Below are 117,240 nucleotides of genomic sequence, written 5' to 3' on the forward strand. Positions count from 1 at the left end.
CTAGCCAGGAATTAATGGGTGTCACACTTACACCAAAGTGACAGCACAGGTGCCCAGGAACTGGATTTGGCTTTAATTGCATCTAGTTACAGTGTCACCACCCAATAGAATCACACTAAGGCTGAGGCCCCACATTACAAAAATGCAGCTTTTTTTGTTGCAGATTTAGCTGCGTTTTTTTTCCGTCAAAGCCAAGAATGGCTAGAAAAGGAACGGGAAATATATAGGAAGCTTCTTACATGTCTCCCTTCTGCTCAATCCACTCCTGGCTTCGGCTCAAAAAACACAGCAAAATCTGCAAAAAAAAAAAAAAAAAGCTGTTTCTGCAATGTGGGGCTTTAGCCTAAGGCTGAGGCCCCCACGTTGTGAGAACACAGCTTTTTTGTTGAATATTTTGCTGCGTTTTTCTGAGCCTAAGGGCTCGTTCACATCTGCGCCCGGTCTCCGTTCTGCAGGTTTCCGTTTCCTGCACAAAACAGGAGACGGAAACCTGCAGGACTCTTTCATACCCATTCATTTGAATGGGTATGAAAGATGTCCGGTCGTGAGCGGCGAGGAGCGTTTTATGCTCTCCGCCGCAAAACCGTTTTTTTTAAAATCGGACACAGAGACGGACATGCAGTACTCTGTGTCCGATTTTAAAAACCGGTTTCGCAGCGGAGAGCATAAAACGCTCACCGCCGCTCACATCTGGACCCGGTCTGACAGCTTTCCGTCTTCTGCGTGCAGAAAGCTGAGAACGGAGATTGAACGCTAGTGTGAACCTAGCGAAAGCCAGGAGTGGATTGAGCAGAAGGGAGACGTATAAGAAGCTTCCTATATATTTCCCATTCTTTCTGTAGCCATTTTTAGCTTTGGTTGAAATAAACTGCATCAAAATCTACAACAAAAACGCTGCGTTTCTGCAACGTGGGGCCTCAGCCTTACGCCTCCTGCACACAAATGGCACGGATGTGGTTTTCACTGACCTATATGTTAAAAATGAATTGACAAGGCGGAAAATGCAGACAGATATAGGGTACGTATAGGACAGATATAGGACCTGCTCCATAATTTTTAGCTCTTCATTTTGGCCCAGATACACAGCCACAAAAAATTGCTGTATATATGGGTCAATTGAAATGTATAGGTCTGTACTCTTATCCAAAGTTGTGGATAAAGAGTCTGGTCATGTATATTACAGCTTAGTAACTCATATTAATAGCAGTTAACCCCATCATGTCCCTCACATTAACCAACTGTGTGCTTTACATAAGGGATACTGATATGTGAGACATATGGAGGTAATAAGTGAATATCTTCATTATATAGGTCCTTTATTAGTACCCCCATATGTCTCACACATCAGTAACCCTTATGTGAGCCACACAGGGGTTAATATGAGGGATATGATGGGGTTAACTGTTATTAATGTGAGGCACATGGAGTTACTAAAACTAAATTAATAACCCCAAATGCCTGACATTAATAAGCATAGTTAGTAACACACACGTACCTGGTGTTTTTACTTTCACTTTGCTCCCCGAAGCTTCCTCTCCTCTTCAGGGCTGCAGACGGCAGGAGCTCCTCCTCACACGTAGCAGCTGTAGCAGCAGGTCCAGGGAGCCCTTATCCTGTGCAGTGAGAGGCTCACCTCTGATTGGTGGCAGGGAGAGAAGGGGGCGTGTCCTACACCTCGGCTTTAGCCGAGCTTCTGAAAGGACGCTCTCTCAATTTAGTGCATGAAGGTTGCAGGCAGGCTGGCGTGCCAGCAAAATATGCCTCGTGTGCCAGGGGTTGCCGACCCCTGATCTAGAGGCTCCTTTCGGAGGCGTCCTAGAGGCCAGGGCAGAAGCTCAGGCCGTCGCTCCGTCCGAGAGACGGAAAGAAAAAAGCCATCTTTCTGACACCAAGTCCCCCCCTCTCCCCCTGCGCCCAGTCCCCCCCCTCTCCCCTCGGCCCCTGCGCCCAGTCCCCCCCCCCAGACTCAGGTAGGGGGCCGGCTAGCCCGCTTTGCGGCCGCATGGGCGCGGCATATTCAGGACCCTTGGGTCCTCCAGCTCGTCAGATCAGGATACAGGATAAAATTTGTGTCCCCACCGCCCGACGCATTTGTAAAGACCCGTGTCTTACCTACCCACAGGCAGGTTCTCCTGGAGGAGGCGGTTCAGGCATATCTGGACAAAGGCGCTCTGGAGTCGGTGCCTCGGGAAGAGCTACAGTCCGGCGTCTATTCTCCGGTATTTCTGGTACCGAAAGCATCGGGAGGCTGGAGAATGGTGGTAGATCTAAGGTCACTGAACCGCTATGTCCTCAGAACGCGTTTCCGGATGGAGACCATAAAATCCGTTCTGCCTTTTCTATAACGCGGCGACAATTTTGTCACCTTGGATTTAAGGGACGCCTATCTTCATGTCCCGATTTTCCCGCCTCACAGAAGGTTCTTGAGGATTGCGGTGATGCTGAACGGCACTCTGCGCCATTTACAATTCGCAGCTCTACCGTTCGGAATATCCTCGGCCCCCCACACCTTCACGAAGGTTGTGGCCCCGGTCGTAGCGTTGCTTCGGGGTATATTTATAATACCATACCTGGACGATTGGCTGTTAAAAGCCCAGTCAGCAGAGGTTCTCGCTGCCCACCTAAGGACCACAGTCGACCTCCTACAAGAGCTCGGCTGGTTGATAAACTGGGAAAAGTCGGTGGTGGTCCCTTCCACACGGATCCAGTTTCTAGGATTCCTTCTGGATTCTCGCAGGATGGAGATATATCTTCCTCCCGATCGGAAGGAGAGGATTGGTCGGGCGGTGCATCATTTGGCGGTGACGCGGACAGTTCAGATAAGAACTGCTATGAAGGTCCTAGGATTGATGACGGCAGCTGCGGAGGCAGTTCCATGGGCATTGTGGCACATGCGACCCCTTCAGAGCGAGATCCTCAAGGTCTGGAGCCGCAGCCCCTTAGGGCTGATGAAGCCTAGCCAGTTGTCCATCAGTACCCGTCAATCACTGCAATGGTGGTACCAACCGAAGGACGGGAGGTCCACGGTCCAACCCGACTGGACCCTGTTGACCACGGATGCGTCCCTCCATGGATGGGGGGCGCATCTGGGGGAGACCCTGGCACAAGGGACGTGGAATTATCGGGAAAGTTCCCAGTCATCCAATTGGCGCGAGTTATGCGCAATTCACCGGGCCCTGCTACACTTCTCCCATCTCCTGCGCGGCAAGGCAGTGAAGATCAGGACGGACAACACTACAGCAGTCCTTTATATAAACAAACAAGGAGGTACGAGGTCGCCTCCTCTTCGCAAGTTGGCGGACCGGATCTTCTCGTGGGCAGAAGTGAATTTAAGCCAACTCAGAGCGGTGCACATAAAAGGGCACTTAAAGGGCTCAGCAGAGGCCTCAAAGTTTCCAGCGAATGGTCCCTAAACCAGGATGTCTTCCTGCGGCTGACACGGATGTGGGGTCTCCCCGAGGTGGATCTGATGGCCACCCAGTACAATGCCAAGGTGAAGTTTTGCTCCCTCTATCGGGAAGACAATCCCTTGACAGTAGATGCCCTCTCAATACCTTGTAGGTTCAGGCTGGCGTACATCTTCCCTCCGGTCCCCATGATAGCAAAGGTATTGGTGAAGATCAAACAGGACCAGGTATCGGTGATTGCCATCATACCGTTCTGGCCAAAGAGGGCATGGTTTACCCACCTCATGCAGATGAGTCGAGGGAACTACTGGAGGCTTCCGATTCTCCACAACCTGGTAACCCAAGGCAACCGGCTCTGCCAGGACCTGGAGAGGTTCAACCTGACAAACTGGAGGTTGAACGCACCCTATACGGACATGGAGGATTATCCCAGGCCATTCTGTCAACACTGGCCTGTTCAAGAGCAGAGTCCACGAACAGGAGCTACCTAAGGATTGGTAGAATCTATCGCCAATGGTGCTTGGTGAACCACCGGATGAGTACATCTTCGGATTCGGTTCTGGAATTCTTACAGAGTGGCCTGGAGAGGGGCCTAACTCCTGCTACACTAAAGGTACACGTGGCTGCTCTCTCTGCCGTATTAGGGATCAGATTGTCTCAGAATCTGCTGATTGGCCAATTCTTGAAGGGGGCCGCGAGGCTTCGGCCTTCCATCCAAGCCCCAGTTCCGCAATGGGACTTGGCTACAGTACTTCAGGGGCTGTGTGTAGCCCCATTCGAACCTCTGGAGGAGGTGGACCTAAGGTTTGTATATTACAAGGTGGCTTTTCTATTAGCAGTGACCTCAGCAAAGAGGACTGGAGAACTGCAGGCCTTGGGGGCCTCAGAACCATACCTGCAATTTTTCTCAGATAGAATTCAATTGAGATATCTTCCTGGCTTTGTTCCAAAGGTCCCGTCGGACCATAATATTAATCATGTGATCTCCTTGCCTACCTTTTTTCCTTCCCCTTCCTCCCAGGAGGAGGAAAGATGGCATACACTCGATCTGGTCAGGTGCCTAGGGGGTCTACCTAAAGCGAACCAGACCCTGGAGAAAAGCGGAGAATTTATTTATAAATTTTTCCGGTAGATATAGGGGAGAAAAAGCATCCAAAGCCTCCATATCAAGGTGGATTAAGGAGGCCATCTACCATGCCTTTCATGTGCAGGGGTTGTCCCCTCTGGAATTGGTTCGCGCCCACCCCACGAGGGCGGTCGCTGCTACTTGTGCGGAAAGGCGCTCGGTCTCGTGTGGTCAAAGTGGCTGTTGTGCTGGAAGGGGCAGAGACACAGCTACTGCCCAGACAAAAACCATACTGCCTTACAGCACTTGAATGGAAAGAGCAGGACACAAAACCCAGGAAACGGAGCAGTGTTCGGCCACAGGAACCCAGGTTAAAAAAAAAAACAAAAAAAAAACGGATCTACCATAAACTGAATGATTAACAGTGAGGAAGAGGTAAGACCCCCCCCCCCCCTTCATATGGAATGTAGGACACCTCTCAGTACCTGTCCTCTGTAGGTTCAGTAAAAACACCGGCGTGAGTGTTCCTTTCCCTACCAAAGTGAGCCTCTGTATGGAGCTGAAAGAAAATATATCTGCCACCAGGCTCCTGGCAGCACCTCTTGTTATCTGTTAGGCTGGGTTCACATGGGGGTTCTTTGGACAAGATCTTGACGCAGAGGCCACCTCAGAATCCAGTACAAAAACACAGCTAGCCGCTACTGGATGCCGATGCAGTACATACAGTGCACCAGCATCCAGTCGTGGCATTCTACTCTGGATTAGGCCCAAATGAATGAAGGTGTGATATACAGAAATCAAAGCCAAAGATTTAGTTCTATTTAATGATTAGAATTTAATAGTATGTAAATTTTGACACTTTATAAGCACTTGTGTCATCTGAAACATAAACCTGTGTGACAAAACCAGTTAACAACTCTAAAACTTCAGTAATGTTTTAATCAATGTAAAAAAAAAAAAAAAAAGTTAAATTAAATACTTGAATTATTTTAAAAGTATAAACTGAATCCAATAACAGGCTATCCAAAAACTTCTTGGGATTACTGTAAAGAAACCCATGTCTGTAGGAATCTGAAACCTTTTCTGAAGAAAGCTTGAGAAGTTAACATGCCATTCACCTGAACTCACAAGACAAGAACACACTACTAGTGAAACTGCTGGGAAAGAGTTGGATTTTACATACAGAGTAGTAGAACATTTACTGGAAGTTGTTATTCCATTGATACACAGTTTCATATTAAAACACACAGAATATGCACTAGGATAGGAGTCTCCATGTACAAACACAAGTCCATTAAGTTTCAGTACTGAAGAAGCATAAAATCCATTGCTCAACAGTGTTCCCTATGCATCTTCAGGACAGAAGGAAATGCCAGCACCAAGTGGCTCTCGCCAAAAAAATGCACTGCATTTTTATCTTTTCCATTAGGTTATTGGGAGGATTACTGGGAAACGAAGTTTTCATTGGTTTGACTTAAGAGGTCTGGCACTGAACTCCACCTCTTGGGTGATCCTCATCGTCGTCATGATATGCTTCTCCATTGTAATGTGAACGCCTCTGCTGAGCTGGATCAAATTCCATGAGCTCAACTTGCTCCATGTCTTCATTTTCTTCAATAACTTTTCTTGAAGGCAAGAGCTTTTCTAACAATGGAAGTTTGTCAGGTGAAATGAAGCCACTGGAAGGAAAGTTAACCTGCAAAAAAGTAGAAACTTGTAAAAATTGCTTTAACAGTATTCTACACTGTATAATGGATGGCATTCCCGCACAGATTAGCAAAACAAGAAGTAGAAGTCACTGTAGCAGCATTACCCATTTAAGGTTGTGGTTATGCCTGATACTGCAACTTAGATTCATTAAAAAGGTTGTCTTGTCAAGTCTGAGAACATTAATCAAGATTCTTATACTTTATATTGTGGAAATACTATTTTTTCCTTGGTGAGGTTGCATAGTCAAAGAGACGAAGGATCTTAAAACCAAGATGGAGCTTGATTGCTCTTTGGCACACCCTGTAACAGAATTCCACAGACTGGAGCAAGGAGGTGTCTGGCTGGACATTGAAGTTTGGAGCCAATGGGAGATGGACAGCAGCTCAGGAATGCCATGGGGGCAGTAACCCCTCCTTTCTTTGTCTCTTAAGTGTGTGTACTTTCAATAAAGAGCCAGTAATGCTGAGGTGGGCAAAGAGCATGGCTGGTTTGATACGGAACCCTGTGTCTGTCTTTGTGCACAAACACGCTCATTTAATTTGGACTGACTGATTGATCCAGGATATAGCCGAATGCGGCTATAACAGTCTGGACAAAGACCAAAAAAATAAAAATCTATATCACTATATATCTATCTCTCCCTATACAGGTGTCCTCTGCGCTGGGAGAACACCTTGCAGGTGAGTGAGCAAGATAGAGGAGATTAGAGATAATATTGTATAGGTATGATTACCTCCCGCCAGCAAATTTAATTTGTTTTTGCCTGGACAACCCCTTTAAACCTTGTTCATGAGAGCTAGGCACACCTCTTATAATCTGTGTTAGGAAAGTACAGTAAAACAGTCCCCTTGCTCTGCGTGATCCCCACTAATTATGAATGTCTTTATCTCTAAATACTTCCACTACATTCAATAAAAATAAAATAAAAAAATCTGAAGTTAGAAGAAATTACTTACCTGGAATTCAATAATAAGGCGCCCCTTTTCATACGGTCTACGATAGATTGGCATACCTTCATTTAATACACATTTAATATCGCCATGTTTGACAATTTGACCTGAAACCCAAAAACATCATGCATTAATTTACAGAGCTCCAGTGTTTTCAGTCATGATGTGGAACAGACCAGTTTAAGAGTCCTTCTACTAACCAGGATGTGAAGTAATAATTATAGTCCTTGAGTCCAGTGTAACAATGGGTTTTTGAAAGCCGCACAGTGCCTCCACCAGCTCTATTTCCATGTGCATCAGAAGATCTTCTCCCCTCCTGAAATAGGTTTAAGAAATACATTACAGGGGCGGTTCCATGAACAGTTAACATCTAAGGCACACAAAATTGCTGGGACCTTCACTGATCACAACAACAGGGGTTCTGTATCTCCATTTGACTGGCGTAGTAACTGTGCATATACACTGCTCCATTTAGTAGGTTACTGCTGAAGCAGTCCCATACATATACAACTGGTGAGCCATTCAAATGGGGAAACTGTTCTCATAACCATTAAGGATTCCTGCCAATAGGGAATAAAACTTTGTTGGACTATTCCTTTAAAGTGCAATTCTTAAAGCTTCTCTATTGAGACCTGTCCCATGCTTCCCACTGTATACAGTATACAACCTTTTCAGACTGCACACACATCCATAACAAACCACATCAGTTACCCTTCCCTGGTCCCCTGTGACCTTCCACCTTTTCAGATCAGTGCAGCAGGCATCACTAGCCGACGCCCGAGTATTAGAACAGGAAGCTAAAGCATTCCTGCTGCCTTGGCACCGTAATGATGCAGATGCAGTTAAAAAGGAGGCATATGGTCATTTCCCCACTGAATTGTCACAGCACCCCTGGGGGTCTTCTCCACAGGCTTGTGCGAAATTGAGAAAATGAAGTGACCCTCCCCTATCCTGAAACAGTCATCTCAAGCATAAGACAAATTCTTTTCGTGTCATATGAAAGATTCTCTTTTATAGGACACCAAAGATACAGTTCTGTCTAATATCCAAAGATATAACGGACTGTCCAAATCCTGACTATCATCTATATGTAGTTGTCCTGTCCTTCATGTGACAGCAAGGTAAATTTCTATTTTTATAACATCCAAGCAAACCCAAGTCACTCCCCTGCCCTCATTTTATCTTCATTTCTTACAAGCCCCTACACAGTGGGAAACAGTGGACAGCTCAATTGAGAAGCAAGGAAGGTTTTGTTTTTTAAAAAAGTATATAATATATAAAGCACAGGATTTCCCATAAAGGAGCCAAAATTTGTCCAAAAGTTTAATTACACTTCAAATGTTCCCACTTGGAATTTTTTTAGACAAAAACTGAAATAGGATGTTACTTTGTACCTTGTGAACACAGCATGATCCTTCACGTCCAATACAATGATGATATCTCCAGGTTCAAGGCCTGGTTCTTGGTCTCCCTCACCAGAGAATGTGATTTTCTGACCATCCTTCATTCCTGTTTAGATTAACACACACCATAAATTTCATTACAAAATTGCATCACAAAATTTAAGTGTGTCTACAGTAAATAAGGAATGTATAGTAATACTACAAAACTCCCAGGCACAGGCTCTGCCAAGTAGGAGAAGAGAACATTTTATTGACCATCTTTGATCTCCTATAAACTCTTAAAATAAATAGATGGGAAAAAGAAAAAAAAAAAAAAAAAATGTCTGTATCTAGAGATGAGCGAGTAGTATTCGATCGAGTAGGTATTCGATAGAATACTACAGTATTCGAAATACTCGTACTCGTTCGAATACTATTGCTATTCGCAGTAAAGATTCGATTCTATACCATTCGGCAAATCAACACGGGTTCTGCAGCAGGCTCGTCATTGCTAGTCAGGAGAGCTGGCAGCTTGCGGTTATGTGGGAGCTGACTTTCTCATGGGAATGCATTGACCAGCTGTTCGCAGGAATGCTATACAGCATTCGGCCAGAGGCTCGTCTGAGGAGGCAGAGTCTAAGATCGGACCACAATGGAGACTGCTGTGCTCCGATCTTAGACTCCGCCTTGTCACAGACAAGCCTCCGGCAGAACCAGCGTTAATTCGCCGAACGCTATACAGTGCACAGCATTCGGGCCAATCAACGCTGGACAATGCATTCCTATCAGAAAAAGTCAGCTCCCGCATAACCACAAGCTGCCAGCTCTCCCGACTAGTAAGCACGAGCCTGCTGCAGAACCAGCGTTGGTTGGCCAAATGCTGTACAGTGTATAGCATTCAGCCAATCAATCCTGGTTCTGCAGGATGAGTAAGGGCCGATTCACATTAGTGCTTGCCTCCCATCTGGAAGGAGTCTGCAGGACTTGCCGCGCACAAATCATTTGTGCGGGCAGTGCACTGCAAGCACACGGACCAGTTATAGTCTATGGGGTCCATGCGCTTTAACTACACAGCGCTCCTCCTAAACACTCTCCAACTGCTACTCATGGACTTGATGACTCTCCTTTAGTCAAATAGTGGTTTCCCCTGAAACAAGCATTTTTCTCCCCAGAGACTATAATGGGATTCGATATTCGATCGAGTAGTCGAATATTGAGGCTCTACTCGAAACGAATATCGAATCTCGAATATATCACTACTTGCTCATCTCTATCTGTATCCACAAACCTTTGTCAATGTGAACTTCAAGAATCTTCTTTTCTCTGATAATCTTTCTGCCATTGCAATTCTTACACCGGTCTTTTGGATTGATTCTCTCCCCTTGGCCTTGACACTCTGGACATACAGACTGGATCTGCTGGACCATTCCTGGTCCTATTTGATGGATTCTAATTTGCATCCCGGAACCCCTGCAATTCACACAGCACTCCACAGCTCCTTTTCTACCACCACGACCTGAAATTAAAGAGAATGTGTCAACAGAAAATTAAATAAGAATTTTTTATTATTTGGAATTTTAATATTAAATATCTTCCAGTCACTATCTATAATGTAAAAAGTACTTCTATGCTGCAGTTTTGTCTTAAGCCACCACACACTGGATTGACAACTTCAATACTACATGTAGGTTTTCTTTGCAACTGCCACTTCCTTTAGATCACATACAAGGCAGGATTACAATAAAAGTTTACAGCTGTATGGACAACACTACATTACAGTCACTGACAAAGATCATAGCTTATCTATACCCTCTTCATTCAGTACAACTGGAAAGTTTTGTTTTTTTTCCCCACTTGGCAAACAAATCATTCATGCTTATAGGGTCCTCATGAAGGAGCTTCTAGACTAACACTGCCCATGGCCATGATTTTGCTATAAAGCATACCATTATAAGGCTATGTTCACACAGCTCTGCAGATACATTAGTGTTAACTGAATCAAATTGTGACTTCCATCAATGTTTTTGTTGATCCTCCTCCATCACCATTAATGCTCAATTTGCACACGACACTTCGTGCTTTCTTATAGTCAAACGTAATTTTGCTTCAACAGAAAGATTATAGAGGGGTACCAATAGAAAGGGAAATACTTCATTTTGTACTTGATGGGACCAGCTAATGGTGGAAAAACCACCCATCATAGGAAACACCAGACATACTAAATTCCCTGTGTTGTGCTAGGTCAGATCAATTCATACCTTCACATTTGTCACATATTGCGTTCTTCTGTAATGCCAGTTTGCGAGTTGCTCCATTATATAGATCTTCAAGCGATACAGAGAGTTGGTGGACTACATTTTTACCTGCAAATAATATGCCTGGTGAGCAACAATTTCACCAAAATCTGAGTTTTTGAGAAGGCAGTTTTATGTGGTCATGCACATTACCTCGTCGCTCCCTCTGCATTCTTCCTCCTCCTCCAAAGAACATATCAAAAATGTCCATTGGTGATCCAAATCCACCACCTCCCATTCCTCCCTCTTTGATGGCCTGCTCACCACCCTTGTCATACAAGTCTCGCTTCTTTGGATCAGAAAGAACTTCATAGGCTTGGGAAATCTGTTTAAACTGTAAGATGCATTGAATTTATTAGGTAAATCTTAGTGTAAAACACACTTAGAGCACCACTCACCACCTACACCAACTCAAGTTCTTAGTATCTGTTAATAAACATCACCCCATTGGAATTGCCCCATACAATACTGGAATTTTTTCTCTAGCTCCCAAGCAATCAATGCTGTTTTGGTGACTGATATGCTACTTAGGCCATCACGTGGGCAGTGTCAGGCTTGAGTAGGCAAGGGGGAGTGACTCAGAGCTTCATTCAGTGGTGGACAGTATCATATCTCCAAACCATATCCATTTGCCTACTCCAGCCTTACATTGGCCACCTGACTGTAAAGCCTAAATAGCATACGAACTACAAGAAACAACCTCACTTATTGCACAGAACAGTGAGAGGTATAGGGGAGGGGGAAAAAAATAAATTCTAGTTGTGCTGGAATCAGTGAAGCAGCACCTATTAAATGTTGCAAAGAACTGAACATGGAGGTGGTGAAAGGTTATCAGTAACATTTTACCAATGTACACTTACTTGCAAACAACCATGGACCAATAGAGAATTAATGGGGATTGTGTCTTCGTAATAACTTTTCACCAAAAAGCCATGATTTTTGATCATTAAGGGTCTTACCAATTGGGACTAATGCCTCACTCAAAGTTCATGGCAATGATGAGGCTAGTTGAGCATTGTACTCTGCGATATTCATTAGTCTTACAGAGAGTGAATAGATTGGCAGCACATATGTACTATTGTGGCTCTATTCCAACATGAGACAGGACACGCTTCTCGAAATGGGTAGGTGTCCCAGCAGTACCCTCAACAATCAGACATTTATCAACTTATTTTGGGGATCAGTGATAGGTTCTTGTGAAACAGTCCCTTAAACATTATAGCTTCTATGACAACAATTACAACGCTTGATGAAAATCTGCTCAATGAGCTAGAAAAATTGTTCTTCCTGCTTTTACCCCCCCACCCCACCAGCAGGGATATTAAAATTGACCTTGTATTTTCAAGGTACAAAAGGTCTTTGATCAGCTTCTGCTACTTATTTAAGTTGTTTTTAGGCAAGACAAAAAATAAAATTCTGGCATCAGAATTTTTCAGTTTATGGTGGGTTTTTTTTTTTATATAGAATAAAGCATACTAGTTTATTTTAGGGGTTGTCATAGATGTGGCGATACCAATTGTGTTTAAAGCAGAAAAACTATATGCACCTCCGCTTTAACAGTGAGATCTCTAAATGGGGGATACAGACATGATCTTGGTTCTGTTTTAGAGCTTGCAACTCTAGTTAGAGCTATTTAAGGTTACAGTGTATCTGAACATGCTGTATTCTGGGTGAACAGTAATGCTCAAACCCTGAGATCTGCTTGTCCAAAACTGTAAGGGGGATGGGAGTGGGTTAAAGAGGACCTTTCACCACTCCAAGGCTGTGCAGTTTTCTGGACCACGTTATAGGCGCTGCTGCACAGACTCTGGGGCACTTTGAATCCTGTCTCTCGCCCCCCTCGTTGTGGAGTTCTGAGCCCTGTATGCTAATTAAGTCCTTCACTGTCAGAAGGGCGTTTCTGACAGTGAAGGGAGCAGTGACGTCATTCTGACATTGTCACATTAATAGAGAACAGTGTCAGAGCAGCTTCAGCAGTGTGATCTCACGAGAGGACATACCTCTCTCTTTACAGGACTGAGAAGACGAGCTGGAGGAGTGATGTCATTTCAGTGACATCACTACAGTGAATCTCTCCTCTGGCTCTTCTTCTCAGTCCTGTAAAGAGAGAAGTACGTGATCTCGTGAAAAGGCACAAGATCACGCTTCTGAAGCTGCTCTGACACTGTCCTCTGCTAATTGGACAGTGTCAAAATGACATCGCTGCCCCCTTCACCTTCTGACAGTGAAGGGCAACATTAACATACAGGGCACCAGAAATAACGGGGCTCAGAACTCCACAACAAGGGGGGCTACAGACAAAATTCGAAGTGCTCCAGAGTCTGTGCAACAGCGCCTATAACATGGTCCAGAAAACTGCACAGCCTTGGGGTGGTGAAAGGTCCTCTTTAAAGGAAGTCAGTCAGCAGGTAAATAAAACTAATGACAGAGCCGCTTTACACTTACCAAAAATGCCTTAGTTTATTCTTCTGCAAGTTAGCTGAAAAGACCTTTAGGGACTTTACTTCTCCTGCTGAGGCTTAACTCCCTGTTCTAGAAAACCACCCCTAAAAGGTAGAGCTGGGCAGCAGTTAGGGGGAATTATCTATAGAAGAGAGTGAAGCCCCAGAAGAGGAACAAACACTAAAGCCCTTTTCATCCAGTGCCAACTTTCATGAAAGTAAAGCTGCAATGCAGAATAAGAAAGGCCTCTTTGAAAAGTATAGAATCTGCCCTACAAGGTCATTAGTCCGATACCAACTTTCCTGCACACAGGCACCCTTTAAGTTTTTAGTGACTAGCCCCTTTTTAACAAGTCTACAGGCTGCTAAAATTACAAGCAAATGCTCAAGAGATTGTAAAAAAAATAAATAAAATTCTATGGATCTATGATCACCCTTACAGGACTATATACATAATTTCATTGGTACATTGAGCTGAAACGTCAAACATGGTGAAAATACCAACCTTCTCTCCTTCATTGGGATTCTTGTCTGGATGGTACTTTAGTGCAAGTTTTCTGTATGCCTTTTTAAGCTCTTCCGGGGTAGCATTAGGTTTCACACCTAGAACATCATAGTACCCTGTTTCGACCACCATTTTTCCTTAGGTAACTTCACTGTTTACTGTAAAATAAAATAAATAAAGTCTTTGCTGAAGCCAAAGCATGTTACCATATCAAGGACCAAGAGGAGTTGTCCTAGGCAATTAATTGAAAGATAACCAGATAAATGACGTGATTTTGTGCACATCAGTTATTACAATATTTTTGGGGTTTCAGCTGTAGCTTTGTTCGGACAAACATATTAGAATCAAAAATGCTATTACGCTCTTGGGTCTCTTCTGTCCTCGGTGGTTATGTAGTATTACAATATTTGAGTCCATGTATTACATGACTGCAGAGGCCCAAACCTTAGCGGTCCCAGTTGTCTGTCAGAAGGTTTAACAGAACAGGAATATACGCAGGATTATGAGTAACAGTATGTGATCACCTCCCCTGGGCCTCCGCTTATACTCTGAGGTCTGAAAAGACTGGCAGAGATTACATTCTCAGCAGCCCTATAGAAGTGAATGGAGTGCCAGCCACACAATCATACTTGAGTTCCATTCACAAGCAGGTCTTGAGGAGACTTTTGGTCTCCCATCCTTCTGATCACTGACAGATCCAGCGATAGGACAGTTATTCCCAGGATTAGCTGGAGTGTTAAACCTACCTGCCATGGAAACAAGTGACTGAAGAGAAATATCCAAAACTCACTTCATGGAATACAAAGATTGTGACCACAGGACAGTGTCTCCAATACAAGCACTTCTGACCAGATGAACCTAAATGGCCATACAAGACATTTATGCATGGATTGTAATTTGGGGCCACAGAATGGGCTGTAATCCTAGTGGTCACTTTAAAAAAAAAAAAAAAAAAAAAAAAAAAAAAAAAAAAAACACACAACTAAAATTTAAAAGGGGTATTCCCATCTTCCAGGACATACACAAGGCTCAGTCTCTTGAACACTAGGTTGGGAGTTACGGAAACAGCAGCACAGTGAGCTACACCATTTTCATACCTTCTGGAGTAATATAAATCATGCAGCTCACCATGACCTATGTTTTTATAACTCCTAATTCTTTCTAAATTTCCATATAAGTAATTAGGCTGTAGTCAGATGTTTCTTTAAAGGGGCTCTATCAGCAAAATTATGCTGTATGAGCCCCACATATGCGTGAATAGTCTTTAACCCCTTCCCGACATCCGCCGTAATAGTACGGCGCATGTCGGGTCTGTAACTATGGCGACCGCCATAGCCGCCGGGTGTCTACTGCTTTAAGCAGTAGACAACTGGCTCTAACGCCTTCGATCGGTCCCCGGACCGATCGGAAGCATTAACCCCTCTGGCGAGCGTACTGCCCTTGAGAAAAATACTGCGCACGCTCCGGCACCATTTTTCTCAATGGCAGTACGCTTGCATCCTTGAAGCAAACTATACTGCACACGCGCCGGATTTGAGCCAATTCCGCTGGAAGAGGAGGAGGATGAAACCGGGGAAGAGCCAAGACCGGAGGGCGTCGCCAAAAGAAGAGGTAGGCATGCCAGAAGATGACGTTGGACCGTGCATCACCGCCCAGTGTGCACGATAAGTATGATTTACCTATATGTTTTATGGTTATATTTTAAAACGGGGGGAGGGGTTTAAAACAACATTAGCAGTGCCTGAATAGCCTTTTTAAAGGCTATTCACGCATATGTGGGGCTCATACAACATAATTTTGCTGAAAAAGCCCCTTTAACTCCCCTTCAATTCAGAGGCAGGAATGCGTGCTGTTAGGTTGCCATGGGTAACTGACACTATTACAATAGTTTTATGTATCCTTTTAATACCTAAGGACATGGCCAAAAAACTGACACTATTCAAGTTAGTGGTATACATTAAACAATATTTCATGCATTTATTTATGAAAAAACAAATTAAGTGGAAGTTTGAAAAAAATTGCCAATATTCAAAGTGTAAAATGCTCTGATTAGTCTCACCATCCAAATACATTATTAATATTAACCCCTTAACGCTAAATCACGTACCTGTACGTCAGGGAATGTGGTTAGTTCCCGCATTCCCACGTACCTGTACGTGATGGAGATCGCACAGGCTCAGAAGCAGAGCCCGTGCGATCTCCACGGGAGGCCGGCTGTATCTGACAGCCAGGCTTCCCCTGTAGCAGCAGGGACAGTGATTGCACCGACCCCCGCTGTTTAACCCTTAAGGTGCCATGATCCATAGTGATCATGGCACCCTAGGGGTTTGGCCGGCAGCATCTGGAGTCTGTGTGAGCTGTAATTTACAGCTACACGCTGCTCCTTAATCCCTCCCCCCATTGGAGCGAGCTCCGATGGAGGGAGGGTTAACCCCTTGGATGCCAGGACGAGTGGAAGCTAGTCTATGCATCTGCATAGCTAGCTTCCTATAGACTGCAATACACGTGTATTGCAAGTGTATAGTTAGTATAGAACCAGTGATCCTCTCTGATCACTGGTTCTAGTGTGCTTGCAGCACAAATAAAAAAAAAATGTAAAAAAGTTTTTTTTAAAAAAAAATAAAGTGTGTAAAACAAACAAAAAAACAGTTACATTTCTTGTAAATCTGGAAAATCACTGTTACACTTGTAAGCCTTATAACGTCCAAAATAAATTAAAATACAATCAAAAGATGATGCCGATATAAAGCAGAGATATGGGAGATAATATTTATTACTGTATTTGGGTGGTATGACTATCTGCCTGAAAAGCAGAGAATTTCACATTTTGAAAACTGCAATTTTTTTCCAAATTTCCATCAAATTTCCTATTTTTTAAATAAGTAAATACAAAAATATTGATTAGTGTTTACCACTAACATGAAGTATAATGTGTTACGAGAAAATAATCCCAAAATCACTTGTGTAAATTAAAGCGTCTCAAAATTATTGCCATTTAAAGTGACGTCAATTTAGAAAAAATAGGCCTGGTCCTTAACATACATTTGGGCTGTGTCCTTAAGGGGTTAAAGGGGTTGTCCCATCACAAGGATCCTATCTATACTGCTTGTTAATGTGGATGTAAGACTTTTCCTAAATACATTTCTTCAGCAAAACTGCTTTGTTTGTCCACTATATTACTTTATTCAATTCTTTGTGGCCAAAGCCCTGACCTAGCTGCTCCTGAGTCAAGTGATGTATCTGCCTGCTCTCAGGGGGAGGGAGGAGGGGCTAAGTGCAGGGAGCCAGCCTGTGTATCTAGCTAATCCTTTGTCTACACCATGTGACCTAGCTTCTTGCACTCAGATAGAGGAGAGGAGCTGCTTTCATTTCTGAACTCGTCTTCTGTTCTCCCAGTTATCAGGCTAGCTAATTCAATTGTGTTCATTATGGCAATGACAGGCAGCCTCTGTATGTAACACAGAATAGAGCTGCTGCTGCCTGTACTTCATTGTTCAATATGGGTGGGCGGAGCTACACGCTAATGGGGGGGGGGGGGGGGGAGTGGAGCTAAACGGCAGGTCGCATTTGAAACCCTGCCCACCAAATGATGCAAGAAACCAGGAAGAAAGAAAATTTTACAGCAGTGAAGACTGCTGAGTATGTGAGGTGGGAATACCCCTTTAAATTAACAATAACTATTCCATCTTCTTTATATTGGCTTTATCTTTTAATCGTCTTTCAGTTTATTTTTGACATTAGAAGTCTTACAAGTATAAGTGAATTAACAAAGTTACAAGGACATTTTTGAATGGGATTTTAAAGGCCTATATATTAGAAGCCCCCATAAATGCAAAACTGCACCCCTAAAATCAAAAAGTCACGAATTAAAGCTACATGAAGGTAAAATTTAGACATTTCATTTTTTTCCCTCAACACAACATTCACTTAGCCCTAAATGCTCGCAGGAGAAAACTCATCCCAAAGTTTGTCATGCCATTTCTCTTGAGCACGGAAATCTACCACATGTGGCTGTAAACTGCTGTTTGGGCATATAGGATAAATCTTGTCATGGGGGTAGTTTCCAAAGTGATGTCACTTGTTACATTTCACTTTACTGGCATTTCAGAGGCTCCACAAAAGTGGCATGGTGTCCAAAAACAAGTCTAAATCTGTTCTCCAAAAACCAAACGGCGCTCCTTTAGTCCTGTGCCTGACTCTTTGCCCAAACAGCACTTTACAGCCATACACTCACCGGCCACTTTATTAGGTACACCATGCTAGTAACGGGTTGGACCCCCTTTTGCCTTCAGAACTGCCTCAATTCTTCGTGGCATAGATTCAACAAGGTGCTGGAAGCATTCCTCAGAGATTTTGGTCCATATTGACATGATGGCATCACACAGTTGCCGCAGATTTGTCGGCTGCACATCCATGATGCGAATCTCCCGTTCCACCACATCCCAAAGATGCTCTATTGGATTGAGATCTGGTGACTGTGGAGGCCATTGGAGTACAGTGAACTCATTGTCATGTTGAAGAAACCAGTCTGAGATGATTCCAGCTTTATGACATGGCGCATTATCCTGCTGAAAGTAGCCATCAGATGTTGGGTACATTGTGGTCATAAAGGGATGGACATGGTCAGCAACAATACTCAGGTAGGCTTTGGCGTTGCAACGATGCTCAATTGGTACCAAGGGGCCCAAACAGTGCCAAGAAAATATTCCCCACACCATGACACCACCACCACCAGCCTGAACCGTTGATACAAGGCAGGATGGATCCATGCTTTCATGTTGTTGACGCCAAATTCTGACCCTACCATCCGAATGTCGCAGCAGAAATCGAGACTCATCAGACCAGGCAACGTTTTTCCAATCTTCAATTGTCCAATTTCGATGAGCTTGTGCAAATTGTAGCCTCAGTTTCCTGTTCTTAGCTGAAAGGAGTGGCACCCGGTGTGGTCTTCTGCTGCTGTAGCCCATCTGCCTCAAAGTTCGACGTACTGTGCGTTCAGAGATGATCTTCTGGCTACCTTGGTTGTAACAGGTGGCTATTTGAGTCACTGTTGCCTTTCTATCAGCTCGAACCAGTCTGGCCATTCTCTTCTGACCTCTGGCATCAACAACGCATTTCCGCCCACAGAACTGCCGCTCACTGGATGTTTCTTTCTTTTTCGGACCATTCTCTGTAAACCCTAGAGATGGTTGTGCGTGAAAATCCCAGTAGATCAGCAGTTTCTGAAATACTCAGACCAGCCCTTCTGGCACCAACAACCATGCCACGTTCAAAGGCACTCAAATCACCTTTCTTCCCCATACTGATGCTCGGGTTGAACTGCAGGAGATTGTCTTGACCATGTCTACATGCCTAAATGCACTGAGTTGCCGCCATGTGATTGGCTGATTAGAAATTAAGTGTTAACGAGCAGTTGGACAGGTGTACCTAATAAAGTGGCCGGTGAGTGTATATGACATTAAAGGGGTTGCCCAAAATATTTATTATTGTGGCAGGAGGGCTGGACAAGATGAGATTAAACACACACTACACCCTCCTGTCCTGCAGCACTCTGGGGCTTTTCTGGTGGATATCCCCAACACATGTGACTGCTGTAGGCCAATCAGAGGCCTCAAGAAAATGACACATCAGTCAGAGAATTATGCAATAGATTACAAATACATGTTGGCAATAAGATTATTTAGCTAGAAATAAGGCAGACAGACAGAAAGTGAATTTCCCAGAAGGGGATAAACATTTGTTATACATGGTATATTACAATATTTAATTTAAAATTCTGCAAGAAAATTAAAAATTGTAAGTTTAAGTACACTTTAACTGTTAGAAGTTAGTCTCCATGGCAGATTTTTTTTTTTTATCCCAGGGTGTAAGGCTATGACATGTTAAGAAACTGCCTCCGCTTAACCCTTAAGTACCATCATATAATGTCTATCATACACCACTACCATAGACATATAATTATGATAGAAACCAAGATAGTGCTTAAAGGGTTAAAGATGCTGGAATTTTCCAGTGGCAACACTGTCAGAAAGCTATGGGGTATAACTCCATTGTAGTCATACACTTAGAACTGAGTGGTTAGGTGACATACTTAGAGGAGACTGTCAGCTGCTAAGGGCAACCAGTACAAATAAAACAGTCTGGAACGCTACTGTAGTGAATAGGATTAGCGGAAACACCACATATAGTATATGGACAACAGTGGCACTATTATGTGGAACAAAGCAACCAGATTTTGGTAATGCTTACACCTCAGCATCATACAGCTAAAGCTGGCCATGGACTTGAGCAACTGCCTGAGTACCAGGTGCATGGTTATAAGGGGTACAACGGTAGACATTGCTATAAAACTTGATGGCGTGTTACCTGCCAGATAAATTCTCACTATTCTAATGCTAGGTTCACACCAGCGTCTGGACTCCGTTCGGAGGTTTCCGTCTTTCTTTATGCAGAAGACGAAAACCTGTCCGACTGCGTCTGGCCGTGAGCACTGGTGAGCGTTTTATGCTCTCCGCAGCGAAACCGGTTTTTTTAAACCGGACACAGAGTACTGCATGTCAGACTGTGTCCGGTTAAAAAAAAAAAATGGTTTCGCAGCGGAGAGCATAAGACGCTCACGGTCAGACACTTTTCAAACCCATCCAAGTGAATGGGTTTGAAAAATACCTCGGCCTGTTTCCGTCTTCTGCTCAGTTTCGGGCAGGAAACGGAAACCTGAAAGCGGAGACCCCGGGGGCAGATGTGAACGAGCCCTTAGCAGTACAAGGTAGGACGTGGCCCCGTTACAGAATCTGCATTGGGGCCCAGGAGCATCAAGTCACCCCATTTTCTACACATTTCACCCCCAAGAACACAAGTGAGACCTTACTAGAGCTTAAAGCCATATATATATATATATATATATATATATATATATATATATACATACACACACTTATTAACATCCCACTTTCAGAGATATGGGGGGGGGGGCTTCTAACTACCCGGAGAAGAAGCATGTGAGTGAGGGGAGTGGGCCCCATAACACCTCCATAGGGGGGCACTGAGCAGGCCGCTTCTACATCTCCACCTTGCCAGAACGCACATGTTCAGCCACCATATTAGGAGCAATGGAGGTCTCAGGATAAGATTACCAGAGAACACTACATTCTGAGACACCACATATACACGAGTGTGACCGGGAGAGGGGCCCACATAACCCAATGGCGTTTACAGCCCAATGTAAAGGACGCAAGTGTGAAGCGGAAGCCATAGAGATAGCCGGGTGAGGTACAGCCAGAAACACCTCACCCCTCCCCCACCTGGCAAGACATACAGCAGCCCCTGGTAACGCGCGGCATGGCGCTGAGCAGCCGGAGCCAGTCATGAGGGGCCGCGTACTACAGAGCTACGGTAACGTCTCCCACATACACCCGGACTAGAGCGCGTACAGTCCATCCACTCGGACAGTGCTGACACACGGGCCTGTAATAAACCTCCGGTAAGCTACGCCTGACCTGCCCGCCAAAGCGCGAGTCTACCGGAGCGGCCGCCGCACTCACCAGCTGATAGACGATTCCGCCGTCCTTTCTCCTCCACCAGTAGCTTCTGGAAAGATCGAACAAGAGAGCCGCATCCGGGACCTTATGTGAAAAGGAGGGCGGAGTGATAGAGGCGTGACGTCAGCAATCCGGAACCGGCTCTTGTTGTACGGCTCCGCCCACTGCTTCCTAGCATGGTCCTATCATCGTTTGAAACGCAACGCTGTGGCACGTCCTGTACGCGCAGATTAGCCAAGTGCGGCGGTGTAGTCAGCAGAACACTAGGTAAGATGGCTGGACACGTGACTCCGACAGCTTTGTGTAACATTGTGCTTGGTGCCGGGGACACGCCATGGCGCTTCTCTTTAGTGAGCTGTGGTGTACCGTCCGAGCTGTGACTACTCTTGTTTATGTTACTACTTGGTGAATCTGCATAAATATGGCGGGACCAGGCAGTGCACGTTGTGACTAAATCCTTCTCACTTATAGTAAATAGCCGGGCACTCACTGTGAGTTGTCTATTTCCCATTACTGGTCAGGAAGGACTTTTTTGTCCCCTAGTGGTCAGGTCGTGAACTGAAGTAGTATGAATTGGCTTCATTGCCTACTCCATATGGACCAGGTCCTCTCCAGTGACAGTATTTAGACAACTTTATGTGAGCCGTCTATTTCCCATCATTTATATGGACCATTTCTGCCCCCTGTTGGTCGGTCCTGAACCCATATTATTTAGCTGCCTCTCAGTGACTTGGCTTAAAGGGATTCTACCATTAAAATCTTTTTTTTGCGTCTCTTACCTTTAGACGCGGTCTCTGCTGCGCCGTTCCTTAGAAATAACGTTTTTTACCAGTATGCATATGAGTTCTTTCGCAGCAATGGGGGCGGGCCCCAGCGCTCAAACAGCAATGAGGGCGTCCCCACCGCTGCCAGAGAAGTGTCTCCAAGCGCCGCTTCCTTCTTCGTCCGCCACGTCATCTTCAATGTCTTCTTCCGGCGCAGGCTCGTAACTTCTAGACCTTGGGCAGAGCAGGTGCACAGGTCATGGGAAAATGGCCGCTTGCACAGTATTGTTAGCGGCCATTTTCCCGTGGCCTGTGCGCCTGCGCAGTCTGCTCTGCTAGAAGCTACGAGCCTGCGCCGATGAAGACATTGAAGATGACGCTGCGAATGAAGAAGGAGGCGGCGCTTAGAGACACTTCTCTGGCAGCGGTGGGGACGCCCCCATCGCTGTGAGAGAACTCATTTGCATACCAGTAAAAACCAGTATTTCTAAGGAATGGTGTAGCGGAGACCACGTCTAAAGGTAAGAGATGAATAGCCTTTCTAAAGGCTATTCCGACGTCTTATCCACAAAAAAAAGGTTTCAATGGTAGAATCCCTTTAAAGAGGTTGTCCGGGATAATTCGAAATCCTTACACTAGTCTAAACACCCTCCCCCCTACTACTTTCTAAATAACATAAGTAATAAAAAATGGATAGTTACTAGTCAATGGGAACAGATGCAGAAGGAAGAGGAGGCTCCATTTAGATCTGTCCCTCTACTACTGGTAATGTCTGGTGCTCTCATCCTATGACAGATGACAGTAATGGATGTGCATAACGATAGTGTGAATGTAGTCTTACTCATTGTTCTAGGTCTTTCACCACAGTATGCAAGATCTTGTAGAGTCCATGTCTTGAGGGTTGCTTTGGTGACACAAGGGGGGAAAGGGGTTAAAGTTATAGCTAGTTGGTGGATTTCTTACTATTAAAGTTATGATGCTAGCAAAACATTTATACTTTTATTTTTATTAAATTTAATATTTTTGCCCCAAAAAATAGAAGATAAAAAAGTAAAAACAATAAAATAACAGCGAAACATTAGCAAGCTAAAAGGTTACTTTTGAAATAAATGTACCGCTCCCTGACATCCGCTTTAAAGATGGCGAGCACTCTTCAGAGCAGCCGCCATAGTCACCGGGTCTTCACTGTATTTTACAGGGGAGACCCGATACTAATGAGTGCAGTTATAATTACATCTAGGTATATCCCACTATCCCCCAGGTTCCTCCAGTGTACCCCCTCATTACTAACAAGCACCCTACTATTCCCATGTCACTCCACATTACTAATAAGCACTCTGCTATCCTACATTTCCCTCAAGTGTACCCCCTCATTACTAACAAGCATCATATTATCCCCAATGTCCTTCTAGTGTATCCCCACATTACTAGCAAGCACCCTACTATCTCCCATGTCCCTCCAGTGTACCCTCATTTTAATAACAAAAACTGAAAAAAAATGGGTAAGTGTAACACTCAACATAACCACAAATCAAAAAAATAGTTAACAAATATTGCTCTATTGAAGATACAAATACAATTAAAAAGTTAAAAACCATGACATACAAAGATACAACAGAAACTGTACAGGAAAAATACCAGAAGTTGTTGGGGTGTAAATGATGGTCCTAATCTTTAATCCACTCTGGATGATACATGATATAATAGCCAATATAGTTAAGAAGATGTAGGTAAGCAATTTACATGATAAATATAGATTCTCCATAAGGGGAAAATGAAGTAAAGAAACCAGAAAAACACTTTGTATTAGCTAAGTTTATATAACCACATACATATGGATGGACAAACAAACAATCTGCCGCATAATGATTCTAATGAGCAAATTGTCAATGGCACACATAAAAGATATATCAGTAATTCAAATTTATAAAATGCCGGGGGCAAAAAAAAACCGTAAAAAGGAGGACAAAAAGGCCTCAAGTGGTTATTTGAATCAAGAGATATGGCCACTAGAGATGAGCGAACACTATTCCAAACAGCCGTTTCGAATAGCACGCTCCCATGGAAATGAATGGAAGCGGCCGGCACGCAGACTTTGCCGGCAGCCGGCCGCTTAACCCCCCGCGTGGCGGCTACGTCCATTCATTTCTATGGGACCGTGCTATTCGAAATGGTTTCGAATAGTGTTCGCTCATCTCTAATGGCCACCTTATATTGACTGCCAATCGGCAAAATGGTAAATACAAGTGCATAAAATGGTCAATATCATAGAAAATATATATATACTGTATAAAACAACCACCATGTAGTTATTGCCTCCAATGGTACTTATTGCCTTAGTACATCACAAAAGATTGACATGTAGGTGTGAGCAATGTAGAAATTGTCACTTTGACAAACAATGTTGAAGTTAAATATCGCTTACCCCTCACACGGCGCCAAACGCCCAACGCATGTTTAAGCGCAATTGCCTTCGTCACTACCCCCAGGAAAAAAAAAAAAGTATCTTGTACAACGTAAAGACAGAAGCCCCAAAAGTCGTCAAATTATTAGAACACAAATGGAAGCGGCAGGAGGGGAATATATAAGCTGTGTTAGCATATATCAGGGTACACCCCAGATTTAGAGCTTACAAGGGAAAAGACACCAGAAGGGACCACCAAAGTGACCCACCCCTAATCATAGGAGCTACTGGGAAAATACACCCCCTGATAAATTCTTTGAATGGTACAGTTTTCAAATAGGGACCACTTCCTAGGGGATTCCACTGTTCTGGCACCTAAGAAGCTCTGCAAATATGACATGGCATCCGAATACCAAACTTCTAAATCTGCTCTCCACACACAGCGCAGGATCCTTTTTATGCCCAAACTGCAGTTTATGCCAGATGCATGAGACTGTTGTACCCAGGATTACATAATGTCATATGTGGGTACAAACTGCTGTTTTGGCATAGCCAGGCACAGAAGGAAAGCAGCGCCATGTAATTTTTGGAGCACAGACTTAGACTGTTTAATTTTGGATGCCATGACACTTTTGCAGCACTCCTGAAAAGGCAATAAAGTGGAATTCCCTGACATGTGACCCCATTTTGTAAATAACACATCTGACGGAATTTATCCAGGGGTACAGTGAGCATTTTTAACCCCCAAGTGTTGCATTAAATGTTGTTATCCATAAATGAATACACAGCTGATGGACGTTAGTGGACCCCGTCCTCTCTGCAAGCCCTACTGTGGACCCCAAAATGTAGCTTCCTGTACACTCCCAGCAGCTGCTAAAGGTACTGATTATATGTGGCAGAGGGTCTGTTTTTCCTACCGCGTACAAAGTCCTATTTCACTTCTAATACCCTCGTTTTGCAAATTCTTCTTCCCAACCAGCGTTTGCCCGGAGGTGGGTGTTTGGTGGAGACATGCCCGGTATCACTATTTTATTAATTTACGTCTGTGGCCAGCAGGTCTTCCCTAATGAATACTTTGTCAACACGTTTGCCCTGCCTCCCTTTAAGGCTTTTATGACTGCTCTGGTCTTTCATTTCCTCCGTTCCCTGACTCCTGAACCCAGAAATTTTCTCCGCTATTTTTGAGAGACATCTGCTATATGCAAGGATTTGAGCCCATCATCCGCATAAGTCTCTTTCCACAAAATGTTGGACATCTTTCCTAAACTCTGATTCTCGGTCAGCAGCAGTCCTATGTAGGCAATATGTTGCGATTGCAGGAAAAGGACTGTTTCCAAATGCATACACTTTCATGCAGTACTCAGTCATGTCCTTGGTAGTATCATTGTCTCTGTGCCACAGAAACCTACAGTAACTCCTTTGATCTTGTCATACAATAAAACTGAAACATGTGCTGAATGTCAGCAGTATTGGGGACCGATTCTTTCCTGAATGTCATAAGCACTACCAGATTATTGGTCAGGTTTGGCCCTGTGAAGAGAATGTCATTCAGAGATACTCCACAATATTTGAGGCTTGAGTCGAATACCACCCTGATCTGTTTAGGTTTTCGTGGGTAATATACTCCTAAAAGAAGGTAGATACCTGCACTCTTCATGCGCTTGCAAAGATGGAGCTGGCTGTGCATGGTTATTGCAGAATATCTTTTCCATAAAAGCCGCTAAATGATCTTTCATTTCAGGCTTCCTTCTCAATGTTCGTTGTAATGAGATGAACCTGGATAAGGCCTGTTCCCAGTTGTTTGGAAGCCTGAATCTAAACTGGTCGAAATGGTCAGTGTACAACCCAATGGTTAGATTCATTCTTGGAGAACGCGCTGTCTTAGTCTAATAATCTCTTAGCCTCTCCTTGCCCATGGAAGACAATCGTCATCCTGCATTGTGCAAAACACAGGTCATCGGGTTCCTGGTGAATGACATCAAGAACCTGGATAAAGTTATGGAGCCTTTAACGTTAACTGGTTTGTGGCTCTTATCCAGGCATACATCGTCCACATTTACACAGCCTAAATCCGGTCTTGGTGTGTATGGAGTATCATCTGGACCATTGCACTGTTGTCACACCTTGTGGACCCTCCCAAGCAACATGAGAATGTCTGCATTCATGTCCATGGGAGGAGTTTCATTAGCTAGGAGTTTTAAGTAGAGATGATGATGTGCAGCCTATGGGGTAGGGATTTCTTCTCTTTCATCATATCCACTGTCCCTACTGCTGTGGGATGAGCTGTGCATACATGAAGCATCGTATGCGGCAGGGGGTCCATTCTGCCGACTCATACATCAGCAGCAGGAACAGTGGATACAGTGGCAGCAGCAGGCTTTCTTGTGCACACAAAAAACACTGTATACAGTGTTCCCTGGAGGCAGCAGCGGCTGCAATGCTTTTCTCCATGTGTTCTTTGCACAGCAAACACATCTCTTGGGTAAGAACTTGTCTATTTAATGAGATAATGCTAATGTGTGTGTGTGTGGGGGGGAAGCAGAAAAAATAGTTCTTATTTTCAGGAGATGTCTTAACACATCTTTAGGACCAAAATGTAATATAAGACACTGTCTTATTTTCAGGAGAAACACTGTTGCATTGTTTCTCCTTTAGTACTGAAGATCTGAAATAATTTTGGTCTTGTTAGAGACCTGTTGCTTTGTCTACAATAGCATTCATTCTAGGTGGCTTTCTCAGCTTGTCCATCAGGGTAGATCTTCACCAGACATACCTTGGCACAGCATTTAGGACCAATTTTCCACATACCTCCATGCGTGAAGAGGAGACTGTGGTGGTTGTCGAATCTACAGCTGGTAGATCCCGGCCATGCTTTGTTATGGGGTTAGAAGCTATTGAAGGTTATGAGCTGTCAGGTGGTGGGGAACGATGAATGTGTTTGTCACTACTGAATTTAGCACATTTAATGGTAACTTTACAGTCCCTTGCTGTGTTTTTCAAGAAGGCACAACACTTGTAACGCAAGTATTTTGTGGAGAAGATTGAGGTCACTGATTAGGGACAGGAAAATCCTGCTTAATGGTGGAGGATGCAGTTAGTTGGACATCAGTCTTTCTAACAGGTACTGTCCCCTTGAGCCTCTGTCTTGGGTTGCTGCATTATAATACCTTGAGGATGAAACTGCAGTAGTTGGTTCGGTAAAGTCAAAGTTGGGATCGTTCTTCTTCTTTGCTCACTGATAAATCTGCAAAAATAGGAGGAAGGGGAAAAAAAACACATTATGAGTCTAATTTGGCCATTTCTAGGTCCTTCTGCAGGTCACTCAGATCCTGGAGTTTGCAGTTGTTCTTTAATTTTGGAACGTTATGAAGTATCTTAAACAAGGAGCTTTCTATAACTTCAGAGTGCCATAGGTTTACTCCAGTCTCTCCCATGCCGCAGGAAGACCTTGCTATGTATGGCCCACATGAACTGCTCTCAATGTTTTGATGTGCTCTGCGGATCTGGGCCTGTCCAGTTGTTCCTTGGCAATGAGGTTACGATCATGGACTACAGCTTCAAAGGTTGATTTCCAGGTTTTATAATTCTCAGCATGATCGTCAAACTTTGAGAAACATCATCAATATCAGAGTTACTCAGGAAAGTGGTGTACTTTGCTGGTAGCGATTGTAGGCGGCAGATAATCGGTTCAAAGCCATGGTTAATTGTACCGTGTCATTGTTAAATCATGGAAGAACTGCGATGTGGTGCTCAACTCTTACCCACAAGTCTTCTAGGTTACTGCAAAACTCATCCCTGGTTGCCTCAAAGTTCTCTCTGACCTTTTTTGTAGGTTTACTTGCACCTTTGGGCGATACTATTTGTTCCTCCATAAGCACAGGAATTCACTGGGCCTTTTGTGGACATGTTGTGCTTTTGCTCAGAAGGGTACTGTGCTGTTGTTAGGAAGCATATGTGGCCATGAGATTTCTCCTAGGTGGCGGATGTCTCTGTGCTTTCTTGCTGACTATGTATGTACCTGCAGATGCTGCAAACTTAGGTGTTCTTAGACTTTTTTGCCACCAATGTGCATGTGAGACGTCTCTGAGTGTGAGTTGCAATCTTTTGCACAAACAATGGAATATAGTGTACTCACTAAATACTCATTTCCCTCAGCAACACCATGCGTGTAGAAGTCCAATGAGTAAGTTAGAATGAATGTGCTTTTTATGGTGACTTTATTGACTGTACCAGGAGAAATGGTAATATACATGATACATATCAGACAAGGAAAGGCTACAGGAACAGGATCTGATATCACAGAGGAGTAGTTACAGTGACAAAGCTTATAGTAAATTATATCCGTAGGAAACTTACAATAGCCAAATATATCAAAGACCACTAGGTGGCAGAAAAGGAACTAAACATAATATTATATAATACTCAATGCAATGTACATATCTATATATACAGTAGATCATCATGGGAAGCAATAGCTGGAACAGCACAGAAGTCCAGTCCAGTACTTTGTTCCCACCCAACTATTGGTTATAATTATGATCCTTTTCTAATTTCTAATATATAGTAGGTAGTGCAGCAACTAAAGGAAACAATACAAAAATAAATACCTGCCCGGCTAGGCTCTAACTAAACATAGAATAGGTTACCTCACCTAGAATAACAGAAATCCAAAAGCCAGTAGAATCATTCAGGACACAGCTCACATATGACCTCTCTGTTGACTCTCCAGCCAAGCTCTGCCAAAGTCTGCTGCTGGAGCAACTTAAGCTCCCTTGATGAGGAAACTCTCTGCAGCTGAGTCGCTGCCGGAACATCCCCAAAGTGTGGACTGGAGGGGGATGGAATGACAGGTCCCACTACCAACCTACCTGCCATTCCTAAAAAATCCAGCACAGTAACCGGAACTTTGAAATAACCCTCAGCAGACAGAATTATCTGCTGAGAAACATTCTTTCTGGAGTTTTCTCATCTCACCCACCTTAGTAGTCTGGGTGAGATGTACACCCCCTCCATTACCTGACCTGGCTTACACTATATATATATATATATATATATATATATATATATATATATATATATATATATATATATATATATATATATATATATAAGATTTTTCTGCCACTCAAATTGGAAGTATTATATATTTATTACAAGCATCAAAAGTTACACTAATAGACGTTTCGGTCCAAAGCCTTTCATCAGTATAACAGATGCAGATAAGGTGAACGCATGGTGTATAGAGAAAGTCCAATAAGGAGAACGTCCAGTGGGCTTTCTCCTTATTGGACTTTCTCCATACACCATGCGTTCACCTTATCTGCATCTGTTATACTGAAGAAGATCTTTGGACCGAAATGTCTATTAGTGTAACTTTTGATGCTTGTAATAAATATATAATACTGCCAATTTGAGTGGCAGAAAAATCTTTTCTTTATGGACTATGGCGATGAGATGCCTTATTTTACCTTCCCTGACTGCTGCAATTCCTGGACAACCCCCTTTTTAATATCAGATTTCGAATATGGGCTTCTTTCTTGCACGACAGCCTTTCACAGCATTGTGATGGATAACTCTTAGAAGTGTATATCACTTCTTTGGTACTTAATGCTCCAGCTCCTTTTACTGCTTGTTGACATTTAAGGTGCGCCCCAGCCTCTTCAAACAGTTGATCACTGGAAGTGGGAACGTGAGCCCACTTATCTAATATTAGTGGACTGTCTTAAGCATTTTCCAGCTTTTCAAAATTGACATCCTATCTGCAGCTCAGCTGTTTTCCTGTGACAGTGTGAGCTATCGTACTCACTTACTGTACTTTTATTACTGAGGTTTGTAAGTACTAAAGATGTCTCATTAGAGCCGCAGTAAAACTGGATAAAAAAACACTGGATAAATCCTTTAATTGTTGGTCGTTAATGTACTGTGAAAAATCTTCATTTATTTGGTATCATGGCTTTGTGATACCATTGTTTTTTTCATATTGTGATTTATGTTTGGTTTGTTTTTTGTTCTACTTTAGATGTTTGGAGGTGGTCAAAGTCATATTATTATATTATTTACAAAAGAAAAAAAAATTCTAAAAAAAAAAAAAACCCATACGTGGTAACACGCAGACAGAGGTGCAGTGTTTTAGAGCATAATATAGAGTTCCAGGTGACAGAACACCACAGAACTCCAAGGCAACATCAATGAGGACACTTGGGGAACCTCGTTCTTCTAATTGATGGGAGGGCACAGTTCAGAGTCCCCATCAAACAGGCTCACTCCACAGGGTAGGAAATATGTGTATATACTGGAAAGCCCCATTAAGTATTCACATCTCTGGTGCCTTTTTACTGCTGTGGTACTTTTCTGCAGACACCGGTTTTACATGGTACTGAATGGGATTTTATTTCATTGCTTGCACAGCGCAATTGGAAAATCTTGTGGTTTTCAGGCCATCCTACAACTTTAACTTCTAAACTACATTTAACCATTTTCTCTAAATCTACCTTTCTTTTTCAGGGCTACAATGCGTGATTGCTGGTTAGTGAGTAAAGAAAATGCGTGCCTTAGGATCAAACTGCCACATGCTGAGCCAGTACGGATTGGGCGAGGACCAGAGACGCAAATAGTGGACAAGAAATGTTCTCGGCAGCAAGGTAATGCTAATAATGGAAAATAAATACATTTTATGGGACAATTTCTGTTCTATATGGTTATGGTTGTGGTTGTTGACTACCTTTGTAATAGCAATTTTAATCCCTTAAACTAGCATGATGTAACTCTGGATTGGTTTACAGTATAAGGTTATTCCCATCTCAGCAAATCGCCTGCATGTTGGAAATAACTGCTAAGGGCTCGTTCACATCTGCGGCCCGGTCTCCGTACTTAGGTTTCCGTTTCCTGCCTAAAACACAGGCAGGAGACGGAAACCTGCAGGAGTCTCTCTCACCCATTCATTTGAATGGGTGAGAGAGATGTCCGGCCGTGCGCGGCGGTGAGCGTTTTAGGCTCTCCGCCGCGAAACCGGGTTTTATAATCCGGACACAGAGTCGGACATGCAGTACTCTGTGTCCGGATTAAAAAATCCGGTTTCGCGGCGGAGAGCCTAAAACGCTCACCGCCGCGCACGGCCGGACCCGGTCTATGGTTTCCGTCTTCTGGCATGCAGAAGACGGAAACCATAGAACGGAGACCCCAAACGCAGGTGTGAACCCAGCGTAAGTCTCCACCATCAGGATGGTGGTCAAGCTGTGCTGCTGTTCAATGATTTCATATCTCCTATAGAGATGAAAATTCTTAAGACATGATCCCAGGAAGCCCAGAATTGATATTGATTAATAAATATTAGATCCTGCAAAATAATATCAATCAAAACTACATTTCTGTCCTGCAAGAAGCAAGCTGAAATATCACTATCTTTACAAAAAAAAGAAAATAAAACTGTTATGGCTTTTGGTATGATTCAACATAAACAAAGAAATTGTCATTACTGTGCAAAAGTAGTAAAAAACACACATTTTATATCAACCTAATCATACTGGCTCATAGAAAATAAGTGACACCTTACTTATGCTGCATGTTAAAGAGGACCTTTACTGTCCTTAGGCACATGCGGTTTTATATACCGCTAGAATGCTGACAGTGTGTTGAATATGTGCCCTGGGGGAAGGTGCTGTTACCAATAGCTCTTCACTGTCAGAAGGGCGTTCCTGACAGTCTAACAGTACTGTATATATCACTATACTGTGCGGGTGCGTTCCTTACTGCCCTTCAATACGAGTGTGTGGACGAGTACAGTTGGGGGAGGGGGGGTTGGTGCACTCTACTCCTAGGGATGTCATCTGTTGTGTCCAGGATTTTGAGCTGAAAGATGTGATCATGGATCAAGCACGTTCGAATAAAGACTTTGACGCCACTTCTATTCAGCTGTATCCAGACCTATCATGGATTACTCTCAAAAGAGGAGGCACCTGCGTCCCCTGCTGATTGTGCAAAGTTGCATGAAGGTGGATGAGGCCATCGATGGCCCATTGAGACATATGTAATCTTCAGGTTGTCTACTTTCAAAAAATATATAGGGTTTAGGGGTTCACTTGCTTTTCACGGCGTGTAATCCCTACATTTTATAGGATGATACTTTTTTTTTTTAACAAATTCCAGCTTCAAAGCAGATTTTTGTTCCTTCCAGTTCTAACGCCCAAATACCTCTTGCACTGTTTTGAGTGATTTCTGTGTTTCCTTGGGAGCATCTAGCATCTTCTGCATTTGTTCACATGGGTAGCTTACTGCTGCCTTAGCTGATGCAATGCATTCTGGTAGTTGTGGGCTCTCACACTATCTCCCTCACTCTAACACCCCCTCCCTGTCTCCTTAGCTATTTCTCCCACTCCTAGCCCTTCCCATTTCACCCAGCCCACCCCCGTACCCTATTATACTTCACCTGTCTTTTTCTTGTGTTGGGAACGGCTCCTCCTCTTTTATCACTGTAGTCGTGCAGCCCTGTGCCGTAGCCTTCAATACTTCTCTATTGGCTCCCAGCTTGCGCTATAGAGCAGTAGTGTCGGCTTCAGCGCTAATCCAGGACCCTGGCTCTACTGCGAATGTGCGTGCTGACATCAAGGAAAGAGGATATGGGTAAATATACAATTTTGATTATGTAGTTTAGAAAGTAGGTGGAGGGAGGGTGTTTAGATTAGTGTTGGGTTTTATAGTTATCCCGGACAACCCCTTTAACTTGCCCTCCAAACACCTACGCAAATTCTCCCTGCAGCTTTTACTGTACATAGCCAGGCACTGGAAGAGTTCTCCTCCACCTCCTTTAGAAGAGCTATATGCAAGAATAAAACAGCTAGGATGCATGAATGAATGTCTAATGGCTCTACTGAATGAGGCGGATAGGTTTGGTGCTATTTGGAAACCTTGGGATGACCTTTAGGTACTTCTGGACTTTTAACTGCTGGAGACTGGCTCTGTACTGCAAAATTGAGCAGCTGCAGAAATGGGGAGCAGGCTGTTACTACTTAGCGAGCGCTGTGTACACAGCTATGGGAGCTGCCATGATGTGGCTCCCCTCTAACCCTGTAGTCACTTGATCTGCTAGGCATCAGAGACTATTAAACTTGCTGGGTCATGGAGGATCCAAATTAGTTCAGCAGTGATGGGCAGGAGGTTGCATTCCTCCTATACCTGGGGCTAAGGTATCAGTTCCAGTTACGGGGGAAATCAGCATCCCCCCCATCACCAAAAAAATAGTTCAGATGCCACGAAAGGTCTATTATGACCTTATGGGGGCCACAATACAAAAATAAAATAAATAAGTAAAAAATAGAAATTAGTAATAAAAAACCAGAAAAGTTATCTACCTCCCAACCTACGCACCTGTACACGCCCAAAAACAAAACTTATTTAGCACCCTGCCTCGGGTGCTAAATAAGGTTTTTCTTTAATAACTTATTGTGGATAGGCGCAGTATGCACAAAAAAACTACCACACAGATTATTGTAGTATTTTACATTTTCTAGCTCTATCATGACCACTGTTTTATACTTTTGTTTTTTGCAGTACAATTGCTGTCCGATTGCAACAAAGGTTACGTGGAGGTAAAGCAGGTATGAATTTCTTTCCAAAAATGATGGGTATAAAATACTCAGGTGACAAATTTATGACATGGAATTGTATTTCATAAATGTTGTGGTGTAGACTGTGTGTACAGGCTTGAGAGGTGCTGAAATAATGTTGTGGTGTAGACTGTGTGTACAGGCTTGAGAGGTGCTGAAATAATGGGAAATTAATTGGTTTTCGTTGCTAGGAGGTAAAGACAATTTGGGCATTTTTTAATTTCATTAAAGAATAAATTACAAAAAAGAAAAAACTGTTTGTTTGTGCTTTTATTGCCAGTCTCAAACCGCAGCATTGTCACTTGGACAATGGAACAGTGCATGTCCTGTATTATTGTTACCGATATCCTGAAAGGGGGCACTCACAAATAAAAATCGCTTTTAATTGGCAGAAGTTTCCCATTATATATATTACAGGAGGACTAGTGCTAATTTTTCTGGGTCATCTGACTCTGTTCACCTCACTGGATGAATCTCTGGTTGATTTTTTATTTTGTATTACGTATACAAATTGGTAAATAAAGTCACCTTGTATTTTCAAAGGGCAGTGAAAAGTCAGACAGACAAAAGACAGATTTACTGATAAGAGGGTATCAGTCCTGATTTACTATGGGGCCAGTATAAATTTGGTGCATCTTTAGGACTAGCTCACGCGTAAATTCCGTGTGGCTTAATTTGGTCCAGAAAAAAAACACTTCCTAATTAGGAAGCGGTTTTTGGACCTTGACGTGTTTTTTGGAGTGTTTTTTTTTTGGTAAAAATTGCTTCAGAAAACGCCAGGCGGTTTTCCCCTCCCCTAAAGTGAATGTACCGTTAAAAAACGCGCCAAAAAACGCAATGTGGTTTCCGCCTTTCATTCACTTCTATTGCTTTTCTCAGGCGGAATCCGCCTGAAGAAAGGTCATGTCGCCTCTTTTTTTCCAGCTAGTGGCAAAAAAACCACTAGAGGAAAAACGAACACTAGCGGTCTCCATAGACCACCATTGTATGGAGGCGAATTTTGAGGCGAAATCCGCGGTCAAAATCCGCCTCATTGCCCCCGTGTGAACTAGCCCTTAGACTGTTTAGTTTAAGCTTGTACTATTTATTAGCTGACTTTGCCCCCAAAATTTGATGCATTGTGCTACACCCTTTCCTGTCAAGCCATGCCCCTTGTTAGTTGAAGCAAAAAAGTGCCTAAACCCATAATAAATGTGTAGTTCATGTAGGCAAAATTTTGGAACACATTCAGAGAGATGGCATTCTTGTGCATTTAGCTATAACTCCAAGTCTCCCCTTGGAAATGCTGGCCATACTTCTTTAGTTATATGTACAATATAGTGACTATGGTGGTAACTCAACTGTCCTGCAAATACAGATATTTGGGTACTGTATGTAGGATCAGGTTTCTGGCCCATACAAGGGAGAAAGCCCTCCAAAGAAACTGTTGACATAAAATGGTTGTTTTTTTTATTACTATTCTCTAAAGTAAAAATGTATAAATGAAATTGTGTACAAAGCTCTTCACTCACATCTGCACTCATTGCCCGTTCAGGTATCCATCCATTTAAGCAGGACTTTTCTCTTCTAGTTTTTCAGGCAGAAACCAGGTGGACTCCATTATAGTCTATGGGGGTCTGCAGGTTTCCGCAGGTAACTGTTTTTTTAAGCGGATTTTTTTCTGAGGAAGTCTTGTCTTCAATGCCAACGCCAGCTTTTCGGGGGGATGCAGATCTCCGGGTCCAGGATGTTCTGGAACAGTGGTCTGTTAGGAAACCTCCATCCAATTCAATCTGTTGGAACTGAGGGCCTTCTTTTGGGCTCTACGTACTGGACCCCTCTTTTCTGGGGTCGGTCGGCTCGGTTTCAGTCCAACAGTTCTACGGCCATCGCCTCCTTGTCTCTCCAGTGTGGAACCAAGAGCCAGGCGGTTTGTTTCTGAGGCCTCCTGTTTTAACCACAAAGTTCTTCTGTAGTGGCCAGGTGCAAGGATCCTCGGGCGTTGTGTCCGACACTCATGAAATTCCCTGGTGGGGGTTTTTAGTTCTGTATCTGTTCTTCCCTCTTCCCGTCCTTACTCAGATTTTCATGGAACTCGGGGTCGAGGGGGTTCCTGCCATCCTGGTAGCTCCAGACTGGCCTCGTCTGGCTAGTACGCAGATCTCATGGTTCTGTTGGCAGACGCCCTGGCTTGCTCCTCTGTGGGAGGATCTGCTCTCTCAAAGACCTTTCCACCTCACATGACATTTAACAACGTGTCTGTTGAGGCCGAGTTTTTTTCGGAGCCTGTTTTTTAGTCTATGATCAAGGCCAGGGAGCCTCAGTCAGCTAAAATTTTCCATCGCACTTGGTGGTCTTATGTCCACTGGTGCGGAACTGTACATTGTTGTCTTTTTCTTTGCCCAGGTTCCTAGCGATTCTTCAGTCTGGGTTGGATCAGGGTCTTGGCCTCTCCCTGAAAGGTCTGATATCTGCTATTCCTTTCTTTTCCAGTAGGCCCTAGTTTTCCTTGCTCAAGCAAAGACCTTTTTTTTTCCAGAGTATGGCTCATTGTGTCCCTCCTTCCGGCTTCCGGTTGATCCTTGATAACTTTACCTAGTTTTTGAGGAACTTCAGGCTCCTCCCTTGAGCCTCTAGAGCAAAGCTCGCTCTGTTTTCTTCTTGGACGATGGTTTTTTACTTGTTGCAATCACTTCTATTTGTAGGGTTCTGAGCTGGCAGCTTGCGCACCAGTCTCCCTTGTTGATTCTTTACAGGACAGGGTGGTTCTTTGTCCTCCACCATCTTTTCGTTCTAAGGTGGCGTCCTCTATTATCACCAATGGGAACATTGTCTTGCCGTCTTTTCATCCAGAGTCTAAGGACCCTCATGAGCGCCATCCAGTGCCTGGATGTTGTTCCGGGCGGCCGTTTTTTTTCTAGCCCTCACGATACCTTTTTCAGCACTGTGATGCTCTTTTTTGATCTTACAGAGAGCTCTAGGTATGGCTTGCCACTTCTAGGGTGTCCATCTCTAGATGGATTTGGTCTGTCATTAAGAAGCCTTATGGCTAAAAAGTAGTGATTCACCATTCCATGTAGCAGCTCAAGCTACCAGGGCTGTCGGTGCCTCCGGGGCTGTTTGACATCAGGCTTCTGTTTTGCAGGTCTGCAAAGCTGTTTCCTGGGCTTCGGTACACTTTTTCTCTAAATTTTACCAGATCTTTTCGGTGTCTTCTGCCAATGCCAGTTGGTCGTAGGGTTCTGCAAGCGGCAGTGTGCCGATTGTTCAGGACTGTCTGGTTTTGCCTCCCACGGGGACTGCTTTTGGACGTCCCAAGGTGCCGTGTCCCCCCGTGAAATATTGTGAGAAAAACTGGGGACACAGGTCCCACCTGTTATTTTGTATACAGGATTTTATTTCTTCATACATTTTAGGTTTGTTCATGGTTGTTGGTTCCATATTCGTTTTGTGGACTCTCTCCTACTGCTGTGGTACAAAACTGCCTGAGTGCAGTGAGAGGGTATAGCCTGTGTGGGCGGAGCCAACTTCCTTCATTTCCCTAGTGTCCGCCTCCTAGTGACCAGGTCTATACCCAAGGTGCTGTGTCCCCCAGTGAAACAACGAGAAAAGGATTGTACAGGCGAGACTTTTATATTCTGCAGCATAAATAAAAAAAACACATTTCCAACTATATAAACGGTGATTTCTCCATTTCTGTTGTAGCTACAACAGCTTTATATTGAGTGGAGCTGTTGGAAGAGTATTATCTATTACTCATTGTTCAATAGTCACTGTACCTAATCCTGTGGTCATTGGTTTTACATGACTATAAAGTATTGATCTCTAGGATACGAGAAGTGTTCAATAAGTTATCTACTTCAGTATGTCCTGTTAGTGTTAGAAAGCTGAGCTTTTCTGTGCAGTTTGAGAAAAGTCTAAACATGCAACATATAGCAGTTTAGTCTGATGAAAGCTCTGGAAGCGACAGGATGGCAAGCACAGCACAGTGCGGGTCTACAAAGAAATTTGGAATTGGAGTGTTGTTCTGTGATTAAATTCCTTACAAAGGAGGAAAAAAAAGCCTAAAGAAATACATGAAAGGATGTATAGAGATGAAGTAACTTCCTACTTATGAGTAAATGAATTAGGGATTTCAGTTGGCATGGTTTCCGTATCATTCATGATGTCTTGATGATGTCAAAGGTCAGTTTCCTATGGGCGCCATGAATGTTGATGCCTGAGCAAAAGAAATGTCGCCAGCAATTTACTCAAGAGAATTTAGTGATGATTAGAGAAAATTCAGGAGACTTCTTTTCTCGGATTGTCATGGGTGATGAAACTTGGGTCCACTACCATGATCCTGAGACCAAACGACAATCCATGCAATGTAAGCATAAGGGGATCACCAACTCCAAAGAAAGTTTGTGTGCAGCAGTCGGCTGGAAAGGTCAAGACAATAGTTTTTTGGGCTACAGAAGGTGTTTTATTACTAGAATTCATCCCATACAAGACACCAATTACAGAAGACACCTAGGCATCATCAATGAAGGAATTATATGAGGAAATCAAAGAGAAGTTTCCTTGGGAAGTTTCCGACAGGTGTGTTACTGCGTGACACAATGGCCACCTCACAAGTCTCGTAAATTACAAGCTTTATCAAGGAATGTGGCTTCATGCAGATTTACCATCCCCCCTCCAGTCCAGATCTGGCTCCCAGTTATTACTTTCTTTATTGTAACCTGAAGATTTCTGTATGGACAATGATTTCCTGATGATAATGTAAAGAGGCAGTAACAGGGTTCCTACAGCAGCAAGACGTCTCCTATCCTGAGGGAACCCACTCACTGCAGGTGAAGTTGACGTCAAGGGGCATTATGTTGAAAAGTAGAAAGTTCAGTTTTGCCAGAAAATCTTTTCATATTCATGTAGATAACCTATTGAGCACCCCTCGTAGATACGGTCACTTACCTTCACATTACATTAATTTTTAACTATAATGTTTGTTTAGATAGGAACAAACCCAAGCAGCGTGGACTCTGTGGACATTGGTAAAGATCAAGAAGTCAAGTTGAAGCCTGGACATATACTTTACATTGTAAATAAATTGTATCCTTACACAGTAGAGTTTGTGAATGAAGCAGAAAGCTCAAGGACAAATAATACAGCAGGGATCATAAAAAGTCTAAGTAAGAGGTCCCGCGAGAGTTCACAAAATCAATCGGAAATGTCTAACAAATACCCAAGAACTGAACCTGATGATGTACCAAATGAGAACAAGAGTAAAGAGAAGCCGCATCATAATTCTGAGGTATGGTGATACCATGCAATCTTTGGAAAGCTTTTATTTATTATTTATTTACTGTTTGTCTGAATACATACATATATATTGCTTGTTATAAAAACTACTTTTCTTAATTGCAGAAATATGTACAGTCTTATGAAAAAGTTTGGGCACCCCTATTAATCTTAATCATTTTTAGTTCTAAATATTTTGGTATTTGCAACAGCCATTTCAGTTTGATATATCTAATAACTGATGGACACAGTAATATTTCAGGATTGAAATGAGGTTTATTGTACTAACAGAAAATGCGCAATATGCATTAAACCAAAATTTGACCGGTGCAAAAATATGGGCACCTCAACAGAAAAGTGACATTAATATTTAGTACATCCTCCTTTTGCAAAGATAACAGCCTCTAGTCGCTTCCTGTAGCTTTTAATCAGTTCCTGGATCCTGGATAAAGGTATTTTGGACAAACAATTCAAGTTCAGTTAAGTTAGATGGTCGCCGAGCATGGACAGCCCGCTTCAAATCATCCCACAGATGTTCAATGATATTCAGGTCTGGGGACTGAGATGCCCATTCCAGAACATTGTAATTGTTCCTCTGCATGAATGCCTGAGTTGATTTGGAGCAGTGTTTTGGATCATTGTCTTGCTGAAATATCCATCCCCGGCGTAACTTCAACTTCGTCACTGATTCTTGAACATTATTCTCAAGAATCTGCTGATACTGAGTGGAATCCATGAGACCCTCAACTTTAACAAGATTCCCGGTGCCGGCATTGGCTACACAGCCCCAAAGCATGATGGAACCTCCACCAAATTTTACAGTGGGTAGCAAGTGTTTTTCTTGGAATGCTGTTTCTTTTTGGACGCCATGCATAACGCCTTTTTTTATAACCAAACAACTCAATGTTTGTTTCCAAAATGAAGTTGGCTTCTCCAAATGTGCTTTTTCATACCTCAGGCAACTCTATTTGTGGCGTACGTGCAGAAACGGCTTCTTTCTCATCACTCTCCCATACAGCTTCTCCTTGTGCAAAGTGCGCTGTATTGTTACCGATGCACAGTGACACCATCTGCAGCAAGATGATGCTGCAGCTCTTTGGAGGTGGTCTGTGGATTGTCCTTGACTGTTCTCACCATTCTTCTTCTCTGCCTTTCTGATATTTTTCTTGGCCTGCCACTTCTGGGCTTAACAAGAACTGTCCCTGTGGTCTTCCATTTCCTTACTATGTTCCTCACAGTGGAAACTGACAGGTTAAATCTCTGAGACAACTTTTTGTATCCTTCCCCTGAACAACTATGTTGAACAATCTTTGTTTTCAGATCATTTGAGAGCGGGTTGTCCATGTTCGGCGACCATCAAACTTAACTGAACTTGAATTGTTTTGTAGAAAGAAATGGTCCAAAATCCCTTCATCCAGGATCCAGGAACTGATTAAAAGCTACAGGAAGCGACTAGAGGCTGTTATCTTTGCAAAAGGAGGATGTACTAAATATTAATGTCACTTTTCTGTTGAGGTGCCCATACTTTTGCACCGGTCAAATTTTGGTTTAATGCATATTGCGCATTTTCTGTTAGTACAATAAACCTAATTTCAATCCTGAAATATTACTGTGTCCATCAGTTATTAGATATATCAAACTGAAATGGCTGTTGCAAACACCAAAATATTTAGAACTAAAAATGATTAAGATTAATAGGGGTGCCCAAACTTTTTCATAGGACTGTATGTATTTTAGCTGTAAGCTAATGGTCATCAACATGAAATGTTCTGGTTTACAGTCATAGTAAAAATATTCTACTTAGCTGAACTGCATAGTATATGTGCTACCCATTGCTGCAATCAAGAATAGTATGCACCTTAATACTACTAATAATAAGCAATAATATTAATAATTAATATTAATAAGCCATGTGTGAACTGAGCCTCACAAGAATAAAGTCAAGGAGCATGCCACACGATCCATTTAGCCATTTGGTGTAGTGAAAAAATGCTGATTTAAACTGGTCACGCGTTCTGTGGGGTGTACTTTTACATTCCAAATAGAACAGTAGTGAACCATGCAGAATACCATAGTATTTTAACAGCAAAGACAGTGCAATTTGGTTTTTAGCTGCATGGCTTCTACAGGTCAAACAAATTCAATTCACAGTGAAACCATTTGTCACATTTGTGCACCCTAGGAGTTGTTTGGGCAGGATATTAGGGGTCATTTTCTGGATATTTAGATTAATTGAAGCATTTACTCTATAGATTCTATATATTTTTTTGAAAGGCTGAAAGAGTCATAAAAACACACAAGAAATGTTATACTTGTCTCCAATGACCCCATGTAGCCGCCCTTTTTTTAATTGTTTTGATTAACTGTTACACATATTAACATAAATGTGTATGTATGTGTGTGTGTGCATATATATATATATATATATATATATATATATATATATATATATATATATATATATATATATATACAGCAGTAGTTACCCCCACCCGAGCAAGAATTTCTGCCTTTAATTTGTCATAGTCCTGGACATCTTGCTGGCAGAGGTCATAATAGGCCTTCTGGGGTTCACCAGTCAAATAGGGTGCGATGACATCTGCCCAGTCAGCAGCTGGCAGTTTCTCCAGTTCAGCCACTCTCTTAAACACAGTCGGGAAGGCCTCCACGTCATCATCTGGGGTCATGTTTTGCAAAGCTCTTTGCACAGCCCACTTCTCATCTCTGTGCTCCACAGGTCTTTGCGGGCTAGTGACAAGTCTCTTTAAGGAGCGCACTTTGCTCCATCAGCAAATGATTTGTTTGTTGTTGCTGCACATTGGACTGTACAAGAGGCTTCAGTATCTCCTCCATAGTCTGGGTCTGTATAGCGGCAGCAGCCTTCACCCAGGACATAAAAAAAAAAAAATTCTCCAGAAAGGAGTGGACGTGTCGTTGCCCCTAGCAACCGCTGTATGCCCGCATCCTCCACCAATTGTCAGGGTCTGGGGTTGCTAGGTGGGGTGGCCTAGACACACAAGTCCAGTTTCTTTAGTCCAAAACAAAGGTAGAGTTTATTTCCACTGAAAAATATAGTGCAGCAACAAAAGGTAAACAATACAAAAATAAATCCCTGCCCGGCTAGGCTCTAACTAAACATAGAATAGGTTACCTCACCTAGAATAACAGAAATCCAAAAGCCAGTAGAATCATTCAGGACACAGCTCCAAAATTATGACCTCTCTCTTTGGCTTTCCAGTCAAACTCTGCCAAAGTGTTGCTGCTGGAGCTGGCTTCTTAAGCCTCCTTGACGAGGAAACTCTCTGCAGCTCAGTTGCTGCCGGAACATCCCCAAAATGTGGACTGGAGGGGGGTGGAATGACAGGTCCCACTACCAACCTACCTGTCATTCCTAAAAATTCAGCCCAGTACTGAGCATTTACCAAAATGCTCAACAGCCAAAAGTTGTCTGCTGAGAACAAACATTCCTGGAGTTTTCTCAGGACTCAGGGTTATCTGTGAGTTTACATACAGAGATAACAGAGAAGCTTTATCAGCAATTTCCAACTAACAGAGAGTCATGCCTGTGATTCTTTCGGCATCTCAGCAGCTCGCTGGGACACCATATTAATGAGCGTGTTCTTGGCGTTGATGATCTGCATGCTCCGGCGTTTCGGTAGCTTTCAAGCTGGCCTGCCGCTGAACTTGTTTCTTGCGTTGTGCCTGGGATTGTTCCGGCATCTCAGCACCTCGCTGGAACATCATATAATGAGCGTGTTGTTGGCATTGATGATCTGCATGCTACGGCGTTTCGGCAGCTCTCAAGCTGGCCTGCCGTTGAACTTGGGTCTTGCACTGTGCCTGGGATTGTTCTGGCATCTCAGCACCTTGCTGGGAATCCATATAATGAGAATGTTGTTGACGTGATCCCCCTCAGCTGCGCTTGAGGAGAACTCTGTGACTTCTGGCTACCTTCATAGCTGTCGTTGTTTGCGACAAATTAGATTCTCCTTTCCAGGCATGTTAAAAATTGGCAAATTGCCAATTTGGATTAAAGGTGTTTGTCAGCACTGGAGCAGATCAGATAATATGCAAAGATATCAACACACTGAGGGTTAAGTTTGTTTACACATAGAGATAACAGCCCTGGCTGAGATAAGGCTGCTTATAAGAGCTGTTTAATATAGTATGTGAAACTAAATTCATAACTGTCATGAAACTATGTCATTTACTGGGATAAAAAGTAGCCTATGTTTTAATCGAGGTTACAATATATGTGTGCCAAATTTCATTCATATCCATTCAGCCGTTTTTGTGTGAGGAACAAACATAAACATACAAACTTTCACATTTATAATATTAGTAGGAGATAGGATATATTTTTTTATTTTGTCTTTTTTAATACTATTTTTTTTTTTACTTTGTTGACTGAATAGGTTAAAGGCCAAGGACACTGGAGTCAAGGACTAAAGGTTTCAATGCAGGATCCAAATTTGCAGGTGCCACTTACTTTACTTATATTGTAAAATATCTTTCTTAAATTGCACCTTTCACCACCTCCAACAAGTCCAGCTCTTTAAATCATTTAAAATTCGCTGCTCCACTGATTCTCACACAGATGGAATTCTTCCTCTAGCCGCCACTGTTCCTGAGCAGTCAGTGCTGTTATTTTTAAAAGTGTTCAGCAGGGTGCAGAAACAGCAGTGTAGTGCATATTGCTGTCATGTAGGTATGATAGTAAATTTCCTCCTGTGTGCAGTGGTACACTTTTTACACTTTAAGTGTTCTGTTATATTTGGGTACATTTTTGGGATAATGAGAAACTGTCAATATTGTTGTGTATAATGGTAACCGAAGACAACATACTCTCTTCAGTTTGCTCAATTTCTAATCTGGTTTTTGTACTCTGAGTCTAATATACGCAGAGGCAAGTAAAGTTTTTGCTGCCTTCTCACTTTTATTGTAATTTAACACAGGTTTTCAAAGATGAGAAAGTTGTTGTCATAAAGGACAAATACCCCAAAGCGCGTTTCCATTGGCTGGTTTTGCCATGGCAAGCTATCTCTAGCCTAAAGATGCTGCGTACAGAACATCTGGACCTATTACAGCATATGCATGCAGTGGGAGAGAAGATTGCACAGGAGCATTCAGCCCAAAGCAACGCACCATTTAGGCTAGGTTACCATGCTATTCCAAGCATGAGGTAAGACTACTTTTGACATTTATAGCGAAAATTTGGCGTGTGTGAGTACTGACAATGAATTTCTGCACCTGTCAGCTTCTTTTTGCCACTGTCTTTATTACTTGACCTGATTATTTTGTGAACATGTACCTGTATGTCCAACCTCTTCTCTCATGACCCGAATGACATCACCCAGTGGTGACTGATCATGATGTGTAGCGGCCAGGAAAATTTCATGCAAGCTGAACACATTCCACAGTTTCGCCTGTGTCCCTGCTCAGCGTGTTCTGGCCACTCTCTGCATTACTGTTGTGGGAGGTGTTACAGAAAAGAAGTAGTGGTGCTCACATACAGGGATGGGACAGAAAAGGGAACAGGTTATGGACGACCTACTCTCTAGATGATGTCCCATGTCCAGACGTGCCCCCTCCCTTAAACGCCATAGTTTTTTCTAGATGAATTGAAATTAGGCAAAGTGTGGCCATGTGACAAAGATACAGTTTGAACAACTGGTACAATAGTGATACAGCAAGTATTTTGCAATCTTGAATGAGGGAGCATGGAGGGTGAAATGTCCAATTCTTTTCTTTCAAGGGTAAAACTTGTGATACAATATGTAACATTGTACTATTTTCTCCCTTGCTACAATAATATATTTATTTTACAGCCATATTCATTTGCATGTCATAAGTCAAGATTTTGATTCTTCCTGCCTCAAAAACAAGAAACATTGGAATTCATTCACTACTGATTATTTTTTGGATTCTAAAGGTAAGAATCAGTTTATGTTTTGCGGCCTCTGTAAACCTCAATAATTGGCATTGTATTTTTTAAAGCCAAAACAAGGAATAGATCCTAAGCAGAAATGGAGATATTTATACTTCTTATTTTTCTTTTATCGACTTCTGACCAGAAAAAAAAATAGATGAAAAAGACTAATCAAATACTGGAATGCAAACTAAAACGATATGGTTAAACTAAAGTCTGAACAGGCACTGGCACCTGGTTTGGGACCACTAACCGCCAGCATGCTGTTATGTGGGATATTGGGAGATCAAAAAGTTAAGTCACTTTAGGCCTCTGGCACATTGGACCAAGTGAAACCGAGGTCAGTACATCTTCTTTTACAGCACAGGCACGCAACCTTCAGGGCAAATTTAATGAACGTCATCGCCACCTTAACTACACATATTTCATTTTCCGTCAAACTGTGTCTTAGTTTCAAAAGTATTAATTTAAATATTGTGATAACGTAAAATGGTTCAAGCAGTAAGACAATGTTAGCAATGTTAAAGTATAAAATATTAGAAATATAAAGCAGAGAACAAAACAGTTGAAGAAGGTAAAAACATATATTATGGAAAGGGGTAAAAAGTAATGAATACCTTTAAGACATTCATAAAGGGATACGGGAGTGGGGGTGTAGCACCATAATGAAAGTAGATAGGGGGTGGGTGAGAAGAAGATCCTAACTGAGATAGGGAAGAGGGGTGAAAGGTGCTGGGAATCTTATCCAGCCATCAAAGCTGTATGCAGTATGACAGACCCAGGATGCAAGACCTGTTATTCCAGAGCGTCCAGTTCTTATCAGAAAGTGGGCGGGCATTTTTTCATGGAGTATAACAGTATTGACTCTTTGAATAATGTCAGTCACAGAGACGAAAGTTTTCCTTCAGTTGAAAGTGATATGAATTCTGGCAGTCATCAGAATGTATTGAAATAACTTAAATTGAGTATATTTAAGGCTTGCAGGTTCAAGGCTAAGGAGGAAAATTCTAAGTATGGCTATCCAAAAGCAGCAGGCATGAGGGCAGGACCACCAAATATGGAACATAGTGCCTAAGGCCCTGCAACCTCTAAAACAAAGGGGTAAGACCGCAGAGTAAAAGCTATGCAATCTCTGAGGGGCCAAATAGGTCATATGAAGGAACTTCAATGAGGGTTCCTTAACCCCTTCCCGACATTCGCCGTAATAGTACGGCGCTGCAGGGAAGGGCTTCCCGCAAACCGCCGTACTATTACTGCGGATGCATGGTGCGCACACAGAAACTGTGTGCGCACCATGCACAGCGGGTGTCAGCCGTAATACACGGCTGACAATGCCCCGTAACACCCGCGGTCGGAACCGGGTCCGATCGCGGGTGTTAACCCCTGAGATGCCGGTGATCAACATGACCACCGGCACCTCCGGGGTTACAGTGTCATATGTTCGTAGGGGGCAGCCCGGGGTCTGATCAGTGACCCCGGGTCTGCCCCTTCACTTACCCCGTCCTCGCGCCTGGCCGATCCTGCCGTAAATGAAGCTGTCAGCCTGTGCGTCTACACAGGCTGACAGCTTCCTATACAATGCAATACACGTGTAACACGTGTATTGCAGCGTATATCTATTGAAGCAGTGATCAGCCGATCACTGCTTCAATCCCCCATGGGGACAGGAAAAAAAAGTGAAAAAAAAGTCAAAATAAAAAAGTTTAAATAAGTTTAAAATAAATTATAAATAAATAAAGCCCCAAAAATCCCTTTTTCCCCATATAAAATGTTTTATTATGTAAAATAAAGAAAAATAGAAAAAAACATTACATATTTGGTATCGCCGCGTCCGTAATAACCTGAACAATAAAATTAAAACATTATTTAACCCGAACGGCGAATTTCGTAAAAAAAAAACGTAGAAAACCGCACAAAATAATGATTATTCACCACCTTTCCCTTACAAAATGTTCAATAAAAAGTAATCAAATGGTCAGATGAAAACCAAAATGGTACCAATAAAAAGAAGAGGTCTTCCCGCAAAAAATAAGCCCTCAACCAGCTCTGTCTAGCGAAAAATAAAAACGTTATGCCTTTCAGAAGATGGCGATGCAAAAACAATAGATTTTTTTCCCTGAATTGAATTCTATTCTGCACAAATAGCAACGCATTAAAAAATCATATAAATGAGGTATCGCTGTAACCATACCGACCCGCAGAATAAAGGTAACATGTTACTTATGCTGTACGCTGCACGGGAAAAAAAAAATGCTAAAAAGCAATGCCAGAATTGATGTTTCCTTTTACATCCCACCCAGAAAGAGTTAATAAAATGTAGTCAGTAAGTTACACGCCCCAAAATGGTGGCATTGAAAAGTACATCTAATACCGCAAACACCAAGCCCTCATATGGCCACATTGCCAGAAAATAAAAATAAAAATCTAGCTTGTACAATGTGAAGACAAAAACCCCAAAAGTCGCCAAATCATTAGGACATAAGTGGCTGCGACTAGAAGGAAATGTGTAAGCGGTGCGAGCGTTTTCAGGGGACACCCCATATTTAGAGCTTATGAGAGAGCATACACCAGCGCTGACCCCCCAGAATGCCCCTCTTCCCCGTCCGCGTCATAGGAGCTGGTGGGAAAATAGAATGGGATTTGGTGTACCCAATTTACTCCGCACAGCTTACACATTCACTTCGGGGTTACTAATGCTCACTACATCACTTGATAAATTCTTTGAGGGGTGCGGTTTTCAAAATGGGGTCACTTTCTAGAGGTTTCCACTGTTTTGACTCCTCAAGGGCTTTGTAAATGCGACATGGTTCCTGAAACTGATCACAGCCAGATCTGCCCTCTAAAAGCTCTTTGGCGCGCCTTCCCTCCTGCGGCTCGCTGTGCGTCCATATATTAGTTTACACCCACAAGTGGGGTACTATGGTAGTCGGGAGAACTTGCCTAACAAATTGTGGGATGCGTTTTCTCCTTTAACCCCTTGTGAATGTGCAAATTCTAGGGCTAAACGAAAATATTAGTAAACTAAATTCAAATTTGAAAATTTCACCTCCATTTTGTATTAATTCCTGTTAAGCACTTATAGGGTTAAATTACTAGGTATATGTTGTTTTGGCTTATTTAAGGGGTGCAGTTTTGAAAATGGGGTGATTTATGGGGGGCTTTAATACAAGGGTCTTTCAAAACCCCTTCATAACTGGATTAGGCCCTTTAAAAAATGGGTTTTGGAAATTTCTTGAAAATTTTGAATATTGTTGTTTCACTTGTAAATCTTATAATGTCCGTAAAAATTAAAAGGGCGCCTAAAGTTTGATGCCGACATAAAGCAGAGATCTGGGACATGAGATTTAGGATATAATTTTGGCGGTCTGACTATCTGTATGTAATGTACATAATTTCAAACTTTATAAAATGCATATTTTTCAAAATTTCCACCAAATTTACAATTTTTTTATAATTAAACACAAAACATATCAACCAAAATTTACCACTAACATGAAGTACAATGTGTTACGAAAAAACAATCTTAAAATCACTTTGGTAAGTTAAAGCGTTCCAAAGTTATTGCCACATAAAGTGACACATGTCAGTTTTGAAAAATCGAGCTTGGTCAGGAAGTCAAAAAGTGCCATCGGCGGGAAGGGGTTAAGAGTGACTGGCCAACTGCCTTTGCTGATGACAGTACAACAGGAGTAGGGGCTTAATGTCATGGAAACGGGTGTTAAGTAAGCCATATATAAATGAGAGATCCCCTCTCTGCTGCACAAAATAAGCAGAATCTTTCAAAACTAGTAGGGGTGATCTGGTGATCAGGATTGAGTGGGTGGTGGCTGTAGGTACATTACAATGAAGTAACTCGAATTTAGATCTGTTGAGCTTAAAGGGGTTGGCCACTTTCAGACCAATATTGACAAACAAATGTGCAATGAAAAGATATACAATTTTCCAATATACTTTCTTTATCAATTCCTCACGGTTTTCTAGATCTCTGCTTGCTGTCATTCATTCTGTTACTTCTAGAGGATAAAACTCTGACCATGGTCATGTGATTTACGGTCCATAGTCATGTGATGACCTCACCGGTGCACGGCTCGTTACCAGGCAGCCGTCTGAATATTGTGCTGTGGCTGTGACTGTATGTGTGTGCTCATCACATGACCATGGACCGTAAATCACATGAACCCTTACAATCTGACTTTCCCACTCTGCACTCTACCCAAATGGCTTTTATAAAAGTCTGCAATGATTTTGTGAAAGCTAAATCTAATGGTGACTATTCTCTCCTTATTCTTTCGGATCTTTCTGCAGCGTTTGCCACTGTAGACACTGACTCAGCTGACTCTGTCAGCCTAACAGATACTTTTCTGCCTTGGTTCGTCTCATATTTTTCAGACTGCACTTTCAGTATATCATATGTGGGTTCTGTATCTTTCCCTTGCTATTGGGGTTTCTCAGGGCTCAGTCCTAGGTCCCTTTTTATTCTCTCTCTACTCAGCCCACCATTGGACAAACCATCAGCAGATTTATCTTTATAGTGATAACCCCCAACTATATATCTGTTCTTGTAACATCACCCCCTGCACTACTGCAGAATACCAGTGACTGCCTCTCTGTTGTCTCTAATATCATTCACAACTTTTACAGCTTCAAGTGCATCCGAAAGACACATCTCTTCAGGCAGGTCTATTACCATTTCTAATCTAAATACTTCTGCAGTTAGGCTCCCTAAAACTAACCCTTCTGTGTTCAAACTCCCCCATTATCCCATAGGACATGATGCCTTATTATTAGACTGTTACCTTGGAAGCACCATCTGTATATATAAGGACAGTGTCTGGTCATTTATGTAATTAATGTGTAATTAAAATAACCTTTTCATAAAAATACCAATAGGAAATCCAGCTTCCGGTTACTCCATTAAAATTTAACTTTTAATATGTCAAGTCAACAGTTACATAAAATTTTTAAAAAACGCACAAGGCCCTATGAACCTCCATATGATGCCAAGAAAGGCTGACGCGTCTCGGAGAATAAATACAGTCTAATTAATTATAGCCCCTTTCCATTGTCTGTTTAATTTACATAAAAATGGCTGGTTCATGGTATAAGGGCTCGTTGACATCTGCGCCCAGGAGTCCGTTCTGCAGGTTTCCGTTTCCTGCACAAAACTGGTCAGGAGACGGAAACCTGCCGGCATCTTTTCAAACCCATTCATTTGAATGGTTTTGAAAAGTGTCCGGCCGTGAGCGCAGGTGAGCGTTTTATGCTCTCCGTGGCGAAACCAGACACAGAGTCGGACATAAAAATAAAAACGGTTTTGCCGCGGAGAGCATAAAACACTCATCGGCGCTCACGGCCGGACTCGGCATGACAGGTTTCCATCTTCTGCATGCAGAAGACAGAAACCTGAGAACGGAGACCCGAACGCTGGTGTGAACCCAGCGTCAGCTGTTCTGTCTCTTGTCATCCCCTATATCTTAGAGATTGTAAGCTGTTGCGAGCAGGGCCCTCTCTAATATTGTGTGATTTGATTTATTACTCTGTAATGTTTCATTTGTCTGTACTTAAACCCTATGATTTGTAAAGTGCTGCAGAATACGTTGGTGCTACTTAAATAAAATGTATCACTATTATTTTTCTTATTTTTCTTGTGCTTTGTACTAGGATGTTTCCCCTGCAGACTTAATGTATTAATACTTATTATTTTTTTCTGCCTTCAGATGTTATGGATATGGTACAATTAAAGGGCAAGGTGATGGTGAAAGATGGAGCCTCTGAGCTTCTGAAGTCTTCCCTCCAGTGTAATGTGTGCAAAATACAGCAAGCCACCATACCTCAGTTGAAGGAACATTTAAAGAAACACTGGACCTAGTAAAGGGTTGAATACATGCCAGCATGTAGTGATGGAGCCTAGAGTTTGGAAATACAGTATGAATGGATGCATATCTATTTTTCATTGGCTCATAAGGCTCCTATAAATCACAAGTGACCTGTATGTTGTCCGCAGGTTGTTAGCCAGTTTACGTCATTATGTTTTGTTATATACATTGTTATGTACAATTAGTAGTGAAAAATTATGTTTGGTTACTTTTTCTCTAGTGTTTCCTTCAACAAAGTTGCACATTATCAGGTAAAACTTCCAGCATGACGTTTGTCCATAAAATCAGGAATATATAAGAACATTATGCTATATGCAGTTTTAATTATCACTGTCTGGTTTAGGGGCCGTCCACACAATTTTCAATTTTCTGACTCCCCATAGCATCTTTCACCACCTCCATCAATTCATGTTCTTAGGATCTGTTAATCGGTGCCGCTCCACTGATTCCTGCAAAGTAGGCATCCAGAGTTAGTTTTGATGCCTGATTTGCTATTTCAGCTCTGTAATGTCAGAAGAGGGGTGTCAGGCAGGGGGTGCGACTCAGAGCTCCAATCAGAGGCAGCCAGTGTCTGAGCTCATCATCACAGCCTTTGTCTGCTCCTCTGACACCGCCCTCCTGACAGTACAGAGCTTAAATAGAATATCAAGCACCAAAATGAACAGTATTGATTGCTCAGGAACGGCGGGGGCTAGAGAAAAAATTCCAACTGATCCCGAATCAGTGGAGCAGCACAACTATTAAATTATGTAAACTGTAGAACTGGACTTGTTGGAGGTAATGGAAAATGGCCGCTTACACCAGGCGGGCATGTGCAGTCGGCTCTGCCCAGAGCCAACTGCGCATGCCTAGAAGATTGAAACCAAGGAAGTAAGAAGACACAAGGAGAGGGCATTCCAGAAGATGGAGCCCCCAGTGCTGTGAGAGAACTCAATTGCATACTGAAGAAAACCGAGATTTCTATCAAACAGCGATGCAGAGAAGACATCTAAAGGTAGGAGAAAAATAGCCTTTCTTATGGCTAGTCCTACGTGTTAGGCAGAAAAAAAGGGTATCCAATGATAGGATCACTTTAAATGAATGGGCCTAATCAGCAGGGTGTCTCGAAACTCTGGAATCTGTGACAAGATTTATCAGAACGCTTATTTTTAATTTTTTTTATTATTATTTTTTTTTTTTTATTGTTCCTGCTCTCTCTGCCTGCCATTGATAACAATGGTAAGTAAAATAAGGGTGGAATTTGCCTCAAAATCGGTGCCAGATTCCACCCTTATTGACTAGTAAAACTCGGAATATGTACAGCATTACCTTCTATGCAATTTTAATTACATGGTAATAAAATCTTGATTTTATGGAAAAATGTATTGCTTTATCTAAAATTAAAGGAGCTACAGATGTATTTGGCACATGTTGGTCCTATACTGATAAATTCTCAGGGGTGGATCCTACCGGAGCTGGTGGCGGGGTGCCAGCTCCCACTGCAGTCATTTTGCGGTTTCCGTTTTATACTTCCTGCATTTCTCTATGGATGAGGACTTAATTTTTGCAGGATAAATTGTACTTTGTATTGGTACTATTTAACATTCCATAGGTATTGGGAAGCTGGAAAATATTCAGAATGGGATGGAAACTGGATAGAGAAAACTGGATTTGTGCAACTTCATTTGTACCGTGTTTGCTATGTAGGCAAAATTAAATGTTACCTTTATTCTGTAGGCTGCAACAATTACCACAATACCAAATTTTTATAATTTTTGTTACGTTTTAGCAAATTAAGAAAAAAATCCAAAACTTTGAATTTTTTTTTTTAAATGTATTAAAATCTTGATATTCTGACACCCATAATTTCTTTTATTTAATTTAATATAATATTTCTATATATGATGCTGCATACGGTGTCTCTTGTGGGGCTAGATGTACTTTTCATTTATACCATGCGGGGGAAAGTCTGATATTTTGACAATCTGTATTTTAACAATCAAATTTGATTCAACCCATTTCCTCTACAGACATCTATTAGTTTTTGATTTTGACTCCCCGCCTTCCAAATGCCATAATTTATTTTTTTCTATTTTTCCATTTAGAGAGCCATAAAAGGGCTTAAATTTGCAGGACAATTTATACCTCATGATGTTATCATTTAATATTTTTTACAATATCCTCTAAAGCTTGAAAAACTCAGAATGGGTCAAATTGCGTTTGTGTGATTTTATGGGCTTTGCTTGTACACCTTGGATTCTATGGGTATATATATCCCCATAGAATATATGTATATACATACACACATAATGTATGTGTGTGTCTATGTATAATGTATATATGTGTTTTCTTGATCATTGAAGTGCGATTTTCTGAAAGTGTAGTCTGCCTTCCAGCTCCGAGACCAATGGGTCTGTAGTAGGACTTTTCCAGGTGGGGAGACTACAGTATTCAAGTCCTATTTGGTATGGAGGGCTTTGTATAAGGTAGTAATAAAAATAAATTAGCTGATGCCACATGGGCTGCTTGGCACTGGGGAGAAGGTGTAGATGTGTAGCAGCAGGCCTGCCTGTGTTTTCTCAGACCAGTATGCCTCTTCTATGCCCTCCACAATGTATATAGGGTAGGGTACGTCAATTACACCCCCTGGCGTGTGAAGCAAGATGATATAAATGATGATATAAATTCAAAGTTTATATGGGTGTGCAGTCACTACAGCAAGCAGTGTTCAGCCAAAGGACACAGATGAGCTTGCTTCTGTCAGCAGAGGTGATCCAGAGGAGGTTCTAACTGAGGTAAAGGCCGGTGTTCGCAGCCAGATGGAAAGATATGAAAGAGCTGTTATCTATGAGACCCAGCAAGGAGTCTAATGGCCAGGCTCAATCAATGAAGATGGCTGGAGTGTGTGTGGCAGTGCCAGAATATAGCTCCTTAGAGTTGGCAACATCCAAGGCTGATTAGTAAACACCACCACGGTTATGCTTTGTAGGTCACAGGCCAAGCCAAGATGGCAGATGCGATCACTGTCATTGGGTTGGTTTAGTGTTTGTGGACTGGACCTTGTGGGTCAGCGATGTCTAGGAGCAGGCTGGTGTCATGGTGCTATCAGTACTCAGTGGTAGGAAAAGCCAGGGGAGAGCAGAGTCAGAAGAATCGGTGAATGTGGTAAGTCCTTTGCAAACTGCCCGTAACAACTTCTGCATGTGTTGTATGTCTGCCTTACCTGAGGCAGGGGTTAAAATGGCTACCACTCCCAGAGAAAGGCCTCCAGAAGTTCTCAGCTTGAGCAGCTGTGTGGTAGCCACAATAATGGCGCAGGAAGAGCTGTCTGAGGATCTGCAACAGTCTCCCGCAATTCTGTGTTAAGCTGAAGCTTGACATTGTGGAATTGCGAGGGCCACGATATCCAGCGGCCAGCACTTGTATGATGACCAAACCTGAGGTGAAGGTCTGGAGACCTCAGGTAAGATCCCTGCAGGTGGAGATGTGGTGTAGGGTCACTCTGGGTGTATAATCAGGCCATTACACCACAATTTAAGCTGTTTTATAAGGCTAGTAGATGGAGCTCTGGGGAGATATGTCTACTCTGGCAGACATCAAGCCATGCCCCCATAACTTGTGTATTTATCACATGGAAATCTGGAAGAAATTATTTTCCTGGTGTGGAAGTCTAATTTCTGATGTCAACCATCTAAATATAGCAAAAATCTTAGATTTTTTGCAAGCAGGTCTGGATAAGGGTCTAATACCTAATACTCTGAAGGTACAAGTATCAGCCCTTAGTAGTCATTTTGATTTTGACTTGGCTAACCATCGCTGGGTCAAAAGGTTTTTTGGGGGCCTGCAGGCTTCTCCCAAGGAAGATAGATTCCATAGTGGGATCTCAATGGAAAAGAACCAAATGCTATGCCCTTTTTAGCCAGTTGCTGATGCTAATATCAAAGAAGTGTCCTGGCAAGCAGCTTTCTGTTGCCATACCATCAATTTCAATTATGTTATCTTATAGTACATGGTTCAATTCTAATATGAATATTGCGGAAGTGGATTATTAAATACAGTATTATTCAATTGCTGTAAAAATATTTTCTTGCAGTAATGCATCTATAACAGGGGTGCTCACACTTTTTGAGCATGTGAGCTACTTTAGAAACTGACCAAGGGATAAGATCTACTACCCACTTCTTGTGGGTGAGGCGGAGCGTGAGAGCAGGAAACAGTTCTGCGGTGTCTGCTTGTTCACCACGCAGGCTGAGAATCATCTCTGGACACTGGCAGGTGGGGCCGCCGCAGCCCTGACTGCGAACGAGTGCAAGGCCCCGGACTGCCAGTGTCCAGAGATGATTCTCAGCTTGCGCTGTCAACAAGCAGACACCGATCCCGCGATCGACCCATACGTCCTTCACAATCGAGCAGTAGATTGCGATCGACGTATTGGGCACCCCTGATCCATAAGACCCCTCTTACCTGCCTAAAGCATTTATTTATTTATTTTTAACTCAGCATGGTTTGCATCTTTTTTTTGTCACTGGATGGAATAGAGCAAAAGGCTGTTATTCTTTACAATTGCTTCCAGTTTTTGTTTTTTTTCTTTAATATGGGATATGGCACTTTTGCAGTACATGAATTTCTGATATGCAAAGACCCCACATTGGAAGTTGCAGCAACATTGCGTTTTTTCCCGCATCATTTTTCACAGAACGCTCTGGACTTTTTGCTTCCATTATACTTATACAGAAAATGCCAGCGTTAAGCTTTTTGAAATCGCAGAATTTTCGCTGCACATTTTTTTCATGCAGTGTGTGGATTGGATTATTCAATTCCATCCACTTTGCAGGTAATGTAAAATGCATCATCTTCGCAGGGCTCCACACTACCATTCTAGCCTCACTGTCCCAGATGCGGGGACGACAAGGAGGAATTTTCTCTCTTCACATTTCAGTAGATAATTGGTGGAAAACCCAGCAGATCTCATTATAGTTGTTTGGCTCTCCAAGCAGTCCCAAAGGACCGAAACCCAAACGCTAGTGTGAACCTAGCATCAGTCAGTTTTACTAGCACATGCTAAACTGACTGAAATAACGTGGTGCGAAAATGTTACCTCCACATACTGAAAAGTGCAAAAGAAAAAAAGAAACCACAGATACAAGTACTTTACTAGATATCTACCATAATTTAGTTATTATACCTATTAAGCAGAAGGTCTCAGAACATTTTAGAATTTAGGGAAAGTAAAACAATGTAAAAAACAAGTTTTTACAAGAGGCGTGCACAGAACTTCAGTAAACTTCGCTGTCTGCAAAAATGTATTTTAAGTTATAATACATATGAACATCATATATGATAACATTCCTCAATGGTGAGCTGACAGGATGACTGGCTCATCAGTGACTACCAAGTGTCAGCAAATAAAAGCGGGTGCCCACATGTACTTCACATATATTCCTTTGTCTGAAATCACGCCAATCTTTGGTATAGAAAGAGAATGTCTTAGTCAAGCAAGTCAAGCTTCCACTGAATGCTTTTGGCAAGTTTCGGAGCGATGAAAAGTTCAGTTTCTGAAAAAGAAAAAAAACAAAACATTTTTTCATAAATCTAAACAGAAGTCTCCACGAGCTTTTCCATGTACCTTTATGGCAAATTAGTAAATATTATTAAAAAAACCCACAAACAAGTCATTTCTTTCCTGTACTCTTCCTCTTTCCTCATAATCCATTCCTAGTATTGGCTTCAAAAGCTAAAAGTGAGTTGAGAATTCTATTCTATATTAGACTTAAGTAAAATACTAACAAATACTGTGGGGTAAGTAGAATTCTTAACGTTACCCATTAAGGACACAGTCCCATTTTTCAAATGTTTTTCACACTATACCTTGTATAAGGCTATGTTCACAAAACCATTGTTAATGTCCTATGATAGATGACAGCAACAGTCAGAGCCACCTTAGTCTGTGTCCATTCCCATTGCATCTAATGTAAACAACATGAAAGAAAAATGATTGAAAACATCCTTCATGTGTTTTTTTTTTTTTTTCACATTGGGGTGGATTGAGATGGACACCCACTGAAGGGGGATCAGTCAGCATCTTCGGACAGATGAGAGCAATAGACATTGAATACCGGTAGTGTGAACCTATCCTAAGTAGTAAACACCTCTTACATTTTCTTTGGACGTTATAAGGCTTACAAATCAAACAGCAATTTTCCAAAACCCATTTTCAAGGGACCAGTTCAGTTCTGGGGAGACTTTGAAAGGTTTCTGTATTAGAAACTTCCATAGAATGCTGTACCATTTAAAGCAAAACAGCATTTAGGATAAGGCCCCACGGGATGTCCCATGGCAAAAATCGTGGCGGCAACGCACCGCAGTGCTTTAAACAGAAAGTTTGCAGAGGTTTCCTCTGCAGACTTTCTGTTACAATTATACCTATGGGGAGACCACTAGTGTTTCCGTAGATATAATTGACATGCTGCAATTTTCAAAACCGCGGCATGTCAGCACCGCGCTTTTTACCGCAAAGTGAGCATAGGATTCATTAGAATCCCATCCACTTTGCCCTGACTGTAAAATCTGTGGTTTTTTCCTGTGGCGTTTCTGATGCATGGAAATCGCAGTGTTTATGTCTCGTGGCACCCTGGCCTTAGGAAGTTTGTAAACCCCTAGAAAGAGACTGCTACAGCAAACTACTTGCAATTACTAACTGAATTTTTTGGTGCAGTGTTTTTTTTTTTCTTCCTTTTAATTAAAAAAAAAAAAAAAAAAAATCAAAATTCAAATCAGGCTAAGGCCCCACATAGCAGAAAAAAAAAAGTTCTGTGGAAAAGACTGCAACAGAAACACTTTACGTTAAATTTCCCAGTGATTTTCACAGAAAGTCCGCAGAGGTTTCCTCTGAGGACTTTGTCCCTTTTCTACCTATACGGAAAATGCCAGCATGTCCGTAGATATAACAGACATGCTGCGATTTACAAAAGAACGCAACAGTTTTTGAAATCACAGCACTTCTGTTGCGGATATTTTTCTGCAGTGTGTGGATGGGATTAGCCAGAATACTTTCCACTTTCTTACTGTAAAATGCCACAGAATTTGCAATGTGGGGCCCCAGACCTTAATGCAGGGGTCTCAAACTCAATTTACACGGGGGCCGCTGGAGGTAGAGTCTGGGTGAGGCTGGGCCGCATCAGGTTTTCCACAAGCTATGCTTGCCGCAACAAATTTAGCTCCGCCCAATTTTATGATGACTCCACCCATTCTTATTCATTTTCCATGTGCCCCTACACAGTATAATCCTCCTACAGTCACCCGTACACTATATGTCCCCACATTATAATGTTCCCTTCCAACTGCCCCACAGTATTAGGTCCCTCTCCTGGTGCCCCAGTTTAAACTGGGGGAAACTAGAGGGGACACGAAACTGGGGCAGCTGGAGGGGAACATAAAACAGTGGGGGTAGTTGGAGGGGGCAATAAATTAATGGCAGCTGAAGTGGGACATGAAACTGGGGGCAACTAGAGGGAGACATTAAACTCAGGAGACTAGAAGCAGACATTAAACTGTAGGGGTAGGTGGACGGTGACAATAAACTGGGGGCAACTAGAGGCAGACAGGTCCCCCTCCAGCTACTCCCACGGTTTAATGCCCCCTCCAGTTGTCCCCAGTTTAAGTGCCCCCCTTCATCTACCCTCAGTTTCATCTCCCCCCACCATTTCTCCCCCAGTTTGATATCCCCCTTCATTTGCCCCATTTTATGTCCCCCCTCCATCTGTCCCCAGTTTTATGTCATCACTCCATCTGTCCCAGTTTCATGTGCCCCATCCATCTGCCCCAATTTCAGATACCCCCTTCATCTGCCCCCATTTTCATGCTCCCCCTTCCATCTGTGACCCCAGGTTCATGTCCCCCCCTCCATCTCTGCCCCTAGGTTACTGACACACACACACTCCATCTCACATTCCTCTCAGTACTACATCTCTTCATCTTTCGGCTGGCACACTAAGACACGCCTCCAATAGTCAGGTGACATCTGACATCACACACAGGTCCTTGAGTCTTAAACTTCAGCAGTACTAGTTTTCCACTGATCACCCATCGCTTTTATTGCTGTTATAACAGTGGAAAGCTAGTACTGCTGAAGTTTAAGACTCAAGGACCTGTGTGTGACGTCAGACGTCACCTGACTATTGGAGGCGTGTCTTAGTTTGCCGGCCGAAAGATGACTATAGAGCAGGGATAGGGAACCTTCGGCTCTCCAGCTGCAGTGAAACTACAACTCCCAGCATGCTCCATTCACTTCCATGGAAGTTCCAAGAACAGCAGAGCAAATATGCATGCTGGGAGTTGTAGTTTTGCCACAGCTGAAGAGCCGTACGTTCCCTACCCCTGCTATAGAGGGACATGCAGGGAGCTGCGCGGGGGCCGCAAGTTTGAGACCCCTGCCTTAATGTACAAAAATGTACTACAGCGAAAAAAAAACTTCACTAGCACAAATTTACATATATAGTGTGTGCGTGTGTGAGAGATATAGGGTTAGACAAAGGCAAAATAACAGAAAGTCAGTGACCTAAATTATTGATTACAATGAGACGTGGCAGGTATCACACACAGGGGACCAAAAAAATGAGGAAGGGGGGGGGGGGGGAATGCACAAAGGGTTATAAGAAAACTAATTCCCCAAAATGGGGTGGTTGCTGATCAGGGGTAATCACCATATCAGTAACCAGGAAGGGGAGGCTCACAGAAAATAAAATGAATATAGGACAGGTATGTAGTGACAGGAGGGGGGCAATACAGGGAGAGGATGAGGAAGTTAAGAGTGCAGCAGTGCCGCAGTGTTCTTGACATCTAAATCGCCACCACAGCAGACAGAGCAGCAAAGTAACCACTTTGCTTGGAAGCCCATGGCAGCTGGTATTGGCCGAGAAACTAAAATAGAATCATTTTTTCCTTTCCCATGTTTTACATCCACTCCTATTTTTTTGGCTGCCAATACATTACCATGTGGGAGTGGTCTTGTCATACACACCTTGTTCTGCGGGTCTTATTGTTTTCTGTTGTTGATAAGAAGACATTATGCTATTGGCAGTAGAATGGGGACCCAGAACCTGGAAAGAAAATGGCAAGATCATTTATTTTTAGCACTGAACAGAAACGCGTACACAAATTGTATATATAAGAACAAGTATACACTGCAATTCCTACATGCAATTCATATAAGAAGGAGATACCCTTGGTCCCTAAAGTTAGTGAAATGACCTCTCACTTCTGTCTCTGATCACCGAGAAAGTTATAATTCGTATTCTTTTTTTTTTCCCCCAATTTTTGTGGTCTAAATCTGGGACACATCTAATAGTCAAGTATGACAATATTCTCTAGAGGCAGGAAGTCATGTTACCAATCACCTAGTGACAGCCACCTAAACCCACATACAATAAAGTACTTGTAATAACCACAATTTGTCCTATTATGTGAGCATGTGAATCTGGCACATATGTCATGTTACCAAACTGCTTATCAAATGTCAGGATCACATGACCTATTCTGATAGTTTATGAATGCATCACACAGGACTGTTCCATTAGTGTTACCATTCTATTGTACAGATTCATGAATGATATTAATTAGACTTACTGGCGTTGCGGCACTTGGCTGTGCACATGGATTCCAAATGTCTGGTATTGAAGTCTCCACCAACTGGAGCAATTCCTGATAAGTTTGCTGCAGCTCCCGAGCATCAGTGTCATAAAGAAACAGGACAAGCACTTTCAAGAGATTCTTCACCTCACCTACAAAACACAAAGAAGTCAATAGAGGACAACCTATACCTGGTCTGTCGTCAGGATATCGCTTTCATGAAAACAGCTTTCATACAGATGACAGGGTATACATTTATAACATTCAGAATTGTCCTTGTCCAGTGTAAACAGATTCTTGATGGCAGAACCAGTGAACTCATGGTTTTGTGTAGCTCATAAGGTTTTGTTTTTTGTTTTTTTTACAAGAAAACATTCAGCTTCAAAAACCTGAAGCAAATTTTTCTGATTGACATAAAATTCTGCGTTAACATATCCTAAGGTATCCTTCATCCATGCATTACCCTTTCCAGATTATACTACAGATTATAAAATAACACTTCCCTCTCTCCCTTAGCCCCATACACACAACCATGTGTTTTCATAGTCTGGGGTATGGAGCCCTTCAGAAACGCCCTTCCTCACAGTAGTGTCTGTTGCACATTACTGTGAGAGCAGTGAGGAATGCCTCCCCCCCCTTCTTATAGTACTTGTCCATAGACGAGTACTGGGGGGTGTTCCTCACCGCTCGGCGTCATTGCTGGGCAGTAAGCAACACCCCCTCTCACAGTACAGTGCAATAGACACTACTGTGAGTAAGGGCGTTCCTGACTGACTGTCAGAAACGCCCTTCTGACAGTGAAGAGCTATGGTACTGGCACTCTTCACCAGGGGTGTATTACACCGCATTTGCCCCAGGTGTTGAAAGGTCTTCTTTAAAACTCAAATGGGAACCTTTGCTCTTGGCCATATGATCTAGTTTTGAGCAAACTTCCAAATATCTGGAAAACAATTTCACTTTCTGATATGCTGCTGTCAAACGTTGAATTCTCGCTTTTTGTGATAGTGAGAAAGTTTTAGAGAGAATTCATACGTTGCTTGGCATGGCAGTTTCTCCCTGACTCGGTGATGCAGTAGCACACATATGCTTACAAGGCATAGTACAGTAGCTGTGCTGTATTTTGTAGCTCAAACCTTTCATTTAAATGGGCCTGAGCTATGACATGATTGTGTGACCAATGGACAATGCAACACAGAAAAAATGGTCAGCACTGCTGATGTGGCAAAGAAATCCTGGTGCACTTTGCTGAGGCTGCAATACACAAAAAGTTGCAATAGCAGGTGAATTACCGTACTGCAAATACCTACTGTATATAAAGTGTATGAAATTAGGTTTTTGGTTCTTACATATGTAACCAATTGAAGTGATGTCACTAGTCTGTGGATCCATTACAGTACTAGGAAACCTCTATAACCCCCTCTAATCATACCGTACACATATAATGCAGTGATCATCTCCTATGCTTGCATCATCAAAAAGTTATGGCTCTTAGAAGGAGTGATAATTTTTTTTTTTTTTTAATAAATTCCCTTGTCAAAGGCTAAAACTGGTTGTGGTGGTACAGTAAAATGACATTTTAGAATATCCTGTGCATATCTATTTTAATAAATACCTGAATTCCCCACATTATGACCATTCTCAATGCCAATACTCTGTTATTTAAGAGTAACAATGCCCTAAAATAAATCGTAGGTGTATCTCCATTACTATATAAAATGATCATAATGTAGGCCTTGCCTTCTGTATTTTTTCATAATTCACAGACCTGACTGAACTCAAATAGTCTATTGTGCATGTTCTACAGACAATGTCTAGGCTCTAGAATTTAGTACAAGAGTCTGTAGTATCATTCTGGTACTGAATGCTAAAGCCTAGGAAACAACACGAAGACTGGACAAAAAAAATTTCCCTTATACCAGGTTCACACTAATGTCGGCCTGTCTGTTGTTCTGGTCCATCAGAGAATCACAGCAACAGATAAGCGGATTGCTACAACATCGGTCACATATAGAGCTTGACTGACCCCATTAACAATAATGGGATCCGCCGGATGTCCGTTCTTTAAAACTGAGATGGCCAGATGAAAAAGTCAGAAATGTAGGACTTTTTTGTCTGTTGATTTTCGAAGTACACTGAGACAGTCTCTCCAAGCAGAGACTCTAATGCAGATGTGAACGTAACCTAACAAACAAACAACTCACTTCTCACATTATCCACTGTACGGACAATTTCTCCAAGGGCTTCCAGAAGGGCCAAATCCTCTAGGGGACTACCTTCCTTCAAGCTGTACTTTTTGCGTTCTGCTTTTCGACGGTTCTTAGATGATCTCCTGCATGGGGGAGGATAAAGTCAGTAGTTCTGGCAATTATTATGTTTCTCAAATTATATTATTATTTTATTATCATATTATATTTTGTATTATTTTTACTAAACAACTTACGAGGAAATTCTTGAATTACTGTGAGAATATTTTCCGCTCATGTCACTTGCTGTCATGACGCTGCTTGTGTCTGAGAATAGATCAGATTCTGGTCCTCCTGGGATGTCATCATCTAACAAACCATTAGAAAGTGATCATTTAGATGTCTAAGAAGTGTCTCTTTCACACATATCCAATATGAAAGCTTTTCTATTGCTCCCCCTCAAGAATCCAAACTTCGCATTTGATCACTCAGTAGTTTCAGTCTTCCTAATACCATGAAAAAAGGAATACCTCACCCCCACTAACATGGCCATTTCTCTGCTAATCCTACCACATACTATATCGAACTTTACATTAAACACCAAGGCAGAAATAATGGAGCTGGGCAAATTGCTCTCTTTCCCACTTCCAATTTCCTTGTTGCTAGCTCTACCTTACAATCTACATTTCCCTTTGTGGTAGGCAACCACTTGCAACCTGTGTGTCTGTGACAGAACAAAGACTTTCACCTGCTTACAGAATGTTGTAGGTGAGTGGGAATTTAAAAACCTTGGAAACATTTTTTCCCCCAAAACCTTTAGCCCCCAAGAGTGGTGTAAGGCTCTTTCTTGGGCTACATCATGCTCCTACCTTTGGGAACAATACCAAACATTATTCTAAAAATGCTACTATACTCCTTTAAGACTCTCATGTATACCCTAACTATCCCCCAGAGTTCTGGAGGTGCACAAGCAATTTTGGTTCATGCATATATTTTGGAGCTATCTTCATTGCTTAGTTCAATCCTCAGCTCCAACCTACAATTTACCTCCCTCCAGGCTCCATACATTTCCCTTAGGATTGTAATGTGCCAATGTAGTGTGACTGACAAGCACAAGAAACCAACACAGATCATTGTAGAAGACCTCATTTCTGACGTATCTAACAAATGTATGTACAAAAAAAAATTTCTGTGTCTAATTTTTCTATTTGGAAACATTGGTTGTTGAAATACCCTTCAGCCCAACAAGAACCTCTTCATTGCACCCTTTCTGTAGGCCAACTCTGTCCCTGCTTCTTCTTTACTTTTTCCCCTCTCAGTTAGTTGTGTCATTTGAGAAATTCACTGCCAAGATGGGAATAAAAGCTCCTAATTCCTGACCCCTAGGGCACGACTCAGGGGGTGCAGCCCTGTGTAGTTCCTGTAACTCTCACTGAATGGATACATAATGAGTATAGCAGAGCCGAGCTGCACTGCTTCTGTAGCTATATAGTTATGGAACCAGTGATGCAGGGGCAGCCAGGGCAATACCACTAAACTGTTCCCATGTCTCATATGTTGGGACTTAGAAGCAGTTATTCTAATTAGAATTCTATTATTCTAATTCTTCTATTAGAAGCAATGTGTTATGAGTGGAATAACCCTTTAACTCTGTTAAATTGTACTTCATGATCTCTTGTTGAAGCCTAAAGAAAATGCAAAACAAACTATTTTTTCAGTTATATTATTCATTACAAATGTCTTGCTTTAAGGTGTAAAAAGGAAAATGGAGAAGTTTTCTTATAGCAGCCGCTCACATTTCATTCAGTTTCAAGAGGGCCTTTGACCTGTTTAGGATAATATCAGTTATATCAGTAATACCAATTTCTATATGTTGCTTATAATTCCCAGAAAAAGGACAAAAGACAGGACACACGAGTAGTACCTATTAAGCCTTGTCGTGCCTTGTCTTTCAGGTCTCGTACAACAGAAAGACGCTGTTTGTGACGAATGAATGTCGTTTTCTGGCTATCAAAGAATATCATGTGATTTCTCTTAGCTATAGCGAAAAATATGAGAAAGAAGTAATTATTATTACACTCTTCAGTAGATGAGATATAGATACAGTACGCTGCCGTTTTAGCCACTTGCCTTCTATTATAGTAGGCTTCACATTTGTCTCTATTATATCAAAGCGTTTATATTTGTGTATCTGTGGGGAAATGGGGAAAAAATATGGTTATTAAAAAAAACAAACATAATGACAACTAAAATCATGAACGATCTCAATCCTTCTAAAATTATAGGTGGCAATTTTAATGAAGTAATTGCTAGTTTAGAGGAGATAAGCAATATAACATAATAAAACATATTTTGGATCTGACAGGGTGAGATGGTGTCTAATGAATCCTGCAAAAAGATTAAAGGACTATTATTTATTATGCTTACTTATATAGCGCCATCATATTCCGCAGCACTTTACAGATATTGTCAGTCACTGTCCCATATAGGGCTCACAATCTACATTCCCTATCAGTATGTCTTTTAGCGTGTGGGAGGAAACCAGAGTACCCAGAGGACACCCACGCAAACACGGGGAGAACATACAAACTCCTTGCAGATGTTGCCCTTGGCAGGATTCAAACCCAGGACTTCAGCGCTGCAAGGCTGCAGTGCTAACCACTGAGCCACCATGTGTATACTCAAAAATTAAGGATTGGAAGAAGGGTATTATTTGGGTAAAAGATTTGTTTATCCGACAGGTGACATTAGAGGCCTTGACAAAGCGCATGAATCGTATTTGATGTGAAGCACTATTTTGTTTATAGACAGTTTTGAGAATTTGGGGGGGCTAGGAAGCATTGACGAAATAATCGATTCAGGAAAACACCGTTGTTTGAATCTTTGCCACAAGGTCCAACTTCTGTTGCAAAATTTATCAAAGTATTAAAAGATATGAGATGATTAAAGAAGAAAATAAGGCTGTGGAGGGATGAAAAAAGGAAATAGAAATACAACCTCCGATGGCGGATGTATGGCAAAAATAGGCAATATAGTTGTAAAAAACACTATAACATCAGAAAAATTGAGATGCATTTCATATAGTTAATTGTCTGTATTACAACTTTAATATACCTCTAGAATAATACATTCAGGGATATGCCATAACTACACTCAGGAAGGATCTACACTTTAGCATTGTTTTTGGACTTATCAGGCTACTCAGCCATTTTTAGGAGAGCTTGATGACATAATCTGTCTTGTATCAGGAGGTAAAGCGATGATTCATAACTGGGTGTATTTATTTCATTATTCAGAGACAAAATGCACAGGAAGACAGATGGAGGTGGTCAATTTAGTTGTGTTAGCAGCCAAGAAAGCGGCTTTGATAAATTGGACCAGTCACAGGTCCTGAAGAAACAGCTTGTTTTAGAAATATTACGCAAGTTAATGAAATTGGAGCGGTCGGCAGAGATCACTGCTCTAAAAGCAAGCAGCGAGTCTTTGTACAGAAATGGGGTTAGTATATAAAACTCTTATTTAAAGATACCTATTCAGGATTTGTTTATTAAATGCAGTAATTGCCCATGAAATTATAACTTAGAAGGCGTGAGAAAGATGGGGGGAAAGGGTGCTAGGGATATTTTCTTCATTTGTTGTATATTTTTTTTTGTGATAAAACAGTGTCAAGCCAATATTGGTGAAGTAATTTGGATGTAGCATGTATCATTTCGTATAGGGGTTGAAATTAAAAAGAAAAAAAAGAGGTTAATGTCCAATGGAAACAGTTGAGTGCTAAATTCGCCTATCTCTGTCAATCCAATAGACTTTGAATAGAACAGTAATGGAGTAAGCATGCTGCTGCTCTATTGAAAGACCACCTCATTCTGGCTGTGGAATGTAAGGACTCATTTAGACACACACACTTTTAGAAGTGTTTTCTAGGTGTGTGTGTGTGTAGAGATCTGTAAAATCAGTGAGCAGATCTCAGCAGAAACTGCATAATAAAAATATGACAGTCTACAGCAGGGGTGCCCAATACGTTGATCACGATCTACCGGTCAATCGCAATGGACGTAAGGGTCGATCGCGGGATGCAGCCAGGGATCCCCGCTGTCTGCTTGTTCACAGTGCAGGCTGAGAGTCGACTCTCAGCCTGCGCTGTGAACAAGCACTCCGGACACTTGCAGGCCGCTCTTAGGGATGGAGGGGGCCGGGGTGCTGCTTGTTCACAGTGTAGGCTGAGAGTCATCTACAGACACTGGCAGGCGGGGCTGCCGCAGCCCCAGCCTGCCAGTGTCCAGAGATAACGCTCAGCCTGTGCTGTGAACAAGCAGACAGCAGGGATCCCTGGGCGGCCACAGAAAGCTGCTGTCTCCTGCTCTCACCCTCCGCCGTGCCCACATGCCCCCCCCCCCCCCCCACACACACACAGACATGCCCCGCCCACATGACCATCCCGGCCCTGCCCACAAGAAGTGGGTAGTAGATCTTTCGACTTGGTCATGTTAGAAAGTAGCTCACATGCTGACAAAGTGTGGTCTACAGTCTAAGCATGTCTGATTTGAGATTTTTTTTATTTTTTACTATTTCTGAATTTTTTATATTTTTTTCTGGTTTTGCTCCAATGGCTTCTCTATACAGTTTCAGAAACACTTACAAATCACTTGAGCATAATACACAAAAAAAACCACTTCAAAATTCTCTTTTACATGTATTTTAAAATAGCAAAAACACTTGAAGGAGGCCTTGTCATTTATTTCTAAGAATCAAAAGAAGGCAGAGTATAGTACACCCTATTAGACACATGTCTAAATTAAAGAGGACCTCTCTCCACCTTCAACAAGTCCAGTTCTTTACATCAATGGATAGGTATCTCTCCATTGATTCTAGCACAGTTGCACTGCAAACAGTGCATCAGCTCCTATTAACAGACATTGAGAACCAGAATCAGCGGAGGTGGTGAAAGGTTCCCTTTAAATAAGTATTAAGGCCAGGAATATACAGGGAAGGCTCACAGAGAGTTAGCCTCTACAAACTTTGGATGATATTTATATAAGTCATCCACATGATGCAACCAATACCCACTACTCAAAGTGACCTGAGCTGTGGGTTGTAATCCATAACGTCATTTATAGCATTGACAAAGGCTAAAAGGACGAAGACCTGTCGTAATTCTTGCAGGCGAGTCACAACATTTCAGGCATTTTTTGCCAAGGCACCTTGCAGGAGAACATGCTGCTGAATTTCTGTGCTGTAGCACCTTTCCAACTGTGTGTCCTGAGCCTACAGAGATTTCTCTGGACTTAAGTCATGAATATTAAATCAGTTGTGGTCCATCTCCTGGCACCCTACTGATCAGCTGATGGCTGAAGCACCCTGCCGTGTTATTTCTTCTGGCAAAAGGACAGAAGGGAATTTACATTTATATTTTTACACTGAAGTAAAGACAGATAAAAACAAAAAGCCTTCTGTCTGTATCCATTAATAAGGGAAACTAATGTCCGATGTTCAAAACCTCTGACCGATCACAGATAATATGAATCTAGCCTAAAAATGCATAGCATAAAGAAGTTCTACTTTATTTGCAGTTTCCAGAAATCAATTAAAATTGTCTTACCAAACGTAGAGAATCCTCCCATAGAGCTCCTTCCAGCAATAAAATAATAGCTTCTTCATAATCCTAAAAAATGATCATTGTTAGCTTGTGGAATTTCTCTCTCTGGTGGAACTTACTTCAACAGATAGTTAAAGAGAATCTGTCACCAGATACTACAATGTAGACTATATACATAGCGGCAGGCCTGGAGCACCCTGGAAGGGCACCAAAGCACCAGGTGAGTTTGTTTTTGTTGTTTTTTTGTAGGGGGGGGGGCTTCAACCTCCCTAGGCCTAATTAGAAAATAATGTTTTGCCTCCCAAGGTACATCACAGGCCTCCGTGCTTATGTGGTGTAATGATCTGATGGCCTATGATTGGGGTCAAGCATACTGCACTACATCTCCTCAGTTGTCTCTGACTTCAGGCAGATGACTGGAAGAGAAGAGGGAGCCGCGTGGGAGCCAAAGAGAGATAAGAGACAGTGTTTTTTGAGCAACACCCCTGTGCATTTGCATATTATCCCTTCAGACCCCAAAGTATAATGTGTCGGTTCAGACCAAACAAAATTTCTGCGATCTGCTAAACACTTGCACTTTTAAATGATACCATTAACAAATGATCATGGAATATTTAACCGGTTAAGGACCAGGCCCAGAAGTACATTAAGGACCGGGCCTCTTTTTTCAAAACTGACATGTGTCACTTTAAATGGCAATAACTTTGAGACGCTTTAACTTACACAAGTGATTTTGAAATTGTTTTTTCGTAACACATTATACTTCATGTTAGTGGTAAACACTAATCAATATTTTTGTATTTATTTATAAAAAAACTAGCAAATTTGATGGAAATTTGGAAAAAATTGCAATTTTCAAAATGTGAAATTCTCTGCTTTTCAGGCAGATAGTCATACCATCCAAATACATGAATAAATATTATCTCCCATATCTCTGCTTTATATTGGCATCATCTTTTGATCGTCTTTTAATTCATTTTGGATGTTACAAGGCTTACAAGTGTAACAGCAATTTTCCAGATTTACAAGAAAATTCCTCAAACTAATTTTTTAGGGACCACTTCAGTTCTGAAAGGAATTATAAAGGCCTATATAATAGAAACCCCCATAAATCACCCCATTTTCAAAACTACACCCCTCAAATTATTCAAAACAGCATTTGGGATGTTTGTTAACCCTTTAAGCATTTCATAAGAATAAAAATAATATGGAGGTCAAATTTAGACATTTCATTTTTTTTCACTAATACATTCATTTAGACCTAAAATTAACACATTCACAAAGGGTTAAAGGAGAAAATGCATCTCACATTTTGTTATGCAATTTCTCCCGTGCACAGAAATACCCCACATGTGGGTGTAAACTGATTTTTGGGCACACGGCAGTGCACGAAAGGGAAGGAGTGACACTGGGTGTTTGAACAGCATATTTTGCTGGAATAATTTTCAGGCACCATGTCACATTTGCAGAGCCCTTAGCGTACCAAAACAATGGAAACCCCCCAAAAGTGACCCCATTTTAGAATCTACACCCCTCACGGAATTCATCAAGGGGTATAGTGAGCATTTAGACCGTACAGTTGTTTCACAGATTTTACTAACATTGGAATGTGTAAAAGAAAAATTACTAAAATGTCACTTTATCCCCAAAGTTTTCATTTTCACAAGGGGTTAAAGGAGTAAAAGCCCCCCAAAGTTTGTTAAACAATTTATCCTGAACACGGCAATACCCCATATGTGGCCATATTCTGCTGTATGGGAACATGGCGGGGCTCAGAATGGAAGGAGCGCTATTTTGCTTTTGGATGGCAGATTTTGCTGGAATAATTTTTAGGTGCCATGTCGCATTTGCAGAGTCCCTACAGTACCAATACAGTGGAAACCCCCTAAAAGTGACCCCATTTTGGAAACTACACCCCCCACAAAACATATCAAAGGGTAGAGTGAGCATTTTGACCCTACAGCTGTTTCACAGATTTTATTAACATTGGGACATGAAAATGAAAATTTACTTTTTTTCCAACAAACTGTCAATTTAGCCCCAAATTTTTCATTTTCACAAGAGGATAAAGGAAAAAAAGCTCCCTAAAGTTCGTTACACAATTTCTCCTGAACACAGAAATGCCCCATATGTGGTAATAATCTACTGTATGGGAACATGGCGGGGCTCAGAATGGAAAGAGCGCTATTTGGCTTTTGAAGGGCAGATTCTGCTGGAATATTTTTCAGGTGCCATGTCGCATTTGCAGAGCCCCTAGTGTACCAATAAAGTGGAAACCCCCTAAAAGTGACCCCATTTTGGAAACTACACCCCTCATAGAATTTATCTAGGGGTTTGGTGAGCATTTTGGCCTCACAGCTGATTCACAGATTTTATTAACAATGGGACGTAAAAATGAAAAATTACTTTTTTTTCCAATTAATCGTCCATTTAGCGCCATATTTTTAATTTTGCAAGTAGCTGAAGAATTAAAAGCCCCCCAGAGTTTGTTACACAATTTCTTCTTAACACGGCAATACCCCATATGTGGCCATAATCTGCTGTATGGGTATACGGTGGGGCTCAGAATGGAAAGAGCGTTATTTGGCTTTTAGAAAGCAGATGTGGCTGGAATAGTTCTCAGGTGCCATGTCGCATTAGCTGAGCCCCTAAAGTATCAATACAATGGAAACCCCCCATTGTGACCCCATTTTAGAAACTACACAGGTGACAGTAAACTGGAATTCACCAAGAAGTGACCCCATTTTGTAGGGACAATTTTAGGGCCTCTGCAAATGTGATGTGGTGTCCAAAAACAAAGAATATAAATCTGCACTCCAAAAGCACATATTGCTCCTTCACATCTGCGCCCTGCTGGGTACCCAAATAGCGGTGTATGCCCACATGTATGACACTGGTGTACCCCGGATAACGGACTTAATGCCATATGTGGGTATAAATGGCTGTTTGGGCACAGCCGGGCACAGAAGGGAAGGAGCGCTATTTTGGTTTTTGGAGCACAGTTTGGTTTTAGGACACCATGCCACTTTTGCAAAGCCCCTGAATTGCCAATAAAGTGGAATCCGCAGACATGTCACCCCATTTTGGACACTAGCCCACTCATGGGATTTATCAAGTGGTGTAGCGAGCATTTTTAACCCCTGAGTGTTGCATTTATTTAGTTTCCAGAAATGAAATCACAGCTGATAATGAGAAGTTAAAAATGAAAAATTTCCAGAGATTCGCCATTTTAGTGCCCGATATGTTGTGCCCAACTTATGTCAGCAGAGACACTCCAAAAACTGGTAAGCGGGTATCCCGGGCACAACAGCTTTTAGAGCGTTCATCTCTGATACAAGGCGGGCACAACATATTACGCACTGAAATGACGTATTCCTGGAAAAATGGTCATTTTCACCTTTCACAATGAGCTTCGTATTCATTTATGGATAATAAGTTATAGCAACACTTGGGGGTTAAAAATGCTCTCTGTACCCCTGGAGAAATCCTTCAGGGGTGTATTTTCCAAAATAAGGTCTCATATCAGGGGATTCCACTTTACTGGCGTTTCAGATCTACAAAAGTGTCATGGCATCCAAAAACCAAACCGTCTGTGCTCCAAAAACCCAATAACCCTTCTTCCCTTTTGCGTCCAGCTGTGCCCTAATATCAGTTTATACTCACATATGACATTACGTCCGATATAACGGGTACACCAGTGTCATACATGTGTCATAAACTGCAGTTTGGGCGCACAGCAGGGCGCAGAAGCGAAGGAGCGCGATGCGGCTTTTGGAGTACAGATTTTGATGTTTGGTATCTGGATGCCATGTCATGTTTGTAGAGCCTGTAAGGTACCAGAAAAGTGGATTCCCCAAAGGAGTGACCCCATTTTGAAAACTGCACCCCTCAAAGAATTTATCAGGGGGTGTAGTGAGTATTAGTATCCGGACGTGACTGCACAGTGGATGGCGAAGAGGGAATATATAAGCTGTGCGGAGAACATTGCAGACACCAAATTCCCTACTATGTCCCAGTAGCTCCTATGATTGGGGGAGTCACTCTGGGGGTCACTTTGGGGGTCACTTCTGGTGTTTTTTCGCTCATAAGCTGTAAATCTGAGGTGTCCCCTGATATTCGCTCGCACAGCTTATATATTCCCTATCTGCCGCAGCCAGTTGTGTTCTAATAATTTGGCGATTTTTGGGGGTTTTTGCCTTGACATTGCTAGATGCTATATTTTCTTTATTTTTCTGGTGACATGGCCATATAAGGGCTTGTTGTTTGCAGGATGAGATGCATTTTGTAATGGCACCATCTTTGGGTGTCTACAACTTACTGATTACATTTTATTAACTCTTTCTTGCTGGATTAAAAAAAAAAAAAATCAATCCTGCATTGAGTTTTACATTTTAAATTTTTCGCCATGCAGCGTACAGCATAAGTAACATGTGTCCTTTATTCTGCGGGTCGGTACGGTTACGGCGATACCTCATTTATGTTATTTTTTTATGCGATACTAAGTCTGCAGAACAAAAACACATTTGGGGACATAAATCAGTGATTTTTGCATCGCCATCTTCTGAGAGGCGTAACATTTTTATTTTTCGGTTGACAGTGTTGGTTGAGGGCTTATTTTTTGCGGGAAAATGTGCGCTTTTTATTGGCACTGTTGTGGGGTGAATATGACTTTTTGATCACTTTTTATAGCATATTTTGTAGGATGAGATGGCAAAAAATCATTATTTCTGGCGAGTTTTTTCCGTTTTTTTTTTCCGACGTTCACCGTGTACATTAAATATTATTTCAGTTTTATTGTACAGGTTGTTACGGACGCGGCGATACCAAATATGCATTGCTTTTTTTAATTTTTAGTGCTTTTTTTTATATAATTCATTTTGTATAGAAAAAAGGGATTTTTGGACTTTAGAACTTTATTACTTTTTTCATACACTTTATTTATTTTTTTAAACTTTTTTTAACTTTTTCATGTGTCCCTTTAGGACACTTGAATCAGTTGATGCTTTGATGAAAGCATCAGCTGATTCTACACAGTAGCACACAGGACACGAGCAGGACATGAGCCTGCTCGTGTCCTGTAAGCTGCAGAGGAAGTGAGACACATCGCTCACTTCCTCCACCGCCTGGCAGGATCACCAGGTATGTGGGGGCTCCGGTAGTCTGGGGTCACTGGCCAGACCCCAGACTACCTTCTACTGACATCGGCACCCCCCGATCTTGCCGCGGGGGGTGCCGATCTGGTTAACTTGTCGGCGGATCCCTTTCGATCGCGCCGCGATGTTTGACGGCGCGATCGAAAGGGTTAACACGTCCAGTCGGACTCAGTTCCGACTGGACGTTATGGAGGAAGGGGTTAGGTGTTAGTAACACCTAACCCCTGTCCCCCCCGCACCCCTCCCCCCGCCAGAAAGGTACCTAAAGGCCGGACGTATTTCGGCAATAGTCCGGTCTTTAGGTACCAGCACATGAGGCCGTAAATTTACGTACGGCGGTCCTCATGTGGTTAAGAAGCAAAAAATGTCACAAATGAAAGGCAGACTAAATGCCAAGGTGCTGTATTCTATACACAAGAGGCAATGGGACTGGATGAAATGCCTTAATTCAACATGCACAGCTAAATTCTATTGTATTTCCCCATTGTGGGACTATTAAAGGATTATCTTATCTGATCTTATCTTGTATATGCAACTTGTATTCTTGTTACGTAGGTTTAGGCCCGTGTGGGAATATCACTGGGTAGAGGGGGCACTTTTTGTTATATAGACCTATAGAATCAGCTGAACAACTTTATATAGGTGGCAGAACTTATTAGAAACACTTTCTTAGTAATAAAACCAAATATATAATGTAATCTTGTGAAGTAGTGATAGAATACCTCAGCATACTGTTCTAGTAGGACAGCTGCATTCTCATACTTCCTCTGCTCCACCAGTTTACCTGGAAAAGAAACATGTACAGATATAGAAACAGCACCTGATCACGGTATACAAAGACAAAGTGTCCATTGTATGAAGTATGTGTTCTAATGTGCAGACCATTGCATACTGTTCTGTCACTTACCTGATATGCTTCTAGCCAGAGCAGCCATTTTGTCCTCAGAATATTGCAATTGGGAAGCTACAGATAAGATATTCTGCCAACTACTACATGCAACAAAAGCATCAAGAGCTTTCTCAAGACTGCCACAGCGAGCATACATTAGGCCAGCTTGTTCATAGTGTTGCCTTGAATACAAATAATCTCCATAAGCGTCATTAATAGCCTGAAAAAAAAAGAAAAATTATAAGATATGGTGTATTAGAAAGCAACCATGGATTTGTACAGCCTATATGTAAATTAAAGGAAATTTATCACCATTTTCAGATAGTGAATTTTAACACTTCTTACCTGATTTTATTTTCTGATTATATTAAATATAGTTAAATTATGCCTCTCGACACCGCAAAGTCCGAAAGACATGGGGACAGGGGTCGCCCTACCTAACTTCCTTCTTTATCCTCATCCTTTACATTATCCGTCAGGCCAACTCTGCTACTTGTGGTACTGTCTGTTATCAGATCCACTTCCAGGCCCATAGGCGCAATTAGCTCATTATTTGCAACAAATTAATATATAGCCAGTCCTGGAGAGTCCTCATCTCTGTACGGGTACACTACTACCTATTCATAGACTAACAAGATAAGGTTTCAAGCCAGACAAGTGACAACCTACACGGACATCCCTGCTGAGACCCCACTGTGGGGTAATTTGAGCGTAAGACAACTGCTTACTATTCCTGATGCTCGGACCTGGGAGCAGTTTGAGGTTTTGTCCATGGGAGATCTGTATGAACACAATACATTTAAATACTTAATGTAACAATGTACGTTATTCCCAGAATTTTTTTTTTTTTTTTTTAAAGAGTCCTTCAAACTAGACATACACTGCCCTCTCATTTCCCTCAACCAAACATATATATTTCTAGCTACCCTTGATACAGGTTAAGCTGTCTCATTTAGGCACACATGCCTTGACGAAGTGGCGCACTCTTATACAGAGTCTAACAGATGAAACATAACTGGATATTTTGTGATAAGCACAATATGTGCCCCCACCCAATAACAATAAATTGACCCAGGTATAAATATTACATCAAAGTTATTTAACTCCTGCCCATCTACACGAGATGTGGCACTTACAGCACCCTGGTTCCCTTAGGAGTTCTGCAACCTAGTCTGACATTTGGCATATGATCTGGACATGTCCTGTTGTAAAATATTTGTAGAAAGAGGTCGCAGGTAGGGTTGAGCGATCAGGATCGGGAAAGGATCGGATTCTGATCGGCAATCGAGTAAATTTCACGATCTGTTCCGGTGGGATCGAGGTCGGAGATTATTTCCCACAATGCTTGGCTACTGGCCAATCATTGTGGGAAAAGCTATAGTATCAGATGAGCGAGTACTATTCGAAATTCCCGTTTTGAATAGCACGCACCCATAAGAATGAATGGAAGCGGCCGACACGCCGACTTTGCCGGCGTCCGGCTGCTTAACCCCCTGCGTGCCATCTGCGTCCATTCATTCCTATGGATTTACTGCAGCCTGCCACTCTTCTGCTTCGTCCGTTTTACGATATACTGAGATGTAGCAGAGCTGAGTATACAGTAAAGCAGGGACGAAGCAGAAGAGTAGATAGTATCTATCTACTCGCGAACTTCGCTCAACTTACCTGCACAGTAGTGCTGCCGCTCCCCGTTCTTCTCACTCCTCTTCTGTTAGAGATGCTGGGAGAAGGCGGGGCTTGTGGCTTAGGAGAGTGTGGGCGGGTACTGGGAGGGGAGACATGAGTGATGCACTCACGTCTCCCCGCCCACACTTTCCTTAACCACAACAAGCCCCACCTACTCCCATCATCTCTAACAATAGCCTAATGAGGTGGGGGCGTGCATGGCGCTCTGAAGGCATGTCAATGAGAGAGGACCGGACCGACAAGAACGGGGAGCGGCAGCGGATCTGTGCAGGTACGTGGACACCAGGGGGGCTAAGTAGCTGGGGGATTTTATTTTAATCACTACACAGCGTGGAGTCCAAAAATTGGCCTATTTTTGGACTACATGCTGTGTAGTGAATAGGATAGTTTTTAAAATCCGATCTTCGATCATTAAAAAAAAAATCCCATTGACTTGCATTGGGATCGGGTTCGAATGGAAAATGATCAGAAATCGGATTTTAAAAACAATCCTGAGAATTTCAAGATCGGCTCAACCCTAGTCGCTGGTCTTCTGTCTGAGATATTAGACACTCCAGTTCTGATTATCCTGAAAGATGTCTATTTGGCATTCTAGATGAAGAGGTATAGTTATACCATATCAGGATCTTTTTACGCAAATCCTGGTCAATTCAATTTTGCCCTATAACCAACTAGTGTACAAGGAAAGTGGCTGCCCTCTCAAATTTCAAAAGGTCTGGGGACTATGGTGTAATTCACGGTCGTCCTATACACTGCCCCATTATTTCGTACAGCTCTCGGCTCATTTATTGTTAGGAATACTCATGATCTCTACAAAATAATGGGTCTATGTATTATTTTTGTAATTGTAACCTTTATTGTACTTAGATGTATTGATTTTTTTGTTGCAGATTTTCCTGCGGGTTTTTTTGCGCAAAGCCAGGAATTGAACAAAAGGGAAACGTCTAAATGCTTACTTATTAATTACAGTACTTAATACTTTCATTCCTTTACAAGCCACTCCTAATATTGACTAAAAAATATACAGCAAAATCTGCATCAAATAAAAGCTGCCTTAGCCTTAAAGTGGATCTCTCACCTAAATATGCTATTAGGTAGCATATTACAGAGGCAGCCCAACTGACATAACATATTGTGCCATCTGGCTAGTATGAAAGAATACAGCACAGCAGGCTCATAGCTATAAATCCAGTACAGTGCTCTCCCCAAGTCTTTCAGCAGTGACTGATGGCTGACTGCTGTGTATGCAGATACAGAGAAGCTGACTGAGTACTGCTGAGAGCTAATACAAATAAGAAAAGCTAATATAAATGATTGAATCTTTTCACCATGCTTACTCACTTTATATTCACTAGATCCAACAGAATGAAGTTTCAGGGCCTCAGTGTAGAGATTCTGATCTTTAACCAAGTTCAAAAACTCTAAGAAATGTTCTGGTCCTGTAGTAATAAGATGAAAGTTAGATAAATACATACTACAATACAAAGAAGTCAGAAATACCTCATCTAGAAATACTGCTGAAGTCCTACAATAGGGTTCTCATGTTTTTTATTCTTGCGTCTCACCAACTGTCAGCCTCCAAGCCAAAAGTCAAACATCAAGAAGTAATGTGAACACGGTGCTGCAACACCTAGACAGCACCATCATAACAATGCCAGCCACAATGCGAGCTACAGTGCCCCTATGCTATCCACAGCCCCCGAATACCAGCTCCTGCTAGCCACCAGTTAGCACTGTTTTGACTATCTAATGATACAAAAAAAACAAACCCCAAACATGTTTTTCACCTACAAATCTGAACGCCTATTACAGAGGGGCGTGTGGTTTTATGGGTGAAACAACGGTTTTCTAGCAAAATGATGCAACCACTCAAGAATAAGCTTACAAATCTCAGTAGCTGCTTTTTCGGCACATCCTAAACACGTCAGTGGACCTACGAGTATGCTCCTGCATGATAAGAATTTCTTCAGTACATACAGTATCAATGCTTTCCTAGAGAAGCTGACATGTGACAGAGCCTTCCACTAGGGCAGAAATGTCTACCAAAATCAGGAGCACGTTGGAGGCATGCTGCACCTTATTAAGAACTCTTATTAAGGCCTGATTTTCCAAGTAGATTAATAATGCTACAAAATCAGTCACACAATATTAATAAATAACCGCACCCAGGCTCAAAGAAAATAAATAGCAATAAGTTCTAATAAATAAAATGGACATTTATACTTTGTTTGTGAGGTGAATATAATGCACTGCTCAATGTTAATAGCAACAGAGGATACAGAAGAGTTTCACATCAGTGCTCTTTATGGAATTTCTAGAAAAAAGTCAGCCTCCTTATTAACACCAACTGAGGCAATGTGTTACAACTCAAGGGACTGTTACATAACATAACTTACCAGGTAGACAAGGATATTGCTTACCACATTTGCTGAGATGTTTCAGAGCTTTTTTATATCTTTTCAAGTGCTTGTCAATAGTATATCTTTGATAATTAGTTTCCATTTTCTTTAGAGTGTTGAGGAATGGCAGATATTCTTTTGGGTCCTGTGAGAGAAAAAAATAAATAAATAAGTACCGTTAGAAAGCTGATATGATTCCCAATTTGTGCCCGGTGCCGGACGTATCAGTGCTGTTAGTTTTGACACTGATAACTCCCCACTGTCAGAAGAGTAGGCCTTACAGTCCATCGTCATCACTGGGCTGTAAAGAACCGCATCCCCCTGACTCTTCCTTAGACTTGTACTGTTATGGGGGCTTTCCTTACAGACCAGTGAAGACGCTGAGCAGTAATGCCTGCCCTTCTGACAGTGGGGAGATATCAGTGCCGAAACTAACAGTACGGATAGCTCCAGCAATGGGGTGCATATCAGGAAAGTCGACAGTGTGGTGAATTCATCGTACTGTCGTCTTTCTATCGTTACATAACATTACACATCTATGAGGATGTGAAAAGTCTTTTTTAAAGCAGTAAGATGGTAACAAGTAGAAAACAAGGAAAAGCAAGTCTTCAAAATGGAAAGCAAGGAGGTCAATTATAAACATGACTGTGGACTACAATAAGGAGAAGAATCTTGTCAACACATACACTAATGCAAAATACATACAAATACTAAACTATATAATTTCCACAGCACTAGACTAGTTTGAAGGTGCAGGTAAGTATGTCCCTTAAAAATCTAACCACTTCATACAGCCTGAACATGGATTTCACTAGGGCTAGAAGGGCACTTGTTACAACCACTTTGCAATGAACATGGATATTCTATCCTGGAGCTGCTTATCATTTCAGCAGGTACAGAAGTATGTACACTGCAATAAAGTGAATATACTAGAAAACACTTTCTGTGAACTAGTGGAGTACTATCCCATCAATATCAAAAGCACCTATTTGCTTGAAAGTTTTCCATAAAAGTAGAGTTTCACGTTACATTTACCCATGGATTAACTTTAATATGTACCTTTAGAAATCACATAATCAGTATACAAATATAATAATCTCACCTTCTGTGACTTTTCAGCAACCATAATGACCAAATCAAAGTCATATGTCCCAAGAGAATGATCATAGAGTTCATTGACATCCACAAGGAACAGCAGATACTTCAAGGCTTCCTCTGCACTCACAGCATCTGGACAGGATGGGCTCTCTGTAAAATGAATGCACCAAAAAACAAGCTGAATACAAAAATTCAAGACAAGGCATCATTCTGATATCGTATTCCCTACAATATTATTTATTTTACTTGAAGAAGAAGAAGTGATGCATCAATAATGGTTAATACTAGAGATTAGAGATGAGCGAACAGTGTTCTATCGAACACATGTTCGATCGGATATCAGGGTGTTCGCCATGTTCGAATCGAATCGAACACCACGTGGTAAAGTGCGCCAAAATTCGATTCCCCTCCCACCTTCCCTGGCGCCTTTTTTGCACCAATAACAGCGCAGGGGAGGTGGGACAGGAACTACGACACCGGGGGCATTGAAAAAAATTGGAAAAAGTCATTGGCTGCCGAAATCAGGTGACCTCCATTTTAGACGAATAGTGGATTTCAAATCCGGGTCATATGAGAATGTGAACTTTGTGACTATGAGACAGGGATAGCTGTACAGGCAGGGATAGCTAGGGATAACCTTTATTTAGGGGGGAATGTTATTAAAAATAACTTTTTGGGGCTCTATCGGGTGTGTAATTGTGATTTTTGTGAGATAAACTTTTTCCCATAGGGATGCATTGGCCAGCGCTGATTGGCCAGAGTACGGAATTCGGCCAATCAGTGCTGGCCAATGCATTCTATTAGCTTGATGAAGCAGAGTGTGCACAAGGGTTCAAGCGCACCCTCGGCTCTGATGTAGCAGAGCCGAGGCTGCACAAGGGTTCAAGCGCACCCTCGGCTCTGATGTAGGAGAGCCGAGGGTGCACTTGAACCCTTGTGCACCCTCAGCTCTGCTACATCAGAGCCGAGGGTGCGCTTGAACCCTTGTGCACACTCTGCTTCATCAAGCTAATAGAATGCATTGGCCAGCGCTGATTGGCCAATGTATTCTATTAGCCTGATGAAGTAGAGCTGAATGTGTGTGCTAAGCACACACATTCAGCTCTACTTCATCGGGCTAATAGAATGCATTGGCCAGCGCTGATTGGCCAGAGTACGGAACTCGACCAATCAGCGCTGGCTCTGCTGGAGGAGGCGGAGTCTAAGATCGCTCCACACCAGTCTCCATTCAGGTCCGACCTTAGACTCCGCCTCCTCCGGCAGAGCCAGCGCTGATTGGCCGAAGGCTGGCCAATGCATTCCTATGCGAATGCAGACTTAGCAGTGCTGAGTCAGTTTTGCTCAACTACACATCTGATGCACACTCGGCACTGCTACATCAGATGTAGCAATCTGATGTAGCAGAGCCGAGGGTGCACTAGAACCCCTGTGCAAACTCAGTTCACGCTAATAGAATGCATTGGCCAGCGCTGATTGGCCAATGCATTCTATTAGCCCGATGAAGTAGAGCTGAATGTGTGTGTTAAGCACACACATTCAGCACTGCTTCATCACGCCAATACAATGCATTAGCCAGTGCTGATTGGCCAGAGTACGGAATTCGGCCAATCAGCGCTGGCTCTGCTGGAGGAGGCGGAGTCTAAGGTCGGACCTGAATGGAGACTGGTGTGGAGCGATCTTAGACTCCGCCTCCTCCAGCAGAGCCAGCGCTGATTGGTCGAGTTCCGTACTCTGGCCAATCAGCGCTGGCCAATGCATTCTATTAGCTTGATGAAGCAGAGTGTGCACAAGGGTTCAAGCGCACCCTCGGCTCTGATGTAGCAGAGCTGAGGGTGCACAAGGGTTCAAGTGCACCCTCGGCTCTCCTACATCAGAGCCGAGGGTGCGCTTGAACCCTTGTGCAGCCTCGGCTCTGCTACATCAGAGCCGAGGGTGCGCTTGAACCCTTGTGCACACTCTGCTTCATCAAGCTAATAGAATGCATTGGCCAGCGCTGATTGGCCAGAGTACGGAATTCGGCCAATCAGCGCTGGCTCTGCTGGAGGAGGCGGAGTCTAAGATCGCTCCACACCAGTCTCCATTCAGGTCCGACCTTAGACTCCGCCTCCTCCAGCAGAGCCAGCGCTGATTGGCCGAATTCCGTACTCTGGCCAATCAGCACTGGCTAATGCATTGTATTGGCGTGATGAAGCAGTGCTGAATGAGTGTGCTTAGCACACACATTCAGCTCTACTTCATCGGGCTAATAGAATGCATTGGCCAATCAGCGCTGGCCAATGCATTCTATTAGCGTGAACTGAGTTTGCACAGGGGTTCTAGTGCACCCTCGGCTCTGCTACATCAGATTGCTACATCTGATGTAGCAGTGCCGAGTGTGCATCAGATGTGTAGTTGAGCAAAACTGACTCAGCACTGCTAAGTCTGCATTCGCATAGGAATGCATTGGCCAGCCTTCGGCCAATCAGCGCTGGCTCTGCCGGAGGAGGCGGAGTCTAAGGTCGGACCTGAATGGAGACTGGTGTGGAGCGATCTTAGACTCCGCCTCCTCCAGCAGAGCCAGCGCTGATTGGCCGAATTCCGTACTCTGGCCAATCAGCACTGGCTAATGCATTGTATTGGCGTGATGAAGCAGTGCTGAATGTGTGTGCTTAGCACACACATTCAGCTCTACTTCATCGGGCTAATAGAATGCATTGGCCAGCGCTGATTGGCCAGAGTACGGAATTCGGCCAATCAGCGCTGGCTCTGCTGGAGGAGGCGGAATCTAAGATCGCTCCACACCAGTCTCCATTCAGGTCCGACCTTAGACTCCGCCTCCTCCAGCAGAGCCAGCGCTGATTGGCCGAATTCCGTACTCTGGCCAATCAGCACTGGCTAATGCATTGTATTGGCGTGATGAAGCAGTGCTGAATGTGTGTGCTTAGCACACACATTCAGCTCTACTTCATCGGGCTAATAGAATGCATTGGCCAGCGCTGATTGGCCGAATTCCGTACTCTGGCCAATCAGCACTGGCTAATGCATTGTATTGGCGTGATGAAGCAGTGCTGAATGAGTGTGCTTAGCACACACATTCAGCTCTACTTCATCGGGCTAATAGAATGCATTGGCCAATCAGCGCTGGCCAATGCATTCTATTAGCGTGAACTGAGTTTGCACAGGGGTTCTAGTGCACCCTCGGCTCTGCTACATCAGATTGCTACATCTGATGTAGCAGTGCCGAGTGTGCATCAGATGTGTAGTTGAGCAAAACTGACTCAGCACTGCTAAGTCTGCATTCGCATAGGAATGCATTGGCCAGCCTTCGGCCAATCAGCGCTGGCTCTGCCGGAGGAGGCGGAGTCTAAGGTCGGACCTGAATGGAGACTGGTGTGGAGCTATCTTAGACTCCGCCTCCTCCAGCAGAGCCAGCGCTGATTGGTCGAGTTCCGTACTCTGGCCAATCAGCACTGGCCAATGCATTTCTATGGGGAAAAGTTAGCTTGCGAAAATCGCAAACTGACAGGGATTTCCATGAAATAAAGTGACTTTTATGCCCCCAGACATGCTTCCCCTGCTGTCCCAGTGTCATTCCAGGGTGTTGGTATCATTTCCTGGGGTGTCATAGTGGACTTGGTGACCCTCCAGACACGAATTTGGGTTTCCCCCTTAACGAGTTTATGTTCCCCATAGACTATAATGGGGTTCGAAACCCATTCGAACACTCGAACAGTGAGCGGCTGTTCGAATCGAATTTCGAACCTCGAACATTTTAGTGTTCGCTCATCTCTACTAGAGATCTGAGAAGCGGATTAAATCTGCATCTAAGAAGCACCTGTACTTTTAGTTGGTACACATTACTGAACCCTGGGACCCTGAAACTGGTGAATACTTTGACTTATTATTGTGAGACCAGGTCTTTGCTGCCCAAAATCCATTTGTGTGCTTGAGACCAAATTCTGTGCAAACAGGTGAGTTTGCACATTAAGAGTGACGTTAGAGATCAGCCAGCTGATTTGAGATACAAGAAAAAGGGGCAACATCTGTCGGAACTGTACTGTGGAGGCTAGAAGGTACCTAAAACTAATATGTGTCAAATAATTCTAAATGCTAAAGTAGTGTGAGGCTGACAATATGATGCCGCCTGCCCTGAAAAAGTGGACTTATAAACAATGGTGCGTTGTTGCTTCTTTACCAGCAAAAGCTGGATGCGGTAACTTGCAAAGGACTGTGTTCTCTTCTGCCAAGTTGGGTGTCTCTGTAAGGTGAGAATCCACCAAAAACTGTGCCTCTGTAACCACTAAATGAGTTGCCTCCTTATAACATTGGCAGCCAGCGGAATATGGAACCACCAAGCTACCAAACTAGTTTGGCTTCTGGCCTGGGGATCTTATCTTGGCTACAAGGAGTCTGCCAGGCCTAGATCCTGAGGTGGTCCTTGATTGGCAGAAATCAACCTGGCAGAGGACAACAGAAGCAAGGTAAAATGCATAATGCGAACAGAGTTTAAAACCAGGATGGACAGGAGTACAGGCTAAAAACAAAAGCCAGGTAAAACACAAGAAACAAGGGTATGGGATTACAAAACGGGTACCAGAAAAGCCCAGGGGCCAGACAGGTACCAGAGGTATAAAGTAGAAAGCCCAGGGTCCAAACTGAAATATAAACACTTAAGTACCAATAACAAAAATTGGTAGTCAGTTCAAAGATCTATAGCTATATAACAAAATATTGCATCACTGATAAAGTAACAATTCCAACATGTAACCACCAGTATCACTCAATGGCTTTCTCAGGGGTACACTATAGCTGACATTCACTCTTATTATTTGTGTTATATCAATAAATCAGTAATTGTAGTCATTGAAAAAAAGAACTTTAAAATAAGGTAAAAACAGAAAAAAGAAAAAGAAAAAACAAGGCAGACAAAGACTTCGGCAAAAAACAACTGAGCATCATGTTCGCAAACATATCAGGGAAGGGATACAGAACTCAGATGCCAAAACAGAACTGACAAAACTAGTATAAAACAAAGGAATGCAAAACGCAAAAATGGGTCATAAAATATTTCTTAGCCCAAGTGGAACTAAAAACATAGTTAATACACACATACAGAGAGAAAGGGATAGGCTGGAGAACGGTAGCAGGTGCAAACACTAGGATTAAAGAGACAGAAACAGGAACAGAACACAGAGGTAGCAAATAAGACAAGACTGATAAGAAAGGCAGTATGCTGGCAAACACAAATCCAATAAGTCTGTTGCCTCTTCTAACGCTTGGTTCAAATATGCTGATGTGTTCCGTCCGTAAGGGTCCGCATGAGGAACCCGACGGATGGAACACAAGCACAACTGCAAGCACTGTGCAGTTCAAGCGCACGGACTCCATAGACTATAATGGGGTCCATGTGCTTGAACTTATGGACGGAACACATCAGCATGTGTGAACCGGGCATAAGACTACTGTATATGTAAGCAACAAACCTGCTATCTAAAATATGAGGAAACACACATTCCAATTAGTCTGCCTTTGTTTTGCGGGATCCTTGAGAGGAACACTAAGACATACCACTGAAAAAGTTTATCATTCTGGTAAGGATGGAATACTTACATACTGGAAAGAAACGATAGCTATAAAATCTTACCTCTGAGCTCATGAACTTTCTGAAGAGCAGTCTCTAGCTCTGGGGTTGTCTTTCTGACATAAGATGTGAGTATTGATAAGCAGTATCTAAGCAGGTTAGAAAAGAAAACACCAAGAGATGAAATGTTTCTGCACATTACCTAAATAATACCTATGCAGCATAAAGACAACTTAGGGATGCAGCTAAGCATGGCTTACTATTTAAAGGGGCTCTATCAGCAAAATCATGCTGTACGAGCCCCACATATGCATGAATAGCCTTTAAAAAGGCTATTCAGGCACCGTAAATGTTATATTAAACTACCCCCCCCCTCCCGTTTTAAAATAATACCCTAAAAAAGAATATTATCTACTTACGCATCGTGCACTGTGGGCGGGCATTCGGGGTGTGTCTTCTTCTTCATCCACGCCTCTTCTTCCTCCGATGTCCTCCGGCGCTCGCGAGCGGACACGGATATAAAAAAATGGCCTGGGTGTCTGTGCAGTAGCATGCGGCTTCTACTACGGCTACTGCGCAGGCACCCAGGCCATTTTTTTTTATCAGTGTCAGTTCGCGAGCGCCGGAGGAGGACGGGACCGGAGCCCATCGGAGGAAGAAGAGGCGGGGATGAAGAAGACGGCGCACCCTGAATGCCCGCCCAGCGTGCACGATGTGTAAGTAGATAACATTCTTTTTTAGGGTATTATTTTAAAACTGGGGGGTAGTGTAATATAACTTTTACAGTGCCTGAATAGCCTTTTTAAAGGCTATTCACGCATATGTGGGGCTCTATCAGCATGATTTTGCTGATAGAGCCCCTTTAATATATCATCTTATTTAAGCAAAATGTAATATACTGCAGCTCACTAAAATTTATTTTCACAATGATTTCTCTAAAAGTCAGATGTGCTATAATGATTAAACACACATGTAAAGATGCCGACAGAGCGTAGAACAGGTAAATATATGCAAGGAAATCTAAAGAGATGTCATAAATCTGATAAGCTTTATTCGGACAAAACATAGAAAGCTGCACATACTTCTGAGGATTCAGTTTGGACAAGGCTTCTCTCATTACATCACAGATTATATCAACCTTCTTGGCTCCAGAATGCTGGAAAGAAGGAGAAGCTGAATGCGTAGGGTACATCGTAGTAGTTACATCCTCTTCTCTGTGAACAAAGACACACCAATGCAAATCAGTGACCACATATGAAAGAAGATGAACAATTCATACAATGCAAATATTTGGACTCACAATTTTCATACACACAGCCTACTGAAATAACACTTACTTGATTTCAGTTAGAAATAAATTTATATAATTTACAGAATCAATCTGCTTTACAAACAGGTCCACATTGTCCAAGAAAGCCTAGAACACAAGAGAAAAGTGACGGATATTTAGTATCTCCACGTGTAATTCTAATAATGAAGACAAGAAAAGGAAATAGACATACCTTAGGATTGTGATCATAAATTAAGTTCAAGTTAATTCGTAGCTTCCGCATACATTCAAAGGCATCTCTAAAGCAACAACTGGAAAATATACATACATGATTGTGAGAACCTCAGACTTATTTTTTTTTTTTGCATTTTTCCTGCATTTCAGTTCCACATTTTCTATCACTGAGTATTTAATAAGACTTTGGACACACTAGACATTGATCTCAATCTCTTGACACCAAGAGGCAGCCCACAGCCATTCACATTATGGTGGATTTGATATATAAATGTCAAATAGGGATAAAAAGGGATCAGAAAGATTAATAAACATCATGACAAATATAATCTTAGAATGTCAAGGCATATTGATTCCACAACATTCTAATCAGAGGGGTCTAACCTCCAAGACCCCCACAATTGTGAAATAAAAGAGACAAAGCTCCCTTCACCAGTCTCTGAGCAAGAAACTGCAATACAGCTTTATTCCCCTAAGGAGCACTGGCAGAACATCTCTGTCTTTTCCACTGAACAACTTGCGACTAAACGTGGCGAAAAATGACTGTCCCGCAATCACTATTTTGAAGCTCTGGAATAAACAATGTCACATTTTGATCATAGTTCCATGTAAATGTTATTGGCTTAGCTAGGACTGTGGTTATTACCTCATATCAATTGGGTAGTTTACAAAACCTATCCAATTTTTTTTTACTAAGACAGCGTGAGATAATAAAAAGGTCCAAGATTTAGGATCATCATTTGTAATCTAAAGTGAAGAGTGATAAAAGATACCTCTTGTGCCCTCATTACTGTTCAGCACTGTTAAGGAATTGTATGTTTGGTGCTGCTTTCTTTTACGTGGTTAAACCAACTTTAGCTGACCGTATGATCATTAAATCTGCCCCATTGTTGGAACTGACCACAGTCCAGAGCAGCATCTACAAATCTGCAAACCATTATAAGGAACAGTAGACAACACTCTACCACTTAGGAGAACTGCTGAACCCAAAACAGCATAGTTAGTATAGCTTAGCGGAGTTTCTGTACTGCAATAAACAGGAAGTCTGGTCTACATGACATTGCTGTAATCACCAGGGCAAGTTCTGTGAAGAGACTGGAGAAAGGAAATCTGGGGGTATTCAGATCCTAAACCAACTGAATCATGAATGTGACTTTGGGCTGCATGGAGAAAGGGACATTGGAGGTCACAGTGAGGTGGGGACTTCCGGTAACACAAGAAGGCAGAGCAGCAGGTTTGGCCACTGCTAGGATATGCCAGAGCACCAAGGATAAGTACCAAGGATTTGCCTAAGGATAACCACCTTAGGCAAAAAAAAAGAGGTGGATGAAGTCCAATCTTGAAGAAGAAAGGGAGGTTTCAAAGACAGAGGAAGAAATGGAACATAGCACTCCACCCAAAGCAGATGAAGCTTCTTGTAAATTAATCTGTCAATTCCCTTTTGGACGTCCCACTCCCTGTACACTCAACATAATACACTCCAAAAGGGCCCCTTAATCGCGTACTGGGTAAAGATTGTAAATTACACCTTACCCTTTGGGAACGGGTTGGTGTTGCAGAAAGTCTGGATGAGACACCCACTTTGCGGTCCCTATCCTGTCATGCCCCACCTCGAGCCTTCCTAGGAAACTGGTTAGATCCATGTGGTTCTACTGCCTGTTTGTGAGAAAAATAAACTTCTCACATATTTAAACCAGTGCTTTCCATTTGGTATTAAGGCCACGTTCACATCTGTGTCGTAGTCTCCATTGGAGTGTCTGTCAAAAATCAGCCGATGAAAACGCTTGACTTTTTTTGATTTCAGTAAAAAAAACAAATGGACACCTGACGGATTATAATCAGTGGGGTCCCCTGGGATCTGGGTACACCATTTTTTTATTTATTTTTTTCTAATGTAGATTGTGAGCCCCATGTAGGGATCACAATGTACGGGTTTTTTGTGTTTTTTTTTCCTATCAGTATCTCTGTGTAGAATGGGAGGAAATCCACAAGAACATGGGGAGAACATACAAACTCCTTGCAGATGTTGTTCCTGGCGGGATTCGAACCCAGGACTCCAGCGCTGTAAGGCTGCAGTGCTAACCACTGAGCCTCCGTGTTATCCCTGTGTCCATCATTTCTGGGATCCATTGCTGTACATTTATCTGGTCCTGCAATAGACCAGTAGCACGGACAGGACAGTTTAGGAAGCGTTCACACTAGCATCGGTGTCCGACAGCTAGTGTCTGATGTTAATGTCCGTGCAAGATTTTGCGCGGATATTAGCATCGGACGCTAGCTGTGTCAGTTTGCATTATTTTAAATGGGACTACATGTAGTGTCCTTTACTGTCCGTGTCTGTCCTTAAGTGTCCGTTTACAAAGATGTCCGATTTTTCAAGTGGACAGCTAAATCCTACATGTAAGGTTTAGCTGTCCGCTTGAAAAATTGGACATCTTTGTAAACGGACACTTAAGGACAGACACGGCAAGATTTTGCGCGGACATTAGCATCGGACACTAGCTATCGGACACTGATGCTAGTGTGAACCCTGGTTTAATGTTGCATAACAGAATTGACTTCTGCCTGGACATGCAAAGTTATTATTGTTGCTTTATGATCAGGTTTGCGTGCAAGTGTTTACTTAAACTGAAGTTCAACAACAACAAAAAAAATACATTAAACATAACAACTAAGTAATACACAAGTGTGACAAACACATTTTGAGCAACAGTCCATGTAAATAGGTTTCCAAAAGTACAAAAGGCAAAATAAGACAAAAGCTATGCATTTCAAATCACTGACCTATCCAGCCACTTGCGGATTTGTGCCAGGACAAGAGCTCTGTGATGGATAGTTTCTAAGTTCCCCCTTGGCATCTGTTGTTACAAAAAAAATAAAAATAAAATAATAATAATAATAATAATAATAATAATAATAATATATATATATATATATATATATATATATATATATATATATATAATTCTTGACATGGAAAAATTATAGTATTTCATATGTACACTGCTTTCACAGGCCAACAAAAGTTTTTGCCTTGAAAATCTCTTTGAAGGAATTACCTATGTATATGAAACACTCTCTCCTCCTCTGTAACCGAGCAGCATCAAACCCCCATTGCTTACCATCTTGGACATTAGCTGAAGAAGGTCAGAAACTTCTGGAAGAATCCTTACTGCAGTCTGCCATATTCATCCATGAAATATAACATTCTGGATTTCCACTGATATTTAAAAACTGCACCTTAAACTTGAGTGCTGTGAAATGTCTGTATACAGTCCCTGACAAAAGTTCTGTCGCTTATCCATGTTCTGGAATCAAAAGCTTATAACCAGACTTTAAATTCATCCATTGGTTTTAGAAATGGCTCATATGAAAGGTGAAACCCTCCCAAATGTGTTTTTTGTGAAGAAAATAAATTGGCTTCACCGCTGAAACTAAGGACACAAAACTTTTGTCTTGCCAAAATCTGACCTTTCTGTGTTCATTAGATGATCAATATTTCAGCGGTGAAGCCAATTTATTTTCTTAATAAAAACACATTTGGGAGGGTTTCACCTTTCATATGAGCCATTTCTAAAACCAATGGATGAATTTAAAGTCAGGTTATAAGCTTTTGATTCCACAACATGGATAAGCGACAGAACTTTTGTCAGGGACTGTATACAACGGTAATGTGTGCTTCATTGGCACCATACTAGCACCATGGAGTGGGAGTTACCGTATTTTTCGGACTATAAGACACACCTAGGTTTTAGAGGAGGAAAATAGGGGGAAAAAATTTTGAAGCAAAAAAATGGTAAAATATTTAATATATGGGAGTTGTAGTTTTGTAACAGCTCCAAGGCCACATTGACAGGTGACCCTGCAGCTGTACGGAGATCCACGTTTTTTTGCAGGGCCAAATGTACTTTTTAGTTATACCATTTTGGGGAATGTCTATTGCTTAGATCACCTTTTATTTAAATCAGAGGCAAAACGGTGAAAAAAAAAAAAACACGGCGGTTTGAAAAATATCAGTAGAGTGGGAATTTTCGGACACGGATTCCTAATGTGTTTGTGTTTCACAGTAATTTTCTACTTTTATATGTATTCTAGGGAAAGGAGGTGATTTAGAAGATTTATTTATTTAATTTTTTTAAATCTTTTTTTTTTTTCACTGTTTTATCGCAAGTCCCATAGAGGGCAATATAACATAGAGCCTTCAGTTGGCTCCCGGCTGTCACCAGAACAGGTCGGATCCTGCGACCTCACCGCGCAGGAGCCGACCTACAACTTTAAAGATATGGGGGTGTATTCTACACTTTGGGGGGAAGGGGGGGGTTAAGTTTTAATGCCGGCAATTAGAATGCATTCTAATTGCGGACTTTAGCTTTGGGCCTCCGCGTATAGCCAGCAGCGGCAGGAACATGGCGGTGCTCCACATTCGGACTATAAGACGCACCCTCATTTTCCCGCCAGATTTAGGGGGAAAAAAGTGCGTCTTATAGTCCGAAAAATACAGTATATATACCCTTTGCTATTAGAGAAGAGTAGTGCTGGGAGCTTTTGAGTGTGAGTACCCTATTCTATAGCAGATAAATTGCAGCAGTGGGCAGTGTGCTGTTTACTTTATTCCTGTTCCAGGCTTAATTGGTTTACAGTGTAAATGCACTTTAGCAGACACGAAATCTGTAAAATGGTTTTAACGATGAAACATCAGTTTCTTGTACTATGATCACAAAAAGAAGGGACCGCTATTCTCGCTATAGATGCTGGTATCAGAGGTGGGACCTGCATCTATCAGATACATATGCCTTAACCTGTGAGACATCAAAGTAGTTCATGGAAATAACCGTTTGAAGGCTACTTATTCATCTCATGTGGAAGCAGTCTCTGTATCCAAGGATTGTTTTCTGCATTCATTGTATCTGCACAAAGAAGTCTAACTGGTAACACTAGCCTCCTGACTCTGGTAGAACATTTGCAGATGATTGACATCACTAAGTCACTTATCCTGAAGAACAATACAAGGACTTAAAGGGATTGTCAGGCCCCAAACTGAATTTCCAGACTGTTGGCCTATTCACAGGATAAGAACCTGCAGAGATCATCTGTTCTAGCAGCCTCTGGAGCTGCTAGTGGATGGGTGGCGCGTTCAGTGCTGATCCTATACAAGTAATAAGAACAGCGATGAGGTTCACCAGAAACATCACTATACAGCTTCCAAAACCGAAAGATGACTAGGACAGATTATCTGTGCAGGGTCGGGAGTGTGACCCCAACAGATCACAGGATAGGTCATCAGTATGAAAATTCAATTTGGGAACAGACAACCACTTTAAGACTAGCTAAATGGCAAGAGCAGAATTTTTGGTATACTTCACTCTCAAGACTGTGTGTACTTACAAGTTTTACCTGCAGCTCTAATGTATGTACCTATTGGCCTTTTTTTATTATCTATTTTTATATCTGTCTTATTTGACTATTTGACCCCATAGTACTGCAATAAGAAGAGTTACTGTATTTTTCAGACTATAAGACACACCAGTTCATAAGACGCACCTAGGTTTAGGTTTTAGAGGAGGAAACCAACTTATGTGGGATCTCCTACTAGAGAGCCATAGGTTGTGCAACACTCTTGCACGAGAACATCGGTTTTGAACAACCTGTGTGGCTCTGCAGCTGTTGCCAAACTGCAACTCCCATCTTCTTAACCTGTCCATGTATGATGGGAGTTGTACCTTTGCAACAGATGCAGGGCCACATTGACAGGTGGCCCTTCAGTGGAATTTGCCTATGTTAATGTGGGAAACAACAGTCACATCATGGAGGCACATACTGGAAGCATGGGATTGTTTCTCCTAACGTACCTGCACCACCTGGCCCCCACACAGTCAATATACTCCCCACAGTGGCCCCCAAACAATACAATATGTTCCCCAGAGTGGCCCCAACACAGTATTATATAATCCACAGTGGCCCCCACACAGTATAATATAACACTTATACTCATCTTGCCTCACCTCTCCTGGGCATCTTCAGTCCATCCGGCTCTCCTCAGCATCTTCTTCAGTTGTCTTCTGCATGCGAGGTCACGTGTCCCAGATGTCACTGCTGGGGCATGTTTTTGAGCCTCAGTGGTCACATGGGGAGTGCCGATGTCATTATTCCAGGGCGCCCCATGTAACTGGTGAGGCCCAATTACTGAACCCAGTGGTGATGTCTGGGGTGTGTGACCTCAATCACAGGCCAGAAGAGTCACAAACAGGATGCTGGGGAACGTCAGAAGCCCAGATAAGTATAAGTGTTTGTTATTTTTACTCACTTTCCCTGGGCAGGCCCGCTTTAACCATAGGACCCATGGTGCACTTGCACCAGGCCCTATGGTAGCGAAGACGCCCTTTACACAGTGGGACATTTCTGCATTTGCTGGCCCGCTGACGCCAATGATTTGTAAACAGTGATGAAGTAGGCAACCGTCTACTCCCTGCTTCACCACCCAGCCTCTGTCTTTGCTCCCAGAGCAGGAGGCACAATGTAGTGAAGTCATGGGACCAGAGAGAGGAGTGAATGGGGAAAGGCGAGTATTAAGGTTTGGTTTTTTTTCTTTGACATGAATCTGTGGAGACAAACTGGAGAGGGAGATGAAAATGTTGGGGCAACCTGGCAGGGGACAATATGAGGGGCATTATATTGTATGAGGCCACTAGGGAGGCATTATATTATGTGAGAGCCACTAAAGGGTGTTATACTATGTGGGCCATTGAGGGGGCATTGTAATTTGTGCATGTCAGTTATTTCTAAGTTGTGGCGATAGGAGGAGGGGCCACTTATGAAACCTTTGGACAGGACCCAACAATTTGTTAAAAGGGCCTGGTGCCTGGGCAGACTACAAGTATAGCGTTCGAAGAACCAGGATTCCTCCAATTGCTATCATCGTGCTGCGAGGCCCAGTTCATCTCCAGCTGGCTGTGGGCCCTGTATCACTTCGGGCAACTCTATTAGACGCACCTCCATTTTTCTCCCAAATTTGAGAGTAAAAAGTATGTTTAATAGTCCGAAAAATAAGGTAAATATTATGTACTTAAATATTATAAACTGAAGCTGCCACACACTGATCCAGATCTATCATGTCCCATCCTTGTGTAGATCCAAACAGGACAAATTCCTTGGGATAGTTTCATCCAGACAGAAAATATTGGTGTAAGGGACAAGGAAAATATGGTATAATCACTGTTCTGTCAACAAAGGACTGCAATGAAGGAAACAGTAACTGACCTGTAAGATTACTTTGGTGTCCTGCGGAACCACAGTAACAATGCGAGATCCTCTCTCCACTTTTCGAACAGTTTCATCATTGGCATTTGATGTGCTATTTAAGAGTTCGACGAGTGCTACAATAAATAGTTGGAAAATAAAGGCAGTCAAGACCATCGGTAACATTGCTGCTTAAATTAGCTAATATACTGATTCATGAACATTTGCAGTTGACTAACTTGCTGACTGACAAGATTCTTTAGCTTATTTCATAAAGAGTTTGCCAGAGATACATTAGAAAAGCTTACCTTTTAATGATGTGTTTATCAGAGACACACTTCGACAAGTATGAGAGTGGGTAGTTAAGAGCAGGAAGTTATCGTATATGGCAAAAGAAGTGATGTTTGTAGCCACCTATTGTAAGGATTGCATCGAAAACAAATTAGACTGTATAAAGGCAGAATGCTACCCGGTTTACCCAAAAATAAGCCCTAGTATGATTTTTCAAGATTTTTTGGAATATGCTTGAACTATAATCCTACTCCAAAAATAAACCCTAGTTACAGTTCCTATAAAAAAAATTAAAAAAAAAAAAAAAAAAAAAAAAAAAAAACAGTGTCCAAGCAGCTATACTTGTAAAAAAGTAAATAGAAGAACAGATTGAACAGAATAGACCCTTCATCATGGAAAGCAGACACTTTACAGTTGGGGGAGGGGTCTATCACTGTCAGACCACCTGACTTGGGATTGTAAATCTCATGCACTTTTTAACAAGATTTTTTTTTTTATCTGCTAAGAAATGCATCTTGTGGTTAAATATATTAACTAAATGAATAAAAACTAGAAAACAATAATTAAAAACACTTACGACCAGATTATTGATGAACAAACGAGATCTGTCAGTAATGCCCAAAACAACTTCCTGCAATGGAAAGGTGTATTGTCAACCTAATTAACTATGTTATTATTAATCATTGAAATAGGAATGGCTAACACAGTCCTCCGCTCAACAGAATGGGAAGTGACAACAGTTTCTAGAGGCACAATCTGCCAGTAACCAGAGGAAACACAAGTTACTAAGAGAAAAGCTTAACTTTGAAATATAATACCATAACTGGATTAAGCCACACAAACTATTGGTTCATACACTTTAAGTGAACATCCACCTATTCGCTGCGATGCTGGAGATATCAGATATTAATTTAATATCAGCATCAATATCTCTCCACTGTCAGAAGGGTGGGGTCTTATAGACAAGCATCATCGCTGGGCTGTGAGGAACGTCCCCCAAATATAGAGTTTATTGATCACTCAACCACTGCCCCATCTGTACAGGCTTAACAATTTACTAGTGCTTGAGCACTAGGGTGCTAATGTTTTGTCCAGTGAGCTTACAAAGATACCGTGTGGAGATATAAATCAAAAGCAGATTTCAACTCAGGACCCATTGCTGCAAGGCAACAATGCTACTCCCTGATACACCATGCTTCCTATAATTACTGAATTTTACTTTGTAAACAAGTAAAGTCACACTAAGCATAGTATTACTGTACCTCTCCATCTATTTCTGTGATGGCAATCTGAATACACGGATGTTGGAACTTTATAACTTGGCCCAATGCATCTTTCCAGGGTTCCAGGACAGGCGATGAAGGCTCTGAAAAGATTAAGAATTGGGCTGAATTAAAAAATATTGGGGTTAAATTTATTTAAGTCGAGCTGTATCATGTTACTGACGTCACATACAGATCTGTTACCTAATGTGACTTTTTTTATAAGCTGGATAATTTTCTTTTACGTACAAGTTAAAACACAATGCCATGTGTCAACTATGGCCTATTAATTCTACACCCCAAACCTGCTAAATCAAGGGTACTAGTATTAAATCCTATATAACCATGGACATTTATAGGCTAAGGACAAACCACTGACTCCTCTGATTTTCCACAGACCGACTCTAACTCCTTCACAAATGGCTGATAGCTGCTACTGAGTGGTTATGGCGGAGATCCTTAAATTCATTAAAAAGCTAGTGATTGGATTCTTATGAAAGTAAATATGTAATAAACTAGGACTGTGTAAACCTGCTCACATCGATTATATTGCATCTTCACTGCCATTGGCTAAAGGATATGCCATTCAGGATAATAAAACAGACCAAAATTTTGTGGAATGGCATGGCATTTTCATGCTCTCGTCGGCTTATACACGAGTCAGGGTCCACGGAGCACAGAAAACTGGAAGGACCTGGAAGGGGGAGGTCCTTTAGTGCTACTGCTCTGTGATAGGATTGTCATGAGGTTGCGTGACTGTGATGTCATCAAAGGTCCTGTAGCCACTGGTATGTAACATCTGCAGATAAGGTTGAGTCTAAATCCTAGTAGCTCCGCCCACACCAGAGTCCGATCACATGGTCATGACATCATCAGAGGTCCTTTAGCACACTAGGATTTAGCATCTACCCTGCAGATGAGTGGCCGGGATTCATTGTGTCTTATGGAAGATGTCTGTTGTATGGAGGAGAGGAAGCTGCAGTAAAGTGACACACACAGGTACCTTCCTTTAGTTACTCTGCCTATTACTGTCAGGCATTTGGGGTTATAGTTTCAGTAACTCCATGTGCCTCACATTAATAACAGTTAATCCCATCATGTCCCTCATATTAACCCCTGTGTGCCCCATACTGTATAAGGGTTACTAATATGTGAGACACATGAGGGTACTAATGAAGGACCTTAATTGTGAAGATACGTAATTATTACCACCATATGTCCCACATATCAGTAACTCTTATGTGAGGCACACCAGGGGTTATTGTGAGGGACATGATGGGGTTTAACTGCTATTACTATGATCCCCATGGAGTTACTAAGCTGAAATGCACATGACCAGACTTTTTATCTGCAATGATGGATTTCCCCCCCTCGGCTTATACTCAAGTCAATAAGTTTTCCCAGTTTTTTTGTGGCAAAATTAGGGGTCTCGGCTTATATTCGGGTCGGCTTATACAATAAGTAAAAACGTCAATTAATCGTGATTTTGATTTAGGTTATAATTGCCCAACCCTACAACAAACTATGTAGCTAATTAAAATTGTTACACTATTAATTTAAATACTACAATATTATTAAAAGACAATACAATTAAAACCAATAACTATGTAATAACTACAAGTAATTTAATTTTGAAGCCAGAGTTAGCAAGTTTTTTCCAACTCCAAGCAAAATTGATCCCGATTCCCACTCTACAGCCCTGGGCATAACAATTCAGTCGCTTGTTACTAGTGTTAAGAAAGTGATTATCCTATCCACTGGTCCTGCAAAGGGTAACAGAGCACCAGCAATAAATGTTACAAAACAGAGTGCTACAATGTTTCTCATTCCTAAAAACTGCCGCAAGGCACTCACCCCATAGATACTTCCAGATTTCTCCATTGGATGTTTGTAAAGCACACATCTTGGACTTTGGGCTATAAGACACACCGATAATACGCCCATTAAGGGATATAGAAGGCCTGTTTTATAGAAAAACGAAAAAGAACATGATTACTACATATTTACAATGATGTAAAAATACATAACACAATACTGTATAATGCAATGCTACAGAAGATAAAATAAGATAATATAGAATAAAACAAAGCTTTATATACCGGACATCAACATTTTGGCCATCTGTTGTAATCTTCATGTGGCAGACCGTTGATTGACTGGAGTTCTCTCCTTGAATGACAACTAAAAAAGTATCATCCTGCACCCATGTAAGATGGCAGACGTAAAGAGGATATACGTGACATGATGGAACTTGGACTCTACAAATGGAAAAAAAGCTGTTTGAAGAAGAACTTTTTTCTTTACAGCATTTGTAACTGCAGGATATTTTAAATTACATGTTTTTGTGTTCATTAAAGTTTTCGGAACAAAAAAAAATACCAGAATAAACTAAAACAGACATTCCCTACTTTGAGGGTAAGTAATAGGAAGGTAGGTAAGGTGGGGTGATTGGGTATGGAAATGGAGGAGGCAAGGTAGGGAGCAAGTCAATCAGAGTTTCAATAAGCCCATCAGGGAGGATGAGGATGAGTTATCTCCGTGAAACTTAACAACAATATCAGAGGGTTTGGGAAGGGAAGCTGTTTCAGTATCCCCAAGAAATGAATAGAAAAGTCCATATAACATAGTTATCAACTGTACATGCTATTATGTCTACAATGTATAGCTTTAAATCTAACGGAGGGGGGTGAGAAATAAAGCTTGTGTGTGTGTGGAGGGGGGGATAACAAAGAGAAAGCGAGAAAAGAAGAAGGAAAAAAGAAGGGGGGAGAGGAGGGATGTGAAGACAACCCCCAAGTCACACAAAATCTCAGAGATCTTTATGTATGTAGACAAGAGATTATAAAAACAAGGGAGAATCAGAGGCATAGGAGATGCTGAGAGAACTTCCCAGATCAGTTGCACCTCCCATGAAGAAACTGCATTGTGGGGTTACATGCTATCTATGAGCAATTTTCAAAGACATCTCTCAATAGGAAACTGTGGGTATATACTGTGGGTATATATGTACATTCGATGCCTAATTACAGTACATGAATGTCATGTGGCCATCAGGAGAGGATGTGATTGTTGTGTCTCCATAGGTGAGGGGAACAGGGAGTTTATGTTTTTGCCTTTCTAGATAAAACATTTTATTGGATGACCCTTTAACAACTGTAGACCATGGCACCTACGAAAACAATATAAATGATCCTATGCATGATCAAACATTTCACATCTTCCTAGTTCATGCTTTTGAAATTCTTCAACATACAAGCTAAAGCAGATATGTTAACAGACTATACTGCCTACATAAGACTGTATACTCTGCTGACAGATTTACTTTATCACATAAAAATTACCTGAATTCATTTTGTAATATGGGCATTGTAGTGTTTAGTTTATACCCATTTCCTGGTACCGCTTTAACATTAGAATCCTTAACTGCATCAATTCCTGCAAAAAAAATAATAATAAGAGAAAATAACTTCCTATGTTTAGTTTATTAAGTAATATGTGGCTTTCAATTTAATTGCATACATTTTACTGACCATATCTGCAGATATAAAGTGTATTGTCGGCATCAAGCACTGCAAAGTCACTGCTCTTGTTAGGATCTGTATGGAAAGCAACATCATTCACAACCCGTGGGAACTGCATGTGAAATGTGCACATTGGAGGAGGGACCACAGACTGACCAAAGGACGTCACCAATAGCTTATCTGAACAAAAAAAGATAAATGTATGTTATTTTATGTTTCTCCAGGCCAAACTACTGCAGGATTTTAGTTGTTACCGACACAGCACATCAATTTCAGGATGTACTTATATATGTTGACAAGTTGGTTGCATACATCTTAACTATATGATTTGTATATATAACCCTTTTTGATCACCTTGTATGCTATTGGGTCATCTACTATCTACATGTTTCCTATATGTGTATTTATACACTATATTATGATCTGTTTTGTGACATTTCGTATGTCTTCTTTTGTACCAACATTGATAAAAGCGGTTGCAAGGCCGAAACAACAAAACAAAAAAGTTACGGTCTCCAATGTAAAATAAGGAATTAATTTGGCAATTAAAGAGGACCTTTCACCGATTTGGGCACATGCAGTTTTATATACTGCTGGAAAGCTGACAGTGCGCTGAATTCAGCGCACTGTCAGCTTTTCCGATCTGTGCCCCGGGTAAAGCGCTATCGGTCCCGGGAACCGTAGCGCTCTACAGTCAGAAGGGCGTTTCTGACACTTAGCCAGGGACGCCCTTCTGCCCAGCAGCGCCTATCGCGCTGTACTGTGGAGCGGGGAGGAACTCCTCCCTCCCTCTCCTGATAATACTCGTCTATGGACGAGCACTGTGAGCAGAGGGAGGGGACGTTCCTCCCCGCTCACACAGCACAGCGTGATAGGCACTGCTGGGCAGAAGGGCGTCCCTGGCTAAGTGTCAGAAACACCCTTCTGACTGTAAAGCGCTACGGTACCGGGACCGATAGCGCTTTACCCGGGGCACAGATCGGGAAAGCCGACAGTGCGCTGAATTCAGCGCACTGTCAGCTTTCCAGCAGTATATAAAACTGCATGTGCCCGATCTGATGAAAGGTCCTCTTTAAATAAATTCACTAATTACTAATACAAGAGTGCTGTGAAATAGAATTAAATGTTCTTACCACCATCAATTACGGCAACATCAGTCTGCCCTCCTGTACCATGGCCACCACTGCGGTCTGTACACCAGGTCCAGTCATAGCAAAGGTACTGCCATCCAGTGCATAGAACATGCAGCCTATATGAGTTCTCAGGGTCCCACAATACAGACATGACTCTTTTGTCTTCCTCATTCCCAAATTGTAAACTTTGCTTCAGATACCAATGATAATTTCCAACAACCCAGAACTGAACTTAAATGAAAGAAAAACAAAAAAACCCCACATTCAATATCACACATATTCAGTAATAGCATCTGCCCGCGACTTCGTCTGCGGGTTGGTGTCGGCGCTGAGCCGCGTATAGTGGACCAAGGGCTGTTGTGTATGATCGGCGCTGTGGCCCCCCCGCGCCATTCCCCTGAGCGCCCCTACCTACTGCTTGCCCCTGGCCTCCCTGCACCCCCGCGCCTCTGCCCCTTTCCCCCGCCCTCCTTTGCATATATGTTCCCAATATAAGGACACAAAATACCACTGTGGACGTACAAGGGGACCCTGCTAGGATACTCAAAATATCAGTTCATTCTAGCTAGTTAAAGGAATCCTCCCTGCTAACATGGTCAGTGTCACTGATGTTCATGTTGATTTCATCAATTTTTTTGAACTTACCATAAGTATTTGGTTCTGAACCCTGTTTCTTGATTTCCTGTAGCCACAGAGCTAAAATAGTTGAATCAGAGTTCCATAGAAGTTCTTTCACCTATTTCCAAAAGAATATGAAACATAAATACAGTTAAACATAGCACAAACTAAAAGTCATTTAACACTGTTATATTTATCCTTTATTGCCTATTTTAATCACTGTATGTACTGTTAACAGTATTATATTTGCATTTTATAAATCATTAAAAATACAGCAAAAATTCCATTTAAGGGCTCGTTCACATCTGTGTTGTCCTCTCCGTTGTGCAGGTTTCAGTTTCCTGCATAAAACAGAGCAGGAGACGGAAACCTGCAGGAGTCTCTCACCCATTCATTTGAATGGGTGAGAAAGCTGTCCGGCCGTGAGCGGCAGTGAGCGTTTTGCGCTCTCCACCGCGAAACCGGGTTTTTTAATCCGGACACAGAGTCGGACATACAGTACTCTGTGTCCGGATTAAAAAATCCGGTTTTGCGGCGGAGAGCATAAAACGCTCACCGCCGCTCACGGCCGGACCCGGTCTGTGCTTTGCGTCTTCTGGCATGCAGAAGATGGAAACCACAGAACGGAAGGCTGAACGCAGGTGTGAACCTAGCATCACATATTTGTGACAATTAATTTTAGTTTCGAGAGTTAAATACACACAAATTATTTTGCAACGTCTGACTAACCAGAACATCTCCTTTTGCATAAGGTAATGTGAATTCTCCATGGACAAGACCATTCTTCTCAAAGAAGATCACATCATGTTTGTTGGGCTTGCTTTGCGTAGAAGCAATCAGGCTACCTGAAGGCCTTGAGGTTATAACAGAAAAGTAAGAGTAAAAGGATTGTCTCAACAATAAATTTTCATCCATTTTGTTAAATCTTGCAAAACTTAACAATTTCTCGATGCCAAAGTATTTCTAAAGGAAGCGCTTTTAGTAATAAGAATGTCTGCTGCCATTTCATTCTTTCCGTAAACAGAACAAAAATTTAGGTGCAATTTTTGGCACAAAATGTTACAAATTAGGCAAGCCCCACTCCTTTGCTACTAGGAAGGCCTACAACTTTGTAAAACAAGGCACAGAAAGTGATTAAAACTGTTAATAAATGCGATCCAAGTCATATATAAAAGTTCTTTGTAAATCTGCCTAAATACATTGTTGTTATTGACGCCCTAAAACTTACTTCCAAGATAGAGCCTGCTCCAAGCCTTCCACGGGTTCACTGGTGGACTGTAAGGCTAGTTCTCTGTTCCACACTCTTACCTTACGAGAGCCTATGAACCAACATAAAACAGTAGTGTCATTTAAACCTTTCATTACTAAGGGATTTTGGAGGGTTTGCACTGCTGATATCCATGAAAAACATCAATTATGCCATGAATAAATAAAATCTAATTTATAAAATAAAAAAAAAATATATATATATATATATATATATATATATATATACACACACACACACACACACACACACACACACACACACTAATCATGCATACCCGTATATTAAAAAAAAAAAAAAAAAAGACACACACCAGGCAAAATGCCACTCATCACTGGGACCTTCATGCAATTTTGATAAAAATTTTTTATAAATTCTTTAAATTTGAAGTGTAAGTTTTTAAACATATGCAAAAAAAAATAGATTCTAATGGAAATGGCTAAAGTGGAGTTAATACATATCATTAGAACTAGGAAACTTGATCTTGCTGCTGATTTAGTCTACAGTGTCCCCTTTGATAAGGTTCATTCACTGATCCTAGTCATCGAAAATGATGGCAGAAAGTCAGGGCTGAAAAAAGAAGGGTGTCGTCTCAAGTTCCCCTTTATTTCCGGCCAAGTTTTTTATTACCATAACTTTATTATTTTTAGGCTAATGTAGCTGTGTGAGGGCTTGTATGTTGTAAGATATGTTATATTTTTTCAATGGCAAAATTTTGACTTTTGAAATTCTAACAAAGCCATTTTACTGGACTTATTAAATAATGAACTATAAGACAGGTCACAGATTCCTCTAGGGCAGGGGTGCCCAATACGTCAATCGTGATCTACTGGTAGATCGCAAAGGACGTATGGGTCGATCGTGGGATGCAGGGATCCCCGGTGTCTGCTTCTTCACAGTGCAGGATGAGTCATCTCCGGACACTGGCAGGCAGGGCTGCCGCAGCCCCAGCCTGCCAGTTTCCAGAGATAACTCTCAGCCTGCGCTGTGAAGAAGCAGACAGCGGAGATCCCTGGGAAGCCACAGAACGCTGCTGTCTCCTGCTGTCACGATCCACCTGGCCCGCCCACAAGCCCGGCCCCGCCCACAGACACACCCGCCCCGTCCACAAGCCCACCCGGTCCTGCCCATAGGCCCACCCACAGGCCCGCCCCTGTCCCGCCCTAGTAGATCTTTTGCCTTGGTCAGCTAATAAAGTAGCTCACACGCTGAAAAAGTGTAAGCACCCCTGCTCTAGGGAGTTCTCCAGAGTTCTTACATAATACATTTAAGTACAAAATGTAAAAATAAAGCATCTGACACAGGACAGTCATAATAAAACGTATGCAAAGTGACAGGCACAGGGCAGCAGGAACAGTGTGGTCAAAGCACGATAGGAGGACTCCGATGTCTACCATAGGATCACAAGCCGCAGTAACGCAAGTGCAGTGAACAAAAACCATCTTATTCAAAGACACTAAGTTTTTATTTTCCGATGAGTTAGTAGTTTAGGTAGTAGTTTCATCCACAATGTCACAGCTGTGGGTTTGTTATAGTCATCTTACCTGTCTCTGGACATATGGAACTCACTGCAAAGAGCTGACCATCTCCTCTCCAGGTAACACGAGGTTTGTGGTCATCCCAGGGCATAGCAGGTTGTACACTCTAAAACAAAAGGACACTTCAATAAAAGGTGATGATGTGGCCATAATCCCCGAAATTTAGAGAATTTAGCGTCCATCTCTCCTGACCAGCAAGAAAAGGTCATATGGTGACAATGTTTTTTCTGCTTGTTCAGAAACTCTTAAATTATTAACACTGTATTTAAAGGTTAACTAAACTTTTGGATAACTTTTGGTTTTCAGGCAGTATTTGTGTCATTAATATATATTGTAATATGCTTTATCATCAGATTTGGTCTCCTTTCAGTTAAATCCTGCATCTATTTATTCTTTCCCTTGCTTCTGTATTAAGAGCTGTTCCTGCATCTCATTGAATATTAGTGTGAGGGAAGGGGAGGGTCACACATGCTATTAAGAGCGCAGTGCTATCTATTAAAGATGAGTGAGTACTATTCAAAACTCCCAATTCGAATAGCACGCACCCATAGGAATGAATGGACGCAGGGAGTTAAGCGGCCGGCCACCGGCAAAGTTTGCGTGCCGGCCGCTTCCATTCATTCCTATCGGTGCGTTCTATTTGAAACGGCTGTTTCGAATAGTACTCGCTCATCTCTAATATCTATATTATTTGCAGAGATATCACTGGTTGAAAACACAGTCGGGATTCTGACATTTACAGTTTATCATATATATTATGCAGCTGCATATAAATATCCTAATTCCGACTGTGTTTTCACCACTGATTCCTGCAAATAACATATACATAGTATATAGTAGCACTGCAACCTTAGAGTCATATGAAAGAAGAGAATCTCCTCTTTCATATGATGGTAAAAGTTTGTTTGTTTTAACTGTTTGAAGTGACCATCCCCTACCCTAATTTTCTCAGCATTTTACACAGCCCCCTTACTCAGTGTGAAGCATGAACAATTCTCATTAGAGAAGCAGGCGAAGAATAATGAAATGCAGAATTTCACATAAAGGAGATAAAATCTATTAATTTAAATCCTGTTAATAAAGTAAATTCCAAAATGTATTAATGACACAAATACTGCCAGAAAATGAAAAGTTGGTGGAAGTTTGTTACCATTTAAATCAGAAATTCTGACCCAGTGTCATTGGAGCAGTGTGGTATCTAATAAGAGTATGGACTGCATCCTGAAGTAAAAAATTTTTTTTTATAAAAATAGAAATGAGAATTTAAAAATTTTAGCTTTTTTTTGTCCCTCCTATATGAAGATACACTACCGTTACTCTCTGTCTGGCTGCCTGTTTTCCCTCAGATCCATGGAATTGAGTTTCTTTTTTGCCCCAACCAACGGTAATAAATTTTCCTTTAAAAAAAAAAATATATATATATATACAAGATAAATTCACAAAATGTTTTAATGTGGAGACCCAGATTTCACCTTACGTGATCAAAAGTTACCTTCTCCAAAATCTTCCTGATGGATTGGTATTTCATCAATTGGTTCAAAGTCTTTTGTCATCAATATGAGAGTATGCTGACCTAGAAAAAAAACAAAAACCATTGCTTGACTATTGCTATGACTCCAAATGCATTTATCATATACATCCTGAGTATAAAATGTAAAATTGGGAATGATTTTTAACATTTTATTGTGAGAACTGAACTGTTGACTTTATTCGCATAGTAAGATTTGGTAACATACTTTTTTTTTTTTTTTATTGTAGATTGAGCCCCATATAGGGATCACAACGTACATATTTTTCTATCAGTATGCCTTTGTAGAATGGGAGGAAATCCAGGCAAACACGGGGAGAACATACAAACTCCTTGCAGATGTTGATAAACAAATATGTGCATGCGTGTGTGTGTGTATGTATATATATATTATATATATATATATATATATATATATATATATATATATATATATATATATATATATTAGCTGGTACCCGCGACTTCGTCTGCGATGATTGTAGAAGTGGGTAAATACAGGCGCGGGTAAGGTTTTCGTACTGTGTATAAGGTATGGGATATGAAATGTAACTTTGTATCTTGTTTTTGCTGTAATTCTGAGAGCACATGAGACTTTTGTGTTGAAGGTAATTTGTATTTCAGCTGCTATACGGTGTTCTGAGAAACTGTACATAGTGTCTTTGGGACAGAGGTATTTCAAGTGAATATACTTCGATATACGACGTTGTATGATTTGTTATTTTCCGCCAGTACATGTAAGTTTTGGGCACAGGATACTCTTGAGCAAGCAACATAAAGTCTGGCCCTGTGCATGACAGTTTAGTAACTCCATGCGCCTCTTATTAATAGCAATTAACCCCATCATGTCCCTCACATTAACCCCTGTGTAAGAGTTACTGATAGAGATGAGCGAGTACTGTTCGGATCAGCCGATCCGAACAGCACGCTCGCATAGAAATGAATGGACGTAGCCGTCACGCGGGGGGTTAAGCGCGCCGGCTACATCCAAGCGGAAGTACCAGGTGCATCCATTCATTTCTATGGAGCATGCTGTTCGGATCGGCTGATCCGAACAGTACTCGCTCATCTCTAGTTACTGATATGTGAGAGACTTGGAGGTAATAATTAAGTATCTTCATTATTGAGGTCTTTTATTAGTACCTCCATATGTCTCACATATTAGTAATCTTTATATGGGGCACACAGGGGTTAATATGAGGGACATGATGGGGTTTATTCCTATTAATGTGAGGCACACAGGGGTTAATATGAGGGACATGATGGGGGTTATTCCTATTAATGTGAGGCACACAGGGGTTAATATGAGGGACATGATGGGGTTTATTCCTATTAATGTGAGGCACATGGAGTTACTAACACTAAACTAATAACCCCAAATGCCTGACATTAATGAGAATAGGAACTAATGGAAGGGAGCTGTGTGTTTCTTACTTTCAGTTTGCTAGCAGCTTCCTGTCCTCCTCGGGGAATGTTTGCAGGGTGCAGATGGCAGGAGCTATCAATATAGAAGGCAAGACTTGAGCGATTAAGCTCCACCCCCTAGGTTTCCTGCACCCCTCTCAAAGGGGAGTGTCCTTATGCCTCAGCTCTAGCAGAGCACTTCATTTAACTCTTGCAGGTTCTGTGCTGTTGGTGTGCCAGTGAAATATGGCAGGAGTGCCACTCTTGGCATGTGTGCCAGGGGTTGCAGACCTGTGCTGTAGAGGGTAATATGAATTTTGTGGCTTGCTATGGTCCAAAGTGTGTGAGATTGCAGAGATAGTGATGTGAGTTTGGGTTTTGTGGGGGTCCTGGGAAAAATGGATGTGCGCTATTGTGACGAAAAGTAGCCTATTGCGCAATCGAGTGTAGTGACTATGTTTGTGGAAAATTTCAGCCAAATCAGTGGAGCGGTTTTTGCGTGATTAACCGCCAAACATCCGAACATCCAAAGTCACAAACTCACAAACATTTCACATTATAATATTAATAGGATATATATATATATATATATATATATATATATATATATATATATATGTATGAAAGTAAAATATTACATATTAGATATAACATATACCTGTTATAAGGAGAACAAGTTCCTGATCAGGACTCCAACTCATAGTAACAATACCACTATCCACACTGCCAACACATTCAAGCTGTAAGGGGAAAAAAATATCAAAATAATCATATAACTTTGAAGAAAAAAAAAAAGAAAAAGTTACATATGACTAAATTAGAATACAAGTGTTTTAATTTACCGTATTTTCCGGACTATAAGGCGCACATAAAAACCTACGATTTCCTCAGAAATCGTAAGTGCGGCTTATAGTCCGGTGCGCCTTATATATGGATGGAAGCGGCGTCAAAGTCTGCGTGCCGCTTCCATACATACATAAAAGGCACCGTAAGGGTGCATTCACAGTACGGAACGCCGGCGTGTATCACAGCAGTACACGCCGGCGTTACAGCAGGGCTGCCGGACACTTCCTATTCATTTCTATGGGAGCCGGCATGCGAGCGCTCCCCATAGAAATGAATGGACAGACACTTCCCATTCATTTCTATGGGAGCAGGCATGCGAGCGCTCTATGAATGGAAAAAAGCAGTCCATTCATTTCTATGGGGAGCGCTCGTATGCCGGCTCCCATAGAAATGAATGGGAAGTGTCCGGCAGCCCTGCTGTCACGCTGCAACAGAACGTGAAACTTACCGAGCGGTGCAGGGCGGGCGGGCGGGCATTCAGGCCTCCTCTTCCTCCGATGTTCCGTCCTTCTCCGGCGCTCGCTGATAATGGCCGGGGCGCATGCGCAATATCATAATGCTTCTACTACTGCGCATGCGCCCAGGCCATTATCAGCGAGCGGCGGAGGAGGAGGACGGAACATCGGAGGAAGAGGAGGCCTGAATGCCCGCCCACCCTGCACCGCTCGGTAAGTTTCACAATATTACGGTTGGGCTCTATCAGCATGATTTTGCTGATAGAGCCCCTCCTCGCCTGCCGAGCGCTTCCAATAGAAGCGGCTGGCACGCGGGGGGTTAAGCGGCCGCTGGCAAAGTCTGCCTGCCGCCGCTTTCAAGAACATATAATGCGCACCGGACTGCGGCTTATAGTCCGGTGCGCCTTATATATGAACCGAGACGGACTATAAGGCGCTCATGGGCAATGCGGCTTATAGTCCAGTGCGCCTTATAGTCCGTAAAATACGGTAAACAGGATTTTTCACCACCTCCACAATACTTTAACAGGTCCACAGATTTCAGCACAATTGAATTTTTTTTTGCTCTAGCCTATGCCATTGCTGGGCAATTCGAGGTGTTATTAAAAAAAAAAAAAAAGCTGAACATTTTAAGGAAATTTGGAAAAAATTGCTATCTTCAAAATGTGAAATGCTCTGCTTTTCTGGCAGATAGGCATAGCACCCAAATAAATTAATAAATATCATCTACTATATCTCTGCTTTATATTGGCATAATCTTTTAATCGTCCCTTAAATTTATTTTGGATGTTAGAAGGCTTACAAGTGTAACTGCAATTTTTCAGAATTACAAGAAAATTTCCCAAATTAATGACAATATCAATACAATGGAAATTCTCCAAACGTGACCCCATTTTGGAAACTACAACCCTCATAAAATTCATCAATGGGTATAGTGAGCATTTTGACCCTACATCTGTTTCACAGATTTTATTAACATTGGGATGTGAAAATGATAGATTACTAAAAAAAAATCCCCCCACAGTTTGTTAAACAATTGCTCCAGAACACAGAAATACCCCATATGTGGCCATAATCTGCTGTATGGGAACATGGCGGGGCTCAGAATAGAAAGAGCGATATTTGGCTTTTGGAGTGTAGATTTCGCTGGAATAGTTTTATAGTGCCAGGCCACATTTGCATAGGTGCTAAAATACCATTATGATGGAAACCCCCAAAAGTGACCCCATTTTGGAAACTACACCCCTCACAGAACATATCAAGGGGCATAGTGAGCATTTTGAAGCCACAGCTGTTTCACAGATTTTATTAACATCAAGGTGTGAAAATGAAAAATTACTTTTTTTTTCCCAATAAGCAGTCAATTTATTCCCAAATTTCTCATTATCACAAGAAGATAAAGGAGAGAAAAACTCTGCAAAGTTCATTACACAATTTCTTTCGAATACAGGAATATCCCATATGTGCTGTATGGGAACGGGTGGGTCTCAAAATGGTAAGAGCGCTGCTTAGCTTTTGGAGCGCAGATTTGGCTGGAATAGTTTTCGGGTGCAGTGTCACATTTACGGAGCACCTTAAGTACCAGTACAATGAAAACTCCCCAAAAGTCTCCATTTTAGAATCAAAATCCCTCAAGGAATTTCTCAATAGAAATGATTTCACATAACAGGAAAACAAAGCAGCATTGCTAAAGCAATGTATTTAGGAAAACTCTTCAATTTACATAAGCTGCCAGTATAGAGAGGATCCTTGAGATGGGAATAACCCTTTAACTAAATATTATTAACTGTTTCTTGGTGGATAAAAAAAAAACAAACTCAAAGTTACCACATCTAGGGAGTGAAGAGAGCGCTCATGCTGGTGCTTGGGATCCAGGCAGAAGGACGGTAAGACAATGTTCTCGCTGATGGAAGGAAGAAACCACCTTAGGCAAAAAAGAAGGTGGGAGATGGAGAACAACCTTGTCCTTGTGGAGAACAAAAAAGGGAGGCCTCTGGGAAAGGAAAGCTAGTTCAGGGAAACTGCGGATGGAAGTAATTGTCGTCAGGAAGGCAACCTACCAGGACAGAAGAAGAAGAGAAATCTCATGCAAAGACTCAAATGGGGGAGCCTGAAGAACCTCAAGGACGAGATTAACATCCCACGGTTCCAAAGGAGGACGGTAGGCAGGAGCACAGTGTGCCAATGGTCTTCACCGGAGACCACAAGGTTTAAAAAACAAAGGAAAAGGAAGAAACCTGCCCCTTGAGGGAAGAAATGCCAAGCCCTTGGTCCAGAACAGACCAGAAAAGAGCTAGGATCCTGGGAAGAGAAAAGGAGAGAAGATGGAAGTCATTACTTTCACATCACTGTACGCAGGCCTTATAAGTGCAATGATAGATATCTTTGCAGACTAGGGTCTCTGGGCCTTGAGTGTGGTCTGGATATCAGTGGTGCTAAAGACCTCAGAACCTCAGCTTCAACAACCACACTATTAAACGCAGCTGAGTTAAGGTGGATCGGAGCCTCCTCCAGCAGGAGCATGAGATCTGCATACCAGATCTCATACTCCCGGATCAACTAGGATAGCTGTAACCCCCTCGGCCCTGAGCTTTTGAGAACCCGAGGGAGAAGAGGAAGAAGAAGAAACAGATACAGAAGGCGGAATTCCAACCAGGGTTTCACAACAGCATGGCTGGCAAATCGGATTTCTGGGGATGAGAGCAGCCAAAGAAGCTCTTGGTGAACAGAAGAGGCAGAAGAATCAGACAGTTGAGGCTGGACAGAGACTTGTCCCAGTGGGCCAGAATCACCAATTGCTCAAGACACGAGGGACGTCTAGTATGCTCGAGACCACCGTGCCCAGGATCCACATGCAAAACCGAAGAGAGAGCAGAGAGTTCCTCCGAAGTCTGTACACACTGGACCTTGGACTCTGGGAGAGGGATCTTGCCCGGGTGCAAGTTGGAGATGCCTCTGGAACGAAGCCCCTGTTCAGCCCCTTCAACTCCAGGATGGGGCAAAAAGAGCAGTCCTTCATGGGAACGGTGAACAAGTTGGAATAGAAACCCCGAAATGCTCTGAAGCGGATATGGGGAAAATGACGCTGTCCTGCCGCTATAGAGTAGAGATGGCATAAAGAAAGGCAGCCGCTCACTGTCACCTCTCCTTGTCAGTGATGCAAGATCATACCGCACACTAAAGGCTAAGAATAAAACATATCTCAGCAAAGCAAGTTAGAGGAAAAGATGAGGGAATGACATGTAAGTGACCAGGTGAGAGAAAAAGAAGCTAATATGAATTGCAATAGAAGATGTTAGAGACAACTTCTTCTTATCAAAGATACTGACAGCGGGAGAAGGATGCAGCATGATCTCCAGTTACAAGAGGAAGGATGCATTTAGTTACAGGACTTTATAGCTGGAGGTATAGTTTAAATACAGCAACAAAAGACAATTACCTGGCCAGTGTTCAGATTACACAGGATGACATCACCTGTGGCAGTAGCCATGCACACAGACTCCTGATCTGGAACATCTTGGATCCCAACAATCTGACCACTTCCATCTTCTGGTAGAAAATCCTCAGCTGTTAAAGAGACATCTGTAATAATCTGGGAAAATGCATAGGCTTATCAGTTAGAATGGTACTGCCCAAAAAAATGAATACTAAACAATGAAAAATAAACTCTTGTTGATAATCTGCTAAAAAAATCTTCCTGGAGTTTAATACTCACTGCCTAATTTTAAGATTGATCATCAATATCAAATTAGTTTGGTCGGATTCCAGACATACCAAACAATCAGCTGTTTAAAGCGACCACAAGGACTGCATCCTCTTCATTGAATGCCAAGCACAGCACCATACATTATATAGTTGCTGTGCTTAGTATTACAACTCCATCCCATTCACTTGAATAGAGGTGAACTGCAAACAGCCCATGTGACAGGTGAACACAGTACACCCGAGTACAGCAGCCTCTTCAAAAAGATGATCAGTGTGGTTGCACAGTGTTGGACCCCCACCGATCTGATCTTGATGACCTAAGTGGTAAATCCCTTTAATTTATATCGATGTACTTTATTACGTGCATTCAGCTTCTTGCCCAGACAAACATCAGAAGACACAATATATAAAATGTATTCTGCTGACAATTCGGCTGTTATATTATAAACAACTGCTTACATAGAAAATGGCAAAAGTTAGATTTTCTGTTAAAGAGAGTAATTGAGAACCCAATCACCTTCTCAGTAGTAGGATCCAACTCCACAAAGCCATAGCTTGATCCAATGAGAACTGTTCCAGTTTCTGTCCGTACAGTGATACATTGTGGAGTACCTATACCTTTTGATGATCCACAGTGCAAAGACTTCAGTAACTTCAGGTTTCGCATAATGAATGACTATAAAAGATCTGTAAGGAAAAAAAAAAGAAAGAAACTACTGATAAGAAAATGTTAACTTTTGGAATCTGGCTGATAGTGTATCGTGTAACATGCCATACACAAAAGACTACGGGATAAAATTTTACTTATCAATCTGGTTGCATTTAGAGTTAAAAGACCATATACATCTTTGAGCAATTACTTTCACTGAATCAGATGTACCTTTACAAACAAGAGATTTGCTTTTGGGGTCCAAAGAATATGGTCAGTGCATCTCCCGTATTTCTTGGGCTGCGCTCTGTTTGGAGGAACCAAGCTCACAGTAACAGGAGAGGTAAGTGATGAGCTGCAGGCAGAACTAGGGAGTCAGAAAAAGGTAGACTCAGACTGCGGTGTCAACATAAATGATTACCATATTTGTAATTATAGTATATGATTATTGATATTGTATATTTCATTGGATGCATAGTTTGTTGCACATTTATTTTCATAGGAATTAAATGACTAGCTTTCTTTGGGAATTTTACTGCGTCTGACTGACCAAGGCTGTAATTTATGAAGGAGTTTGAGTCGGTGAAGAGGCGGACATGTAGGAGCCTCTGTAGGACATCGGAGGTTTGGCCTACTGACTCTACACCCTGAAACTTTACAACAGAATGACCCTGTGCATCTTGCTTTGTAGTGTAATGCATACAAGCTGTAAAAGACAAACTACATTTTCTTTTTAACCCCGTAAGTCACATAGATTTTCAGTTTCGCTTTTTCCACTTTCCAAAGACCATAGCTTTTTTTTATTTTCCTGTTCACAGGATTATTTTTTTGCGGGACAAATTGTCTTTCATAGTGATACCAATCAATTCTCCATACAATGTACTGGGAAGCTGGTGAAAAAAGTCAGACTGGAGTGGAACTGGGAAAAAAAAAAAAGCAATTGCACAATTTTCTTAATGTTCACCATGTGGTAAAAATGGCACCATACCCATATTCTGTGGTTCAATACAATCACGGCGATACCAAGTTTATATAGCATTTGTTACATTTTAACACCTTTATAAAAACTTTGAAAATGTAAAAATTTCTCTCCATCGCTATGTTGTGACAGACATAACTTTTTATATTTCCATGCACAGTGCTGTGAAAAGCTTTTTTTTTAGCAGGACAAATTGTAGTTTTTATTAATAACATTTAGGGAAATGTATGATGTTTTGATCGCCTTAGAGATGAGTGAGTAGGATTCGATCGAAAACCTCCCCTGCATAGTTATTGGAGTACTCGGTCAAATACCACGTGGTAAACGCAGTAAAAATTTGATGCCCCTCCCATCTTCCCTGGCGCTTTTTTACACCAATAACTATGAAGGGGAGGTATTCAATCGAATACTACTCGCTCATCTCTAATCGCCATTTATTAAATTTTGTTGGGGGAAGAGAAACACTGAAAAAAATGGTAATTTGCATGTTTATATTTTTTTTCTCCCCAATATGCTATTCAGCATATGGGATAAATATTTGTATGTAGGCATTTTCAGACGTGGGGATGCCTAATGTTTATGTTCATTGTGTCTTGTTTATTTTTTGTTTTAATCTAGGGAATGACGGAGGATTTAAACTTTTATGGGGGGGGGTTAACTTTTACAGCTCTATTGCAGTATATTGTGTAATCCATTCATTTCAATTGCATGCCATAATAGACCTGGAAGCCTTCAATAGGCTCCTGGCTGTTATGCCAACCATGTGCTGCTGCTTTTTAGATGCCTCAGTCATCGCTGGTGAGGTATCTAAAGGGTTAAGAGTCCCCAGCCCTCTTGGACTGAAGTCCCAACATTGTGGAAACACAACTTTTTTTTGTTGCAGATTTTTCTCAGGTTTTTTTTTTGAGCCAAAGCCAGGAGTGTGGGAGTATTAGCACTTCCTATATATTTCCAATTTATTAATTTTTTTGTAGCAATTCACATAAAAGGATTTTCCTTTTATGAGGCTATAAAGGTGGCAAATGTGAATATTCATTACCATTTTTATTGTGTATCATCAAATGACCACAGCCGCCATGGGACACACCAGACAAAATGTCATGGACACTGCGGTCCCTGTCCCATCACTATATAAACAGGTGATGTAACGAAATGGCTCTAAAGTGATAACGTGACAAATATTTTACAGCTATATATCCAGTTACATCTGCAGAACGCCACACAGGGGTCAGGAATAAAGTTAAAGGGGGTCTCCAATAACGCAAATATCTATATAGTGAGAGAAATTGGACCATGCAAAGTCCTAGTACCAGCTTCTAATATATTACATATATACCTCACCAAGACCTCTGCTTGCAGTCACTGAATGTGGTCTCGACAATCGTGACGAGCTGATACAAAAAGCAAACTGGAAAATGTCACCATGAATAGACTTTATTCTCATAAAGTGGAACATCCCTCTAAAGCCCATGGAGGTGTACACATGCAAGCACTGCCCCCTCCCCGCAGCTGTACAACACGGCTTGGGGTCGGCTATGTTCTCGCTCCTATATAATAACATGCTGCACTTTACCTATCCACGTTTCCTGCTTATCCACACCGTGACAGTAGCCCTCGGCTCAGTAATATGACGTCATAACACGGCGCTCACATACATTGCGTCTATTACTAAGTAGCAGGAAGGCTAAGGGGAAGACATTTTTCCGGCTACCAAATTTCCATGTCTGCTTCAGAAAACATCACTTCAAAGATGGCTCCTCGTGGTAGAGACAGAGAAGCGGATGTTTGTGCACCTCTAGTGAACGCAGTCGGCTCCTCCGAGTGCACACGCATGTATGTGACTAGTGGCTACTTCGTTAGTTCACCAAGGTCTGTTATTGCAGAAGTTTCTGTGGGTTATTCTGTCCCCTTCGCCTATACAACGTGTCTGAGCATTCGTTACTGCTTCTCTGCTGCTTGTTGTTAATGCCTGGAAGCATCTCCTCACACATGACTTTATGTAAGGCTAGATTCATTCATTTTCTATAGGCTGAGACCCTGATCCCTAGCATGGCCGCACAGTCAATCTCCATGAAAGAATAACTTACATATATCTTCATTGTGATGTTACCTGTGCCTTTCCAGAGCACTCACCTCCTCTCTGCTTCTCTGACCCCCTTCCCTGGTGTGAGAGCTCACTGAATTATAAGGGTCCGTTCACACGACACAGAGGGAGCGGATTATGGCGCGGAATCCACATAATAATCCACCCCCTCACAATGGTGGTCTATGGAGACAGCTAGCGGCATATTGCCGCTAATGGAAAAAAGAAGCGAGCTGCCCTTTTGTTCAGGCGGATTCCACGTCTCGTTGAGCCGTGGCGTCTGCCTCGCGGCAGCAACCTCCAGAGTCGGCCAATTCATTTGAGCCTGCTCCAGAGGGAGAAGCTGTGGCAGGCGGATTTTGGCCGCATCACTCTCGGTGCCAAAATCTGCCCTTCCGCCCCCCGGAAGGCACCATCCTCTTAATAATTCTGGTCAGGAAGTTGGGGGGACTTCAGGAACAACATCAGGTATTGTGGAGGTGAACAGTATGTTACACAAGTTTTTTGGGTGGTGGGAGAGAAGAGGGGTGTCGGTAGCATCATGCCACCAAAATCCTAAGGAGGAAGGAGTGGCGGTTTATGAAGAACGTTGTGAAAATTTCTAAGCCATGCCCCTTTTGAAGCCTCTACAGAGCTGTACAATGTCCACCACTACTTATTGTATGGCAAGTAAGCAGTGCGGCATCCAGCATGTTAACGTCACTGGTGGTCTTGAAACAGCTGATCAGCAGGGTCCTGGCTGTTAGACCCCCCACATATGTTATATTGATGGCCTATGGTAAAGGTAGGCCATCAGTTTTAGAAAGCCAAATAAATACTTCCACCTCCCATGTCCCACACAGTTTTGGGCCACATCAGGTAATGGCTCCCATCACTGACCCCATACAGTATTATTGACTCTCATCACTGCCCCCATACAGAATGATGGCCCTATCTATGACACCACATTCAATCATATTCGCGAATGGCAAGTTGTGGCAAAAGTGGGAGTGGCCTTCATAAATAGACATTATTACATATACCCAGACCCCATATAATAATATTAGACCTCACACTGTTACTACTTAATTAAAATAAACAATTGCGCCATTTTTATTTCTGGCATTTAGTTATCACTTTAAATATTTTTTTCAGTACTATATACATTATAACATAATAATAAAAAAATTAAAAAAAATTCTAAATCATTATTTTAAAGTGAGTTTGTCAGCAGGAAAATCATCAATGACAGTACCTTGTAGGACAGCTTCTACACTTTCCAAAGATTTCTTTCATATTCTGCATTGCAGCTCCATTTTTATAAAAATCAGAATTTTTACTCTTGTTCAAATTAGCTGAAAAGGGCTTTGTGGGCATGTCCTCTGCTGCCAGGGCCTTGCACTCCAGATAACCGGCTATAACTTTAGACAAGGTGGAAGATGTCACCCAAGCATTGAGGACAGGAGCTGAGCAAGAGGGAAGAGCAAATGCCCCTAAAGCCCTTTTCAACTAATTTGCAGAAGAATAAAATGCTGATTTTCCTGAAAATGGAGCTGCAATGCAAAATATGAAAGAAATCTTTGGAAAGTGTAAAAACTGCCCTATAATGTACTGTCATTAGTCTGATACTGATTTTCATGTTGTCAGGATATATTGGGGCCAACAATAATTTCTCTATCTCCGTCCACTTATTATATACCCTGAATAAGGTCCAAGAGAGGACATCCCGAAGATGGGCTGCCCAGTAGTACTTGAGGGCAATCAGGGACAGTTAGTACTTCTTATGTCTTGTTGGTTAGAAGAACTGACTTGGGGATCCTATGTCTCCTTGAATGCCAAATAAATCTAAGTATAGTTTACTGCATTGCCATGAATTCTACCATAGGAACGGCCACTGAAAGTGTCTCAAATTAATTCAAAAGATTTGGTTGGAGGGTCATCTTGACCG

The 117,240-nt window shown here is 42.0% G+C and overlaps 3 protein-coding genes across 4 annotated transcripts; 1 reads left to right on the forward strand and 2 right to left on the reverse strand.

The window, feature by feature from the left end:
• Nucleotides 1–5,283: 5,283 nt before the first annotated feature.
• On the reverse strand, nucleotides 5,284–13,887 carry DNAJA1 (DnaJ heat shock protein family (Hsp40) member A1). Its single transcript, XM_075282664.1, has 8 exons — nucleotides 13,756–13,887; nucleotides 10,963–11,143; nucleotides 10,774–10,878; nucleotides 9,804–10,031; nucleotides 8,528–8,642; nucleotides 7,334–7,449; nucleotides 7,140–7,240; nucleotides 5,284–6,169 (listed from the first exon to the last, which is right to left on the reverse strand). The coding sequence occupies exons 1-8, from the start codon at nucleotides 13,885–13,887 to the stop codon at nucleotides 5,948–5,950; spliced, it is 1,200 nt and encodes a 399-aa protein (XP_075138765.1). The 3' UTR covers nucleotides 5,284–5,947.
• A 7,588-nt stretch (nucleotides 13,888–21,475) lies between these two features.
• On the forward strand, nucleotides 21,476–52,319 carry APTX (aprataxin). 2 transcript variants are annotated; one of them, XM_075283650.1, is made up of 8 exons: nucleotides 21,476–21,560; nucleotides 30,966–31,102; nucleotides 34,008–34,054; nucleotides 39,033–39,332; nucleotides 43,735–43,797; nucleotides 44,275–44,501; nucleotides 45,148–45,251; nucleotides 50,966–52,319. In XM_075283650.1, exons 2-8 carry the CDS (start codon nucleotides 30,973–30,975, stop codon nucleotides 51,115–51,117), a joined length of 1,023 nt encoding a protein of 340 aa, XP_075139751.1. In that variant the 5' UTR covers nucleotides 21,476–21,560; nucleotides 30,966–30,972; the 3' UTR covers nucleotides 51,118–52,319. The 2 variants fall into 2 exon arrangements, with proteins under 2 accessions (XP_075139751.1, XP_075139752.1); XM_075283651.1 differs by having other exon boundaries at nucleotides 39,037–39,332.
• A 3,990-nt stretch (nucleotides 52,320–56,309) lies between these two features.
• Nucleotides 56,310–114,848, reverse strand: ELP1 (elongator acetyltransferase complex subunit 1). Its single transcript, XM_075282808.1, has 38 exons — nucleotides 114,804–114,848; nucleotides 112,483–112,618; nucleotides 112,120–112,289; nucleotides 111,337–111,489; nucleotides 107,255–107,336; nucleotides 105,157–105,237; nucleotides 104,976–105,061; nucleotides 103,671–103,770; nucleotides 102,088–102,178; nucleotides 101,589–101,712; nucleotides 100,887–100,977; nucleotides 100,242–100,472; nucleotides 99,118–99,288; nucleotides 98,929–99,022; nucleotides 97,687–97,845; nucleotides 97,442–97,548; nucleotides 95,588–95,691; nucleotides 94,903–94,956; nucleotides 94,343–94,448; nucleotides 94,056–94,171; nucleotides 89,583–89,656; nucleotides 86,797–86,875; nucleotides 86,632–86,711; nucleotides 86,377–86,508; nucleotides 85,358–85,443; nucleotides 79,739–79,884; nucleotides 78,658–78,781; nucleotides 77,579–77,676; nucleotides 74,570–74,771; nucleotides 74,385–74,446; nucleotides 68,513–68,575; nucleotides 65,044–65,104; nucleotides 64,838–64,951; nucleotides 63,171–63,282; nucleotides 62,932–63,059; nucleotides 60,728–60,882; nucleotides 60,123–60,201; nucleotides 56,310–56,658 (listed from the first exon to the last, which is right to left on the reverse strand). The coding sequence occupies exons 3-38, from the start codon at nucleotides 112,267–112,269 to the stop codon at nucleotides 56,591–56,593; spliced, it is 3,963 nt and encodes a 1,320-aa protein (XP_075138909.1). The 5' UTR covers nucleotides 112,270–112,289; nucleotides 112,483–112,618; nucleotides 114,804–114,848; the 3' UTR covers nucleotides 56,310–56,590.
• Nucleotides 114,849–117,240: the final 2,392 nt, after the last annotated feature.

The sequence above is a fragment of the Leptodactylus fuscus genome, chromosome 1 (genome assembly GCF_031893055.1).
Source record: "Leptodactylus fuscus isolate aLepFus1 chromosome 1, aLepFus1.hap2, whole genome shotgun sequence".
NCBI classification, from domain to species: Eukaryota; Metazoa; Chordata; class Amphibia; order Anura; family Leptodactylidae; genus Leptodactylus; species Leptodactylus fuscus.

Bases quoted from the DNA above. Each gene is read 5' to 3' on its own strand.
- DNAJA1 (XM_075282664.1), bottom strand. From the start codon at position 13,887: ATGGTGGTCGAAACAGGGTACTATGATGTTCTAGGTGTGAAACCTAAT. The intron at 11,144-13,755 runs GTTGGTATTTTC...TGCATCTTACAG, and splicing joins ATCCCAATGAAGGAGAGAAG to TTTAAACAGATTTCCCAAGC. The intron at 7,450-8,527 runs GTACAAAGTAAC...AACCTATTTCAG, and splicing joins GATCATGCTGTGTTCACAAG to GAGGGGAGAAGATCTTCTGA.
- ELP1 (XM_075282808.1), bottom strand. From the start codon at position 112,269: ATGCGAAACCTGAAGTTACTGAAGTCTTTGCACTGTGGATCATCAAAA. The intron at 103,771-104,975 runs GTAGTGTATCTT...CTTTTGTTTTAG, and splicing joins CAGCCAGACAGAGAGTAACG to AGTGTACAACCTGCTATGCC. The intron at 97,846-98,928 runs GTAATTTTTATG...TTCCATTTGTAG, and splicing joins ATATTACAAAATGAATTCAG to AGTCCAAGTTCCATCATGTC.
- APTX (XM_075283650.1), top strand. From the start codon at position 30,973: ATGCGTGATTGCTGGTTAGTGAGTAAAGAAAATGCGTGCCTTAGGATC. The intron at 43,798-44,274 runs GTGCCACTTACT...AATTTAACACAG, and splicing joins TGCAGGATCCAAATTTGCAG to GTTTTCAAAGATGAGAAAGT. The intron at 45,252-50,965 runs GTAAGAATCAGT...TTCTGCCTTCAG, and splicing joins TTATTTTTTGGATTCTAAAG to ATGTTATGGATATGGTACAA.